The sequence below is a fragment of the Podarcis bocagei genome, assembly GCF_964188305.1.
Source record: "Podarcis bocagei genome assembly, chromosome: 6".
NCBI classification, from domain to species: Eukaryota; Metazoa; Chordata; class Lepidosauria; order Squamata; family Lacertidae; genus Podarcis; species Podarcis bocagei.
This window is the reverse complement of record NC_138130.1, coordinates 91246670-91389033: the sequence shown is the minus strand read 5'-3', so window position 1 is coordinate 91389033 and position 142364 is coordinate 91246670. Positions and strand designations below refer to the sequence as shown.

General features: G+C 44.2%; 6 protein-coding genes across 16 annotated transcripts in view; 4 read left to right on the top strand and 2 right to left on the bottom strand.

The window, feature by feature from the left end:
- HEPHL1 (hephaestin like 1) overlaps window positions 1-29747 on the top strand; it is a 41188-nt gene extending 11441 nt beyond the window's left edge. For 2 of the 3 annotated variants that reach the window (XM_081197614.1, XM_081197612.1), the window contains 16 exons: window positions 2330-2584; window positions 4722-4890; window positions 6025-6164; window positions 6383-6514; window positions 7851-8062; window positions 11419-11569; window positions 14539-14751; window positions 16145-16358; window positions 17259-17398; window positions 20380-20514; window positions 21468-21574; window positions 22077-22299; window positions 24994-25133; window positions 27443-27602; window positions 28012-28083; window positions 29372-29747. In XM_081197614.1, the coding sequence (XP_081053740.1) occupies window positions 2330-2584; window positions 4722-4890; window positions 6025-6164; window positions 6383-6514; window positions 7851-8062; window positions 11419-11569; window positions 14539-14751; window positions 16145-16358; window positions 17259-17398; window positions 20380-20514; window positions 21468-21574; window positions 22077-22299; window positions 24994-25133; window positions 27443-27602; window positions 28012-28083; window positions 29372-29577 (2669 nt within the window). In that variant the 3' untranslated portion in view covers window positions 29578-29747. The remainder of the gene's footprint in view (window positions 1-2329; window positions 2585-4721; window positions 4891-6024; window positions 6165-6382; window positions 6515-7850; window positions 8063-11418; window positions 11570-14538; window positions 14752-16144; window positions 16359-17258; window positions 17399-20379; window positions 20515-21467; window positions 21575-22076; window positions 22300-24993; window positions 25134-27442; window positions 27603-28011; window positions 28084-29371) is intronic. The other variant, XM_081197613.1, reaches the window with a different exon arrangement.
- Window positions 29748-34866: 5119 nt separating this feature from the next.
- PANX1 (pannexin 1) lies at window positions 34867-53973 on the top strand. 2 transcript variants are annotated; one of them, XR_014008987.1, is made up of 6 exons: window positions 34867-35248; window positions 44281-44420; window positions 47746-47960; window positions 48829-49499; window positions 51070-51984; window positions 52017-53973. XR_014008987.1 is itself a non-coding variant. In XM_081197686.1 (5 exons), exons 1-5 carry the CDS (start codon window positions 35068-35070, stop codon window positions 51159-51161), a joined length of 1299 nt encoding a protein of 432 aa, XP_081053812.1. In that variant the 5' UTR covers window positions 34867-35067; the 3' UTR covers window positions 51162-53973. The 2 variants fall into 2 exon arrangements, 1 of the variants encoding a protein (XP_081053812.1); XM_081197686.1 differs by having other exon boundaries at window positions 51070-53973.
- A 13383-nt stretch (window positions 53974-67356) lies between these two features.
- On the bottom strand, window positions 67357-75787 carry GPR83 (G protein-coupled receptor 83). 2 transcript variants are annotated; one of them, XM_081199145.1, is made up of 5 exons: window positions 75236-75787; window positions 74625-75128; window positions 72392-72517; window positions 71762-71895; window positions 67357-69092 (listed from the first exon to the last, which is right to left on the bottom strand). In XM_081199145.1, the coding sequence occupies exons 2-5, from the start codon at window positions 75036-75038 to the stop codon at window positions 68465-68467; spliced, it is 1302 nt and encodes a 433-aa protein (XP_081055271.1). In that variant the 5' UTR covers window positions 75039-75128; window positions 75236-75787; the 3' UTR covers window positions 67357-68464. The 2 variants fall into 2 exon arrangements, with proteins under 2 accessions (XP_081055271.1, XP_081055270.1); XM_081199144.1 differs by having other exon boundaries at window positions 74625-75787.
- Window positions 75788-79232: 3445 nt separating this feature from the next.
- MRE11 (MRE11 homolog, double strand break repair nuclease) lies at window positions 79233-109918 on the bottom strand. Of its 5 annotated transcripts, none has more exons than XM_081197654.1 (21): window positions 109777-109912; window positions 106538-106645; window positions 105241-105341; window positions 104938-105076; window positions 103946-104106; window positions 103678-103765; window positions 102593-102734; window positions 100345-100459; window positions 96824-97009; window positions 94698-94869; window positions 94139-94219; window positions 93567-93693; window positions 93011-93111; window positions 91595-91768; window positions 90729-90791; window positions 89142-89361; window positions 87726-87809; window positions 85564-85622; window positions 84821-84888; window positions 82441-82519; window positions 79233-80728 (listed from the first exon to the last, which is right to left on the bottom strand). In XM_081197654.1, exons 3-21 carry the CDS (start codon window positions 105270-105272, stop codon window positions 80681-80683), a joined length of 2139 nt encoding a protein of 712 aa, XP_081053780.1. In that variant the 5' UTR covers window positions 105273-105341; window positions 106538-106645; window positions 109777-109912; the 3' UTR covers window positions 79233-80680. The 5 variants fall into 5 exon arrangements, with proteins under 5 accessions (XP_081053780.1, XP_081053782.1, XP_081053779.1 ...); XM_081197656.1 differs by having other exon boundaries at window positions 105241-105326; XM_081197653.1 differs by lacking the exon at window positions 106538-106645 and having other exon boundaries at window positions 109777-109918.
- Window positions 109919-110026: 108 nt separating this feature from the next.
- Window positions 110027-121234, top strand: ANKRD49 (ankyrin repeat domain 49). 2 transcript variants are annotated; one of them, XM_081197722.1, is made up of 4 exons: window positions 110027-110179; window positions 110353-110466; window positions 118327-118665; window positions 120568-121234. In XM_081197722.1, the coding sequence occupies exons 3-4, from the start codon at window positions 118405-118407 to the stop codon at window positions 121027-121029; spliced, it is 723 nt and encodes a 240-aa protein (XP_081053848.1). In that variant the 5' UTR covers window positions 110027-110179; window positions 110353-110466; window positions 118327-118404; the 3' UTR covers window positions 121030-121234. The 2 variants fall into 2 exon arrangements, with proteins under 2 accessions (XP_081053848.1, XP_081053847.1); XM_081197721.1 differs by having other exon boundaries at window positions 110028-110179; window positions 118242-118665.
- Window positions 121235-126011: 4777 nt separating this feature from the next.
- LOC308588979 (uncharacterized protein C11orf97 homolog) lies at window positions 126012-136537 on the top strand. 2 transcript variants are annotated; one of them, XM_081197737.1, is made up of 4 exons: window positions 126012-126386; window positions 129432-129536; window positions 132445-132655; window positions 136397-136537. In XM_081197737.1, the coding sequence occupies exons 1-3, from the start codon at window positions 126293-126295 to the stop codon at window positions 132609-132611; spliced, it is 366 nt and encodes a 121-aa protein (XP_081053863.1). In that variant the 5' UTR covers window positions 126012-126292; the 3' UTR covers window positions 132612-132655; window positions 136397-136537. The 2 variants fall into 2 exon arrangements, with proteins under 2 accessions (XP_081053863.1, XP_081053864.1); XM_081197738.1 differs by having other exon boundaries at window positions 126016-126386; window positions 132445-132570.
- The last annotated feature ends 5827 nt before the right edge of the window (window positions 136538-142364 follow it).

Genomic DNA, 142364 nt, shown 5'->3' with positions numbered 1-142364 from the left:
AAAAAAATGAAAAATAAACATACAGAATAATAAACAATTAAAAACACACATTAATTTTCAATGACATAACTTCCATACCCTTATTTCCTCCGACCTCCTCGTCCTTCCCTTCTTTGTATTCCAGTTCAACCTGTTAGTTCAGCAAATCCTTACCATTAAACTTTTACCCATTTATAATCCTTTTTTCATGTCTCCTAAAGCAGTGTTTCCCAAACTTTTTTGGGCAACGGCACACCTGTTTACTGAAAAAAAATCTCGCGGCACACCACCATTAAAGCCCCGCCCCGTGACGTCAGCGCGCAGCGTCACGCCGGGAGGGACGCACGAAAGTGAAAGTTTTTTCCCTCCCCCCTCAGTCCCTCGCTCGGAATTCAGCTCGTTTGGGGCATCGCTCTGGCTGCTCCCTCTCCCGCCGCGCAGGAGCGATGCCTCTCTCTGGCTCTCCCTCCGCGCAGGCTGAGGGAGGGAGGGAGGTGCGCGTGTGACCCGTCTCTGCTGGGAGACCAAACCCAGCGAGGCAGAGTCGCGCGGAGGCGCCCAGGCAGCGCTGCCGGCTGCGAGGAGGAGCGCCAGGCAGCAGCAGGAGGCGCGGCCTCTCCTCGCCGCCGCCGCCCCGCCTCTCGCCGCCCGACTCGCCCGCCTCCCTCCAGGCATCTCGCGGCACACCAGCCGATGTCTCACGGCACACTCGTGTGCCGCGGAACACCGGTTGGGAAACACTGTCCTAAAGCATTACAGCTGGAAACCACTTAGTTTCTATCCAACAACTTTCTAACATTCATTCATTTTACAATATTTCTTTAAATAGTCCTTAAATTTCTTCCAGTCTTCTTTCACCGACTCTTCTCCCTGGTCTCGGATTCTGCCCAATCACATTCTAAATCCGGCTCGCGGATGGTCCGGGAATCAGTGTGTTTTTACATGAGTAGAATGTGTCCTTTTATTTAAAATGCATCTCTATTTGTGGGGTCTGCCTGGTGTTTTTACATGGGCAGAATGTGCGCTTTTATTTAAAATTCATCTCTGGGCTATAGAGGAATTTGTTCATTTTTTCCCCTTCCAAAATATAGTCCAGCCCCCCACAAGGTCTGAGGGACAGTGGACCGGCCTCCTGCTGAAAAAGTTTGCTGACCCCTGCCTTTTGCCATGAGTCCCTAGGACTTGAATGGAGGGCCTCTGGGTTTGTGTGCAGCTTCTCCTTGTGGTGAAACCCTGAAATGCATGTTGCAGCATCAATCTGAGCAGTTTAGCATCCTCAGACCCTGGACTAACCCCATCAGGCAGGCTGTCCATAGGATCCCCCTGGGCAGGAAAGAGTTTGAAGGTCTTCCTGTTCCAGTTGTCCCTGAGCTCTGGTGTCTTCCTGTATTCTTGGGTTCTGACAGCTGGCTTGTTCCTAAATGCTGCCTCCTGCCGTTCACCATGTCCTGTCTTTAGAATTGTAGGGCAAGATGCAACTAAGTTGTTGAACGCATGGAATGAGGTGGTCCACTTGTACAAGAGGACTTTCTGCTGCACAAGAAAAGGTGCAGCAGAGGGAGAAAAGGTGGGAAAGTCTTGTTGCATGAGCAGATCTCCTTCTCCACCTGAACACCCCGCTTAGTGCTATGTTGAATTCCATTCATAGAATTGGAAGGGACCTCAAATATCATCTAGTACAACCCCCTGTGAATGCAGGAAACGCACTACTACAGCAGCCCCACAAGAGTGGCCATCCAGCTTCTGCTTTTAAAACCTTTAATGAAGGGGAGTCCACCACTTCTGAGGCAATCTTGCTCTTTGGTGCTGACTTCTGGACTCATAACTCTGTGCTCACCTCAGACATCTACTCCTGGCCCACAGCTGTCAGTGTCTAGACCCCAGAATCCATCTCTAACCCCATCTTGAAGCATGGGGATCTCTTCCAACTGCCCAACTTTTCCCTTCTCTGTTTTTCTTCCTTTTATCTCACGTCCCCTTGGTTTTCTTTTTTTCTTTTTCTTATTCTCTTTTTCTGTCCCTTTAACCTTTAAATTTCATATCTTTCTTGTAATAATAATAATAATAATAATAATAATAATAATAATAATAATAATAATAATAATAATTTATTTATACCCTGCCCATCTGGCTGGGTTTCCCCAGCCACTCTTTATCTTTAAACAAAGGAGAAAAGGGTATGATGACTTCGTTTGAAGCCATTTTGCTTCCATTACGTTAGTGAAATAGAGAACAAGAAGGAAAATCTTAAATGTGGCACACATTAGCTGTTTTAAAATGAATGTCCCTGTCATTCATATCCCTGTAACTCATGGATTATCTTTTCTTATATTGTGTTATATGTTTCCAGCAATTAACGGGTATGTTTTTGGAAACCTCCCTGGCCTGGAGATGTGCGCTGGTGAATTGGTGTCCTGGCATTTGTTTGGGATGGGGACCGAGATTGACGTTCACTCTGCACAGTTCTTCGGCCATACTTTGCTTAGCAGAGGCCATAGGATGGACGTCATCAGCCTCTTTCCGGCCACTTTTGTGACAGCAGAAATGATGGCAGAGAATGCTGGGAAGTGGCTTTTGACCTGTCAAGTCGATCATCACATACAAGGTATCTATGCACCATTCGAGAAAGGTCAATAGACGTTGCAGTTGGGCCAGAACAACTACTACTGCTAGTAATATTTTATATACAGTGGTACCTCAGGTTAAGTACTTAATTCATTCCGTAGGTCCATTCTTAACCTGAAACTGTTCTTAACCTGAAGCACCACTTTAGCTAATGGGGCCTCCTGCTGCTGCTGCCGCACCGCCGGTGCACGATTTCTGTTCTCATCCTGAAGCAAAGTTCTTAACCCGAGGTAATATTTCTGGGTTAACGAAGTCTGTAACCTGAAGCTTATCAGCATCGGTGTGAATAGTGCTGTACAGAGCGGAGTACAGGGCTCTGCCCCAAGGAACTTACAGATTCAACACCAAGGAAACAAAAAAAAGGGGGGAGGAACTGGAAGGATGAATAAACAGGGAACTGATATGCATTTGTTTCAGTTGTAATGTGTGCATAGGCTGAGGGTACAGGATGAGTTGCAGTAGGACATGGGAACAAAAAGACATAAATGCACAAAAGGTGGCATATCAGCAAAGGTTTCTAAGCAAAGAAGTTGACATTCTACACAGTGCATCAACCTTGAAATGATTCCAGAAATGTATTGTGTAAACTTTTTTTAAAAAAAGCGATATAACAATAACAGGCTCTGTTCCACAATAATTGCTGCTTCTGGCGGCTGCCAGTTGGGACTAATGTTTTCCTGTTGTTTGCCTGTTTGTTGCAGGACTGTATAGGCTGCATCTAAATTAAAAAGTGCTCAAAATGACAAGCAATAATAACCAGGCAGCCACAGCAGGTCCTTCAAACAGCACAACATTTTTTTAAAAAAGTATTATGAACAGCCATAAATCCCCATATGAACCAACCCAGAGCCTGCAATCATCAGTCTGAGGCCTTTTGTGTTCCCATCCTTCACAAGACGTCCAGAGGGTGGCAATATGAGAATGGACCTTTTCTGCAGTTGCTCCCCGTTTGTGGAATGTTCTCCCCAGGGAGGCTTGCCTGGTGCCTTTGTTACATATCTTAAGGCACCAAGCAAAAACATTCCTGTTCTCCCAGGCCTTTGGCTAATTAAATGATCCATGGCTTTTTAAACTGGGGGGTATTTGGTTGGTTGGTTTGTTACTATGTTATGTATATATATATTTGTTTTTATACACTGTGAGTCTCAGATGGAGGGCGGTATAGAAATTTAATGAAAACAAACAAATAAGTAAAAGCACAAGTTAAACAGTAGAGGGAACCAACCAATAAAACCAGCATTTAACCAACCTGACTTGGCACTCATACCATGTTCTGGTTCCCAGGAGGAGCCCATGGGGCAAGGCATGCCAGACAGCAAGGCAGGTCCATTGTTTCAGCACCTAGGAGAGCTCCCAATGAGCCACTTGTCCAGACAAAAGATGGCAGTGAACTGATACTTTCTGAGCCTCTGTCTCCAGCCCATCTCTCCTAGACTTCATCCTGTTTTAAATAATTAGGTCGCATTCACACCATTTAAAGCACTCTTGTGCCATTTTAAAAGCCCTGGGTTGCCCCAGAGATTTACTGAAGCCTGTTAAGGGTGCTGAGAGTTTTTATAAGACCTCGCACAGGGCTACTATTAGATAGTTTTCACTCAGGTCCACATATGCAAACATTGAATTGAAAGTGACGTTCAGTGATTGGATAGTTACAGAAAGTTGTTACTGTTGCATTGTAGTGGAACTCTATGTAAGCAGGCTGGCTGAACCGTTCAGTTCTGTTCTGGGTCTGTGAATAAACAAGAGCTGTTTGAAGAATCGCTGAGTCGTCTGATATGTTCACCCACAACTTAACAATAACAGCATTATGATATTGGCAGTTCTCAGGTCCTTTTCTAATAATCCCTAGCATGGAATCTCCCCTTTTCACAATATTGTAACCTTTGCTCATAAGGGAAATTGTTCCATCCCCTTGACAATTTTGGCTCCATTTGTTTGTTTGTTGTTTTTCTACCTCACCTTTGTCCCAACTTGTGATTCATGATGTTGGTACTCTTTTGGCACGCTACTGTGCCCCTTGACAACCCAGTTTGGAAATTACAGCATTAGCATAATTGATTGCATGGTGAAACCAGATCAAATTAAAGACTTCTTGTGTGTCCTTTCCTACACTGTAGCTGGTATGATGGGATTCTACAGCATCAAGGCTTGCGGTCAAAACATTACCGGGCCTTCACAGAGTGGTCAGGAAAGAAGATACTTCATTGCTGCTGAAAGAATTTTGTGGGATTATGGACCTGGTGGTTTTAATAAACTCACAGGCCAGCCTTTAAATGCTACTGGCAGGTATGTGTTGTGATATTATTTATTTCTTCTTTTCCCCTTTTAGCTGAAAGCTGACATTTTTACTGATGTTTTAGTTACTGTTATGTACTGAAGTTCTCACCCTGGGCCAGCAGGGGGATACTGTAGATAGTTTTTACTCAGGTTCACATATGCAAATAAGGGATTGAAAGTGGCGTTCAGTGATTGGATAGTTACAGAAAGTGGTTACTGTTGTGTTGTAGTGGAACTCTATATAAGCAGGCTGGCTGAACCCTTCAGTTCAGTTCTGTTCTGGCCTGTGAATAAACAAGAGCTGTTTGAAGAATTGCTGTGTCGTCTGATATGTTCACCCACAGTTACCTTGTTGTAATTTTGTATGCTGTATGCCACCTTTTTCTAAATGAAATTGCAGTCTATAAATAGTTTAATAAATAGGTTACTGAGTTAACTTATGCAGATATATGCACCAGGTTTTTGCTGTTGTTTTTAAAGCCCATGTAGAATAGCAGATTGAGTGTTTGACTTAAATATTAGAAACCTAAGTTTGAAATCAGTGGGGTAGAATTTGATATTATTATTATTATAAATTTGTATACTGCCCTATATCTGTAGGTCTCAAGGTGGTTCACAACATAATTTATTACAATCTGAAAAACACAAAATACATAATAAAAATAAGAATGAAAACAAACCAATAAATGGGTGCAGTTGAAAGAAGAAGCCTTGAGACTCCTCCTTGTCTCTTCCCTGATAACTTGTAGAGAAATAAAATGATGTTGTTATATTCTGAACTGGAACTCGGCATTGTCACATGGTGCAATTAATTTCTCTGCACGTTACCTTAGGAGAGAAAAGAAAGTGATGCAGGACTTCTGCTTTAGGCAGGAATCCCATGTCTCTCATATCATCTTTATCTTTATCTCCCCCTTCGGCTAATTAGCCTTGGGATAATGGCTACCTATCAGTCTAACGTTCCTCACAGGGTTGCTGTGAGACTAAAACGGCAGCTGTGATCTCCCAGGAAGAAAGGTGGTTCTCCAAAAAAACAAATTGATAAATCTATTTTGTGCATAATCTTACCTGTTTGCTTTAAACTGAGCATTTCAAATCTGTGGTCAGCTGTACAAGCGGTATCAATACTTTGTTCTCCCACAGCGACTCAGCACCTTTCTTCATACAAGGGGATGACCGAATCGGAGGGCAGTATTGGAAAGTTCATTATGTGTCCTACACCGATGAAAAATTTACTCGCAAAAAGAAGCAAACAGAAGGCGCCACTCACCTTGGCATACTTGGTACGCCTTGTGGTTTTGAGTCTTTTTTTTATTTTTGGCACTGGTTTCAGTCCCGCTACAGTCTCTCACATTGGAAGTTGCAGCCAGGCACCCAGAGAACATTTCTCCCATCTGAGCAATGCCCCTAACCAAGGGGATGGGGGCACGTAGGGAGAGGTTTTAAAGCTCAGCGTCCCCTTCCCCAAACCAGCTCATTTCTCTTCCCTGCTCTCTCCCAGGCCCAGTCATCAAAGCTGAAGTTGGAGACACAATTTTGGTTACTTTTGCCAACAAAGCTGACAAGAACTACAGCATGATGCCTCATGGCGTAGCTTTCAGCAAATCGTCAGAAGGAGCCCCTTATGAAGATGGTAACTTTATTTATTTATTTATATTGTTATAATTTTTTTGGGGGGGTCATTCTGGATGATGCCCCGAGTTCCTTCCATTTCTTGGGATCCTGTATCTGTAAGGGGTAGAATGTATAAGAGCAAGCTGTCCCTTTGCCTAGGTAATGGCTTGGGGCTGACTAGTTGCTCTGTGCTATAGAACAAATGGGGGAGCCTTCCCCAGCCCTCAGCTAGCTGCTTGGTCAGAGAACAATCACCAGAGTGGTGTGTGACAGCTGAGCAGAAAAGGACTGGAGGCTGAAAGCTGCAGAGAGGAAGGTAGAATCATAGAATCATAGAGTTGGAAGAGACCACAAGGGCCATCGAGTCCAACCCCCTGCCAAGCAGGAAACACCATCAGAGCACTCCTGACATATGGTTGTCAAGCCTCTGCTTAAAGACCTCCAAAGTAGGAGACTCCACCACGCTCCTTGGCAGCAAATTCCACTGTCAAACAGCTCTTACTGTCAGGAAGTTCTTCCTAATGTTTAGGTGGAATCTTCTTTCTTGTAGTTTGGATCCATTGCTCCGTGTCCGCTTCTCTGGTGTATTGCTCTGTGCTGGGTCCAAATCTGTGACGAATGGAGGAGCAAGATCTTTTGGGGGTGTCCATACTGTGAGCCTCCCCCATCCTTTGCTCAGGCTGTGCATATCTTAACATAAAATATTATATCCCAAAGACACCGCAGTCTCCATCCACCTTCGCTCCAAGGAAACCAGATGAGAGCAGGAAGCCCTGGAGTCCCTCACGGCTTGGAGATTAGAGTGGCATGAAACAATACAGTGGTACCTCGGGTTAAGTACTTAATTCGTTCCGGAAGTCTGTTCTTAACCTGAAGCACCACTTTAGCTAATGGGGCCTCCTGCTGCCGCTGTGCTGCCGGAGCCCAATTTCTGTTCTTATCCTGAAGCAAAGTTCTTAACCTGAATCACTATTTCTGGGTTAGCAGAGCGTGTAACCTGAAGCGTATGTAACCCGAGATACCACAGTACTCATTTATACATTTTTACACTGCTTTTTCATGAAAAAAAAGCATGCCTAAAGCAGTGTACAAATTTCTTAGGTAACACAGCTGCGTGAAGAACAGCCTAAACAATCTAACAGTCAAAATAGAGGAAGAGAAAGATACTGGCTTGTCATCCAAAAAGGGGGAGGGGAGTCACATGGAAAAATTAGTCTGATCCAACTACAGTTACTCAGTTAAATCCCATTTCTTTCTATGAAGATATTTACTTGAATTATCTTCTTTTATTATTCTGTGTGTGTTACCGCGAGTTTCTTCTGGGAGGGTGCTTTTTCACCTCCTTTTATTTTTAGGGCACCAGAAGCCGGGGGCTTATGTTAAACCCGGCGAGACCTTTAAATACAAATGGAGAGTTCCTGAAAGTGTCGGCCCAACGGGCGATGATCCACCGTGTCTCACCTACCTGTATTATTCAGCAAACGATCCTGTCATGGACACCCAGTCTGGTCTTGTGGGGCCTCTAATAATCTGCAAGAAGAATGCTTTGGAACCAGACGGAACACAGGTACTAATTCTGATTGATCCATGCATTTTGAATGGCTGAGAGTGTTCGCTGAGCCCAAAGGGTAGCATGTTAAGCAAATCCAGATCTGAACTGAATTATATTGATTAGGTCTACTTACAACATAAGAACGTATGATCAGAAAAATCATTTTCTAGTTCCATTTTGGGCCTCCAAGAGTCTCTAATCAAATGCCCCTTCGAAGCTCACAACAAGAAAATGAGATAACAAGGGAGTCTGCTGCCCCTATGGATCCTTCCACCAGAGGCAGTCGCCTCGCCTTGTCTCATGCATGGGTTGGCCCTGGGTTTAGACAAAATTCATGGAGGATGCTGAAGATTCTGTTTATACACTGAATGTTGCAGAAATGATTTGATATTGCAGTGGAGTCTTTATTTCTCACTTGTTGATGTGAACCTGACTAGGTTGTATCCCAGGCATAGAAACACAAATAGAAAGTTGCAAGGATCAACCACTGCCTTGCAAGGGTTAGGTTCCTATGTAAAATGCTTGTCGAACATAAAATAAAACTACTCTTAAACATGGTGCCTGGAAAGCAACGCTTTGGAGTATATAGATTTCTCCCCTTCTTTTTTATCCTTGGAGGTGCTATAGAATGGTTTGTGATCAGAGCCCAAATTGGGAAAGAGACTTTTTGTGACGTTTACCGTAGAAAAAGGTCTGAGAGACGTCATGAGCCAAATTTGGAAGGAAGATGACTTTGATGCTGAATAATTTAGATGAAGTGAAATCTGAACCTTTCACATCTAAATTAAGAAAATTACAAGTGTTCAGACTGAACGATGACTGTTTCGAGTCCCATGAAGTTTTTGCTACCCAGGTTGCCGGAAGAAGATGCTGTAGTTGTCTTATTGTAGTCACAGCTACCCAGGAACTGAACAGTTAAGACCGGTTACAATACTTATATTTATTTCAGAAGCTGTAATTAATTGTACATCTGAAACATTTCATCATTGGTTTATTGATTAATCATCTGTTTTTATAAACCCTTCCACAAATGATCTCTTTGTAGGGGTGGGGAACTGTGCTCCTCCAGATGTTGTTGACTCACACCCTCCCTGAGCATTGGCCCTGTAGACTGGGGCTGGAAGAAGGTTGAGTCCAGCAACACGTGGGAGGGGGTCACAGATATCTCTACCCTGCAGCATGGCCAATGGTCAGAGATGGTGCAGGTTTTGCCAATCAACATCTGGAGGGCTATGTGTTCCCCACCCGTAACAGGTGCTTTAGGAAGCGGTCTGTAGCCTTGTCTTGTTACCAGTAAAAGGGAATTGTGTCAACCATCATAAACTCATAGAATTGTAGAGTTGGAAGGGATGCTGAGGGTCATCTGGTCCAACCCCCTGTAATGCAGGAATCTCTGCTAAAGCATCCAAGGCAGATGACCATCCAAGCTCTGCTTGAAAACCCCCAAGGAAAGAGAGTCCATTACTTTCCTAGGGAGTCCTTCCACGGTCGAACTTGTCTTACTGTCAGAAACTTCTTCCTGATGTTTAGTCGGAATCTCCTTTCTTGTAACCTGAATCCATTGGTTGGAGTCCTACTCTCCAGAGCAGGAGAAAGCAAGTTTACTCCATCTTCCATGTGGAAGCCCTTTAGATATTTGAAGGTGACTATCATATCTCCTCTCAGTCTCCTCTTTTCTAGGCTAAACATACCCAGCTCCTTCAACCGTTCCTCATAAGGCTTGGTTTCCAGACCCTCGATCATCTTGGTTGCCCTCGTCTGCACACACCTGTTTGGCAGCAGCAAACCTGTAGAATAGAATTTTATTATTACGGTCACAGACCAGTTCCGGCTCACTTACAATATCAGGAAAATCACAAAACACAACAGGAATACATTGAATTGCTATTAGGTATAACAAAGACAATTCAGATATAGCAGCAGTTAAAAATGTGTATTAAATCTTGATCACTAAAATATAACCTAAAATTGTAATTTAAAACCTTAATCATTTTGGTAGTACAGCTTGTTCTCTAGGTTTTATGGCAGTCGCACAGAATTTGGCCACCCGTAGTGTGATCTCTACATCCTTGTCCTCTACCAGGAGTTTTAGACATTGAAGTTCGAACCCATTTGGAGATTTTGTATAACAGGAGTGATAAATACCGAGCGTATACCCCCATAGAAACGGCAGCGTAACAAGACATGAGAGGCAGTTTCTACCTCCATCAAGCCGCAGGGGCAGACTCGTTCCATGTATGGCACCAAACCTGTGTACACTACCTTGTACAGTACACTCATTGGATGTTAAAAGGTAAAGGGTAAAGGGACCCCTGACCATTAGGTCCAGTCATGGCCGACTGGGGTTGCGGCGCTCATCTCACTTTATTGGCTGAGGGAGCCGGCGTACAGCTTCTGGGTCATATGGCCAGCATGACTAAACCACTTCTGGCAAACCAGAGCAGCGCACAGAAATGCCGTTTACCTTCCCGCCGTAGCAGTACCCATTTATCTACTTGCACTTTGACGTGCTTTCGAACTGCTAGGTTGGCAGGAGCAGGGACCGAGCAACGGGAGCTCACCCTGTCGCAGGGATTCGAACAGCCAACCTTCTGATCGGCAAGCCCTAGGCTCTGTGGTTTAACCCACAGCATCACCCGCGTCCCTTTTGTTGAATGTTACGTGTCAATAAATGTATGACTTTGTGTACACATATTTCACACTTGTTGAATGTGAACACCCACATATCAGAAAATCGTTGAGGTGGAAGGGATTCAAACCAAGTGTGGAATGACCACATAGGTGCATAATCAGATGAGGAAACACTGCAGCTTAGAGGGAGTGCACAAAGCTAAAAGCTTCAATCTCTAGGATCTTCAGTTAGGCTGGGAAAGATGCCACCCTGAAACCTTGGAAAAATGCTACCAATCAATGTAGACACGTTTATTTCTAACCAAAACCTCTTGGACTAGTTTTATAATCCTGTCAAAGAGATTTTTTCTCCTTCAATTTGGTTAATCCTTTTAATTCAGTATGCACAATTAGGAGCTGTTTTAAGAACGTCATTTTCTAGGTGGTTAAACCTGTGAAACAGCAGTTAGTCCAGGGACATGTTCTAGTTTTGTTTTTAAATAGCACAGTACGTTTTCTGTATAATATATAGCACAGGTTATCCATGATGGGAAAAGCTTGCTCTTTAAGAGCAGAGTGTTGGTGCTGACCTTTAAAATCCTAAATGGCCTCGGCCCAGTATACCTGAAGAAGCATCTCCACCCCCATTGTTCAGCCCAGACACTGAGGTCCATCTCTGAGGGCCTGATTCTGATCTCCTGCTTAAAGAAAAAAGTGGAAATGTTTTTCCCCCCTAACGCATATTTGTTTTTTGACTGCAGAAAGGAATAGACAAAGAATTCTACCTACTGTTTACAGTATTCGATGAGAACTTGAGTTTCTATCTTGACACAAACATCAATTCCTTCACTGGTGATCCATCCAAAGTTAATAAGGAAGATGAGGATTTCCAGGAATCCAACAGAATGCATGGTATGGTAAAAAAAAAAAATCACCATTGGGTATTGGTTTGTAGCAGAGGTATCCATTATGAAAGAGAAATGAGGGCAGAATTAGGTCCTAGGGGAAGAGCATAGGGCTTCTCCAAACAACCTGTTTATTGAGCTTCCGTCCTGATTTGCTTGCACATAGCTTACACAGTACTTAGACTATGTCTGTCCTTTATTGAGCATTCATTATGATTTTTTTTGTGGGAGATTAAACGACAATGAGCATCCAGCCTCATTTGCTTTTGTTTATATGCCTTTTCATAAGTCATTTCTTCATTCCACACTATTTGTTCATTCCAACGCACTTCCCCATGACTTTTCTAATTGGAGTCAGTTTCTTTTTTAAGTGGATTTGTTGCATTACGGTGACAGAGCACTTTAATCAATTCTCCCGGAATTCACTTGAACCCCTCCCACAAAATACTGACCATGGCGGTGCCATTGAGGTACCATGTCTGTTGCTGAAATTTGCAGAATGAGCTGCAGTGTCTGACTGCCAACTTTCTTCAGACGTATTGCATCTTTATGAAATGCATACAAACTTTGTTGTTGTTGTTGTTGTTGTTTAGTCGTGTCCGACTCTTCGTGACTCCATGGACCAGAGCACACCAGGCACTCCTGTCTTCCACTGCCTCCCACAGCTTGGTCAACCTCATGCTGGTAGCTTCGAGAACACTGTCCAACCATCTCATCCTCTGTCGTCCCCTTCTTCTTGTGCCCTCCATCTTTCCCAACATCAGGGTCTTTTCCAGGGAGTCTTCTCTTCTCATGAGGTGGCCAAAGTATTGGAGCCTCAACTTCAGGATCTGTCCTTCCAGTGAGCACTCAGGGCTGATTTCCTTCAGAATGGATAGGTTTGAACTTCTTGCAGTCCATGGGACTCTCAAGAGTCTCCTCCAGCACCATAATTCAAAAGCATCAATTCTTCAGCGATCAGCCTTCTTTATGGTCCAGCTCTCATTTCCATACATCACTACTGGGAAAACCATAGCTTTAACTATACGGACCTTTGTTGGCAAGGTGATGTCTCTGCTTTTTAAGATGCTGTCTAGGTTTGTTATTGCTTTTCTCCCAAGAAGCAGGCGTCTTTTAATTTCGTGACTGCTGTCACCATCTGCAGTGATCATGGAGGCCAAGAAAGTAAAATCTCTCACTGCCTCCATTTCTTCCCCTTCTGTTTGCCAGGAGGTGATGGGACCAGTGGCCATGATGTTAGTTTTTTTGGTGTTAAGCTTCAGACCATATTTTGCGCTCTCCACTTTTAAGAGGTTCTTTACCATCAAAGCTGTGTCATCTGCATATCTGTGGTTGTTGATATTTCTTCTGGCAATCTTAATTCCAGCTTGGGATTCATCCAGTCCAGCCTTTTGCATGATGAATTCTGCATATAAGTTAAATAAGCAGGGAGACAATATGCAGCCTTGTCGTGGATCACTGCCTTGTTGTGGCGAAGGGGCTTGAATAACTCAGAGAAGCTATGAGCTATGCCATGCAGGGCCACCCAAGACGGACAGGTCATAGTGGAGAGTTTTGACTAAATGTGATCCACCTGGAGTAGGAAGCGGCAAGCCACTCCAGTATCCCTGCCAAGAAAACTCCATGAACATACAAACTTAGCTTGAAGTCAAAGAAGTGTTAAATCAAGCTTACTTGCCTAGGATCAGCAAAAGGCACTTCTAGGGAAACTCTGCAAAAGTTTGGTATTTTTTTCAAGGAGGCCGCAAAGGACTGACCTGAGTGTCAGGACAGCAAGCCAGGAAGAAATGTAAACCATTGTCTTCTGCGAACTTAATTGTAGGGTTGTGTTAAATGCTACAACGCAGTCTGGATGAAGACTCAAGCCGCAGCTGCCTATTAGTATCCTCTCTGCAAGATCTGAATTATTTGGAGGACAAGTTCAGAGATGACTTGGTCCTGTTAATAATAAAGCAGGCAAGCATTAATGAAGTTCTCTAGACAGCTTCTTTGCCTCCGGCAGATAGGTGCCGAGTTCACAGGACATGAACTAAACTGAATGAGTTCATTATACATTGAGTTTGTGAGCATTCCTGTGAACCGAAATGGCACATAAATGATTGTGCATTACCCTAATGATGCACCCAGAGTTACTTACACATGTAAGTGAACTCATGTTTATTCTGCCCAGAGGATGTGGTGTCATCTTGAAAATGACAGCTGTATCTTTGATGTCAATCAAAGGTGGATTGAATCCACCTAGTAGCCTCACCGAGGCAACCAAAATCTAGAGCCCAATCACTGCTCTCCTCACAGAACCTCCCAGGACATGATCAGTTCTGGCAGAGGTGAATGTTCATCCCTTGTTAGCCGGGTCAACTATTCCTTAAGGCAGGGGAAGCCTTTCTGGCCACTGGAACAGATCTTAATCACCCTTTTCCCTGGTGGGCCCAGGGCACATTTCTTGCACATTTGTGTATAATGTGTAAAGTAAAGGTAAAGGGACCCCTGACCGTTAGGTCCAGTCGTGGCCGACTCTGGGGTTGCAATGCTAATCTCACTTTATTGGCTGAGGGAGCCGGGGTACAGCTTCCAGGTCATGTGGCCAGCATGACTAAGCCGCTTCTGGCAAACCAGAGCAGCGCATGGAAATGCTGTTTACCTTCCTGCCGAAGTGGTACCTATTTATCTACTTGCACTTTGACGTGCTTTTGAACTGCTAGGTTGGCAGGAGCAGGGACTGAGCAACGGGAGCTCACCCCATTGCGGGGATTCGAACTGCCGACCTTCTGATCGGCAAGTCCTAGGCTCTGTGGTTTAACCCACAGCTCCACCCACATCCCAGTATAATGTGTAGTTGAGCCCTAAAATCTGCCAGTAGGTGAGAACAGAGGAGCAGAGAGGCAAGGGTAACAAGCAGGTGAATATGAGCAAATTCAGTTGTGGGTTTGCAAAAGCACAGTATTCTGAGATGTCGAGTGTTTTTTCTACTTTCAGCTGTCAACGGCTATCTGTTTGGGAACCTGCCTGGACTCACCATGTGCAAGGATGACAAGGTTTCTTGGCATAGTATTGGACTAGGCACGGAAACAGACATGCATGGTGTTCATTTCGAAGGGAACACCATTCACTTGGGTGGCACAACCAGGGATACCTTTGCCTTGTTCCCTCACACGTCGGCAACAGCCCTGATGCAGCCAGACCGAGTAGGTAGGTTTTTGGGAATGGCACCTGAGCATCCTTTCTCCATGCGACTACAAAGCTGTCACCATGTGCATTGATAAATCACATCATTGTGATGCTCACTGGGTTATGAATGTTTAGAACACTGTAAATGTTGCTGTAGCATCCATACGTTCATGAACCTCTACTTTGAAGTATCAGTGTATCAACTGATTTATAAACTGCTTGAGCCAGAGGACATAGCATTGATGTAATGCAAGACACTGCTATGTTATAGTCAACATTGCAATAATACTATTGTCAGTGCTGTGTTGTAAGGGAGTGCCTTCCGCATGTGTGCATCTCCATCCATCAAGTTATACAAGGGCAAAACACAGCTGAAAGAGGCCGCTGCAGAATCTGCAGCAAAGTCTTCCTTCTATATCCATATGTATAGGGAAAGGTAAAAAGGTAAAGGACCCCTGGACGATTAAGTCCAGTCAAAGACAACTATGGGGTTGCGGCGCTCATCTTGCTTTTCAGGCCGAGGGAGCTGGCATTTGTCCCCAGACAGCTTTCTGGGTCATGTGGCCAGCATGACTAAAACTGCTACTGGTGCACGGAAGACCGTGATGAGTGCCAGAGTGCATGGAAATGCCGTTTACCTGTTTATCTACTTGCACTGGCGTGCTTTCAAACTGCTAGGTTGGCAGAAGCTGGGACAGAGCAACTGGAGCTCACTACCGTTGAGCAGATTCGAACCGCTGACCTTCCAATCCGCAAGCCCAGGAGGTTCAGTGGTTTAGACCACAGCGCCACCTGTGTCCCCATCCATATGTATATATGTGTGTAAAGCATTTTTATACCCTCCTTTGATCACATTCCGTGGGCAATTCGCAACGGGAGTAAAACATTTAAAATGTAAACGTACCACCACAGTCTGTTAGAGCATGGTGCTGATAACATCATGGTCACAGGTTTGATCCACCTGCATATTCCTGCATTGCGGGGGGGTTGGGATAGATGACCCTCGGGTCCCGTCCAGCTTTACAATTCTGTGATTCTGTGTGAAATAATCCAATATTCCGCTACAAACTCCTCCCTGGATCCTTCACTCTACTGGTTCAAATCTTCTTGTCAAATCTTTGCTCGCCTTCTCTATTCCCCACCTGCACCTTTTTGCTTTTCTAGCTTTCTACAGTCGCATGCCTCCTGACAGCTTATGCTCTCTGTTCACCTTGGCTTCGCCTCCAGCTGAACAGCCTTCCCTTTTATTTCATTCCCCACACTAATATATATTGTCTCTTCGCTTTAGATTGTAGCCAGCAGGCAGAGAGGTGCTGTATTACTGCTTTTGGTACAGTGATTTGAAGTGCAATAACACCAACAACCATCTCCTCGAGCAGCTAGCATGGTGATAAATGTCACAATTTCCTTTCAGGGACTTTCCAGTTGGTTTGCAGGACGTTCGATCACTTTACAGGAGGGATGAAGGAGCTTTATGAAGTTAAGCCCTGTGGCAAAACACCTCACGATGGGAGGCACTATGGAACCATGAGAACATATTATATTGCTGCCGAAGAAATGGAGTGGGACTATGCCCCCGATAAGAACAGAGCAGAGCAGAGGGCGGAGGCAATGAGCAAAGAGGAAAGGTACAGATAAGGGACAAATTTGATTTTGATAGGATAAACTGCCAAATTCTCACTTCTGGATCTAATTTGTGAACCAAAGCCCAGCTGTCCTTTGAGATTCACAGTCCTCTGAATTTTGTGATACAGTTCTTCAACTCAACAATGTGTTTTAAAAATATATATAAATGCATTATGTTAGGGGAAAGCACAGAAAAACGCATATGTTAGTGAAGATAGCATGCAGAAATATGTTGCACCGGGGTAAATTGCTTGCAGAAATGTGCATCCTGGTCAAAACTGCATATTTATTAAAATAAACTCACACTAAAATGCTAACAAGTATTCATAAGGATTTATTTTTCTAAAATAAAAAGAAAATAGCAAACTGATGTTGAAAGGTGGAGGTGGATTAAAATGTGGAAAAAAGACAACCCGGTAGAACCAAAATTCACAGCATCATCCTTTGTTTCCGGGTCACAGGTCATGGCTTCCTGACAGATTTGAGCTTCTGTCTTTAGAAATTAGGCACTTGCAGCCTGAGCTTATGTATATTTACTAAGAAGTATGCTCTGCTATTCAATGGAGTTTAATTCCAAGTACCGGTAGGTTTTGCAGAGAATTGCAACCCAAGGTACCTTTATCTTGAAGTAAACCCTACTGAACACAGTGGGACTTGCAGCTGAGGTAAATGTGCATAGGATTGCACTGTGCATCGCTTCAGCTATTTCTGTTTCAGCCCTCTCACATCCTGGGGTAAACAAGGCCAACAAATTTAACTGTCCAGCTATTCAGAACACAGTTTGTCTCTTCAAGTGTCGCCATCTTTCTATCACTGCCTCACTTTTTATTATTCTGCTTAAGAATGGTAAATATTTTGGGGAACTTCTAAACTGTTTTCTCGCCTTGTAAAATGTTTTCAAGTTACGGACATGTCTTTGTGAGCCAAGGTGAAGGCCTCATTGGTTCAAAGTACAAGAAGGCGGTTTATAGAGAATACAAAAGTGGAGATTTCGTGGAGCACAAAAAGAGGGGTGCAAAGGAGCGACACCTGCAAATTCTAGGTGAGAAATTTGGGGCTACGTAATTCATTTGAAACTCTTGAAGCACCTTGCAAATATTAAGCATTGGTGTTTGGTTCAGCTTGTGAGGAAAAGGCAAGGACGCAACATGGGATGAAAGCTAGCCCCTTTCCAAGCTGCCATCTGAATGCATCGACTCTGCAAGGGTTTGGTTTTTTTTAACCGCAGTCAAAGAGAGGCTAATCAAGCTTCTCACCAGGAGATGGAGCTACATCATTAGAGTTCCCCTGAACTGTCCCAATTATTGGTCCAAGTTACGTTTGGAAGAAACGTGTGTGCAGGCTTCTTCAATGATTTATTTTAAAATATTTCATTAGTAATAAGTTGAGTGGCTTCACTTCAGCAACGCATGCAGAGTAAACAAGATGCTTTGTGCAGCCTTTGTTTAAAGCAGGGATGGGAAACTTGTGGCCCTTCTGGTGTGGATTACAGGGCTGGCCCAACCATGAGGCAGACGGAGGCAGCTGTCTCAGGCGGCAGAAGCCCTTGGGCAGCACCCCCATGTAGGGCCATCTTACCCATAGGCACTAGGGGTACGGGGCACCCAGGTGCCAGGCTCTCAGGGGCGCCAGGCCCAAGAGTTGAGTCCGAGGAAGAGCCCGCCCATTGGCCGGAGCGCTGCGGCAGGCTCTTCTGCTTCGGGCGGCTCTGCCCCACAAGTTTGGGGGTGACCAAGCTAGCAAAACGCTGAGGTGGCCAGCCGGCTCTGCCCTCCTGCGCGCCTCGGACTGGGCAACGGGGGGGGGGGGGCGCCAGGCGGATCTTTGCATCCCGGCGCCACATATGCTTAAGACAGCCCTGCCACCATGGGTACCGCACCCGCCCCTGCTATTGCCACAGGAGAAGCGAGGAGAAGCAGCAGTGGTGGATTCCGGGGAAATCTTGTGAGACCTCATGGAATTCACCAGAAACTGCTGCTGCCACACAACTCCAGCAAGCAAGGCTGCAGTGGCAGTGGTTGGGAGATGACACCTTCCTGTTTTGCCTCAGGTGCAAAATGGGACAGGCCGCCATCCTTTCTCTCTCCATTTGGCCATACTGGCTGGGACTAGGGGGAGCTGGAAGTTCATCAGAATCTGGAGGACCACAGGTTCCTTTAATAGCTGCTAGAGAAAATATGAACAACCTTCTAGCACATTCTTTGTTGAAAACTAAATGGCACCGAACACAGTGGGATTTACTTCCAAGTTGGCATGCCTACAGTTGCATTGCTACTCAATTAATCTTTTTTTCTCTCCAATCAAGTAGCAGGCCTGGTTATTGTCCATTTCCAATCTTGTCTAGTGTTAGGATGAGAAGGTGTTTTAATGTTCTTATAAACTGCATTTCATCACAAGCGACCTCAAAGTATTTACATAACACATAAACAAACCATATAATTACAAATAGCAGAATGAAAATAAAATAAGAACCAGCAACAGTGCCGATAACATTAATAATAAAACTGCAAAATCGGTGCTATAAAAAGCAAGACAGATTCAAAAATTGTCTAACCATAGTCATCAAAAGCTAGAGAGAAAAAAACAAATACATTTCCACTGAGCAGTGAACGCCCAACAATAACATGGAACAGGATTTCCCAAACTTGGGTCTCCAGCTGTGTTTGGACTACAATTCCCATTATCCCCCAGCTCACAGGACCAGTCCAAAGACAGCTGCAGGCCCAAGTCTGGGAAACCCTGATATGGAAGGTTATGGTGCTCAGCATTTTGTGTAAATAAAAAAATTCCTTCCAGTAGCACCTTAAAGACCAACTAAGTTAGTTCTTGGTATGAGCTTTCGTGTGCATGCACACTTCTTCAGATACACATCTGGCTGACTGACCGAACCCAAAGGGTGCTCATCAATGGTTCCTCTTCATCCTGGAGAAGAGTGACTAGTGGGGTGCCACAGGGTTCTGTCTTGGGCCCGGTCTTATTTAACATCTTTATCAACGACTTGGATGATGGACTCAAGGGCATCCTGATCAAATTTGCAGATGACACCAAACTGGGAGGGGTGGCTAACACCCCAGAGGACAGGATCACACTTCAAAACGACCTTGACAGATTAGAGAACTGGGCAAAAACAAACAAAATGAATTTTAACAGGGAGAAATGTAAAGTATTGCACTTGGGCAAAAAAAATGAGAGGAACAAATACAAGATGGGGGACACCTGGCTTGAGAGCAGTACATGTGAAAAGGATCTAGGAGTCTTGGTTGACCACAAACTTGACATGAGCCAACAGTGTGACGCGGCAGCTAAAAAAGCCAATGCAATTCTGGGCTGCATCAATAGGAGTATAGCATCTAGATCAAGGGAAGTAATAGTGCCACTGTATTCTGCTCTGGTCAGACCACACCTGGAGTACTGTGTCCAGTTCTGGGCACCACAATTCAAGAAGGACACTGACAAACTGGAACGTGTCCAGAGGAGGGCAACCAAAATGGTCAAAGGCCTGGAAACGATGCCTTATGAGGAACGGCTAAGGGAGCTGGGCATGTTTAGCCTGGAGAAGAGGAGGTTAAGGGGTGATATGATAGCCATGTTCAAATATATAAAAGGATGTCACATAGAGGAGGGAGAAAGGTTGTTTTCTGCTGCTCCAGAGAAGCGGACACGGAGCAATGGATCCAAACTACAAGAAAGAAGATTCCACCTAAACATTAGGAAGAACTTCCTGACAGTAAGAGCTGTTCGACAGTGGAATTTGCTGCCAAGGAGTGTGGTGGAGTCTCCTACTTTGGAGGTCTTTAAGCAGAGGCTTGACAACCATATGTCAGGAGTGCTCTGATGGTGTTTCCTGCTTGGCAGGGGGTTGGACTCGATGGCCCTTGTGGTCTCTTCCAACTCTATGATTCTATGATTCTATGATTCTATGATTTTGTGTGTGTGTTTTGTGTTTCCATTTCTTATATTTTAACTTTGCATGCCTCTCTGTTACTTTTTGGCTTTTTCAAAAAACAACAACAACCACCTTAGGGCCCTTGATCCATGCAGAAGTCGGCGACTCAATACTAATTGTGTTTAAGAACAAAGCTAGTCGTCCATATTCAGTATCGGCACATGGCGTGGAAGCAACAGCGGCTGGGAATAAAGCACGCACCACAATGCCAGGTGAACTACACTGCATGTTTCCAAGTCTTTAGGTTCTGTTTAGTATTTTAATGCACACTAAACTAGAATTAATCACAGTAGGGAAATATGGAGATGTCTTGATGTTGGCAAACCTATAGGTGTGGCTACATTTTTAAAAATATCAAGTTAAGGTGGTTGTATAATTAGTACAATCAACAGATTTTGGCATGGGGTTGCTTGCATTGCCCAAGACCATCACATTGCTGCTATGGTGTTTTAGTGTGTTTAATTTTATTGTGAGTCTGAACTGTTTGTTGTAAGCTGCCTTAAGTAGCAGAAAGGTGGGAAATAAATATTTTATTTTTCTTAAAAAAATGATGTTTTCATTAAGGACTGGAAATCCTTAATTTTGGTAGGGGGTGGTGTTAACACCCTTTGAGTTTTGTACCATACCAGCTTGAGAACCATAAGTCTAAGGAAGACTGGCAACTTAAATTAATGGAATATGCTGAAATGGCTAAATTAACTGGAAGATTAAGAAATCAAAAAGACAACAAATATAAAAAAGAATGGAAAATGTTTATTGCATATTTACAAAAGCATTGTAAGAAAGTTTATACAATAGCAGGTTTTTAAAAAACACTTGTAATATTAAGAAGAATGTTAAATTTGGAAATAATTAAGAATAAGGAAATTACAGACATGTATAATATAAGATGATACAAAAGAACCAGGGGTGGGAATGGAGGGAAGTCAGGGATCTGAGTAATCCCAAAATGTGGATTTAATATGATGTGAAAATGTTTGTTTGTTTTTTGTGGTATATATTTACTGTTTTAAATTTATAATGTTTAGTTATAAAAATGAATAAATATTATTATTTTTAAAAGCTTCTGTTTTTAATGTTTTGGTTTTAAACCAAAGTACTGAGTTTCATGAGATATTTGGATTTTGACAAACTGTTCTTTATTCCTTTTTATATATGTGGACAGGAGAAATAAACACTTACCGATGGAACGTCCCACAAAGGTCAGGACCTGGAGTCTCTGATCCCAACTGTATCACTTGGGTTTACTACTCATCAGTGCATTTTGTAAAGGTAAATGTAGCGAAGGTGTGCCCCGCCCCCCACCCTGCGTTTTTTATGGGAGCACCCTTGGAAAATCTTTATTTGACTAAGATGTTAAATGAATACTATATTATCGAGCTCCATTTGTACAAAGCCAAATGTAAATCAGGGATGGGGAACAGTTTTCTGTTCTGTTCTGTTCTGTTCTAACACCATTATTATAGTTGTTAATCTGGCATGGCTCTTTGTTATCACAGTTGGTTTAGCAGCCTTTCGTTTAAAAAGTTGGTTCTTGAACAAAATAACTGCATGCATCTATAAATTAATGATGATGATAATAATAATAATAATAATAATAATAATAATAATAATAATAATAATAATAATAATAATAACAACAACAACAACAATAATAATTTATTGTTTATACCCCGCCCATCTGGCTGGGCGGCTCCCAATTGAATATTAAAAACACAATATAGTGTTTTTAACATAATGTTATTCCCTGTTTTCCATTTCTCTTTAATTCCAGGATATGTACAGCGGCTTGATCGGGCCGCTTATAATTTGCAGAAAAGGAGTCTTAAATGAAAAGGGTTTAAGAACAGACATTGACCAAGAATTTGCCCTTCTGTTCCTGGTCTTTGATGAAAACAGGTCCTGGTATTTGAATGAAAACATTGAGAAATATCTACAGGAGGATCCGAAGGCATTCAACCACACCGATGACTTTGTGGAAGGGAACAATATGCATGGTATGTTGCTGTTGTTGTTTAGTCGTTTAGTCGTGTCTGACTCTTCGTGACCCCATGGACCAGAGCATGCCAGGCCCTCCTGTCTTCCACTGCCACCCATAGTTTGGTCAAACTCACGCTGGTAACTTCGAGAACACTGTCCAACCATCTCGTCCTCTGTCGTCCCCTTCTCCTTGTGCCCTCCATCTATCCCAACATCAGGGTATTTCCCAGGGAGTCTTCTCTTCTCGTGAGGTGGCCAAAGTACTGGAGCCTCAGCTTCACGATCTGTCCTTCCAGTGAGCACTCAGGGCTGATTTCCTTCAGAATGAATAGGTTTGATCTTCTTGCAGTCCATGGGACTCTCAAGAGTCTCCTCCAGCACCATAATTCAAAAGCATCAATTCTTCGGTGACCAGCCTTCTTTATGGTCCAGCTTTCACTTCCATACATCACTACTGGGAAAACCATGGCTTTAACTATACAGACCTTTGTTGGCAAGGTAATGTCTCTGCTTTTTAAGATGCTGTCTAGGTTTGTCATCGCCCTTCTCCCAAGAAGCAGGCGTCTTTTAATTTTGTGAATGCTGTCATCATCTGCAGTGATCATGGAGCCCAAGAAAGTAAAATCTCTCACTGCCTCTACTTCTTCCCCTTCTATTTGCCAGGAGGTGATGGGCCTGATATGTTGTTGAGCATAGGATTATTATTTTAAAATGTTACTTCATGAAACATTCAGGTTTGCTACTGAACAGTTGCACAATGCAACATGCACTAAGCGGGAATAAATGCAGACATTCAAAGCGCTTCTCTGTTATAGCTCTGTTAGGACTGATGGGGCTGGAGGATAGGCAACACAAATTCTCCCTGCACTTAAGAAAGCATTGTGTCAAGAAGAGGGCACCTCCTGAGGTACTTGCTTTCTGAGTGTGAAAAGTTTTTCAAGCTGGAGAAACATTCAGACAAGGACCGGCGGGTGAAGAGGTAAATAAGAGAGGGGGTTTTCCTTGCAGGGCTTAGAAATGAAAACCTTAATACAAAGAAATGCTTGGAAATAAAAAGCTTTAATCTAAAGTAGGGATGTCCAACTGGTTGATCATGATCTACTGGTTGATCAACATCTGTGGCTGTGGCTCCCTAAGAAAAGATCACTTGGCTTCTTAAAAAAAAAATCTCAACAATTTTGGTCAATCCAATGGCCAGTTTTTTTATAGTGGGAGTAGATCACAGTCTCTTGAAAGTTGGGCATGCCTGATCTAAAGAAATACTTCTTCAACAGGAGTTCCCTGTTGCCTCCTTCCTGCTCTAGCGAAAGCTGATCTGGCAGGTTTGGAAATCCCCTGAAATGGCAAAGCATGTGGTTCAGAGAGTTGCCAGTAGGAGGGAGGAGACCAGAGGAAATCCACAAAGGCAAGGGATTATCTGGATCCAAGCCAATCATTCTAGCAAGGAGCAGAGGTTTTGAATAATGTACCATATTTTTCCGTGTATAAGACGACCCCTATTTTTTTTAACCCAAAATTAAGAAATTAAGTTGTTTAGCTTTGGGGGGGGGGAGGTCACTTCCACCAATTGCTCACCCACCTGCCCGCCACTGCCGATCGCTTGCCACAGCCACTGCTCATTGCACACCTCACCACAGCCGCCAATTGTCTGCCCGCTCGCCGCCACCAACAGCCCACCTGCCCAATTGCCACAGCCACCAATCGCCTGCCCAATTGCCACAGCCACAGCCAATTGCCAGCAGGCCTTGCTGCAGCCATTAAACACACGCCCCCTCTGCATTCACTATCCATGTACAGTGGTACCTTGGGTTAAGTACTTAATTCATTCCGGAGGTCCGTACTTAACCTGAAACTGTTCTTAACGTGAAGCACCACTTTAGCTAATGGGGCATCCTGCTGCTGCCGCGCTGCTGGAGCACGATTTCTGTTCTCATCCTGAAGCAAACTTCTTAACCTGAAGCACACTTTCTGGGTTAGCGGAGTCTGTAAAATGAAGCTTATGAGGAGATTTCACCCCTCCCATATCCAAGAATCTCCTGATGAGTCTGCTGATTCTCCAGAGAGGAGGGGCAGTGTTCTGCTCTCTACTTACTCTGCTCCAGCACCACATCAAAGAGTCAGTCAGTCAGTCAGTGTGTCGGAGAGAGAGAGAGATCTGTATAGATAAGGTTGCTGCTAAGAGCAGCTGCAGGCGTGAAGTTCAGCATTTTTCATTGAGACCACATTTAGCTCTGTATATAGTTGTATATTATAGTTGTAGATAGAATAAAGAAGATATTCTACAGAGCTGCTCTCCGAGTTGTTTATATGCTCTGCTATACTCTGCTGTGCGACGACTGTCTTCTTGTGGAAGTGAATTCAGTGCTCAAAACTCTAAGCTGTGAGTCCACAGCACTTTGACCTGTTCCTGTGCAGAAGGTGGTCTCTGGAAGTGCTACCCAGCTCGCCTAGCCCAGTCAGGGCTGAAGTGCATGAGTCCAGTTGGTGGCACTGGCTCAGGGGCGATGCTGACAGCGTATGTAACCTGAAGCGTATGTAACCCGAGGTACCACTGTATAAGACAACACCCAATTTTTGCCTTTTTTTTTTTTTTTAGCAAAAAGCATCGTCTTATACACAGAAAAATACAGTATATATCTGATTTTAATTTGCAGTGGAGCACACTGATAAACCTGCATGCCTCTGCAAACTTTGCAAATCTCTCCCTTCAGCAATCAATGGAAAGATCTATGACAATCTCCATGGGCTAACGATGAACAAAGGGGAAAACACCAACTGGTACCTGATTGGAATGGGAAATGAAATTGACCTTCATACTGTCCATTTCCATGGAGAGAGCTTTCTGTTCAAGGTTGGTATAAGCAAAATAGAACCATTTGCATTGTGACAAATAACTTAAATAGAAAACATTAGCTTGGGGGGGGGGTTATTGCAAACAAACCACATGTGCATGCACATCCTATACCAGCAGGAAATTAGTAGGTCACAATTAGTAAAAAGAAGTAAAGCATTTTGGTCATGCTGCTACAATTAGCTACTTTTCCATAAGCACAATGCACTTGGATTATATCCTATGAATGCCTGAAGAGTGATACATAGGTGGAGGGTGCTTCTATAAGTAAATCCCTTTGGTGGATTAGATTATATATATATATATGGCTGTGGGTGTATATCTTCCACATGGATGAGAATTCATATCTCCAACCATTTACTTTGTGCTGCTGGCAAAACTGCAGACAAAAATATGCTAAAATGCAGCTGATTTTTCACAAGAACTTTAAAAATAAATAAATTGCAGACTGATGTGGAGATGTGGAAAACTGAATTTAAGATTGGGAAAAAATAAGATAAACAAAAATGGACATATTTACTCATCCTCAAATGAGGGGGAAGGGGAGCTTCTTACCATATTTTTTGCTCTATAAGATGCACTTTTTCCCTCCTAAAAAGTAAGGGGAAATGTGTGCGCGTCTTATGGAGTGAATGCAGGCTGCACAGCTATCCCAGAAGCCAGAACAGCAAGTGGGATTGCTGCTTTCACTGCACAGCGATCCCTCTTGCCGTTCTAGCTTCTGGGATAGCCACGCGAAGCCTCCTCAGGGCAGCGGGAGGAACGTTCCCCCTGCCCTGAAGAGGCTTTGTGTTGCTTTCGCAGAAGCCAGAACAGCGATCGCTGCTTTTGCTGCGCAGCGGTCCCTCTTGCTGTTCTGGCTTCTAGGATTCAGAATATCTTTTTTCTTGTTTTCCTCCTCCAAAAACTAGGTGCGTCTTGTGGTCTGGTGCATCTTATAGTGCGAAAAATACGGTAATTTTTTTATCTTCTCAGAGTTACAAAAAGCAAACAAAACAGAGGGCATGATTCTGCCAAGCTAAGCACTTCAACGCCCCTTTTTTTTAAAGGAAGGGGAGGTGGGGAGAGAAAGAGTGTTAAGCATGTGATTCTCTTCCCCCACTGAAATAAGAGATTTCATAGTCACATACCAAAAAAAATTGTTTGCAATAATCACAGAGGATCCCCATATGGCTATTTCTGCATGGTGACTGGGTGGCCAGAACATACCATTTGGGCCACACTGCCCAAAGAGCTGCATAAGAATGCCCTCTGGTCATCTGATCAGCACAGTCACCTTTCAGACCAGAATGTTTCTAGTACAGTGGTGCCCCGCAAGACGAATGCCTCGCAAGACGGAAAACTCGCTAGACGAAAGAGTTTTCCGTTTTGGAGGTGCTTCGCAAAACGAATTTCCTATGGGCTTGCTTCGCAAGACGACAATGTCTTGCGAGTTCCTGCTGGTTCCCCCCCCCCTTTTTTCTAAGCCGCTAAGCCGCTTATCAGCTGATCCGATCAGCAGATAAGCCGCTAAAAGCCGCTAATAGCGCTAATCCGCTAATCCGTCAATGGGCTTGCTTCGCAAGACGAAAAAACCGCTAGACGAAGAGAATCACAGAACAGATTCTTTTCGTCTTGCGAGGCACCACTGTAATTTGAAGTTTCTACAGCAGGAAATCCCAAAAGCTCCTAAAAGCAGAGGGTGAGCTACTGTATTTTTCGCTCTATAGGACGCACCGGACCATAGGAGGGGGAGAACAGGGGAAAAAAATTCTCCCCCTCTCTGCTCAGCGCCCCTTCAGCGAAGCGGCAGGAGAAACGGAGCCCCTTCCATTTCTCCTCCCGCTTCGCTGAAGGGGCGCTGCGCAGAGAGGGAAAACTGTGCAGCGCCTCTCCAGTGAAGTGAAGCCTGGAGAGCAAGAGGGATCGGTGTGCACCAACCCCTCTCGCTCTCCAGGCTTCAGACGGCTATCCGCAAGCCTTTGGAGCGCAGTGGGAACTTCTGCTGTGCTCCAAAGGCTTGCGGATAGTTGCCTGAAGCCCCCGGAGCACAGCGGGAGTTCCTGCTGCGCTCTGGGGGCTTCAGGCGGCTTCAGCAAAAGCAACGCGAAGCCTCTGGAGCGCGGGGGGAGCTCTCCCTCTGCGCTTCCGAGGCTTCGTGTTGCTATCGCTGAAGCCAGGGAGCCTGCATTTGCACCATAAGACACACACACATTTCCCCTTAATTTTTGAAGGTGAAAAAGTGTGTCTTATAGAGCGAAAAATACAGTACTTTTACCACCTAGGGATAAGCTTTGAATTTACTCAATGCTCTCCTGTCTTTGATACAGAAGGATCACAATCACAGAGGAGATGTCTATGACCTCTTTCCTGGGACGTTTCAGACTGTTGAACTTGAGGCGTTCAATCCTGGGACATGGCTTCTGCACTGCCACGTTCACGATCACATCCATGCTGGGATGGAGACAACTTACACTATTGTTGAATCAGGTAAGGTTGCTTTGTAACATGGGTTTGGGTAGCTTATGCACCCAAGTAGTCACAGAACATGAGAACATGAGAAAAGCCTCGTTGGAAAGCTCAGTTAGTCCTGCACCCTGATCTCACAGTGGCCAACCAGCTGTTCTTATTGTTGTTAACCCACACACGTGGGTCTCTAGAGTATTGAACCTAATTAATATATCCTCTTACCAATTCCTGTCAGTAATCACAGGCTCCTGGTTTGGATAAAGGAGCAAACTGTGGTTAATTGAGGACTCCAACATTGCTTTTATTTCCTTTGCTCAGATTAATATATCCTCTTACTAATTCCCATCAGTAATCATAGGCTCCTGGTTAGGAATAAGGAAGAAATTGGTTAATTGAGGACTCCAACATTGCTTTTATTTCCTTCGCTCAGATGGTGTGGGACATGGAGTCACAACCACGAAATATGATACATTTACAGTCAATGGCAAGAAGACTGGAGAAGGTATGACTTTGGGCTGCTTCACATTTCATGGAGCAAACACAGGTTTGCCGCAAAAAGGACATTCAAGAGGCCAGACCGGGTTCCATAATGAGTGCGTGTGTACGGGGCTCATGTTCATAGATCATAGAATTGTAAAGTGCATTTGCCCCCGCTTCTTCTTCATGCTTTCCATATTCAATTTATACATTTAGGATGGGCGCACAGGACCCTGCTTTATACTGAGAGCTCATCTACACTTTGGTTTGCTCCACTGCTTTCCCACGGGAAAGCATGTGGTTGAGCGCTGAATTGGAATAAGGCAACTGGGATTTTCGTAGATTGCTATTCATTCTGATTCAGCAATAAAGAGTGGGTTTTCCATGGGAAAGCAGTGGGTCAAAGGCAAAACTGCTCAGACCCATGCTCTCTAGGCACAGAACAAGCAGAAGTGTGGGCTATCCCCAGGTCCAACCATTGCTCTGTGTAGCTCAGTATTGGCTACACCAGGGTTTCCCAAACTTAGGTCGCCAACAGTTTTTTGGGACTACAACTCCCATCATCCCTGGCCACTAGTTCTGGTAGCTAGGGATGATGGGAATCGTAGTCCAACAACAGAAGAAGAAGAAGAGTTTTGATTTGATATCCCACCTTTCACTCCCTTTAAGGAGTCTCAAAGCGGCTAACATTCTCCTTTCCCTTCCTCCCCACAACAAGCACTCTGTGAGGTGAGTGGAGCTAAGAGACTTCAAAGAAGTGTGAGTAGCCCAAGGTCACCCAGCAGCTGCATGTGGAGGAGCGGAGAAGCAAACCCAGTTCACCAGAATACGAGTCCACCGCTCTTAACCACTACACCACACTGGCTCTCAACAGCTGGAGATCCAAGTTTGAGAAACCCTGGTCTACACTAAGGTTGCCCATTCACACCTTTAATTGTCCCATAATTTCGAGTCATGGGTCCAGGCGGTAAACAGTGGGTTTTCCCAGGGAAACCAAAGGGGCCAAAAAAAAAACCCCTTCTTGGACCCATGACTTAAAATCACAGGACAAAGAAAGGTATGGATGGGCCCAGACAGACAGCAACCTTTCAGGGTTTCAGGAAGGACCTACCTGCTGAGCTTTGAACCTGGGACCTTCTACATGCAAGATCTATCCCTGAGCTATAGCCCTTCCCCAACTAAAAGGGGGAAATGTACAACTAAAAGCAAAATGTGTCAATCAGCCCACAGTGGGGTTTGTTTGTTTTTTATTTAGTTGACGTTTCCCTTCCAGGGGAAGGAATACATTTCTCACAAATGCCTTTCTCTTTCAGCAGGTAAAGGCAGAGCAGGAATAGAATTCTTGGGGAAAACTCTGGGCCCAGGAGAAGCCAGCTCGGTGCTCAAAGCTCTTTTTATCGCTGGACTTGTTCTGTTGGTAGCTCTCTTGATCCTTATTCTCGTCATTGCTTGCCAGAAGAAAAAGGCCCGTTATAGGGCCATAGGTCACAAATGCGATCTTCCAATGGAGTCCTTCTGATCTGACTGAACATGGCTTCCTTGTCAGGAATGTTGCTGCTGCCTTTTGAGGTGAGAGGAAACGCCCACACATATGGCCGCTTCCAGACGACCAGTTTATTTATCATTCTTCCCGATGTGCTCCCACAAAGTTCGCAGGGAGGTTAGGCTGTGTTAGCTAACCCTCCCATGTCCCTGAAGCAAGTGTTATCCCACATTTTACAGTGTGTTTCCCCACCACTTTCCTAACTGCAAAAAGTCCAATTTGGGTGGGTATGGGGGAGAAGGCTTGTTGTTCAGGAACTCCAAGTCCGTTTTAATAGCACAACCCTAATATGCCGATATGTGACTGAATCCCACCCCGAAATAGCGACAGTCCGGAAGCATCCATGTATGTTACACAGAGCGAAACTACAGCAACTACTACTACGGTGCAATAATTCTGAGTGGGCTTGTAGTTGGGATAAAACTAGGAATGATTTGGGGAACTCCCTTCTTGCCACATAGAACTTATTTCAAAGCAGGCCCCAGAACATTTGGATTTGAGTTAGGTCTGAAAGGGATATGAATTGGACCCTGTGGAGATACACACCTGAGTCAGAATCTAAATGAATTCTTCAAGCAACTAAAGGACACATATGGGAAATGAATCGGCTTGGCTGTCGGTTCTGTTTTTATTTTATTGTTTAATATTAGCTTCATTTGTCTGGCCACCCAGTAACTCATGTTCTCTAGAAAGCCCACAAAGATGAAAAGGACAAAATACAATCTTAACAATATACCGTATTTTTCGCTCTATAAGACTCACTTTTTCCCTCCTAAAAAGTAAGGGGAAATGTGTGTGCGTCTTATGGAGCGAATGCAGGCTGCGCAGCTATCCCAGAAGCCAGAACAGCAAGAGGGATTGCTGCTTTCACTGTGCAGCGATCCCTCTTGCTGTTCTGGCTTCTGAGATTCAGATTTTTTTTTTCTTGTTTTCCTCCTCCAAAAACTAGGTGCTTCTTGTGGCCTGGTGCGTCTTATAGAGCGAAAAATACGGTAATGTAAAACAACAATCCATGCAAGTGCTGCTATCAGCCCACTTTGTTGTTGTGGATGTTGTTGTTTAGTCATTTAGTCGTGTCCGACTCTTCGTGACCCCATTCACCAGGGCACGCCAGGCCCTCCTGTCTTCCACTGCCTCCTGCAGTTTGGTCAAACTCATGTTAGTAGCTTCAAGAACACTGTCCAACCATCTCGTCCTCTGCTGTCCCCTTCTCCTTGTGCCCTCCATCTTTCCCAACATCAGGGTCTTTTCCAGGGAGTCTTCTCTTCTCATGAGGTGGCCAAAGTATTGGAGCCTCAGCTTCAGGATCTGTCCTTCCAGTGAGCACTCAGGGCTGATTTCCTTAAGAATCTGCCCACTACCTATGTGCAAATTCACTTATGCGAGTGTAAAGAATTGTGCCCAAACTCTTTGGCTAATTAAACCATCTATGGCCTTTTAAACTTGGAGGGGGCAGGGATGTTGCTTTTGTTTGTTACTGTGTGCTATGTATTTTTGTGTTTTTATATTGTAAACTGCCCTGTGATCCTCAGATGGCAGGCCGTATATAAAAATAAAATAAATCGAGACATTCTGAGCAAATAAAAAGGCGTTCCTCTGGTGCCAAAAAGACCGCAAGAATTGTGCCAGATGGTCTCCTCCCACAACCAGGGTGCCACCACTGGGAGGGACCTCTCTCTAACAGCCAACAGCCTCAATTGGCAGCAGCAGGATCAGGGCCCCTGATGAGGATTGTAAGGCACTAGAAGGTACCGGTAGGTATGGGAGAAGGCAATTGGTTCCAAGGAATTCGGGGCTTTATTGTTTTAAACCAGAACCTTAAGTTAGAAACTAACTGGGAGCAGCTGGTAAAACAGTGGCATAATATGATCAAAACGCCCAGTTCTAGTTAATAGTCTTGCCACCCTGTTCTGGACCAGGTACAGTTTCCAGACCATTTTTAAAGGGAATTCCATGTACAGTGCATTGCAGTGGTCTAAGCAGGAGGCTACCAAAGATGCATAGAATAACTGTGGCCAAGCTTACCTCCATCCAAGTATAGTCTCAGCTGGTGCATCAGCAGATGCTGATGAAATGTGCTTTGAGCCACTCATCCTAATATTAGTAAACAAATTCCAAAATCCTGTTTCACCAGAAATGGCAGCTGGGCAAACAAAATTAGTGTGTACACCTAGGGTAATAATGCTTTTAATCTCTCTTGAAAGCTATTGTCCATTGCCAGTTTGTTCAAAGTCTCAGGAAGTGGCTTTAATTGCTGGTTTTGCTGCTGCTTCTTTGGCGATCACTCGTAGCCAAGTAAGATTGTCTTCCATTAACACGGTTTTAACAGTGAGTCCATAAGTGACTGTGGAGGCCAATTCTGGATCCACACATCCTTCCACAGTGGGGACATTGGTTTCCGGGAGGGAGCTGAGCATGGTATGGATTTGCCATACTTATCATGACAAGTAAAATCATTCAGTTCTGTCTCACTCCTCATGAGAACCTGTTGCAAAAGCCTTTTTCAACGGGGTCAGTCTTAGACCTAAATGGCCCTTCTATTTTTCTATTCTGTGAAGCATTTTATTGGAGTGCGTACCTTTCCCCATTTACCCCCATTTGTTGTAAATCAATAAAGTTTATTTGTGCTAGTTTTTGTGCTAACACTTGTACTAGCTTTTTTACCACAAGCTACTGAATTAATCAGCAGGCTACTCAAAGCGTTATCAAAACTCTGGAGAGATGTGGATTGCTTTGGCTACTTCAAACCCATTTTCACAGATACACCCCAGCCACAATTAAGTACCAGACTTTGCACTGGCATATGGTTGTGCTATTTAGATATTATTACTTCTTTAACCAATCATCTTGTATAGAGCGCTCTGCAAAAAGCTGAAAATTAGTTTGCTGTTCCATTCCATCCAATTTAAGACAGCAGTGCAACTGAAAAACTTTGTACAAGCTTCTGTTTTTCGTTTTTCTCTAACGAGGGCAATTCATTACAGAGTTTCAGATTGCCAGTTTGCATCTGGTATGGCTTCAGCGCTGAAATGAAAGTAAACAATAAATAAAGACGGAGTGCATTTAAATCACAAATCACTAATAAGTGGTCTTGAGATGGGTAAAATTCAAAGCAATGTTTTGTTCCATTACTGCTAGGACTGCAACAGATCATGTGTGTGCTTTTACAGAATGGTTAAGTGCTTCTACAGATTTTAAAGCACTAAACAGCATAAATAAAGCTGAATATGTTAAGCACTTTGGGGGGTGGGGTTGTGTAATTTATGTCAGAACGGAACTGTAAACGTAGCAGTAGTTCTAACAACAATCAGTGGTAGTGGTCAGTGGATTTAAATTTTATGAATTCTCCCATGTTTTTCAAAAAATTATTCTTGCAATCATTAAAAAGGGGTAAAAAAGCAGTAGGTCACAGCCAAAGGTTTTCTTCCCCCAATATAAATGAGTTTTCCTCCTATTATTATTATTATTGCTATTTTATAGAAAAAGAGGTGCCAGAACTCACCATGAATGCCTCCCTGGTTCTCTTATAATGGCAATGGCGCCCAACTGTTCCAAGCGCCCTTCCTTACTGAAAGGGTGTTGTTGTTTACTAAACATATATTCCATCCTTCAGTCCAAAGGTTCCTGGGGAATATGCAAAACAACAGGGGGTGATCTGCAACTACAAAGGAGGGCTATGTCCAGTGCTGGCACCCAGCTTCACAGTGCCCTAAAGAGTCATGCCTGCAACCGACTTCAGAAGTTTTTAGACGCCATGTTCACATTTGAAACACAGCAAGGGGAATCCCTCTCCGTCACATTGCCACGCAGACCAAAGAAGGGGCAGGGATGTCCTTTTTATAATACAGTGGTACCTCGGGTTACAGACGCTTCAGGTTACAGACTCCGCTAACCCAGAAATAGTACCTCGGGTTAAGAACTTTGCTTCAGGATGAGAACAGAAATTGCATGGCGGCAGTGGGAAGCCCCATTAGCTAAAGTGGTACCTCAGGTTAAGAACAGTTTCAGGTTAAGAACAGACCTCCAGAACGAATTAAGTTCATAACCCAAGGTACCACTGTAATATTTTATTCTTTTTCCCATATAGAAAATTGCATTTGTTACATTGTCTTCACCTGGTGCCCTTTACCTGATTTGTTTCCCAGGCCAAATTCCAAATCACTTTGTCCCATCCTCTGCATGTGGCACGGTGATTATTTGTTTTCTTCTGTTTTCAGACGTGGCGGAAGCTGGTTTGAGGGAAAGCTCATCAAAACATCTCTCAAACAGCTGCAGAATACCTGTGGGTTGCGGCTAACACCACATTTCATTATACACCTTTGGGCGCCAGGCAAAAATGTTCCTTTTTAACCAGGCCTTGACCTGATTGACATCCTAAACTCTTTTAAAATGTGGCTCTTTGGGGGGGGGGCTGTTATTGGGTTAAGGTTATTATTTTGATTTTGTGATCTTTAACAGATTGCGGATGGATCTGAGCTAATTCCTTATCCCGGTTACAGTGGTACCTCGGGTTAAGAACTTAATTTGTTCCGGAGGTCCGTTCTTAAACTGAAACTGTTCTTAACCTGAAGCACCACTTTAGCCAATAGGGCCTCCCATTGCCCTCGCACCACCACTGCTGCACGATTTCTGTTCACATCCTGAAGCAAAGTTCTTAACCTGAAGCACTATTTCTGGGTTAGCGGAGTCTGTAACCTGAAGCGTCTGTAACCTGAAGCGTCTGTAACCCGAGGTACCACTGTAGTTGCTTTGGAAGACGATCATCAGTCATCCGTACAACATGACCAGTCCAACCAAGTTGATGTTGAAGAATCATTGCTTCGACACTGGTGATCTTTGCTTCTTCCAGCACACTGGCATCAGTTCGCCTGTCTTCCCAAGTGGTGCGTAAAAATTTTCGGAGACACCGTTGGTGGAATCAGTGGCGTAGCGTGGGGGGTGCAGGGGGGCCGGCCGCACCGGGCGCAACATCTGGGGGTTAGGGTTAGGGGGCGCAAATCCACGGGTTAGGGGGCGCAAATTACTTGCCTTGCCCCGGGTGCTGACAACCCACGCTACGCCACTGGGTGGAATCTTTCGAGGAGCTGGAGATGGCGTTAACAAGCGTACAAACAGCACTCTTTTGAAAGAGGCTCCTCCGCCTCGTCTTCTGGGAAAGCCGGCGGGGGCGGCGGCAGCCCGTTCCCGCCCGGCGACGGGGGCGTGGAGGGGGCCGGGCAGAGGCGGAGGCCTGAGCCCCGCCCTCCCTTCTCTCTGGCGCTCCTTCGCCTCGCCGCCTTGCGAGGGGGGCGCGCTCGCCAAACAAAGGCAGGCAGGGCGCGCAGGCACCGGAGGGGGGGGGACCCGGCGGAGACCCCCACCAGGGAGCCCGCGGACGAAGCCAGCCCGGAGAAGAGCGCGGGTCCGGCGGGTGGGCGAGAGGCGCTTTGGGTGAGCCGGCAGCCGCCTGGCCCTCGGCGCGCCACCATGGCCATCGCCCACATCGCCACCGAGTACGTCTTCTCGGACTTCTTGCTGAAGGAGCCGTCGGAGAGCAAGTACAAGGGGCTGCGGCTGGAGCTGGCCGTCGACAAGCTGGTCACCTGCATCGCCGTCGGGCTGCCCCTGCTACTCATCTCACTGGCCTTCGCGCAGGAGATCTCCATAGGTAAGGGGGCTGCTGCCCCACCCCGGGGCTGGCACCGCCCGCAGGCGATGGAGGGGCCGGGCCTGGGGAGAGATAGGCACGCATGCTTAGGCACGCACCTTGCGACGGGGTGGGGAGCGGCTGTACCACTCCGGGCTGCAGGGGCGGTAGGGATGTGACTATACCGCAGCAGCCAATTCCGAGCATCTTTCCTCCCCCCGACCAATAAAATATTTGACGCACAAGCACAGCCGCATAGTTGATGGGCATTGCCATTCAAGGGATGTGCGTGTCACATGATCGATTATTTGGGGCGGGGCTTACCTGACCACCTCCACCACCTGCCTCAATATTTTATTCGAGTTGGCACACCTGGACTGTACCACTTTTAAAATTACTATGGATTCTGAAGGTTGCAAAAGCAAATAATCAGAGCTGTTCTCAATGTAAGGATGCTTGCAGTTGCAATCCTAATCATAACTCCATGGCCCTAGTCAGTTAATCCAATGGGTTTTAATGGATTAAATCTGCGCAAAGGTGCATAGAACTGAAACAAGTTTTATTGGAGTGGGGAAGCAGAGGCATTGTAGACTGGGGAAATCATTATTAATTCGTTTATATCACAACTTTCAACTATTGGTATTCCTCCTGCCCATTTTATTCCCACAACAAGGTTGGTCAGGCTGAGAGATAGTGACTGGCCCAGCATTTCCCAGTGAGTTTCTGGCTGAGTGAGGATTTGAACCCTGGTTGCCTGGATCCTAGTCCAGCACTTTAACCACTGCACCACACTGCCTCATCTAATACCATAAGGAAAAGGTATTAGAACAGGTCAGGAAATACGTTTATTAGAATGAATGAATGCATTGCATTGCATCAACCACTTAGAGGTTTTGACTTTTCAGTGGTATATAAAAACTGCTAAATAAATCTTAAGCCCCAAAGTGCTTTGAGAAGAAGTAAATGGACAGACAGACAAGGCATTTTATTTTATTACATTTATTTAAAGTTTTCAGCCTTTTCTCCTCCCAAAGTTGTGTTCAGAGCATTCTAAGGCACATTATTCAAAAGCAGCAAGTTAAAGCTTCTGCAACCTCCCTAAAAATGAGCATCGTTTTGCGAAAAGCTCTTAAATCAGTTTTTGTTTTAATTCTTTGTCTGTCTGTCTCTCTCATCTTTACACTTCCACTGACAGTTCAAAGTCTTGCTTTATATATATCTGGGTGTGGAAACGGGCTGTGCTGCCCTTTGATGCATGACTCAACGAAAAGCCACTTACGCTGCATTTTAATAGCCCTGGAGCATTGCTTTGCAGGTTTTTTTAATCAGAGAATTATGCCACAGAGAAGGTGTAGTAGTTACAGTGTTGGCCTAATAGCATGGAGGCCAGGGTTCAAATCCTCATGAAGATCCCTTGGGCCACTGAGTCACAGTCCCTCAGCCTGACCTACATTGCAGGGAGATGGGAAGAACACCATTGTATGCCACTGTGAGAAAAGATGAAGGGTAAAGGTAAAGGGACCCCTGACCATTAGGTCCAGTCGCTGATGACTCTGGGGTTGTGGCGCTCATCTCGCTCTATAGGCCGAGGGAGCCGGCGTACAGCTTCCGGGTCATGTGGCCAGCATGACTAAGCCGCTTCTGGCGAACCAGAGCAGCGCACGGAAATGCCGTTTACCTTCCCGACGGAGCGGTACCTATTTATCTACTTGCACTTTGAGGTGCCTTCGAACTGCTAGGTTGGCAGGAGCAGGGACCGAGCAACGGGAGCTCACCCTGTCGTGGGGATTTGAACTGCGGACCTTCTGAATAGCAAGCCCTAGGCTCTGTGGTTTAGACGGAATAAATACACAAATAATAATCACAACATTTTCATTTTGAAAAGGAGATTTTTCTTTTATGCAGGCCAACATTTTGACGAAGCCCAAATTCCAGGGCATGCCTGTACCAATATCCTTTGTTGCGTGCCTCTTACTTTCAGTTCCATAACAGCTGTTGCTCCTCCTTGTCTCAATGCTGATATCGTCACATGATTTCTTTATAAGCCACGCTTCATCCTCTAGGGCTTCTGTATGGATTGTTGTTTGTTTGTAGCTATGGCTGTTTCCCTTTATTGTAAAGCTGCTTCGAGGAAAGGAGAAACAGATGCCAATGTTTTAAATACTGGAACCGATGGATTTTTGAGACAGAAGACAAAACTTGCATCATCTCCTGGAACAAAAACAGGGAGAAAAATTGTAGGGCTTCAAGATTTCTGGTGGTTGTCTAGTCCAGTGTTATCCAAACTCACTTGCCAACAAAAGGATTCCTTGTTTGGGACCCAGCTGCCAAGTCCCTCCCTGTGACCTAGAATCTATTGAACATGTTATTCCCATTGTCTGCAATCCCGCCAGTAACCCACCCAACCCCCCAAGACTCCAGTGACCTATTTATTCCCAACCAATCACTCGCGAATCACAAATCCAATCCAGACAATATAGCAATTTTGGCCCTCGTATTTTTTAGCGCATATGGAGAAGAGATCAGTTTTAGTGCTTCTGTCTTTTTTAGAGCTCTGTATGTAGAATATGGGACGTGGGTGGTGCTGTGGGTTAAACCACAGAGCCTAGGACTTGCTGATCAGAAGGTTGGTGGTTTGAATCCCCGCAACGGGGTGAGTTCCTGTTGCTCGGTCCCAGCTCCTGCCCACTAGCAGTTCGAAAACACATCAATGTGCAAGTAGATAAATAGGTACCACTATGGCGGGAAGGTAAACGGCGTTTCCATGCACTCTGGTTTCCATCACAGTGTCCCGCTGTGCCAGAAGTGGCTTAGTCATGCTGGCCACATGACCCGGAAAAACTCTGCGGGCAAACACCGGCTCTCTCGGCCTGTAAAGCAAGATGAGCGCCACAACCCCAGAGTTGTCTGCGACTGGACTCAACTGTCAGGGGTCCTTTACCTTTACCTATACCTATTCAAAGTGCTGGTTTTGACCTATAAAGCCTTAAATGGTTCAGGGCTGCAATACTTCAAGGACCGTGTCTCTCCCAGACCCTGCAATACCCACCTAAGGCCCTTATTCCTGTTCCTCCTTCGTGTGAGCTCTGGAGGATGACAACACGAGAACAGGCCTTTTCTGCAGTGGCCCCCTGTTTGTGGGATGCTCTCTCTGGGGAGGTTCGGCTGGCACCTTCATTACGCACCTTTAGGCACCAGGCGAAAAATGTTCCTCTTCAACCACTAGCTCAGAGCATGGTCCTGGTAACACCAGGGTTGCAAGTCTGATCCCTGTAAGGGACAGCTCCGTATTCCTGCATTGCAAGGAATTGAACTAGAAGACCCTCAGGGTCCCTTTCAAGTATGACTCTTTGACTCTTAACCAAACCTTGGGCTGATTGACATCCGATTCCCTTTTAAATGTGTTATGGAAGTGGAGGGAGTTATGGGTTGTTCCTGTTTTTGTTTCTATTGTGTTTTTGGTTTTGTTTACATTGTATTTTTATGTTGTGAATCGCCTGAGATCTACGTATGAAGGGCAGTATACATATCAAACTGATGATAATAATACAGTGGTACCTTGGGTTAAGAACTTAATTTGTTCTGGAGGTCCGTTCTTAACCTGAAACTGTTCTTAACCTGAAGCACCACTTTAGCTAATGGGGCCTCCCGCTGCCGCTGCGCCGCTGCTGCGTGATTTCTGTTCTCAACCTGAAGCAAAGTTCTTAACCTGAGGTACTATTTCTGGGTTAGCGGAGTCTGTAACCTGAAGCATCTGTAACCTGAAGCGTCTGTAACCCGAGGTACCACTGTACTTTGATTGCTGGGGAACAACAGCGGCAGAGGGCAATTGCAGTCACGTCCTGCTTTTGGGCTTCCCAGGGGCATCTAATTGGCCACTGTGGAAAACAGGATGCTGAACTAAATAGTATGACCCAGAAGGATTGTTATTTTCTCAGTGCTCTAAACCAGGAGAGGACAATGTGGTCCACTCCCAACTGCATTGGAACATTCAGTGCATATTATAATTTTGTTGCATACAAAGTTGTCTTTATTTTGATTCAATTCAATTCAATTCTCAGTATTCCTTTGTTGTTGGATACTAAACCAGGAGAGGACATTGTGGTCCCCTCTCAATAGTGCTGGACTGCAACTCGCATCATCCTTGACCATTGGGCCATGCTGCCTGGGGCAGATGGGAGTTGCCATTCAACAACATGTGAAAGGCGGCTTGCTAGCTATGCCTGTTCTACATAATAAGCCAACAATAGTAAACACTATTGTTCCTGCTGTAGCTAAACGATGGTTAGACCCTCAGTTCATAGGTTGTCTCCTCTAGGCAATCTCTGAGCAGTAAGCCAGGAACAAACTTCAGCTATAGCTGTTGCTTTGACTGCAGCAAGAAAAACCCATGAGCCCAGGTTCAAAACCAAACCATGGCTTAGCCCTGCGTCACATGGCGGCAACACAGTCAAAATATAAGCACAGGGCCTGTGATCCTTGCTCTGGAACCTGCCCATTCGCAGCAAACCACGGTGTGCTTTAGCAGTATTAGCTTAGTGTTACATGCAAACTGGGTCTCCGGGTCTCCACCGCAGAGACGCCAAGATTAAGTTTGCTGATCAGCTCACAAATTAATTTCTAATTTGAAGCAGCAATGGAAACGATATAAATCTGGAAAATAGCTATTGCATTTTTGCCTCTTCCCAAAGCTGAGTTGTCAGTTGAGGAGCATATAAACGAGCAAAACAGGCATTCCGAACTACTTTATACAGTGCTAAGAATAAGCAGCGGGACTTTCCATGATTTAGGAATGACAAAGCCTCACAGCTGCCAGAGGTCATGTTTCATAGGGGGGGAGGCTGAATTTTCATTTGGCTACAGCTGCTCTGCACATCCCCAGGCCCACACCCGTTTCAACATTGGATACAGCCATTTCTTTGGAAGACAGCTCAGTTGGTGGAGCATGAGTTAATCTCAGGGTTGTGGGTTCGAGTTGCACATTGGGCAAAAGATTCCTGCATTGCAGGGGGTTGGACTAGATGGCCCTCGGGATCTATGACCCTATGAGCACCCCAGCTCAAAAAAGCTGCTTTTCCCTACCACCCCACCCCATCCTTGTCCTGCTTTTTATCACGCTCCTTTTCACAGCATCTGGGGTTTGGGTGTTGTTGTTTTTGGAGATTCCTGGAACCTCTGGTGTTAAGAGAAACCCAGGGTTCAACTGTCGAGCCATCATGCTTACGTGTTTACCCGGCTGCTAGTGCAAGAGTCCTTCATGTTATTTGGCAGCCCTGATCACCCAGCTTTTCATGGCAGTGCCTAAAATGACAACAGCTTTTGTAGCTATAAAGCTCCCATCTCCCGCTGCCTGGCATTTTGGAAGAAAAGGACCACTGGGACCCATGCCAAGTTGGCTGAGGTTTAAAATAGACCCAGCTAGCTCACATAAACACACTGCTGTACTCATAAGGGAGCCCTGTGACTACAATGGCATTGATAGGACAACAGCCTTTGAAATTAATGTCAGCTGTGACTCACACTAAATCTTTTCATCCGCACTGTAAACAGGACCCCTAAAATTTCGTTGCTGCACATTGTCGATGTGAATGTGGAGATTTATCAGATGTTGGATGCTTACTGACTGCAGCGTACGTTACAAGCATTTGTGACTTCAGCCTTTGTTGTAAAAGGGGATCGGCTTCTGATCTATGCTGGCACATCCAGCAATAATTATTTCAGGGCTGCCATGCACTGCAGATATGAGAGGTTTGCATATAAGACATTAGGAAGCCCTGCTGGCCATACCATGTGCAAAGGGAGCTTCCTTCTCCCTGTGTTCCACTTGATATTGGAGCCTTCAGAATCTCATGCCTTTTCATTGGACACATTGGCTATCAGGCGTCTCTGTTTACTTGGTTTATGGCCCACTGCAGGTGTAATTCACACTAGGGATCCTCCTTGTCCTTTGTTTATTCCCTGTCACTGAGGAAGCACAGGCCAGTTCAACCTGTAGAAAACTGTCTCCCTTCCTTGCATATCTTCACGCACTCAAGAACACATTTGGTTTATCTCTCTCCCTCCCTGCTCCACTGCTCTTAACCAGTGTCACGGGGGGGGGGACACCCCCAATCATTCAGTTTATACAAACTCCACACACACACACACACACACACACACACACACACGACATACGCTACGCTTCTGTTATAAATTCATAGAAAATCAACCATACATCGGATCTGCACCGTTCCACTTTTATTTTACTCCATGAAGGAAGGACTACAAAATGGGGAAGGTTTGATACAGGGCAGCCATAATCCCTTGAACATCCCAGCACATACACAAGAGCCCTACCCAGTTGCTATGCCAACCCTGATGGTCCTAGACCGAAGACCATCAAGATCACAAAGAACTTGCATATGGGAGTGGATTCAGCACGGACTGGAACAAAGGACAATGATCAGCTCTTCCCTCTGTCTCCCCTTTGTCACATGGAAAGTACTCATGGGGAGGGGGAAAGGGGGAACCAGCCAGGTGACAGGACACTCAGATTACCACCACAACTCCTCCCTCAACCCCTCCTTTTTGTGATGTATCAATGATGTAGTTGTGATGTAGTTTTAGGAGTATATTTTGGGGGATTAGTAACTAATAATAAAACTAATAAAATTTGGGGTCTTCTTTTGTTCTGGACTTCCATTTTGCTTCATCTTGTTGTGGGTGGGAGTCCTGTCGTGACAGTTTCCATTAAAGGCCAAGCCTACAAGCTGCTGTTTTGCTCCAAATTGTCCTGGTTGGTGTCATTGTTTTTTGTCCAAGGGAGCCCTCGGATTCCTCCATTAACACCAGGCATCCCCAAACTCGGCCCTCCAGATGTTTTGGGACTACAGTTCCCATCATCCCTGACCACTGGTCCTGTTAGCTAGGGATGATGGGAGTTGTAGTCCCAAAACATCTGGAAGGCCGAGTTTGGGGATGCCTGCTCTTAACCTTTCAATTTCACGCCTCTACTCCTTGTCTGCCTCTAGCTTTTCCTCTACACCCCACACTTAGAAGCTGTCTCCCTGCTGCTACTTCCAGCAACCTTACCCTGTTCACATGCTTCTTCTCTCGACATGCTTCTTTTGGGACGCGGGTGGCACTGTGGTCTAAACCACTGAGCCTCTTGGGCTTGCTGATCAGAAGGTTGGCGGTTCGAATCCCCGCAACGGGGTGAGCTGCCGCTGCTCTGTCCCAGCTTCTGCCAACCTAGCAGTTCGAAAGCACGCCAGCGCAAGTAGAAAAGTAGGTACCGCTGTGGCGGGAAGATAAGCGGCGTTTCTTTGCACTCTGGTTTCCATCACGGTGTTCCGTTGCGACAGAAGTGGTTTAGTCCTGCTGGCCACATGACCCGGAAAGCTGTCTGTGGACAAACGCCGGCTCCCTCGGCCTGAAGCAAGATGAGCTCTGCAGCCCCATAGTTGCCTTTGACTGGACTTAACCATCCAGGGGTCCTCTACCTCTACTTCTCTACATTTCTCTCTGCTCCCTGAAGCACACACCTCTGCTATCTCCACTGCTTTCCCCTCTTTTCCCTCTGCTTCCCTCCATCTCCTTTCTCTGTTGCTTAGCCTGTACACCCACCTACGCTGCCCCGCCCATGGGTCTTTTATCCTTTCATGGGTGGGGCATGGCAGCGTTCCCAAAGTGCTCCCTTTGGTGCCCGCTTCCTAGCTGTGCCCTTCCCTTTCCTGGGCAGATTGACAGCACAGAAAGACAGCTTCTCTGCTGCAGCCACTCTATCTCTCTGCACAGAGCTCTGTGCATGCCTGTTTTATAGACTACTTCGCAGGTAGGAAGCCTATGACCCTCCTGATATTGTTGGACTACAGTTCCTATCAGCCCCAGCCAGCGGGGCCAATGGTCAGGCATGATGGGAGTTGCCGTTTAGCAGCTGAACCCAAAGAGTACTCATTAATGGTTTCTCGTCTTCCGGGGGGGGGAGCGACAAGTGGGGTGTTTCAGGGTTCTGCCCTGGGCCCGTTGTTGTTCAACACCTTTATAAATAACTTGGAAGAAGGAATTGAGGGGGTGCTCATCAAATTTGCAGATGACACCTGTGGCGATCCCACAGGGTCCCCGGACGTTTAACGGTCTATTGATCCCTGTGCCACCACTGTGCTCACTTCCCCGCTGCCACCAACCTGTTACTCTCTGGTAAAACACTGAGTCCAGTCAGTTGTTAAAAGTGAACAAAAAAAAACAAGTTTATTTTACAACATTAACAAGTTTATGGTTTCTCAGATAATATTCCTGTCAGTATCTTAACTTTAGTTTCTTTACCGGCCTATACCTTCCTAATACGTTCTGACTGATTATCTCAACTGTTTGACTGACTCCTCTTAACAAATTCTCTCACTCTCTCACACCAGACTAGCCCAACCCACAGACTTATCTTCTCCAGACTGTCTTCTCAACCACCCTAAACCTAACTCCTCCAAAAACCCTCTGTGCTTAAACCTTATACACAATTAACTCCACCCCTTGGGTTCACATTGGTTGGTCATATTACAATTAGTTAACCCTTTCCCTATGAACCCAGTATGATGTCACACACATAGGAGGGCAAATGCCACAACACCAAACTGAGAAGGGTAGATAATGCTGCAAAAGACAGAATCAGAATTCAAAATGACCATAACAGATTGCAGAACTGGGCCCAAGCTAACAAAATGAAGAAATGACACTCATGTGAAACAAACTGTGTTTTGTAATGGGTTTCAATGGTGAACCTTTCCCATGGGTTCACTGTTTCAAACTCCACCTTGCATGTAGAAAAGAAGAAGGCTAGGCTTCCTGGTTTTCTGTGTCCTCCCCACCCACTTAAGCATTCAGACATGAACCCGTGTTTGCTCAGTGCATGCCAGCTCACACGCCCTGCCTGCAGCGTGAAATGGTGCAACCTGGGCAAAACTTCCTTGACTTGACCCAGCTGCCTATCCAAATGGGTTCCAAGCCCTCCGTTTTTGTATTGTACCCTGTATGTTTCATGCTGTTCCCCCTTTTACAGTGCATCCTTCTTTACTTGCTAGGTACCCAGATGAGCTGCTTTTCTCCAAGTACCTTTTCCTGGCGCCAGGCTGCTTACGTGGACTCCTACTGCTGGGCGGCTGTGCAGCAAAAACAGCTTTCACAGAGCGACTCGGGGCACCTTCCTCTCTGGCTTCATAAAGTTTGTATAATTGGCCTTCGTCACCTTCTTTATTTTGGTTATTAAAAACCAGCTCAGACACCTGAAGCTGTAGCATTCCATTCCCACTGGCATTCATGGTTTTTCTCATATTAATGTGCGAGCTACATTTTCTCTGTGGTTTGATTGTTATCGTTCCTTAGCTGCCTTTTCCCCTAATGCCCCAGAGCTTTTAAACTTGTTGTTGTTAGAAGTAGTAGTTTAATTTTTTTTGAAAAAATAGCAGTCATAATCCCCAGGACCCAATTATGTCTGTTTCCATTTGAAAGCAGCAAATTATTGGGTAAAAGCTTTCCTAACCTGTGCCGTTTCAAGTGGAATCATTTCATAATTAAATATTCTCTCTTTTTAAAAAAATAATATTTATTACTTTCCAACAATTTAGACATTACATAGAAAAAGAAAATAAACAATACAATACAATACAAAAACAATACCTAACACTGAACTAACAAAAACAATTTAAACTAAGAAAACAAAACAAAGACAATTTAAAACACATCAAATAGTTTCAATCTTTCATTCACTTATTTCCATGACCTCCTCACACCTCCCTTTTTGTATTCCACTTCTATTAGTTGTTTCAGCAATTCCTTTCCATCTTCCTCTGCTTTCTATCCTATAATTATCTTAACACATTTTGACCTTATTCTCTATTAATCTATTTATACTTAATTCCTTATAACATTTCTGCTGAAGCCATATAACTTCATTCCAACATTTTTCTAACATTCATTGATTTTACAATATTTCTGTAAATAGTCTTTAAACTTTTTCCAATCTTCCACCGTCTCTTCTCCCTGGTCTTGGATTCTGCCAGTCATTTCTGCCAATTCCATATAGTCCATCACCTTCATCTGCCATTCTTCCAGAGTGGGTAAATCTTGTGTCTTCCAATACTTTGCAATGAGTATTCTTGCTGCTGTTGTAGCGTACATAAAAAAAGTTCTATCCTTCTTTGGCACCAATTGGCCGACCATGCCCAGGAGAAAGGCCTCTGGTTTCTTCAGAAAGGTATATTTAAATACCTTTTTCATTTCATTATAAATCATCTCCCAGAATGTCTTAATCCTTGGGCATGTCCACCAAAGGTGAAAGAATGTACCTTCAGTCTCATTACATTTCCAACATTTATTTTCGGGCAAATGGTAAATTTTTGCAAGCTTGACTGGTGTCATGTACCACCTATAAATCATTTTCATTAAGTTTTCTCTTAAGGCATTACATGCCGTAAATTTCATACCTGTGGTCCATAACTGTTCCCAGTCAGCCACCATTATATTATGTCCAACATCTTGTGCCCATTTAATCATAGCTGATTTCACCGTTTCATCCTGGGTGTTCCATTTCAACAGCAAGTTATACATTTTTGACAACATAATTAAATATTCTCTCTCACAACACATATTGAAAGCAGCCTTCCTTGAAACGGGGGCGGGGGGGGGGGGGAATGCCAGGAAGAAGAGCTAGCGATCACATCCATACTATAGATTTGAACCACATTTAACATGAATAGCCTCACCCAAAGAATTCTGGGAACTGTACTTTATCCCTCACCTTTCATTGTCAGTGTGAGGAAAGCAGTATGAGCAGAAGGGCAATTGGGAATCAGGGGATTGTGTGTAGGTTAACAAAGCAAGCAAGGACACAGTCTCTAGAGGAAATAAATGAGTTGAGACTGTTGTTTATAGTTAACAAAAGCTGCTGCGGGCCATGGAAACTTATGTCGCCAGGCATTCGTGAGTGGGGTCATAGGGCTCTTCGCTTGGTTTTGCTAGCAGTCTTTTTGAAGCGCATTCACTTTGCTGTCATTCTTGCAAGTTTGCAGCAGTGCTAGTTCAGAATGCTAAAGCGAGAGAGAAGCATCTGCTTCTTACCTAAAGGAAGCGAGGAATGGGCAGATGAGCTTGCAGGGGAAGAAAACAAGGTCAAGGGGAAAGTTTGAGAGCCAGAAAGCAGTTGAATGCAAATAGGCTTCTCATCTAGTCTTAATTCTCTAGCTGTTGCCCCAAAAAAACAAAAGGTCCTCTTGGTTGGAGTAAGAGCTCTTCAAGACTGATTTGATTCCCCGACGGTTCCAAAGATTGAACCATTTCCCAGATACAGACTCAATCTGTAGAGGAATAAAGAATGTGTGAGCCAGGCAGCTGACACGGTTTCAGCCTGACCTCAGCTCCGCTTCCATGTGTTCCCATACTGCCGCAGCTCCTCTCGTCTAATTTCCCCCCACTACATCACAATGGAGTCTGAATTCTCAAGGCACAGCTTAAGATTCCAATTTGCTCTTACAGCCCACGTTTGTGTTCTTCCTATCAACCTTTTGTTTTGAGTTGTCCTTTGTCCGAACGCCATTCACAGCCACGTGTGATGTGACAACATCAGTAGTGAGCTGTACTGAAGTGCATCAGTCTGCCCCTGTTCTTACACCCTCTCTGGCTTTGGGTGGCCAACTTTTTTCCATTGGTCCTGCTCCTATCCGTTTACAGCCTCTGGCATCCCCCAAAAAGAGGACACTTCTGCAGTCATGTTAGCGTGATAAAATGCTCTATCTGCTTTTTCAGTCTGCTGTTGAAATCGCAGCAGCAGTGCCAGCTAAAATGTTGGCATGCTTACTCTTATTTATTCATTTATTTTAAAGGCGCTATATTCTGCTCTTTGGTGGTGCTTCCAAGGCAATCAGCCTCGGTCTCTTGCACAATCCTAGGCAGGTCTACTGAGAAGTATGCCCCTCTAAGTTAGTGGGGCCTATTCCCAGATAAGTGTGTACAGGATAGCAGTGAATGTTATTATTAGTACGCTTTCCAGACCTGTATCGCAAAATAATCCCAATATTAGGAATAAAGGAAACTGCCCTGTACTGAATCACACCATTGATCTATCTAGCTTGGTTCTGTCTACACTGCTTGGCAGGAGCTCTCCAGGATTTCAGATATTCCCAGCCCGACCTGGAAATGCTGGCAAGTTTTGTTTTTGTTTTCCCCCAATAATATTTATTAAGTTTCATACAAATACAACACATACTATAAAATCAATGAAACAAAAATAAAAAAAATAAAAATAAAAATAAAACAAATATAGCAAATGATAACCAAAAATACAACCACAAACACATAAACAATAAAAAATAATTAATTAATTAAACTTATTATTATTATTATTCGACCTTCTGCCTACAAAGCAAATGCTCTATCACGGAGCCACAAATTCAGTTTGCAAAGCGTCTCAGCAGTCCTGCTTGTGTCTTACTATTTAGCAGATTGCGGATGGATCTGAGCTAATTCCTTATCCCGGTTATTTTCTTCCGCAGTTTTTCCCATACATCCTCCTGCTGGTTGCAATCCTACTGTACCTGCCATGTCTCTTCTGGCGCTTCACCTCAGCCCCCCACCTTTGCTCAGACCTGAAATTTATTATGGAAGAACTCGACAAATCCTATAACAGGGCAATCAAAGCCGCAAACAGCTGCCGCAATGGGGATGTGAGGGGCTCATCTCCGGCCATTAATGAGAATATGGCTCAGAGGTAACATCCCACTCCTTTCCATTTTCTAAAATTAAAATGAACTTGAGTTGGAATAATAGGTAAGCTACTCACATCCAGAGTCTGACAACTTTAGGAGGGCCACAGGGCCCCCATTCTTGACTTAGGTAATAGGAGGCTTTTCTTCAGCTGCACCTGCCATCAGAAGTTAGGCAGGTGGCAATCAGAAAAGAGCCTTCTCTGTGGTGGCCCCTCAGTGTTGAAGCACTGTCCTCAGAGCTGCTCACCATTTTAATTGAATCTCAAGCAGTTCTCCATTCTGCCATCCCATTGCAAACCCCTCCCCCACACACACCATCATCAACCTCATGAGAGCCAGTGTGGCGTGGTGGTTAAGAGCAGTGGACTCGTAATCTGGTGAACTGGGTTCGCTTCCCCGCTCCTCCACATGCAGCTGCTGGGTGACCTTGGGCCAGTCACACTTCTTTGAAGTCTCTCAGCCCCGCTCACCTCACAGAGTGTTTGTTGTGGGGGAGGAAGGGAAAAGGAGATTGTTAGCCGCTTTGAGACTCCTTAGGGTAGTGATAAAGCAAGGTATCAATCCAAACTCCTCTTCTTCTTCTTCATGTTGGAGGAAGTAGACTCTGTCCTGCAAAAGCATGCGCTGAACACAGTAGTCTTTGGGGTGCCATGATGCACTCTGTTCTTTTTGCAGTTGCTCTTCCAGGACGCATCTGAAAAAAATATGGCACTGGTGCTTTGGAAACTGAGCCCTCCCAGTTTGTGTGTGTGTGTGTGTGTGTGTGTGTGTGTGTGTGTGTGTGTTGTGCAGCCTCTGAGCAAATGAAATCATGGTTTAATGGCTCTGAATACTGTCTCTTTGGTGTCTCTCCCCTCTCCCCCCCCCCAGTTTCTGGGAAATATCCGAAAGCCACTTCAAATACCCCATTGTGGAACAGTACCTGAAGACAAAGAAGGGCTCCAAGAGCTTAATAATCAAGTACATTATTTGCCGTTTGCTGACCCTGACGATCATTCTGCTCTCCTGCCTCTACTTGGGATATTACATCAGCCTCTCCTCAATGACCGATGAGTTTATCTGCAACATCAAAACTGGGATATTGAAGAACGACACCACTGTTCCCGAACGCTTCCAGTGCAAACTGATTGCCGTCGGCGTCTTCCAGCTCCTCAGCTATATCAACATCATAGTGTACCTCTTGCTCATGCCCATTGTGGTCTATGCGCTGCTGGTCCCTTTCAGGCAGCGCTCAGACATTCTGCAAGTGTACGAGCTCCTGCCGACGTTTGACGTCCTCAAAGTCAAAACCAAACACTACAACGACTTGAGCCTCTACCTGCTCTTCCTCGAGGAGAACGTCAGCGAGCTTAAATCTTACAAGTGCCTCAAAGTTCTGGAGAACCTGAAAGGCAGCGGCGAGAAGTTCGACCCCATGCAACTCCTGATGAATCTCGGCTCGATTAAAACGGACGTTGCAGACGGCAAGACAGCCACCATCAAAGAGGACTCTGGAAAGAAAGCAGAGCCGGAAAAGGCAAACAGTGCGCTAGAACTGAAGGGTAAAGTCGTTTCACTTCGGTTTGCTTCCTTTTATTTTATGCATATATCACTGCTCCTAATACATTGATCAAAGTGGTTTGCAAGTTTTTAAATACCGTATTTTTTGCTCTGTAAGACTCACTTTTTCCCTCCTAAAAAGTAAGGGGAAATGTGCGTCTGTCTTATGGAGTGAATGCAGGCTGCACAGCTACCACAGAAGCCAGAACAGCAAGAGGGATTGCTGCTTTCACTGCACAACAATCCCATTTGCTGTTCTGGCTTCTGAGATTCAGATTATTATTTTTCTTGTTTTCCTCCTCCAAAAACTATGGTCTTATGGTCTGGAGCGTCTTATAGAGCGAAAAATATGGTACTACACGAAAAGCTATAAAACACTTCATTTTGTTAAGGATTAAAAAAACGCCACAGCTAAAACAAGCAAACAGACCTGTGCATTTTGAGGAGGAGGTGTATTAATTGCCTCATGCTAATGCCTCCAGATAATTTACAAAAGCATATCATAAGTGTAAAGTTATGAAATGCAGCAGCTTAAAACACTGTAAAACAATGCCATTCTGTCAAACCTTTCTACATGTAGACTTAAAGTAGCGTTTGGGATGTGAAGTCATGGATCACACATCCAATGTGTTTGCATCTTGAAGTAAGCCTGCTGAATTCGAAGGGATTTATTCCCCACCCCTCAAATGTGTACAAGATGGTCACCCCAATGTCTTTAAATTTTAAGTACCAGTTAGGAAAGAAATGCTGTGGACTACTACCCTACAAGCCTTATTTCACACTTGCTCCATTCCTGGAGTTATACCCCAGATATCCTAGAATCTGTGGGTATTTCTCAAATGCCTCTGATATTATTATTATTATTATTATTATTATTATTATTATTATTATTATTATTATTATTATACCACCCTATACCCAGAGGTCTCAGGGTGGCTCACAGAAACCCCCCCCCCAATGTAAGGATCAGGCTACAAACCTGCAGACAGCTAGGGAGGCAACTTCAACAGCCTAGATAGACACATAAAGGTAACGGGACCCCTGACCATTAGGTCCAGTCGTGACCGATTCTGGGGTTTCGGCGCTCATCTCGCTTTATTGGCCAAGGGAGCTGGCATACAGCTTCCGGGTCATGTGGCCAGCATGACTAAGCCTCTTCTCGCGAACCAGAGCAGCACACGGAAACGCCATTTACCTTCCCGCCAGAGCGCTACCTATTTATCTACTTGCACTTTGACGTGCTTTCGAACTGCTAGGTTGGCAGGAGCAGGGACCGAGCAACGGGAGCTCACCCCGTCACGGGGATTCGAACCGCCAACCTTCTGATTGGCAAGTCCTAGGCTCTGTGGTTTAACCCAGAGTGCCACCCGCATCCCAGATAGACACATAGCTACAGTCTTAAACTATGTGAAGGACTGGAAGCTCCTCTTCTCTCTCTTTCAATCTCTCTCTCTCTCTCTCACACACACACACACACGGACATTGTGTTTGAGGGCAACAAGACTACTTGTTTGTGATTTCTATGGAAAAGGATAACTGAGCTTCCATTTGCCGCGACTTGATGTCTTTCAGATGCAACAGAACAGACGTCACCTGGCAACGGAGCAGAAGCAGGTAAAGAAGATGTCAAACTTCGCCAGAGGCTTCTTGATTCTTCGTGCTGATGGGCCCACGTAGCAATTTGTGGATTGGGACTGTTCTTTCCAGTTACTCCAGCGTAAACCATACTGAACACTGGGTGCTCGCCTCATTGTTGAGTGTGTAAGGGGGCTGGGCCTAAGGGCAAACCATAGTTTACAAGCTTTTTATATGCCTATGTTTACATGCCTGCCCAGCCCCTATGTCTTATGGCCTACTGTTGAGGTTATTTATGCCAATTCTGTGGGATAGAAACGATGGAAGAAAGTCCACATTGTAAGTAGGACACAGAGAGAAATATCCTGGATGTCCTGAAGGAAAAAGGAGTTAGCTTTTCTCACCAATGGAACACTTGGGGCCTAGTTGTACACAGGTGTGGATATCACAGCATAAGCCTAACTATGTCTACTCTGAAGTAAATCCTATTGAATTTATTGCAACTTACTCCTAGGTAAGGATTGCAGCCTTAATCACTCTACACTTGAGCCTGGTTCGCATGTGTGCATGTACGCACTTGTTTCCCGTTCGATTAATGACCATGCACTTAAAACCAAGGTAACCAACAACTTGAGCTCTGAAATTAGGAATATTTCATGGACTTGGATCAAGAGGTGGACTGAACTGTGGGGATAAGACTGCAAAGGGGGAAACGCTGGTTTTTTTCATGATCTTTCCAAACATGGAGAAATCATGTCCTCTTTCAGTTGTTTGTCGAAACAAATACGCACCTGCTAAATATATACATATTAATCTGCTGTGGTGTTACAACCGCCACTGTGATTGCACAGAGGGATGCTATGAGAATATACATAATTCAGGTAACGTGGATAAACGGTGCTCCTTGTGTTCGTGTTATTTCAGTCGTGATGCACATGCAATAGATCCTTGTGCCCTTTAGGATTTTCCTGCAATCTTCTGTGTGGAAAATGCTTAGGACTTTCCGTGGTCAGCTGCTACTGTGCTTCCGGGGAAGGTGTCCTATGGTCACCCCTCCCCCTTGGAAAAAACGGTGAGGACAGCCCTAAAAACTGAATTAGGCCTGTTGCTTTTGGAAGTAGACTGACTGCGAAACTGGGCTTGTGTTTGCAGCCGGGGTTCTTCCTTGCACAGAGGAACTCCTCATGCGCACAAGTGTAGATCTCTTTCCCATTATATCCAAAGGCGTGGCTGTAGCAGGCAGCAGCAGCAGCCAGGGTGCAGTCGTGGCATGACAGAAGCAACCGCAGTGGGTGGCTTTTAGGGACCGCAGTCCTCTCAGGTGCTCTTCAAACTGCAAGCAGAAAAACCTCTTTTAAGAACGAGGGTGCTTGTTTTGAAAAACACCATTTCAGCGCTGTCCACATTGATGCAGTGTTTTCTTCTATTGCTACTTGTGTTACGCCAGCATCTGTGGAGAACCTTTGTGCCCCCGGATGTCCCGGAGCTACAAGTCCTCTCTTCATGGGCCATACTGCTGGGGCAAATGGGAGCTGTAGTTTAACAAAGGGCCAGAGGTACCTGTATTAAGGGAGATTTGACAAAGATCTACGATAGGGCTAAAACCAGCCTTAACCTTACCAACCGCTGCCTTCAGCATTCAGTGTCAATGGTCTTTTTAACAGTGACAAAATGCAGCTAACTGTGTGATTGATTATTCACGGCTTAAAGGGAGGTTTTGTCATGTGCAGCCCGGACACTGAGGTCCAGCTCTGAGGGCCTTCTGGCAGGAAGTGAGGTTACAGGGAACCAGGCAGAGGGCCTTCTCGGTAGTGGCGCCCGCCCTGTGGAACGACCTCCCATCAGATGTCAAGGAAATGAACAACTGTCGATCTGACTTTTAGAAGGCATCTGAAGGCAACCCTGTATCGGGAATATTTTTTAAAATGTCTAATGTTTTACCATTTTTTTATGTGCTGTAAGCTGCCTAGAGTGGCTGGGGAAACCCAGCCAGATGGGCAGGGTATAAATAATAAAGTTATTGTTGTTATTATTATTTACTCATGGTATGATGTAGGGGAAGATTGTAGATCTGTAATCCCTGTCCAACCCCCAGGATAAAGGACTGCTGTGGTGTTCGTACGGAGCCCCTGGTCGTCTCACGGACTATTAACCCGTACACCATTAATCCACTGCCACCAACTAGGTCCTCCCCGGTAAATCACTTAGTCTCCGTCAGGTTCTTAAGTTAACAAAGAAGAGTGTAGTTTATTGCAGACACAAACTTTAACTGCATTCCAAACGTTGTTTCTCTTTACCTTCTTAGTCTTATTTTATCATGTCTCTATCTCTTCTACCTCCCCTCACACAAGAACCAATTGCACTGTCTCTCTGTTTCCAACTGCCTACGAACTGCTTTTCCAACTGCCTTTCCCAACCAGCCAACTGACTAAAACCAACCAACTATCCACAACCCAAACCTCGGGCTAAGCCCTTTTATAAACAGGTAGGCTCCGCCTCCAGCTTTCCTATTGGTCCACATACTAACCCTTTCTCTCCCCCTGTATAGACATTTTCAAACGAACGGGCAAACACCACATCTGCCAGTTGCAGTATAGCCTTTGAGACTTTGAAAGCTGCTGCCACTTGTAGTAGGCAGACCAATTTTACATGTATATGTATATGTATATATGTGTGTGTGTGATCATGTTCACTTTGTATAGGAGTATTGCATGGAGTAGACTTGGGGGGGATTTGCATAAGACGCTGACAGCTTGAAACATTTCAAGGACTACTGCAATTATGTTTGAACAAAACGCCTAACTGCAGTGTGACAACAGTAAGATTTGTCGCATTTGTTAGTGGCTGAACCAAAAGCCATTTATAAAAATTTGTGTATGAATAAATGTTGCCTCCTTGTGACACGTTTTCTGGAGTCTTTTCTTCACTGAATGGGAAATGATTTGGAAACAAATAATAAATCTACCAGCAGCACATGACATTCACCCCCTGCTCAGGCGTTTCTTTTCAGCAATTAAAGCTCTTTATTTAAAGCTAGCTTGAAATCTAGCTTTTTGTCTGTTAAAAGTGTGCGAAGGATTCAGGAGTCTTCCCACTTGGTTTGATGCGACAAGTGAAATGGTAGCTATCCCGCTTTCTTCCATAATTATCACTACAACTAAAGGCCCAACTAGCTTAAAAATAATCTAAAAATTGAGCAACAAAGTAAGTTGGTACTGAAACAGAGCTGCAAATAGTGTGTATGTATAAATTTTCTGTTTTACAATTTAAAATACTCATTTTACATCCTTAAGATATCAGTGACTTCCCTTCTCTTTCCATGGTTCATTTTGCATATCACAAATCCCTGCACATTTTACAAAAACTATACCATTCATTATTCCATTATTGCATCCATCAAAACTTGTTTACACTGTTGAATTTATCTTAATGCTGCCCGTGTTTTCTGCTGTACACAGTTGCCGTATTTCTCGCTCCATAAAACACACTTTTTTCCTCCTAAAAAGTAAGGGGAAATGTCTGTGGGTCTTATGGAACGAAGCCAGCAAGAGCCGCTGCCGCTGCCACGCTCTGCGCAGCTCTCCCTTTAAAGCAAGAGGCTCTTGCTGGCTTTACAGCGAGGCAGGCGGGAGGAGGGACAGACAGCAGCCCCTTCTGTCCCTCCTCCCAGTTGACTGTAATTCAAGCAAAGGGGGAGCCGTTTACAGCTGCCTGCCACAGGCACACACAAATGTGAGCTCTCTCTCTCTTCCTTCCTTCCTTCCCTCCCTCCCTCTTCCAACTTGAATAAAATATTGGGGGGGGGGCAGGTAAGCCCCACCTCACATACCGTAATTCAACCTTTCTCAACCTGTGGGTCCCCAGGTGTTGTTGAACTACAACTCCCATCACCCCTAGGTAGCAAGGCCAGAGCTCAGGGAAGATGGGAGTTGAGGTGATGAGAGAATATATTTTTTCTTGTTTTCCTCCTCTAAAAACTAGGTGCGTCTTATGGTCGGGTGCAGAGCGAAAAATGTGGTATTTTCTATATATTCAGTAAAGGTTTTCCAATCTTTTTTAAACGTATGTTCTTCTTGTTCTCTTATTCTGTATGTTAAGTCTTCGAGTTGTGCATATTCTGTCAACTTAAGTTGCCATGCTGCTTTAGTTGGGACCTCGCTCGTTTTCCATTTTGGGGCCAGAGCTGCACATTGTTTATAGAATCATAGAATCATAGAGTTGGAAGAGACCACAAGGGCCATCGAGTCCAACCCCCTGCCAAGCAGGAAACACCATCAGAGCACTCCTGACATATGGTTGTCAAGCCTCTGCTTAAAGACCTCCAAAGTAGGAGACTCCACCACACTCCTTGGCAGCAAATTCCACTGTCGAACAGCTCTTACTGTCAGGAAGTTCTTCCTAATGTTTAGGTGGAATCTTCTTTCTTGTAGTTTGGATCCATTGCTCCGTGTCTGCTTCTCTGGAGCAGCAGAAAACAACCTTTCTCCCTCCTCTATGTGACATCCTTTTATATATTTGAACATGGCTATCATATCACCCCTTAACCTCCTCTTCTCCAGGCTAAACATGCCCAGCTCCCTTAGCCGTTCCTCATAAGGCAGTTCACAGCAGCTCTTCTTGCATTGAATGTGCCAAAACCACAGGAAAATAATGCAGCTCTTTGTAGATTTTAAAGTATAAAAGGCTATATTAAGCCACTGATCTTCAAATTGTGTCTTTTGTAGTCGTTGCAATTTCTGCTTCTGCTGCCAGGATATTAATTATGCAGCATTAACTAAATCATTCTTTTCCTTTCCTATGATGCCAGAGGTTGGGGGAAACTCTTGACATCCTGCAGGCACAGAGAAGGTGCGCGGTCGGTGGGGTGGAATCGTGCATACTGAGCACAGGAAGGAAAATAATGAAAATGAGGGTGATTACAGCCCTGAGAATGCTGTGTATTCACATAAAACATAGCAATTTCTGGCTCTCAACAGAAGCAATCTGCCAAAGACAACTAAGGATCAAATGACCATCCACAGGAGACTCCTCAAAGCCAGATGCTAATCCTTGGCACGTGTAATCAAGATTCAGAGCTGGTCTACGCAGGCTGATAAATCATAGCAGTGTGGAGTAGAAAAGTACCCCAGTGGTTATCTAGTCCAACCCCTTGCAATTCAGGAATCTCAGCGCAAGCATCCATGACAGATGGCCATCCAATCTCAGCTTGAAAACCTCCAAGGAAGAAAAGTCCACCAGTTTCCGAGGGTGTCCGTTCCACTGTCTAACAGTTCTTCCTGGTGTTTATCTGAATTCTCCTTTCTTGTCATTCGAATCTGTTTATTCGGGTCCTGCCCTCTGGGACAGCAGAGAACAAGCTTGGGAGCTGGACCATAAAGAAGGCTGATTGCCGAAGAATTGATGCTTTTGAATTATGGTGCTGGAGGAGACTCTTGAGAGTCCCATGGACTGCAATAAGATCAAACCTAGCCATTCTGAAGGAAATCAGCCCTGAGTGCTCACTGGAAGGACAGATCCTGAAGCTGAGGCTCCAATACTTTGGCCACCTCATGAGAAGAGACGACTCCCTGGAAAAGACCCTGATGTTGGGAAAGATGGAGGGCACAAGGAGAAGGGGACAACAGAGGACAAGATGGTTGGACAGTGTTCTCGAAGCTACTAACATGAGTTTGACCAAACTGCGGGAGGCAGTGGAAGACAGGAGGGCCTGGCGTGCTCTGGTCCATGGGGTCACGAAGAGTCGGACACGACTAAATGACTAAACAACAACAACAATGAATGGTGGGGTTAATTTGGGGGGGCAGGGTTCTTGCTTTCTTTTCCAAAGGTGGACATGTAAATGTGCCTAATACCAGTGTTCCCCTTCCACACGGGTTATCAGGAGTCTTGGCTAGATGAGGATAACTCCCACGCAATTTGAAAAGAAACTTTTCAGCTTCTGCCTCTGTTCACTTAGAACGCGTTCACTCAAGAGCAATTATAGGGTGTATGATTGCAACTGTGGGACTTGCGAAGAGGATGTGGTTTGGAAGTAATTCTATGACTGTCACATTTACTTAGGTCCCTGCGTGGGAAGGAATTGAGTGGTTTTTGTTTTTATTTTTATTTTAATACCACGGCAGAATATTTGGGAAGAACCTTTTCCTTTCGCATCTTCTTCCCACTGACCGAATCACACATCCATATGAATCTTTTCTCCGTCATTTTGTTTAGTTATTTTTAAGTTGAAAACCACAACTGACAGGCTGACAGTTTCAGAGGCAGGAGAAGGGTTGCTTCCTCCTTCCCCTTCCTGTCACCTGCCTGCCCAAAATCACAACACATGCCAACTTTTTTTCCCCCTTCTTGTGGGGGAAAAGATGCAGTTTTCCAAGAAAACAGTTGTTGTGGCCTGAGTTTGCACATTTATTTATGTCTACAAAGTGTCTTTCGTCTGATGATTCCAGCCTGGCGTAAGATGGGTATAAACACATACTACAGCTCCACCCACATGCAAATCAGCTCGTTGGGCTTTATTACAGAAATAGTATACTATCACATTCCACCATATGGCATGCCCATTCTCTCTCTCCTACAGGTTAACTACCAAACTAAGGCTTGGAACTATACTATAAAGCCCTAAACGGCCTCAGCCCAGTATACCTGAAGGAGCGTCTCCAGCCCCATCGTTCAGCCCAGACACTGAGGTCCAGCGCCAAGGGCCTTCTGGCGGTTCCCTCATTGCGAGAAATGAGGTTACAGGGAACCAGACAGAGGGCCTTCTCGGTAGTGGCGTCCGCCCTGTGGAATGCCCTCCCTTCAGATGTGAAGGAAATAAGCATCTATCCTATCTTCAAAAGACATCTGAAGGCAGCCCTGTTTAGGGAAGTTTTTAATATTTAATGCTGTATTGTTTTTAACACTCGACTGGGAGGCGCCCAGAGTTGCCGGGAAACAGCCAGATGGGCGGGGTATAAATAAATTATTATTATTATTATTATTATTATTATTATTATTATTATTATTATTCTACTTCAGAGTGGGAGTTTGGGGCCAAGTGACAGATCCACTATTCTTCAAGACAACTGGGTGCAGAAATAGCATCACATAGGGCCTAACATTTGATTGGAATGAATTATGCCAATGCCATTTGTCCAACTCTCATTTTTTGAACATAAGTGCTTTGCCTGATAGGCACAAAGGCCCATCTAGTCCAATGCCCTGTTTTCACATTGGTCAGTCAGATGCCCATGGGCAGCCTGCAAGCAGGACCTGAGCACAACAGCATTCTCCTGCCTGGGATTATATATATATATATATATATATATATGCTTTCGTAGATTTTCACGGGTACAGGAATGTAGGTTTTGGTGTCTTCGGGTGTCTTCCCGTGTAAGAGTTGGGGTGTCTAGGCGACGTTTCGACGAGGTCTCACTCGTCATCTTCAGGCTGGTGCTTTCGGCTTCTTGTTACTAGAACAGAGCAGGATCTCAGTGTTTGAGTTCCTATAAATACTGTTGAGGGGGTGTGGTGTATGGCCTCCAACGTTCTGGGCAGATAGGAAGTTCCTAGGTTAATGTGCCTTTTCTTCTTTTGTTCATTAATTACTTGAGGGATATCTTGAGTGATTACTTGAGTGATATTCTGAGTACCACTTAGGAGGGTCATTAGGTGTGGATTAGTTGCTAAAGCTTTCGTGTCTTGACCTCTTGACCTTGTGAAGAGTTTTTCTGAGAAGATGGCTGTACTGCACTTAGTTGTGCTCTGGCTTGGCTTCGTGTATAGGGGCGAGCTGTGGTTTTGTGCCCTGTGCCAGCCAGATCTGTGTAGGGATTGCAGGGGGGTGCAGCATCCGGAGGTGCCACTATGGTTTGGCTACTGGATGGTGTCTGTAATTTATCTGTGGAGAGGGTCTGGGTTTGGGTCTGGTGTGGTTGATTGGAGATGGCGTTCTGTGTGCCTCTGGTTCTGGTGTCGGTTTTTGTGGGGAGAAGAAAAAACTTCCTCTCTTTACCAACACATGAAAGAAACAGGACACGAAATTAATTTTGCAGATTCCAAATTGCTCTTTAACATGGAACATCACCACAAGAGAATAATCATGGAAGCCATCGAGATAGAGAAACACCCTCACAACATGAACAAGCGTGACGACACGTCCCGCCTGCCAGACATCTGGAAATTAGCCCTCCCCACAAAAACCGACACCAGAACCAGAGGCACACAGAACGCCATCTCCAATCAACCACACCAGACCCAAACCCAGACCCTCTCCACAGATAAATTACAGACACCATCCAGTAGCCAAACCATAGTGGCACCTCCGGATGCTGCACCCCCCTGCAATCCCTACACAGATCTGGCTGGCACAGGGCACAAAACCACAGCTCGCCCCTATACACGAAGCCAAGCCAGAGCACAACTAAGTGCAGTACAGCCATCTTCTCAGAAAAACTCTTCACAAGGTCAAGAGGTCAAGACACGAAAGCTTTAGCAACTAATCCACACCTAATGACCCTCCTAAGTGGTACTCAGAATATCACTCAAGTAATCACTCAAGATATCCCTCAAGTAATTAATGAACAAAAGAAGAAAAGGCACATTAACCTAGGAACTTCCTATCTGCCCAGAACGTTGGAGGCCATACACCACACCCCCTCAACAGTATTTATAGGAACTCAAACACTGAGATCCTGCTCTGTTCTAGTAACAAGAAGCCGAAAGCACCAGCCTGAAGATGACGAGTGAGACCTCGTCGAAACGTCGCCTAGACACCCCAACTCTTACACGGGAAGACTTGAAGTCACCAACATCCTCTGCTCCAGCAAACCACCCAGAAGCAATTTACACAAAGAAGAACAGAAAGCACTCACCAACCTGAAGAAAGACAACAACATAATCATTCTCCCAGCAGACAAAGGTAATGCCACTGTTGTGATGAACACATCGGACTACCAAGCAAAACTATCAAATCTACTCCAAGACCCTACCTACCAACCTATAAAAACAGATCCCACCACCTATCTGGAAAAAACCACCAAATCCAAAATAAAAGCCTCTCCTATCAGTGAAGAAATCCAGCTAAGAATCATCCCCAGAGAAAAATCATCCAGATGCCCCAAACTCTACGGTCTCCCCAAGATACACAAAGAAGGAACACCACTCAGACCAATAGTCAGCTCCATAGGCTCACCTCTACAAAATCTCGCTAAATTTCTCGCTAAGCAACTTCAGCCCTATGCAGAATCCATCGCTTCACACGTTACTAACTCCTTCCAGTTCATAGAAACAATAAAGAAGCAAAACCTACATCCCGATGACCTACTTGTGAGCTTCGATGTTGTATCTCTCTTCACTCAAGTGCCCATTAATGAAGCCTTGACAGCCATTCAAAACAAATACAATCCCCCCAAATACATCCTGGACCTGACCAACCACTGCCTAACCAACACGTACTTCATCCACAATGGACAAAGATACAAACAGATAGAAGGAGCGCCTATGGGATCACCCCTCTCACCGGTCATCGCAAATTTGTACATGGAACACTTTGAAACCAATGCTTTAGACAAGTCAGAACACAAACCCAAACTTTGGCTCAGATATGTTGACGACACCTTTGTAATTTGGCCACACGGGAAAGAAAAACTAGACAGCTTCCTCACACATCTCAACAGCCTACACCCCAAAATACAATTTACTATGGAAATAGAAGCCAACAACCAACTTCCCTTCCTTGACGTCCTAATCTACAAAAAACCTGATGGCTCCCTAGGACACACTATCTACCAGAAAAAAACACACACCAACCGCTACTTACATGCACAATCACACCACCACCCTGCACAAATAAACTCCGTAGCCAAGACTCTCATCTCCAGAACCAAACGCCTGGCTGACAAAGACCACTTGACAACTGAGTTACAGAATCTCTCAAATGTGTTAATCGCCAATGGATACCAGCAAAACAGGGTTACGAAGCTAATCCAAAAAGAAACACCCCCCAAAAACCAAGACACAGAAGAAAACAATGGCATGGCCCTCCTTCCTTATATCAAGGGCACTACAGACAAAATCAGCAAAATCCTCCATAAACACAATATCAAAACAGCCTTTTGCACCAACCAAAAAATAGCCAATATCCTCAGAAACCCCAAAGATAAAATCCAGTTGGAAAACCAAGGGGTCTATGAAATACCCTGCAAAGTCTGCCCAGCCACGTACATTGGACAAACAAACAGACGAATAAATGCACGTATCGCAGAACACAAGAATGCCGTCAAAAAAGAAGAAAAAACCTCCTCTCTTTTCCAACACATGAAAGAAACAGGACACGAAATTAATTTTGCAGATTCCAAATTGCTCTTTAACATGGAACATCACCACAAGAGAATAATCATGGAAGCCATCGAGATAGAGAAACACCCTCACAACATGAACAAGCGTGACGACACGTCCCGCCTGCCAGACATCTGGAAATTAGCCCTCCCCACAAAAACCGACACCAGGACCAGAGGCACACAGAACGCCATCACCTATCAACCACACCAGACCCAAACCCAGACCCTCTCCACAGATAAATTACAGACTCCATCCGGTAGCCAAACCATAGTGGCACCTCCGGATGCTGCACCCCCCTGCAATCCCTACACAGATCTGGCTGGCACAGGGCACAAAACCACAGCTCGCCCCTATACACGAAGCCAAGCCAGAGCACAACTCAGTGCAGTACAGCCATCTTCTCAGAAAAATCTCTTCACAAGCTCAAAAGGTCAAGACACGAAAGCTATAGCAACTAATCCACACTTAATGACCCACCTAAGTGGTACTCAGAATATCACTCAAGATATCACTCAAGATATCCCCCAAGTAATTAAGGAACAAAAGAAGAAAAGGCACAATAACCTGGGAACTTCTTCTCTGCACCACACCCCCTCAACAGTATTTATAGGAACTCAAACACTGAGATCCTGCTCTGTTCCAGTAACAAGAAGCCGAAAGCACCAGCCTGAAGATGACGAGTGAGACCTCGTCGAAACGTCGCCTAGACACCCCAACTCTTACACGGGAAGACACCCGAAGACACCAAAACCTACATTCCTGTACCCGTGAAAATCTACGAAAGCAAATATCTCACCTCTACGGGGAGGAAACCTTCCAGCTGACAAGAACCTACGAGAAACTAGAAATCCGAAGAGCCACCATCTTATGTGATCTCTTGTTCCTACGCAACTGCCGGGACAACAACTTAATTCCCACATGCTTCCAACTTAAATTCCACTCTAAAACCCCAGCTACCGAAAGGATCCTGAAACGAACTGAACTATCCCTAATCAGAAACGAAATACATAAGAAAAGATACCTACTAAACCAAACCAACAAAGATCTGCTCACTCTTCACCTCAAACTCTGTAACAAAATCCACCCTGCACTCTGGGACAAATGCAAACAACTAGCCGTCTGGAGAGCTGAAACTGAGACCTCACATAAGACAGACAGACACACCAACAAACTCCACAAACTAGAGAAACGCCAGAAGCCCAGCCACCCTCCACAACAACCCATGAAACAAACAGTACATAACATATCAGACAGGATCCTCACCCCAACTGAAACCAAAGTACTCTCCAAAGGTTTCAACTTTGCAGTCGCCCCGAGACGCATCCCCACGGAAAACATCATATGCGGAGTCGAAGCTAGCCTAACCAAAATCGACCCAGATGAAGCCAATAAAATCAGACTTGAAGTCACCAACATCCTCTGCTCCAGCAAACCACCCAGAAGCAATTTACACAAAGAAGAACAGAAAGCACTCACCAACCTGAAGAAAGACAACAACATAATCATTCTCCCAGCAGACAAAGGTAATGCCACTGTTGTGATGAACACATCGGACTACCAAGCAAAACTATCAAATCTACTCCAAGACCCTACCTACCAACCTATAAAAACAGATCCCACCACCTATCTGGAAAAAACCACCAAATCCAAAATAAAAGCCTCTCCTATCAGTGAAGAAATCCAGCTAAGAATCATCCCCAGAGAAAAATCATCCAGATGCCCCAAACTCTACGGTCTCCCCAAGATACACAAAGAAGGAACACCACTCAGACCAATAGTCAGCTCCATAGGCTCACCTCTACAAAATCTCGCTAAATTTCTCGCTAAGCAACTTCAGCCCTATGCAGAATCCATCGCTTCACACGTTACTAACTCCTTCCAGTTCATAGAAACAATAAAGAAGCAAAACCTACATCCCGATGACCTACTTGTGAGCTTCGATGTTGTATCTCTCTTCACTCAAGTGCCCATTAATGAAGCCTTGACAGCCATTCAAAACAAATACAATCCCCCCAAATACATCCTGGACCTGACCAACCACTGCCTAACCAACACGTACTTCATCCACAATGGACAAAGATACAAACAGATAGAAGGAGCGCCTATGGGATCACCCCTCTCACCGGTCATCGCAAATTTGTACATGGAACACTTTGAAACCAATGCTTTAGACAAGTCAGAACACAAACCCAAACTTTGGCTCAGATATGTTGACGACACCTTTGTAATTTGGCCACACGGGAAAGAAAAACTAGACAGCTTCCTCACACATCTCAACAGCCTACACCCCAAAATACAATTTACTATGGAAATAGAAGCCAACAACCAACTTCCCTTCCTTGACGTCCTAATCTACAAAAAACCTGATGGCTCCCTAGGACACACTATCTACCAGAAAAAAACACACACCAACCGCTACTTACATGCACAATCACACCACCACCCTGCACAAATAAACTCCGTAGCCAAGACTCTCATCTCCAGAACCAAACGCCTGGCTGACAAAGACCACTTGACAACTGAGTTACAGAATCTCTCAAATGTGTTAATCGCCAATGGATACCAGCAAAACAGGGTTACGAAGCTAATCCAAAAAGAAACACCCCCCAAAAACCAAGACACAGAAGAAAACAATGGCATGGCCCTCCTTCCTTATATCAAGGGCACTACAGACAAAATCAGCAAAATCCTCCATAAACACAATATCAAAACAGCCTTTTGCACCAACCAAAAAATAGCCAATATCCTCAGAAACCCCAAAGATAAAATCCAGTTGGAAAACCAAGGGGTCTATGAAATACCCTGCAAAGTCTGCCCAGCCACGTACATTGGACAAACAAACAGACGAATAAATGCACGTATCGCAGAACACAAGAATGCCGTCAAAAAAGAAGAAAAAACCTCCTCTCTTTTCCAACACATGAAAGAAACAGGACACGAAATTAATTTTGCAGATTCCAAATTGCTCTTTAACATGGAACATCACCACAAGAGAATAATCATGGAAGCCATCGAGATAGAGAAACACCCTCACAACATGAACAAGCGTGACGACACGTCCCGCCTGCCAGACATCTGGAAATTAGCCCTCCCCACAAAAACCGACACCAGGACCAGAGGCACACAGAACGCCATCACCTATCAACCACACCAGACCCAAACCCAGACCCTCTCCACAGATAAATTACAGACTCCATCCGGTAGCCAAACCATAGTGGCACCTCCGGATGCTGCACCCCCCTGCAATCCCTACACAGATCTGGCTGGCACAGGGCACAAAACCACAGCTCGCCCCTATACACGAAGCCAAGCCAGAGCACAACTCAGTGCAGTACAGCCATCTTCTCAGAAAAATCTCTTCACAAGCTCAAAAGGTCAAGACACGAAAGCTATAGCAACTAATCCACACTTAATGACCCACCTAAGTGGTACTCAGAATATCACTCAAGATATCACTCAAGATATCCCCCAAGTAATTAAGGAACAAAAGAAGAAAAGGCACAATAACCTGGGAACTTCTTCTCTGCACCACACCCCCTCAACAGTATTTATAGGAACTCAAACACTGAGATCCTGCTCTGTTCCAGTAACAAGAAGCCGAAAGCACCAGCCTGAAGATGACGAGTGAGACCTCGTCGAAACGTCGCCTAGACACCCCAACTCTTACACGGGAAGACACCCGAAGACACCAAAACCTATATATATATATATATATATATATATATATATATATATAAGAATGAGACAGGAGTGCCTTGCATGCTCTGGTCCATGGGGTCACGAAGAGTCGGACACGACTAAACGACTAAATGAATATATATATATATATATATATATATATATATATATATATATATATATGGGACGCGGGTGGCACCGTGGGTTAAACCACAGAGCCTAGGGCTTGCCAATCAGAAGGTCGGCGGTTTGAATCCCCGTGATGGGGTGAGCTCCCGTTGCTCAGTCCCTGCTCCTGACAACCTAGCAGTTCAAAAGCACATCAAAGTGCAAGTAGATAAATAGGTACCACTCCGGCGGGAAGGTAAACGGTGTTTCCGTGCGCTGCTCTGGTTCGCCAGAAGCGGCTTAGTCATGCTGGCTACATGGCCCGGAAGCTATACGCCGGCTCCCTTGGCCAATAAAGCGAGATGAGCGCTGCAACCCCAGAGTCAACCACAACTGGACCTAATGGTCAGGGGTCCCTTTACCTTTTATATATATGTATTAATTTATTTATTGCATTTATATCCCACATTTTCCTCCAGGGAACTCAAGGTGGTGTGCATGGTTCTTCCTTTCCCCATTTAATCCTCACAACCCCCCTGTGAGGTAGGTTAGGCTGAGAGGAAGTAACTGAATGGACGAGTGTGGAGGGGAGGAACCCTGGTCCCCCAGGTACTAGTCTGACATGCTTAAGAACTCAGATGCAATCTGCCTGATCCTGTCTATTCTGACTGACAGCCAAATATTCATACAAGGGACTTTTCAGACAAGTCCTGCCTGGAGATGAGCGATTGAAACTGGGACCTTTTGCTCTCTACCACTGAGCTACAGAGTGTGGACATGCAAATCTAGAAATGATGACTTATCATTTAAATAGAAATATAATACATTTACCAGGTCTCCCCACTCCCAATTCATCACCATTTCCTTCATAAGATATTATGAGCTGTCCCGTGAATCCGCTGGATGAAATATCAGAAGAACATTGCCTCAGGAGAGTGAGGAAAATTCTCAGGGATGATTCACACCCTGGCCGGCACTTTCTTGATCTCCTGCCCTCGGGCAGAAGATATGGAAGCATGATTAGTCGCACCAACAGAGCAAAGAACAGCTTCTATCCGTGGGCTGTTAGGCTGCTGAATGAAAAGATAACAAAAGGGCAACTGACTTTGGGTTTGGTGGGTGTGCGTCAGTAAATGAGGGGAATTAAGACTAAGAGAGCTGAGTGGGGGGGGTGCTCGTGTAATCTCACTGTATACAAGCTGTACAAGTGACAATAAAGTATTTCGGAAAAAATAATTCAAATTTGGTGCAAGTATTTTATTTTCAGCATAAACAGTACTCAGTTTTTGCACCTACACACACACACACATACACACTCCAAAGGGGAGGGAAAAGGAAAACTGGGACATTCCGGGATTAAATCAGAAACCAGGACAGCTTCTGTAATTCTGGGACTGTCCCTGAAAAATCGGGATACTTGGAGGGTATGCAGCCTCAGTGGCGTAGCGTGGGTTGTCAGCACCCGGGGCAAGGCAAGTAATTTGCGCCCCCTAACCCAGGGCAAGGCAAGTAATTTGCGCCCCCTAACCCCTAACCTGCCGCCGCTGCCAGCTTCTTCTTGCTGCTGCCTCGTCTGGTCTGGTGTGGTTCTCTCCCACGCTCAGCGCTGCCCTGGGCGGCTGCTGCACTGTCCCTCCCCCAGATAGTCCCTCGCTCTCTCTCCGCACCGCACGCCTGGCACCCACCCCCCTCCACAGTGGGCAGCGATGCGGCGGCTCGGATCGGATTCGCACAGCCAGCACTGCAGTGAGAGAGAGTGAGTGAGCCAGGTAGGGGCAGAGAGCTGAGAGTGCGAGCGCGCCCCCCACCAGATGTTGCGCCCGGTGCGGCTGGCCCCCCCTACACCCCCCACACTACGCCACTGTGCAGCCCTGCTGAATTTGAGGCCCTTCTGCCCTGGTCACATCACTGCTCTTGAACATTGCGATGTGCTAATTGTTGTTTTTTAATGTCCTATTACCTCCATCTATAGCAGCATAGTTCATGTATGACCTATGCTTATCCAGCTGCACTAATGATTTACTCCAGAATTCTTCAAGTTTGGGCCCACAGATAATGTTGGACTACAACTCCCATCATTGCCAGCCAGCTCAGCTGACGGCCAGAGATCATGGGGGTTATAGTAGAGCAACACTTGGAGACCCATGTGTAGTATGATGGAATCAGAGGACCCAGGCAGCTGGTAACAGAAATAGTCTTTATTATTTAGTCACAGAACGAGCTTTCTTGCAGTTGGTTTGCTGTTTCATAAAGCAAGCTTTTACAGGAACCCTAGCGTAACAAACTAGGGCTAAAAAATACATTAAAACCCTGGTGATTATTTTCAAATGTCACACCATCACACATTGGAAAACAAAGGCTGGACAATGCTTAGTCATTGCAAAAAATAATTTAGTCACAGCAAGAAGCCTATTCTGCAGACTCCATGACTTTGCTCAGAAAGTAGCACTGCCAACTAATCAATAAGAGCCATTGCAACTAAAATACATGTCAACTGAACTGTGTTCTCGCTTCATTTTTTCCATCTAGTTTCTCAGCCTTGAAGTGGGTTTAAGGTTATTGTGTTGCTTAACTCAACTGCAAAGGCAAATAAAGGCTTTCTTCAGGGGTGAAACACTCTGAGATAAGTCTCTGGACAAAGCGTCCCCTAAAATCTATTTTGGCCAGGATTCGGGATGCCACTCTCAAAATTGTTGTAGATGCCTTTCCCAAACAGCAAAGTCTATGTCTGCCTATTGCTAGATAAAATGTGGGCACTGAGACTCGTTCCTGCGTGTGTGATGGGAACACAAAGTGGTTAACCAATCTTAGTCCGGGATGCTTTCTTTAATGTCAAGTATCACTCAACAAAACTTGGCTCCTGACCCCTATTTGGCTCTTATCTCTTTAGAGAATAATGCCAACCCCTCCATCACATGTGAAAACCTAGCCTTGATGTCATTAGCAGCTGCCAGATTGGTTCCTGCCCATCATTGGCAGTGTGGTGGACCCAGAACCATGGAGCTGGGAGGATTTAGAAGGGCTAACTCTCTGCCCCAAAGGAATATCCTTGACATCAACCTCTTGCCACCTATCCATCCATTGCAATATCACTGAATCTCACAGGAGCACAACACGGGAGCAAACACATGGTTCTTCAGAGCTTCGAAAGACTCAAGCGAGTGAGCAAAGCCACACACACTAAAGGACAAGGCAGAGCTTTTTGCGCAGTTGCCCAGTCCATCAGACCTGGAGAAGGCCTCCTTGCAGTGCTGCCATAGACCACCCAATTAGTCTGCTTCGATGCTCAAGTCACAGCAACTATAGGCTGCACAGCGGTGATGTCATTCTTTCTCAGCTGAAAATTGGAGGTGGACGGGAGGTCAAGGGAGACCTGTAAACCCCTGCGGTGATCTCTCTGTGGCCAGGCTGCCCTGCACAGCAGACCAGCAGGAGACGGAAGCCTTTGCTCCCTTGGATCTGGGGATTTCCGGCAGACCTTAAGAAAGGTCTTCAGCTCTGCCCTGAAATTCTCATTGAGCCAGCAGTAAATAAAGGGGTTGTAACAGGTGCTGCTTGTGGCCAGCCAGTGGAAAGCAAAATACAGGCCATTGTTGGTGTGGATGACTTGGCTGGAGAGGAGGAGGACGTAGCAGTTCAAAGGGAACCAGCAGACAGCGAAGATCACCACCACCAGCATCAGCATCTTAATGGTCATAATCTTCTTCCTCTGGAGGGCAAAGTACTGCTCGACCATCACGACCCCGATGGCAGTGCGGAACCAGAGCTTCTTGGCGATGGTCACGTAGGTGATGGAGATAATGAGAAGGGGCAGCACGTAGAGCAGAATGAAAGTTGTCAAGTCCAGGTACTTCCAGAACAAATCCGCTGGCTCGGGAAAATTGGGGAGGCACAAGGATCGGGTGATCTCCTCCCTGAAAATCAAGGGCAGATATTCCGTTAATATGCTACGCCAGGGGACCGCTAGATGTTCTCTATTGCATCTGGCTTGGCTTCAGCAGTGAGGAAACACTAGGTTGTTCATCAGATGGCACTAAAAAAAAGGACCCCTGGACAGTTAAGTCCAGTCAAAGGCGACTATGGAGTTGCGGTGCTCATCTTGCTTTCAGGCCAAGGGAGCCGGCGTTTGTCCACAGCTTTCCGGGTCATGTGGCCAGCATGACTAAACCACTTCTGGCGCAATGGGACACTGTGATGGAAACCAGAGTGCACAGAAACGCGTTTATCTTCCCGCCACAGCGGTACCTACTTATCTACTTGCGCTGGTGTGCTTTCGAACTGCTAGGTTGGCAGGACATGGGAAAGAGCAATGGGAGCTCACTGCACTGCGGGGATTCGACCCACCAACCTTCCAATTGGCAAGCTCATAAGGCTCAGTGGTTTAGACCACAGAGCCACCAGCGTCCGATTGACGGCACTATAAACTGGCTCCTGGGGTATTTTTGGGTAGCCCTCACTTAGAATCATAGAATTGTGGAGTTTGACCCCTGAGGGTCATTAATCTCAACATAGAATCTTCTGGATCAGGAGTGGGGAACCACAGGCCCAGCTTCCCGGCCTCTCTATCTGGCTCTTGGGACTCATCCTCACACACCCTCTCCAAGCCTACTACCCTCACTGGCCTTGTTTCATACAGACCTGGAATGTTTTTGCCTAGCTAGGATGTGTCCTGGAATGGAAAGAGCATCCCTTGCTTGCTAAGGATAGAGGGGTGTGTACAGGAACTAAAGTAAAGGTAAAGGGACCCCTGACCATTAGGTCCAGTCGTGGCCGACTCTGGGGTTGTGGCGCTCATCTGGCTTTATTGGCCAAGGGAGCCGGCATACAGCTTCCGGGTCATGTGGCCAGCATGACTAAGCCGCTTCTGGCGAACCAGAGCAGCGCACGGAAACGCAGTTTACCTTCCCGCCAGAGTGGTACCTATTTATCTACTTGCACTTTGACGTGCTTTCGAACTGCTAGGTTGGCAGGAGCAGGGACCAAGCAATGGGAGCTCACCCCGTCGCAGGGATTCGAACCACCGACCTTCTGATGGGCAAGTCCTAGGCTCTGTGGTTTAACCCACAGCGCCACCTGCGTCCCCCTGTACAGGAACTAGCACAACAGTAAAAACATTACATTTTTCTGCTCCACCCACTTTTGTCTCTGGCTCCACCCACCACCAGCATGTGGCCCCAGAAAGACTGCCCAGCTGGGAATGTGGTCCTCTGTCTGTAGAATGTTCCCCACCCCCAATGGACTTTGGGAAGAAGACATGAGGACTCTGACAGGGTTCTAGAGTCCTCCTGCCTCCTTCCCAAATTCGAGTTAGTGCTTTCCCAGCTTTGGGAAAGAGGTGAGAGGGCTCTAGGACCCTGCCTCCTTCCCGCATGCCTCCTTCCCAAAGTTGAGCCCCTCCTCACCCATCTTTGGGAAGGAAGCAAAAGGACAGGGGTGTTAGGATATAGTTCCGTTCCACCTTAAAAGGGAACGGGTATGACTGTTGTGTGTCACATGCCTGTTTACTTCCAGCACAGTCTGCTGGGAACTTCCGTTCTATGTTGCGTTTGCTTTGCTGCTGTGTGCTTGGACACAAAGGGAAGCAGACATGTTTTTTCCTTTGCTCCTGAACTTTGCTGAATAAACACCTGTGAATAATGCTTACACATGTCTCTGTCCGCCTCTTCTGTTGTGAGAAGTTACTCACTCTGCTGATATGAGCGTGCCAAGTCTCTAAGGGTATCTGAGGCTTGTGTCACAGATTGATGCTATACCAAGAACCGGAGTTTCGCCTGGCTGCTGGCCAGTGGCTGGAGCCAGCTGCGGCCCTGCCTGATGCCCCCGTCTCCCAGCAGTATCCCAACAAGGGAAGGGGTGGGTTCCAAATGTTGGTCTTACATACAGCACCATCGTACCCAAGTCCGCCACTGACTCAAGGATGCCATTACCTGAGAGAAGCCCAAGTGTGATGGCCTGGGAATTGGATTCAGAGGCTGAACCTGAGGAATCCCAGCCTGCACAGGAGTCCCCGCCTCCAGGACTGGCTGAGCCAGGGCTGGGGCTTGAACCTGAAGGGCCCTCACCTGTGCCAGAACCTCAGGAGCAGACACCAGCTGAATCTGCTCTGGCTCCTGAGGTGATGGAGGACCCATTGCCTGCAGGTGCTCCACTCTCAGCCCCGTCAGGGGAAGGTGAGGTTGCCTCTGGGTCCGGTAACCCTCCATCCTCACCTGAGCTGCAGAGGCTCAGGGCAGAGAGGCGGAGGGAACTAAGTTCTCGCAGGAGGAGTGCTCGCCTTAAGGCCAGGGGAGGCGAGTCACCTGTGGACCGGGGCCGCCCTATGCCTCAAAGGAGATAAAAGCCAGCCAGCCCAGTCCCAGGTTGTGGGAGCAACATTGTTGGTAACCTGTTCCTGCCGGCACCCTGTCCTGCTCTTCTGCCAGAGTTCCTGACCTCACCTGACTCCTTGCCTTGGACCCTGCTTCTGCCTTGACAGACAGCCCCCATACCACACCCTTGACCTTGGACTGGACTCGGACCACGCTGCATGGTAACCTCCCAGGACCAGCACACCACGACTGCCCTGCCAAAAAGTCCCCCTTACCTGTATTCAAAAGTGAATAATTTCTGGTAGATTGCATGTGGGAGGGAGAAGCATGTGGCCATTAGCCAGATGATGGAGATGCAAACAAGACCCTTTGCAGTCGAAATCCGAGGCTTCAGAGGATGCAGTATCACCTGTTTGCAGAGCATGTTGGGGGGGAAAGCTTTATTTTAGAAATGTAAAGGTAAAGTTTGCAGGAGCATTCTATGTCATCTGCTGCTGCTACTTATTGAGCATTCGTTCTTGTTTGTCTGAGGGGAGATTATATGACGTCACATCACAAAATTTATCTCCTACACTTTTCAGTGAATTTCCCCAATCACTTCCCTTATGGGGAAAAGGTCTGATTTGGTGTGGGAGTGGGGAGAGGAGAGCTTCTTCAAGCACAAAATTCACTTTAATTGCGCAACCCAACTTTGCCTGTATGCAGTTAAATCCCACCTGCAAAATAGCAACGCTCTGGAAGGAGGTTTTGTCACCAAGAAAAGGGGTTAATATTCCTCGTGGGAGATGTTGCGGGATATTGGGTGAGGCCTGCCAGCTGGCTATCCCCTTAAAAAGGCTTTTAGAAGTAAAATAAAGCATGCGCCAAATGTTCTTGATTGCCATTTGGAATAAAAAGTTCCTCACCTGGCGTCTGTCTATGGCAATAGCCGTCAGGGTCAAGGCAGAGACATGGAGGGAACAGTACTGGGCAAATCGACTGATGTGGCACATCTCTTTCCCAAATATCCACGTACTGTTCACGAAGCGAGCCTGGCAGGAACAAGACAATTTTCACTTTTTACCATCACAGTAGGGCTTGGGGTTGTGGTCGGCCAATATCCTCCTTGATAGGACTTGCTTCTATTTCCAGCACAAATGCATTCTCTCTCTCTCTCTCTCTCTCTCTCTCTCTCTCTCTCTCTCTCTCACACACACACACACACACACACACACACACACACACACCCCAGACAGTTCAGAAGAACTGTCTTTTAACTTGCTTTTCTCTGCAGTATTTCTGAGACCTGACTGAGCAAGCCACTCACGCTCAGCTAAGGAGAAAAGATTCTGTCAATCTCGTTTCTCATTTTTCCAACCTTAAATTCAGTTCATCGCATTTCTGTTGAGATTCTCCACCCCACCCCCCAAAAAAACTCATGAAAATTCATCAGTGTTTTAATGCAAACTTCTCTGGCACATTGTTCTATGCAGCTTTTTATTAATGTGCACATTTCTGCAAGTAATTTCCCAATGCAGTACACTTGTTTACATTATTTTCACTGACACATTCATTTTTATGTACACTGTCCCTGAATATATGCTTTAATAATAATAAATATTTTTTTAAAAAAAAATTGCTTGGTTGGGAAACCACATTGCAAAATAAATAGAAGTGTGAATTTCTAGGCATAACTCATGTTCACAGTGTTTCGGATAGTGTGAAAGATTGGACTCTAAATGTGAACTGAATTGAAACCCTCCCCCATCCCTATCAGCCCATCATCTGCAAGATGGAGAAAGCAGCACTTTCCTATCTTGCAGGATTTCTGCAAGAATTACAGTAAAACAATGCATGTGATCTGCTTTAAACACTTGAAAATGCCATAGGGCTTGAAAATGAAAATGCCTCAGGACTGCAATACCTCTAGGACCAACTCTCCCCATATGAACTGCCCCGAACCCTGCGATCATCATCCGAGGCCCTTCTTCGTGTGTGTCCTCCACAAGAGGTCCAGAGGGCAGCAATAGGACAGGGCCTTTTCCATGGTGGCTCCCTGTTTCAGGAATGCTCTCCCCAGGGACACTTGCCTGGCACCTTTGTTACATTTCTTTAGGTACCAGATGAAAACTTCCCTCTGTAGCCAGGCCTTTGGCCTTTATCTATGGTCTTTTACAAGTGGGTGAGATGTTTTTAATGTTTCTTTGTAAGTTGCTTTGGGTTGCCTTGGGCAAGATAAAGCAACTAACGAATTTGATAACGATACTATGCAGATACTTGTTACAATATGCAGGTACTTATTACAATAATTCGTCACTTACTAGAAGCAAAGCTTTGCATCCAATAAATCACTCTGGTTTCGGTTTGACAGAGACTTTACTGTGGGTTGTTCTGTTGCCTTTGGTTTGGTTTGTCTGTCTACAGGCATAACAGAGATAAGGGAATCTAGCTGAATCTGTGCCAGGAAGATGACCACCAGTCACACAATCCAAGCTATTGTGGCTCCCTAGAGCTATAGAAATTGTGAAGTACACCCCGCAGAGCACAATCAAGGCTTCAGGGCCCTGAGAGCTGATTGAGCTACGTGAAGCTGCGTCCAGCAGATGCTAACTAATTTAGCTATTAAGATCTGATTGCCGAGAGCAATGCATTCGGCTAGCTTTCTTGCAAATGGGGAAGCAACTTAGCTGCCAACGAATCCCATTTGTTATGAATATATGCCTGTTGCCTCCATAGATAACACAATAAATCCTTGATGCAGTGCTTTTCCTAATGGATTAGGAAAGGACTATGCATACATTGATAGTAATTTTCACCCAGCACTCTGCATCCCCTTTCGGTTTGCAAGAGCTTGTGCAAGAGACTTTTACTAATGGATCTTTGAGGTGCTTTAAAAAAGTACAATGATACCTTAAACACATTACTAGCTTAGTATAAGTAGCTAGGATAACACAGCTCTCTTCTTAAACACACGCAAGCACAGAAGAACCATTCTGCAGGCAATCACTATCAATTACTAGTTTTAAATAAACTGTGCTGCTCCTGCCCTCTGCCCCCCTAATAATTTTAGCAGACACAAGGCAGCTAAATCCACATGCAAGTATTATGCTATTTAAACAATAATCTCAATAAATATAAACATTATCCCCATGCTCTTACCAAAGTAAAGGGAGTGTTGAGAAAGGTGATCATCAAGTCTGCCACAGCAAGATTCACAATGAACAGGCTGGTGGCAAAATGCATCCGTTTGTTTTTGACCATGACGTGACACACCAAGGCGTTGCCGAAGAGGGAGAACACAATGATAACCGAGTACGCCACGACGAGGAGGATTTTCACAAGAAGGTTTTGGGAACCTGACCCATACCTTTTCCCTTCCAGAAAGCTCTGCCAGTCAGCAAGTGTATAGTTTGTCCAAGATAAAAAGTGAGAGATGTTCGGTATTTCAAATAACGCACCCAAGCTTCCATTGACTGCAAACTTTTCGGATCTCACGAGGGAGTTAGAAAAGTGAGTGAGGTAAAGCCACATATAGCAAGTAATCGTTGCCATGGGGCTGGAAAGGATCAACATCCGTCTTCCAAAGCAGCTCCCTCTATGTGTTCAATCGATAGGACATAGAACCAGGCATGCTCAGCTTTTGTTAGGAGGCAGTCTTTAGGACTGTGAACAAGGTGCAGAAATGTATTGGCAAAATATCAGTGGTAACTGCTGTGCCCTTGCAAGTCTCTCCCGTAATCAAGGCACTCAGGAGTTTCTCAGCACATTACCTGATAGAAAGCTGACTAACTAAGAACCCAGCCTATTGGTTTACAGTATTGTTCCTATTCCGAAGCGCCTGTTTCGTCTGCACACACTCCCCTCTGGGTTCAATTTTCTGCTTCCACTCTTTCTGAAAAATAGGAACAGAGTGGGGGAGTGGAAATAATCCACCAGTTACCGCAATGCTGGCTTCTTATGTCACGGCAGTAACTCCTAGTTTGGTCAGTGTCCGCGTCGTTGTGTTCAGGAAGGTGGTCCAATTGAAAAGTATCTTCTATTCAAGTAAATTGTAGGCTAGTTTCCGCCTTGTGCAGAACCCCACAAGCTTTCACCGTTATCTATCTAGCTGAAAAGGTAAAATATGAACACATGCAAACACTTTGGCAGCATTCTTCAGGAGCCAAGTGGCATGGTTTATACCTAGGGTACTGATGAGGCATTTGTGAAAAACACTCCCAACAATGATTGCTCCATTATTGCTTTCTCCGCCCGCCTCCCTAGAGAAGGTAGCACTTTGAGGATAAAGTAGTTGTCCTTAGATAAACACAATTAAAGTTAATTCCCACCATTTTGACTGACGCTTTTCCCTCCATTGCTTTCAATTTCCTTGCAAATATATGGACCTTGGGCTGTGGACAAGTCTTCATAAGCTATCGGCAAAAATATGCTGGGGAAGGAAGAAGAAGAAGAGGAGTTTGGATTTGATATCCCGCCTTTCACTCCCTTTAAGGAGTCTCAAAGCGGCTAACATTCTCCTTTCCCTTCCTCCCCCACAACAAACACTCTGTGAGGTGAGTGGGGCCGAGAGACTTCAAAGAAGTGTGACTGGCCCAAGGTCACCCAGCAGCTGCATGTGGAGGAGCGGAGACGCGAACCCGGTTCCCCAGATTACGAGACTACCGCTCTTAACCACTACACCACACTGGCTCTCTAGTTGGGTGGTAGACTATCTGCCTTCCATGAAGGAGGTCTCTGGTTCAATGCCAGAGATCTCCAGGTAGGGCTGGAGAAGACTTCTGGTCTGAAACCCTGGAGAGCTGTTGCCAGTCAGGGTGGACAATACCTAGCTAAATAAATCAACAATCTGACTCCGTATAGGGCAGCTTCCAATATATACCTGTGCATGGATGCCAGGATGCCATCATTTCAGGATGTCCAATGAGTTGGTCATATGTTTCTAAAGCAGCAACCTCACATGGCCCATAGACACCACTTTTGAAACTGGGTGTGTGGTGCCCCCTAGTGATATCTAACAGAGACATGCAAGCTCTTGCATGCCCGTAATATAGTCCCTTGGATCCTGACAAATATACCTTAGCACACATTCAGATGACCCTATCATATGTGATATGAAATTATGTTGTTAATAATACATTCTCTCACATTCTTCCCTCTGAAATACATTTCACTATGAAATACATTGGTGAAAATATATTTGAGAGACTATATCTTAAAAATGTATTTAATTTTTATTCGTAACCAATGTTGGGTTTTTAATAACTTAGCAGCTTTATTTAGGACTGCTAAATAAACACTGCGGGAGGCAGTGGGAGACAGGAGTGCCTGGCGTGCGCTGGTCCATGGGGTCACGAAGAGTCGGACACGACTAAACAACAACAACAAATAAACACACACAACTGACATGCGTTGACCACAGGCTTTCATCTCTGGGGGCAAAACACCTTTTCAAAATCACAGCTAGCATGTCAAAGCAGGAAGATGTTGATTCTTATAAAGCCATTTGCTGCTAGGCAACAGAGGACAGTAAATATTTATTGCTCGGGGAAAGAAAATGCTTCACTATCCATCCTTCTTGGTTACATGAAAGGATTGAAGTTCTTTTGCAAATAGTGAAAAATTAATTTTTTCCGACTGCAAGGATAATGGAAAAGCACCAACAAGGCTACTTAACTGCAAGTCGTGATTTCAGCTTATGGGTAAGGTTTCTATGTGGACCAAAGTGGCCCACCGAGCTTTAATGTAAACTATCCAGATTTTCCCCTGTAAATATATATAATAGAGTCAAATACATAGAGGAGGGAGAAAGGTTGTTTTCTGCTGCTCCAGAGAAGCGGACACGGAGCAATGGATCCAAACTACAAGAAAGAAGATTCCACCTAAACATTAGGAAGAACTTCCTGACAGTAAGAGCTGTTTGACAGTGGAATTTGCTGCCAAGGAGTGTGGTGGAGTCTCCTTCTTTGGAGGTCTTTAAGCAGAGGCTTGACAACCATATGCCAGGAGTGCTCTGATGGTGTTTCCTGCTTGGCAGGGGGTTGGACTCGATGGCCCTTGTGGTCTCTTCCAACTCTATGATTCTAAGCTTTTTTTCTGATCCCACCCCCATCCAATTATGGCTGAGATTTCATTAAAACCTTCTCCCCAAATTTTGTTACCATGCTTACAACATTTGACTTATGTTTTGCCATTGTTCATAATTTCATTAAATAAAATTGTACGTGTAGTAGAGGCGTCCCCCAACTTTCGTGGGGGTTCTGTTCTGGCGGCCCTCATGCATAAGTGAAATCGCATAAAGTGGGCAGCACCCTACTCTAATAGGGAGGGCATCCAGGTAGATTTAATAAATCCACCGCTTTTATCACTTTCAAGTACCGGGTAAATTTAATTGTGTGCATTTTTTCCTCTATTTTCTGCCTAATTTTTGTCAAACCTGTTTTCCTATATAGCCTTGTGAATTCTTCCAGTTTCTTTTCCAGAATCTGATTTTGTTCTGCTTATTAATGAAGCTCATTTCTTTTATGCACATTCCCTTTATTAACTATCTTCACTGCTTCTTGTAATGTTTCCTCTGTGGAAACGGAAAACTGTATTGTGCTGTATTGTGTTTTTAATATTCGGTTGGGAGCCGCCCAGAGTGGCTGGGGAAACCCAGCCAGATGGGCGGGGTATAAATAAATTACTATTATTAAACAGGAAATGCAGATCAAAATCAATTTTCAGTTTATTTTCAAAATTCAGGTTTTTTAGCTTTTCATCAAGGAGGGTCATTTCTGTTGATTCACTACAAGTATGTAAAGTCCCACAGCATTCCGTAAGTTCTGGTTTAAAAATTGTAAGTTACTAGAACATTTCTTCTCTTGTTACATTCCTGAGTGCTATTGGTGTTAGTAGTGTCACTCCCATTTGATCTCCCTTTGCTGTTCTTGGTTGTCACAGGTAACAACCTGGAATCAGTCTTGGAGGAAGTAGGCTTCAGAATTCCCCTCTTCTCATGAGGTTCAAAATACATTGGTAGGTTGTGTTCTTTTAATTTGCAGTGGTACTTCGGGTTACAGACTCTTCAGGTTACAGTCTCCGCTAACCCAGAAATAGTACCTCGAGTTAAGAACTTTGCTTCAGGATGAGAACAGAAATCGTGCGGCGGCAGCAGCAGGAGGCCCCATTAGCTAAAGTGGTACCTCAGGTTAAGAACAGTTTCAGGTTAAGAACGGACCTCTGGAACGAATTAAGTTCGTAACCAGAGGTACCACTGTACTTGATCCTGATAAATACAGCCTGCTGGGGATATGTTTTAAACACTGGCGGAAGAACGGAGGGAGTGGACCGTCCCCGGCACCACTATTCCGGTAGGGTGCTATCGCGGCAGCCCCCCGGACATGCACCGAGCATCTCCCCCCCCTCCCCGCACCGGGCGCCACACCCCACAGGCGGCGCATCACACCCCCAGAACGCCCTTGCAGGCAGCGTACCACGCCCCCCGGGGAGTGCAAGCCACACGCCCCGCCTGCTCTCCGTCCCTGGTAGTGGGGCATGCAGCTTCGCTACTGGTTGTAAATATTGTTTCTTGGTCTTCTGCTCGGTTGGGGAGCACTCGGTTCACGGTTCACAAGGCTTCCAGTCTCCACCCCCAACGGTGGGTTTGCATCTGCAGCTTTTTTCTTCTGCCATTTCAGTATTAACTGTACATACTCCGTTTATTTTATGTCAGGCAGGGTAATCACAATGATAAAAAATGGGTAATAGGCAATTAAAGTTAAACCCACCTTGCTTTTTAAAAATTTATTTGCAAAATGGTTGTATACAGAATATTAGTTTCTGAAACACATCTCTATTCTAGCTGGTAGGTTTGACCAACAAGGAGACGAAAACAGGTTGTGGATGAAGCATGGGGAGGTTCTGGGGCTTCCGGTCATGAAGGCACTCCACAGAGAAATCAAAGAAAATAAGTACTTCAATGCAGTCACTATTCACTGTGCCTTTCTCCTTATTGCAGTATAATCAAGAGCCTCTTTTCTGATTCTATGTTTGATAAGACCAAACCAAAATTCAGAAGTATTCTAAGCAGGCATTATGAACCCACCCAAAATCTTGATAATATGAGAAGGCAAAACATAGAATTTTAAGAAAACCCCAGTATTTAACAGTTCCAAAGCAAATAAATAACATTATTTGTTCTCCTATGTGTTTTTCTAAGGCAGTTAAAATGTCTATAAAAATATCATCACCGTTGCCAATGGACTTTCCATGTAAAAATATACTGCTCCACTCAAACATTTACCAAATCCAACACGGCTCTTTATGTTGGAAATTATCTTCAGGTACCCTTCTTTCGGACTGATGTTTCCGAAGTCAATGAAACAATGGCCATAATTTGGGCAGATACAAAACAGAGGAAGAACTGAAAAATAAGAAACGCCAGGTGGGGCTATGGCCTTTTATCCATGTACCATCTCAATTTACTACTTTCTATCCATATCAATTAAATCCCTGCCAATTTTTCTTACAATTACAGGCATCCAACCAGCTCCAGCTCAACGTAGCCAGCTGGTGGAATTGCTAAGAAAGTGTTGCAAAGCATTCAGAATAAGGCATGACCCTAAAGCTATTTATGCTTTCTGAGATTCTTCATGCTGAAGTGTACTTTTAATCCTATAAACAGTTTCGGAATGAGAGTCACATTTCATATCCAAGGACTTGGCAAGTCCTGCTTACTGCCTCCTGCTTACAGGAAGCAACCAAGATGGATTTAATACTTAACACTGTCAGCATTCCCTCTATGACTGAAGTATAAGGTTTAAGAAACAAAGAAAGCAAGTGCACTGTCGATTCACTTACAGAACAGGTCTCATTTATTCCTCTGTAATATAAAAAAGGCAATGGAATTTTAAAAATCACTGGCTGTTCCTCAGCTATGGCCTGGGCAATGGGCCCACTGCCTCATCATCTTTTTTGAGTAGTTATTCTATCTTAAACAAGGGCGGGGAGGAATATGGTTCAGCTATTAGAAATGCCATTTGAATTAAGTGATACTACATATGGAGAATAAGTAACAATTACTCCCCCATCAAGGAAGCAAAACATTTCAAGGCAACATGTAATTAACTGTGAAATTATTGGAGAAAAGCTGCATAGATCGTAAGATTCCTTTACAGAATTTCCAGAGGGTTTTTTTCTTTCCCCTGTATTCTCCTTCCATACAGCGAGCTCTGACATTATCGTCTGCTTCTTCTCGAAGTGCTCTTGAATAACTCAGAATCATCCTGTAAAATAATAAGAGAATTTCATTTTAAGACATCAAGAAGGCCACATTTCCAAGGAGAGCAATCTCATTTTGTACATTTTAATTTTTTATTGAACCTTTTTCACAAGAACACAAAAAAGCATGTGAAAAACGTGACAGACAGTTTTGGCTATAGTACAGAAAATTTGTTATCATTTTGAAATTGGACAAAACTACCGAGTCAAACTAAAAATAAAAGGAAAGATGGAATGTAAGTATTAGGATACAGCACTTTGTGGAGGGATCTGCGAGGTTTGACCAACAAGGAGACCAAGGGGAAACATCCATGTTGTTTCTGCAAATATACTTCAATCAAAACCAACCAGAGCATCCAGTCAATTCTTTCTCATTGTTTTCAGCCTTCAAAATAATTCTAAGAACCCTTGCCAGACTTCCTCAAATTTATCAGTTACATTCCTCCTGGCATGAGTGCACATGACCTGTATGATGCAACATGTCAGACTCAGTGGTCCTGCCCTCGGTTGCAAAGCAGGTTCTTCTGTTTTTAGAGCTGCCTGCAAAATCCACGCTTGCTGCCATGCTCCATACTGTGGGAGTCCAGCCTAAGAGTGCGTGAGTCACCACAATTGGGCAAGAGGAAAGTGGCCTTCCCAGACCTCAGTGACTGTCACACCACTGTGTCCCACATTAGTTAACTGCACTAAATCGCTAGATTCCTGAAGGAGTGTACTGCATCGCTAGCACTGTTTAGAATCCCTATTCCACCAAGAAAAATAAGAACTAAAAAAGTGCAGAAAGGGGCTTTCTTCCCAAGATTGTGACTGAAACCCAGCACATTTTGACCCCCAAGGGAGTTGCCAAATATGGGCCAGCTCTGTCAGGAAGCAGGTGAGGCAATGGTTGTCTGAAACCATTCACGGGGGAAGAATGACTTTAGGGAGGAGAAATATGTCTCCTTGTTCAACCAGCGGCGAAATGTTTATTCGAAGAACCTGTTTCCTAGTTGTTAGGGTAGAGGGTACACCAGTTATTTGAGTCATGACAGGCATTAATTAGGAGGAATTTGCTCGCCTGTCAAAACTGAAGCATACAAATTTAAGCTTGTCATTTTTAACAGGGTTTTCTCGCCATCACCTAATGACTGACTGCTTTGATCGGCAGAACTGGCACTTTTACAAGTGCCAAACAGTACCTGCACTGCATCTGTAGGAACTTGATGACTTAAATGTGGCAGCACTGACACTTTGGAACTCCCTGCCTATTGAGATCAGGCAGGTACTTATTATATTCCTTTCAGCACCTGCTGAAGACATTCTTATTTAGACAAGCCTACCCAGATATTCAGAAAGCCTGTAGGCATTTTAATTTGTCTTAGTCAATTTTTTTTGCAGTTTTAACTTTCTGTATATTTTAAATTGTGGTTGCAAATATTTTTTCTGATTATTTTACCGTTTTATCTTTTCTGTAAACTGCTTGGAGGGTTTTTCCTACAAGCGGTATGTAAATTTTATGAAATAAATAAACAAACACTACCCTTTTTCAGCGAGACAAGCTAATGGACATAATGGAACAGGGAGCCAATACACAGGTTTTGAGGATAAAGTTAGGAACAAGCAAGTTTATTACTAAACGCATATTAAGAAACTTTAAAAACACACATACGTGGCATCGTCCAGTACTATTTTATATACAAATTAAAGGAAGTACACTGAAGAGAAAATATTTTTGTACCTCATCGGATTCAAAGTCTACTCCTTTTGATGCCTGGCTCTGTGAGCTCCTTTTGCTAGATGCAGATGCTCCAAACGATCTAAACATTATAAATAGGAGATACTGGTCACCATCAATGAAAGCACAGCACTAAAAATCACAAAGCTTAACAATGAAAGTCACACATCATCAATATCACATTTGAAATAAATAAGAGATTACCCACAGAATCATATACGTTTCCAAGCACAATTCAAAGTGTTGGTGCTGACCTTTAAAGCCCTAAACGGCCTCGGTCCTGTATACCTGAAGGAGCATCTCCACCCCCATCGTTCAGCCTGGACACTGAGATCCAGCGTCGAGGGCCTTCTGGAGGTCCCCTCATTGCAAGAAGTGAGGCTACAGGGAACCAGGCAGAGGGCCTTCTCGGTAGTGGCGCCTGCCCTATGGAATGCCCTCCCATCAGATGTCAAAGAGATAAACAATTACCTGACATTCAGAAGAGATCTTAAGGCAGCCCTGTTCAGGGAAGTTTTTAATATGTAACGCTGTACTGTTTTTAACACTTGATTGGGAGGCGCCCAGAGTGGCTGGGGAAACTCAGCCAGATGGGCGGGGTATAAATAAATTATTATTATTATTATTATTATTATTATTATTATTATTATTATTATTATTATTATTATATAATTATAGAGCTGGGAGGGCCCTCTAAGGGCCATGTGGTCCAATGCCCAAAATGAAGGAATCACAGCTATTTAATCTGTGACAGATGGCCATCCAACCTCTGCTTAAAAATTGCTAGCTTCCGATATGGTCTTTTCCAGAAAGTTCCTCCTAATGTTTAGTCAGAATCTCCTTTCTTGTAACTTGAATCCATTGGTTTGGGTCCTACCTTCTGGAGCAGCTGAAAACTAGCTTGCTCCATCTTCCATGTGATAGCCCTTCAGATATTTGAAGATGGTTACCATATGAAATTTTGAATTATGGTGCTGGAGGAGACTCTTGAGAGTGCCATGGACTGCAAGAAGATCAAACCAATCCATTCTGAAGGAAATCAGCCCTGAGTGCTCACTGGAAGGAGAGATCCTGAAGCTGAGGCTCCAATACTTTGGCCACCTCATGAGAAGAGAAGACTCCCTGGAAAAGACCCTGATGTTGGGAAAGATGGAGGGCACAAGGAGAAGGGGACGACAGAGGACGAGATGGTTGGACAGTGTTCTCGAAGCGACCAGCATGAGTTTGACCAAACTGCGGGAGCCAGTGGAAGACAGGAGTGCCTGGCGTGCTCTGGTCCACAGGGTCACGAAGAGTCGGACACGACTAAACAACAACAACCATATGAAAATATTTTCATAGCAAGGTCGCTTTTAAAAATTAGTGATATTATGGCTGAAAGGTAAACCCGTTTTCCACTTTGTGCTGAGCCCCTAAATTTGTGTAACGAACTCATTATGCCCAAGCAGTGTGCAATATGGCAGAGATTGGGGGAAGAAGAGGAAATAACTTTCCAACCAAAGGGGGAAAGTTGAAACTTCTACTGGGAATGCTTGGAAGTAGTTCTTTGTAAACACCCAGATAAACACTTTTGGTATAATAAAAACAGAGAAGCTAAGATAAGAGGGCTGTTCAAAACCCTAATCATAGTTTAGCATCATTAGCGTGCACCTTAGAGCATGTCCCTGCTTTTAAACACAGCAGTTAGAAGCGTTTGATCCTGGTTTAGTGGCAAACCACACTTTACCATTTCATCTGAACTCAGCAAACTTTGATAAACACAAATCGTAAGCCATATTCAGGCATTTACCCAAACACACACACTGCCTCAAATGTCTCTGTATGTGTCTGCTTCTGTGTTTTATTATTCTTTATGTGATACATTTCAGTTTTGTCTGTTCCCTAGTACCCTTTGGAATGAAGGGTGAGCTGAAAGTAGCCTAAATAAATACCGCATTTCCCCGTGTTTAAGACTAGGTTTTTTAATTTAAAATTAATGCTAAAAAGTGGGGGGTGTCTTACACACGGGGGCAATCTCCCCCCATTTTCTCTAGTTGGAGTCCCATACCGTCTTATACATGGGGGGCATGTTATACACAGAAAAATACGGTAAATACTCACAGGTTAAAAATTCATTTGTCTATAAAGAAGCTCATGCAAAATGTGGGCAGATGGAACGCCACCCAATTTACAATTCATTACAGGAAAACATTTTTCAGGGGAAGAAAGTAGAGCAAGTTTCAAGGTGCCCAGAATCTTTTGCAGTTAGACGACACAAAGATTGTTTGAAAAAACAGGGGGCTCAGCAACCTTCTCCTGTACTTGTTGCCTTTCTGCTTTTCCTTTCTTTGTACATATTTATCAAGCAACCTAGAAGATCATGGAAATGCATGTACTAACTAACCTTTGATTTGCAGTGGAGGATGGAGTAAAAGATACTTCTTCCAAATCAGAGTCATCATCTTCAATGACCTAGAAGAGAAAGACAAAGAACAATAGTATTTAATGGTAATTCTAACACAGATAAAAACTGAACAACTTGGGACCAGCCTACCTATGAGATCGCCTTACGCCTCATGTGCTCACTAAACCGCTTCGCTCAGAGGAATTGGCACTACCAGAAATGCCACATAATACCTGTTCCGTATTTGTAAGCACCGACGCATTTAGTGTGGCAGCACCTGCACTTTGGAATTCCCTGCATATTAAGATCAAGCAGGGAACTTCACTGTACTCTTTTTCAGCACCTTCTAAAAACATTCTTGTTCGGACAAGCTTGGAAAGTTTTGGTAATTTTAATCAGTGTTGTATGTTTTAAAGTTTTAAAGTATGGTTGTGATTTATTATTTCAACAGTTTTATTATCTTTTTGCATACCATTTTAAGGGTGGTGGTTTTTTTACAGAGTATAAATTTTATGAAATAAACAAACACAAGCCTACAGGTAAGATCCTCTCTCCTTTTGCTAGACAAAATATCAAGTAAAATCCACTTAATCATTTATTTTGCATTTTGAGCTGCATTTTAGTGGAAAGGAGGTGTGTGTGTCTATTTTAAATGCATGCAAGCAAGAATACATATATACAAAGTAGCTGCTAACAGGCAAAAGGAAATCTTCTGCTTTAATATTCATGAAATAACTACTCACCTCTGAATAACTCTTGACTGGCATATTCCGGGGAGGTTGCTGTCTTGATGACTTAAAAGCTAGAATAAATTATAAGTGAGAAGTTTTACTGTAGGGTGTTATAAATTAATCAAAGGAGCTTAGTGGAAATTTGTAGCATCACAACAAAAAAATCATGGTTTTTAAGTACACAAAATGCAACAAAAAACATGCAATCTTTGAAAACACACTTACTGCAAGTAACATGAATTATTGACTGTTATTCCCATCATTATTATTATTTTCCCCATCATCAATTTATTAATTGCCTTCCAAACAACTGTCTCAAGGGAATTTATAATTAAAAACGGTGAAAAACACCAAAACAAGTTACTTGTGAATTAACTTAATAAGAATGAGACACGCTACTGGTACAAGTAAGTTTTAAAAAACCTGAACAGCTGCTCTATCCTCTTGTGCCAAGAGGAATACAGAATACAGAATGCTAGTATTCAACCTTGAGAAGATACAAAAAGCAGTGGGTTATTCACTTCTCTTGCTAGAAAGCAAACCAACATAAAACAGAAGAGTTAAACATAAAATATAAAATGTGAAAATCACACTGGCTTACAACCCAAGATCATTCCATAGGAAGCCTACATTTCACAGGTTACCATTGTGATCACAATACACAATCCTGTGCAAGGTCAGCTCTCTACAGCGCTTTATTTTCTTAGCTGCCTGAAAACGTCATTCACCATTAGTACCTGTGGAGCATGAACAACTGGAATTGCTATGAAGGCATATCTAGAAGTAGCTGCTGTGCATCAGATTGCTTTTTACTGAGAAATGGCAAATTAACCCGCAAGCAAGCAGGTACATCTATAGGCTGACGCACATGTTATATATAGTAGCAGCTAGGTATTATCAAACATGCCCATCCTGGACACAATACTTCCCTATCATAAAGACAGGTGGTGAAAAAGAAAAGAATATAAAAAATAAAGGACCTAATAAAACTAGCAGCAACATCAAGAGCACATTCCCCTGCTTATCTTCCAACCTTACATGCACTATCATCTGCCAACAATGCCCTTCAGAGCTGTAACACAACAACCAAGTCAGTCTCTACACAAAAGGTAATAAATAGACACAGGTCTGATATCAGAGAGAAATGTGCAGAATCCAACCAGAGAACACATCAACTTCTAAGGATACTCAACTGCTAATGTGAAAGTGCAAAGGAACTTCAAAAGGAAAACTCCAGTGTGAAATTGCTGGATGAAAACATGTCAAAAAGTTCTATCACTCGTGGTCTAATGCGAGACAGCGGGCTTCTATTTCACTATATGTGTTAATTCACTTGGCAACGCCAGATATTTGAATTCTCATCACCAATACTGCTTTTGTGACTGGTGACTGTGCTTATTTTACATACATTTAAGTTTAACATAATTATTAGACAGTATGCATTTGTATTAAATTTCCAACTACCTGTAACATCACTGTTACCAGTTTTTCCTCCATCCCATGCCAACTGAGAATAGCATTTCATGCATCTGATTAAGTAGACTCTAATCTACAAAGGTTTATGCCAGAATACATTTGTGAGTCTTTAATGTGCCACAAGACTGTTGCTGCCACAGACTAGGGGAGCAACCCTATGGAAAGATCCATCAGGATGAACAGCTTAGGATACAGTGGATCATCAGCTCAGCTGGTGTTAGGTTCCCAGTGCTAGCTCAGTTGAAGATGCATCAAATAACTTGCTCATCCATCTGAGTTGAGGCTAGTGTCAGTCCCCAAATAGGGGTGTGGCAGGGGCAGAATCAGAAAGGTTGGCAAATGAGGCTGGATCCTCAGCCCATTTATCTCAGTAACATGGCAAAGAACACTATATTAAAGGCCTGTTTTCCATCTACCAGGCTTAGGCAAAAAAACAGCAGCAGTCCTACCGCTGGACCAGATTTGGCTCTGGAGTAACTTTACACTGGCTTAAATTACATTGGCGAGCTTTATACCAGCTTCTTGTGCATAGGATTGCTCCCTAAGACAACTAAACCTCTGAAAATGACACATGTACGATACTATGACACATCAAAAACATCAAGTGGATTATTTTCTTAAGGTATCATTAAAGAGAGTAACAAATTCGGACATGCATGTCAATATGATATAGGGGTTCACTTGCATTCTGAACGTACCATCCATGATGGACATATTCTTTGTAGGAACGGGTGCAGATTTATATGTTCTGCTGCTAATCATCTGGTCCTGGCCAGTGCCTCCTGCAATAATAGAAAAGTAAATATTCAGATGTTTACATTTCTCCAATTTTTAACTGAGCCACTACGGTGCAGCAGATAGTGATCCAACCCTTTTTTCTGTGTTTCGCTATGCATGCCTGTTACGACACACTCAGCTCTAAGAATGGTAGCCTGTACCTGAGAAAGGAAGCTCTATTTTGGCCTGGAGAAGTAAGAAGAGGGTCTGCATTGTAGTAACTATAGAGTAGTGCATGCTCAAGAAAGCATGTGCATGCAGATGTAAGATAGTCTCTACCATTTCCGTGAATGCATGTGCAGATAGAATTCCTCTAAGGAAAAAGTAGTGGCCAGGGAGAGGTTTCCTGCAATCATAAGAGCCAAAAGTGTTTGGTGTTTTGGGCAGGTGTCTGTATTACCCCAGCATGAAAAGGGTTGATGGAGAAGAGCTAGGGCAGAGAAAATGATCTAAGATGAAAGATATGCAAATGCTTCCTTAAAACTGGAAATTGACCATGAATCACCAATGCAAATCATCATAGAATGGATGTGTGCTTAAGAAATACCTCTAATTCCCTCTTTGATCTGTTTAATCAGGCATAGGCAAGCTCCAGCCCTCCAGATGTTTGGGACTACAATTCCCATCATCCCTGACCACTGGTCCTGTTAGCTTGGGATGGTGGGAATTGTAGTCCCAAGCATCTAGAGGGCTGGAGTTTGCCTATGCCTGTGTAATCATAAGTATCCTCCTCACAGGAGTGCCTGGTGTGCTCTGGTCCATGGGGTCATGAAGAGTCGGATACGACTAAACGACTAAACAACAACGTCCTCCTCACACAAGGAAAGGATTCCACCAGTCTGGAGGTAACGGGGCACATGGGTAACATATAGCCCTTTTTTTCTCCTAGCAAACTGTGCACATTTGCAAACTGAGCTTTATGTATAAAGGTAAAGGGACCCCTGACCGCTAGGTCCAGTAGTGAACGACTCTGGGGTTGCGGCACTCATCTCGCTTTGTGGCCAGCATGACTAAGCCGCTTCTGGCGAATCAGAGCAGCGCATGGAAATGCTGTTTACCTTCCTGCCAGAGTGGTACCTATTTATCTACTTGCACTTTGACATGCTTTTGAACTGCTAGGTGGGCAGGAGCTGGGACCAAACAACAGGAACTCACCCTGTCGCGGGGATTCGAACCGCCGACCTTCTGATTGGCAAGCCCTAGGCTCTGTGGTTTAGACCACAGTGCCACCAGCATCCCTTCAGAGCTTTATGTATATATGCATATTATGACTATCACCACCATCATAATCCCAGAATTTTGGGATTGCAATTGCAAAGGACAATAAGGCTACTGGCCTCCTCTTCCTCGTCGGGATGCTCCTCTTGCTGTTGCGTTCTGCCCTTTACCTCCTCTTGCCCGACCTCTCCCTCTTCCTCTGCTGGGTGGCAAATCATCATCATCTGAATCATCATTAGCCCTTTGACCAGAGGTAGCCACATCCATGAGGTCATCATCACTACTGACGGAAGCATGATAGGCTCCCTGAGATCTATGAGCTTTGGCCCTGTTTAAAGCCTGAGAGAAAAGTATTAACCAATGTTGAAGCATATTAACGGCCTTACTGGAACAAAAATCAAAGTTTCATCTGCTTTCCCCAGGGGGTTGGTTCAGGTGTAATGCTAAATCAATGCTGAAAAACCTTTTTGAGCCCAAGAACTTTTAAGTGTGCACCATGGGCACCACCCTCTCTGGTAATATTAATTATTTAATTATTATTATTATTATTATTATTATTATTATTATTATTATTATTATTATTATTATTAATGATACTTTATTTATACCCCACCCATCTGGTTTGGGTTTCCCCAGCCACTCTGGGCAGCTTTCAACACAATATTAAAATGCAATAGCCTATTAAACATTAAAAGCTTCCCTTTTAAAAAGCTTCCCTTTTAAAAAGCTTCCCTTTTTAAAAGGTTCTTTCTCTCTTGGAAGCAAGAAAGAACAAGTGACCACCACCATCCCACACACAGACACACCTGCCAGGTTCACAAAAATTAAAACAGATATTCTTGAATTTGCATGATTTTACACAGGGTTCCCATCACCACCATAAAATCTTGAGCTTACATTGGTAGACCACACAGTAAAGAATCACAGATCCATTCCTTGCCACGATGAAACATTGATTCAAGACATGCTTTTTACAAAGGATGACAAAAAAAGAACCCGTCAACAAATCGCTTAACAAATCTGGTGATCTTTGATTTGATGGCAAATTTTAGGCAATGCCTTGTAAAAACTATTAGAACCCATAGACTGTGCCTCTTACGAGCCGTGTTTTGACATCCAGCAGTGATGGAAAACTCTGGATCTTTGGGTTTGCCAATGTAGACAGATACAATTTGTGATTTGATGGTAGATGAGAGGGGAGAACTCAAAAGTATCTATTTTGCTGGAGCCAACTTGTATTAGCAGCTAAGTCGGAGTTTTGTGCTTCACAAGAATGAGCCTAGACTCCCACTGGGGCTCAGTGCTGGTTGAGGAGGAGGAGTCTGGAAGCTTCTGCTTCCAGTTTTAATTAAACACAGCTTGAAACACCATGTGATCAGGGCAAAGTTTGGGGAACATGTTTATTACTAAAGAAATATGAAATGGGTAAAATATGGAAATGAATGTCAACACATTGCGATACACATTTTGGACACAATGGAAGCTACTGCTTGCATACAGAAGTTCTCTCTCTCTCTCTCTCTCTCTCTCTCTCTCTCTCTCTCAAGAAATGTTATTCAAGCCAATCAACTAGCTGTCAACGTTTCCCTTTTTTAAAAGGGAAATTCCCTTATTCCGAATAGGATTCCTCACAAGAAAAGGGAAAAGTTAACAGCTATGATGGCCCAAGTCACCTTAGATCCTTTCAGTTTTTTCAGCTTAATTACCTCTCGAACTTCCTCGTCCTCCTCCATGGTGTTTTTTCTTCTCGACTCTCTAAAGCGTTGCACCTGTGTTGAAGTGGTAAAAGGTAACTACGGTAACTATGTATTTTTACACTTTCAGGGTAAAAAAGATAGGCAAAAAAGAATGGGACTGTTTTCCTCTTTCCATTATTAAAACAAATAATGGGGGGGGGGGGCATCCTGAGATGCTGATATGTAGAGCTTGACCTTCATGACTTACATTAGTAAATGCATCCAACAGCTATTAAGTCATTCAGATTAAGGTTGTTGGGTCTGAATCAACTGGAGGGAATCCAGCTGTGTAAAGCCAGTTTATACTATTTTGCTGCCATCTTGTGGCTTAAAATGGCAATGCAACTCAGTCACTTTAATAAGATGTCTCATAAAATAAGGGGGTGGGTTATCTTTTAATACTCCAATCTTCAGAACACGCTAGTAACAAGGATCGGCTTGTCAGAACAGTGAATTGGGGGTGGGGCGGGGACATTGGGAGGTTTACAGAACATAATTGTGCAGTTCCAACACCTTTCTTTCTCCCAAATATTGCTACCCACTGTCATTTCAAGAAAGGTAAGTCCCTCCATACAGGGGTCAGCAAACTTTTTCAGCAGGGGGCCGGTCAACTGTCCCTCAGACCTTGTGGGGGGCCGGACTATATTTTGAAGGAAAAGAATGAACACATTCCTATGCCCCACAAATAACCCAGAGATGCATTTTAAATAAAAGGACACATTCTACTCATGTCAAAACATGCTGATTCCCGGACCATCCGCGGGCCGGATTTAGAAGGTGATTGGGCCGCATCCGGCCCCCAGGCCTTAGTTTGCCTACCCATGCTCCCTACTAACCTCTTCATCAATTTTGGCTTCCTCTGCATCTGTATGGCGTTCCTTCAGAAACCGCTGCGTCTTCTCTAGCTGAAATTTCACCAGCTCCTCAATCGCATCCTTCTCCTCCTTATCCACAAACTCTTGCACTGCCTCTCCCATGCCTCTCTCAGTCAGGAGGGAAAGCTGCACTTTCTTGCAGAAAGACAAACAAGATACTGCATTGAATACCCCCGATTTATTTAAAACTGGTGTTCTTGGGTGGGGAAACTATGTAACCTGCTGGGGAGGGGGGACTTAAGATGAGCCGAAATGCAAGTGATTGAAAATTATTGGCTAAAGGCAGGGATACACAGGGTGAAGTCATTGTGCTCACACAATTATTTAGTTGAATGCCACCCTAAGCTTTATGGTTCTTGACTACAAAAGCACATAGTGTAATAAATCAGCCTGCGCTGGTTCAGGTGTAACACCAAACCATGGTTTGTACTATGCAGTCCTCCAGGCTTTTCTATCTGACCCGCAGAAAAAGGTTCTCCACCTTTGTGTTAAGAATTGCAGAGGCCCTGCTCATTGTTCCAGTTAGTTTGTGGTGTAGCAACGCAGAACAGGACCTTCTCCATTGTGGAATGTCATATGCACAACTCCCTCCCCACAGAGGTGCAATTGCTCCTTACTTTGTTTTCAGACCTCAGATTAAAACATACCATATTTTTCCATGTATAAGGTGATCTTTTTTCTGGATTTTTTTTTAGTGATAAATTGGGGGTCATCTTATACACAGGTTAATACGGTAAGTAAGTGAGGACTGGAGCCAGGGGCGATTCCTCAAAAGACAGCTCAACAGCTCAGCAAACTAAGAAACCTTTAATAAAAATATTTTTTTAAAAAAAAAAAACACAGCTCAACAAACTTACAAAAGAAGCTCAATAACTGTTTTTGCAGCGCTTTCTTGGGTCTATTGGAATGATTGCTGCAAGACTTAGACTTGGTTTTGTGGATCATTTACCTATTTTATGCATTTTAATTATTATTGGACAGTTTGGGTGCAATGCCGAAAGAGTTTACACAAACTAGTCTGCAAACCAGCTTCAAATTATGCGATTTTGATCCTGGTTTTGTGTCCGCTCACAAACCATGGTTTATCAGATGGTATCAATTCACACATCAGAACACATCGTGGTTTGCTGTTGTATATGAATCATCCCTTTTTCTTGGGGGCCACAAGCCTCTGTTGGTTTTTTGCTCAAAAAACTTAACACTATTCCTCTTCTAGATTTTTTCCTTCAGTGCAATTTCAGACTCTTCGAATGAAGAATCAATAGCTATAAGGCTTTGAGAAACAAAATGCACCTGCTGTTGAATTAGCGTTAAAACCAGAAATTCAGCCTGAGATAACAAGGAAACACCACCTCAAATTCTGAATAATAAGTTTACCTTCTCAGCTGTCTGGAAGTATTGTTTAACAAGATCCTCTACCCTCAAAGTCGTTGTCTCTGATGCAGGCTTGTGGACCAGTTTTCCAAAGTTAATCTCATCTGTAAAACAAAGGAAAAACGATGCAATTTTTAGCCCATGTAGAGAAATAGTTTGCTACCCCAAAATATCATTACAATAAGGCAAAATGCATATCTGCAGGGTGAAATAATTCAAAAGAACAGTCCGTGTGTGTGTGTGTGTGTGTGTGTGTGTGTGTGAATATCTGACCTTAACACAGAACAATTGCTAACCTGTGGTAACTAATATTTTATGATATATATTGGTTGGTTCCCAATGTTTAAATCATACTCAGAGAGATATTAAACTAACACATCCTGTCAACAAAGGATTCCTGCGTATAGAACAATGCTACATTATTGTTGTATAGAAGCATTGCAATGCTTCAAATACATTGTTGCCACACCAAAGTACTTCCATGAATAATGTTGTTTTCCCCATCAACAATATTTGCTATAATCCTCTGTAGAAGCTACATTATTGTTCATTCTTTTACCATTTTTCTCTTTTTGCTCCCGGTGCCTGAAAAAATGTATGATATCTTTGGGATTAGCTATCCTATCCATGAACTTTTGGCTGAAACGCACAATGTTGAATGGTTCAAAGCCTCCGCTGTAATCTACCTTCAAAAAAAGAGAGAAGAAAATAAGCATTAAAGGTATAGGCTCTGCAACCAAACAACTAAAATGATCCAATTTTCATCAGTTTAGTCTAATGCCCTTGCGAATATCTAACTAACCATCCTGGTGTTTACAATACAGCACAACATTCAAGATACCCATCTTTAATAATTCATCTCAACAGCAGGCTTTTACAAGCAAACAGAAATTATTTCAAACATTAAAAACCGCATTTGTTCTCTCTTTTTTAAATAGCTAGATGGCTTTTAAACCCCTTATTATTTCCCACAAGTGCCTCAAGTTCCACTGCTTCAAGGAATGCAGACAAGATAGCCACGTACTACCACTCCACGAAGGCGGAGGGAGGCCCTAAAATGTATGCTGAACAAGAACATACATTTGCTTTTTAATTAAAAAAAAAAACACCATATTAGAAGCCCCATCTTACTCGTAATCTTATTAGAGGCTTATCTGGTTGTCTGGGGTTGTCAAGACGGTCTCTTTCTGAATTGTCCAACATGGCTTCAACCTTTAAAAATGAGAAGGGGGAAAAACACATATCTGGTTATTTGTTTATTATTTCCATTTATCAACCACCTAAAAGATCTCGAATCAGTTTACATGCAGAATTAAGTGCAAAAAAACACATCAAATTATTCACATAACAGAATACAAAGGCAATATCCTAATAATACAATACAATATAATAATTAATAATATTTTTATTATTTTTACCCTGCCCATCTGGCTGAAAGAACTACAAGGCAGTATGACATAAATATTTCAAACCCCATAACATGCAATCATTCATCCAGTATCATTCACCATCCATTTGACAACACTGTGAATAGTAGATTCACAGCCTCAAACATTAACTCTATGAACCATTCATATTCCACAATATTACAACCCACATACAAAGTGTCCACGTACAAAATGAGACAGCACTCCTAATATCCAAAACCATAGTGGACTCGTGCCCCACTCCTATCTTTTCCAGCTCCTACCTTTTCCATGCAGAAAGCTTGTATCGCTTGTGTTACTTTAGGATTGTCAGGATTAAAGATGTCAGGATGGTCAGCAAGAACAATGTCCTCAATGTAGAAAGGCCGTACTGTTTGGAGAGGAATCTTTTGCATATTCATTTTTTTCCCTTTGATGCGCAGCAAGCCAACATGTCTGGAATGCATTGAGCAAAGCCAGGTAAATCGAGTGTGGCATATACCCTGAGAATTTATTTCAGCCATGATCACTGTTAGGCTTACAGAGTTGTCAACTTGATGGAAAGCTGTTACTTGTTATAGGAGCCTTAACAGGTGGACAGGGAGTTCAAGGGCCATGGCTAGGAGAAGTTCACACTGGGAATAATCAAAATGGATTTGGGTCCTTATACCAATGTGCAGTGAATGGAGATGGGCAAGAATCCCCTTCTCATACTAAGCTTAATGCAGACCATTGCAGCTAAAGATCTGACTTACATTTTTGACAGAAATAACCTGCCATCTGTAATCTCTACCCCATCATGAACCCTATTCTGCCTTCACAGGTTTCTTTCACCAAGACCAGCTAAACTTCCATTTTCTTTGCATTCACTATCAACAACATTATAGAATCTGTCCTTCCTCGTCAAGTATGTCAGCAGCTCAGCAAATAGTTTGGGAACTCATGGGCACCAGGCAAGCAGTTTTTAGTCTAAAATGTAGTCGGTAAATCTACAGTCGCAATTCTGTCTTAACAAGGCTACATTACCTAAGCTACAGAAATCTATTTACTTGTATTATCTTCTCCTGAGAAGAGAACAACAATGGCAGATTCTTGCACTCTGCATCTTGGATGGCACAGGCCTCTTTCCTGTTCTCTCTCTCTCTCTTTTTAATTATTATTTGGTTCTCATGCCAGTGCATGAGCTCCTCGAGGTCTGTCTTCCGTCAGAAGGTAGGAAGTTGAACGGGGACTTGAGCCAAAGGGAGTCCAGTCTCCTCCAGAAGTTAGACCAGAGACTGCCTCTTAGCCCCAGAGAACAGGGCCTCCTCCAATAATAACTGGCTCCCCATCTTTCCTTCCTTTACTTGAGGAAAGAAATGCCAGATTCTCCCACTCTGCACCTTGCATGGCAAAAATTTCCTGTGCAGTTCTCCACGTCTCTAGGTTAATTGCTCCATAGCCATTTGGATTAAGGGTTGCAGGTGCCCATGGAGGCTATTCTGCTACTAAGATTCTGAATGTGTGTTTGTTTGTTTGTTTGTTTGTTTGTTTCAAAAGAGCATAGCAAAGAAATCAGTTATGGTTCAATTTGCTAGTTTACAAGATCACTATTCGGGGAGGGTCCACTAATAATAATAATAATAATAACAATAATAATAATAATATATTTATACCCCACCCTCCCTGGCCAGGACTGGAACAATGCAGAGCTTGTTCTCCTTAGCCCAGCCCTCTCTACCTGCCACTTTATGTCAGTCCAGTTCCACCCCTGGAAAAAAGCAGGGGACACAGACAAGAGGCTCAATGCCTTCTCCCTTCTTGTAGACATTTCAGCTGAATGGTATGTGGCATGCTTGTACCAAGAACAGACAGTGCAACTGGGGAGTCAGCACCCACAAGTCAAGTTAGGTCCTGCACCCTTTGGTAAATCACTGAAATTGTAGGAAGGGAGGCGCAAGACAGTCCTAGTACTGTGACAACAGGAATTGCCATCTGTCACAGTGAGAGAGCCCTGAAGCCTTCTCTAGAACAGCGTTTTTGAAGTTGAGCAGATTAGGGGACACAGGTAGGAGCAAGCAGCTAAGGGATGGGGAGATCTTCTAATTCCTCACTAGTTTCCCCTTAATACCAGGAATAGAAATTAGAGTCCCCTGCTTTCACCTTATAAACAAGCCGAAAGGGTGAGAGCAAGCAAAGAATACCATATTTTGCCATGTATAAGACTAGGTTTTTTTCCTTTTAAAAATGTCAAAAATTAGGGGGCATCTTATACACGAATAGGGCTGAGGGTGGACTGGTGATTGGTTGTTGCCAGAAAAATAGGGGGCGTCTTATACATGGGGGCGTCTTATAGACGGAAAAATACAGTAATTTGCAATATCTCATTTAGTAAACCAGACGAAATAACAAATAAAACTTAAGTACATACTTTTTGGCAGCTTCGCCTGGTGACAAAGATGTGACCACTGAACTTCCTGGCTGAGACACATAGAAAAGTTGTCGTTCATTTCGGGCAGGAGCTATTTTACATTCATGCTCATGACCCCAAATTACGAGATCAATAAAATCATCTAGAAACTGTTCCGGAATATAATTTGTGGCACCATGTTTGCTCCTGTACAAAAGGAAGCATACAAACATAATTGCAAAACTGAGGAGGTGGTTTTACACTGATGTTAAACTAAAATATTCCAGTTAAATTAAGTGTTTATAAAATATTTAATTCCACTTTAACAACTGCAAAAACATGTGTATCAGGTACAATTTTCAAAAGGTAAGGAAAGGCGAATTGAATTAAAGCTGTAGGACAGACAGAAGTTCAGGTTGCAGACAGATCAGCAATGGTCAAATGTAAGAGGCCATTATAAGGGTAGCACTAAAGCACAGGGAAATAGCCCCGCAACTCCTTCCACCTGCAAGCTGCTTTGTTGACTCAGAGAGTAGGACACTTGGGTCCTATTGCTAAGTCCCCAGATCAAGGCGCCCATAGCCTTATGCAATCCTACCACCACTGAACCTCGTTTTCTGCATAATCAAAAGTGACCCATCAAAGCTGTCAAACGGACAGTTTAAAGCTGAAAAATTGCTATCTAAGATCCCTCTGGATTAAAATGAGTTACAATTGAACTAAAATTGTTGGACACAAAGAAACAACAACAAGTTAGAGGTTTGTTGGAGAAAGATTACTAAGTAACCAGATTCCCTCTAGGGGGAATTCTGTGACATTACAATGGCTGTGGATGGAAAGTTACTAGTGGAAATTGAAAGAATGTTTTGTTTGGTGGGAATCTTACAAGAGCAGAGTCTGGCTATGAATAAACAACTCATGACCTTGACCTCTGGAATAAGCAGCTCTGCTGAATGTACTGAGGACCTGAATGAGAAAGAATCTGCAGCTGAATCGGAAATGATATCTCAAGAAGTGGAGGAGACTAAACAAGGAAAAGAGAAAGCAAAGATGGAAAGTACCAACCAGAAGCTTACATTAGTGGAGTATAAGCAAGGAGACTTTTGGATTACACTGATTACAAATCTACGAAAGATGCAAAAGACGAAGAAGGAGGCCCCTGGAGTATATGGAATACAGGATCTTAAAATAAAGAAGAAATATGATTGGGGCCCCCACTCTGACTCTGAAGATGCATGGCCTGTGGAACTTTTGCAGCAGTTGTCTTTAAATGCCCTTGTGGGAAGAGAACCTGGTTTGATGGGGATAGAGCTCCTTCGAGATTCGACGACCAACATAAAGGACTACCAACAAGACCGGCGGAGAGGGACTGAAAGAGACTTGAAAGCCTCGGATGTGAGGAATCCAGGCTAAGAACTGTTATTTTGGACATATATTGGGGAAGGGACGAAAACCGGGGATGGGAGGGAGGGAAGAATAGAACTTTAAAAACACTCATGACTTTTGGGTTTAGTTAATATGACTTTTATTTAAGACAAAAGGGGAAATCGATGGAAGGGAATTGGAGTCCAACTTAGAAAAAAACTTATTTTCTATAAAAGATGTAATATTAAGATGGTAAAGAGGAGAAATAATAATTTGCTGACACAATTATGGGAATTGGGATGCATGAAGGGGGGTGGGGGGAAGTCAAGGAACAAGGTTAAGAAAGTAGGATTTTCTGAAACTATACATGTTCTTGTCTTTGTCTTTTTTATGTGTGTTATGTTTTTATAAAAGGTAAAAAACCAATAAAAATTGCTTTAAAAAAAACAACAAAAGTGACCCATCCACACCAAGGAGCCAGAATGAAAAGCAAAATTTATCCATTGTTATTTATAAACACAGGTAACAGAAAAGGTTACTCACTTGACAAGAGCAAGCCATCATTCAAATGAGAACTTTGGGTCCCACATAAATAAAAGTTGTTTATTTTTCAAATTGTTAAAGGCAACTATTCCTTACCCTAAAGATTACGGTACAGTGGTACCTCGCAAGACGAATGCCTCGCAAGACAAAAAACTCGCTAGACGAAAGGTTTTTCCGTTTTCGATTTGCCTCGCAAGACGAATTTCCCTATGGGCTTGCTTCGCAAGACGAAAACGTCTTGCAAGTTTGTTTCCTTTTTCTTAACACTGTTAATACAGTTGCGACTTGACTTCGAGGAGCAACTCATAGAACGCAGTGTACATAGTAGCCTTTTTTGAGGTTTTTAAAGACTTTGGTGATTTTTGAAGCTTTTCCAGAACTTCTTTTGCAGCCATTTGGTAAGTTAAGTTTTTAAAACTTTTTTGGGGGGGGTTGGATTTTGGGTTGGGGTGTTTGGAATTCAAGGACTTGGTGTTGGGGAGGGGTTTGCAAGAATCTGGAAGCTTGTGTGTTTTTTTCTGCATTTTTATGATTTTCTGTGACCATTGGGCCACTCTGCTCTTTTTTTAAAAAAATTCTGGATTTGAATTTCTGTGTGGTGGGTGGCTGGGGGAACAGTTGAGGAGGGGGTTCTTCAGCAAGAAGCAAAGAGTGGAAGAGGAGCCTTCTTCGAGTGGTCCCCCAGAGTCTTAGAAAATGTACTGTACACTTTGTTGATTTTTAAATGTTTTTCTGTCATGTTTATAAAGTTAATTTATTTTCCCTTCAATTTTTGAACTGCTCTTTACAGTATGTGTGACTTTAAAGAGCAGTTAATAAACTGTTGTTGTACCAAATTTGGCTTTGTTTGGACTTTTTTTGACCATAGGAACGCATTAATTGATTTTCAATGCATTCCTATGGGATTTCGTGATTCGCAAGACGAAAAATTCGCTAGACGGCAAAACTTGCGGAACGAATTAATTTCGTCTTGCGGGGCACCACTGTATTTTAAAGGTAAAGGGACCCCCAACCATTAGGTCCAGTCGCGGACGACTCTGGGGTTGCGGCGCTCATCTCGCTTTACTGGCCGAGGGAGCCGGCGTACAGCTTCCGGGTCATGTGGCCAGCATGACAATGCCGCTTCTGGCGAACCAGAGCAGCACACGGAAACGCCGTTTACCTTCCCACTAGAGCGGTACCTATTTATCTACTTGCACTATGACGTGCTTTCGAACTGCTAGGTTGGCAGGAGCAGGGACCGAGCAACGGGAACTCACCCCGTTGCGGGGATTTGAACTGCCGACTTTCTGATCAGCAAGCCCTAGGTTCTGTGGTTTAACCCGCAGCACCACCCGCGTCCCTTCCCTATTAAAGAGTTAAAACCTGTTGCCTAAGGTTATTATTTATGTCCCTCCAAAAGCAGAAAAGTACTCTATATTCACATCAGCTGTGCAGAGCTGGTATCGTAGTCCACCATCTTTTTTCTGTCATCAAAGAACAAGCAAAATGACAACTTTAAAGCAAGGCTGAGCAGAGTGGAGGGGGGAGAGAAAGGTACAAATTTCAACATCATCATTTGTACCTCACCCATGTGACTGGGTTGCCCCAGCCCCTCTGGGCCAACAGAATATACAAAAACACAACATCAGTACCTGTTCTGGTGAATTACAAACAGATTAAACCAACTATCTTCATCTTCCTTTGGTCTCAGCATAGTCACTTGCTTGTTCACAAACATTCGGTGAAGCCTCTCATCTGGAATAGATCCTGGAACGGACATAATAATTACCTTGTAGTGAGTTGTTTGTGATGAAATACTGTGAAAATGACATACTGTACTGCAGTAAAAACTTCCTTCATTGGCAAGAGGTTGGGACTAAATTATCCTTGCCAGCCCAATGGTTTGTATTAAAGTTGCCAATGTTTAGAAAATGTCTAAAACTGCCTTTCAACTTGCCACTTACATATTCACTTTCAGCAAGTAGCATGTCCTGGGTCAGCAGCCAAGCGGCATCCGACACTCTCCTACACAGTCATCACTGCCCCCCAAGCTGCTGCACTGAGTTCCCTGTCCAAAAATGACACAGAGCAGAACTGCCAAGGCTGCACTCATGACAAAGTAAAGGCTGATAGCCCCCAGACCAGTGCTGTGTGTCCTAGTCAAAGAAACGCAGTAAGGAGCTATGGCAGGAGTCAGCAAACTTTTTCAGCAGGGGGCCAGTCCACTGTCCCTCAGACCTTGTGGGGGGCCGGACTATATTTTGGGGGGGGGAAATGTACGAATTCCTATGCCCCACAAATAACCCAGAGATGCATTTTAAATAAAAGGACACATTCTACTCATGTAAATAACACCAGGCAGGCCCCACAAATAACCCAGAGATGCATTTTAAATAAAAGGACACATTCTACTCATGTAAAAACACGCTGATACCCGGACTGTCCGCAGGCCGGATTTAGAAGGTGATTGGGCTGGATCCGGCCCCTGGGCCTTAGTTTGCCTACCCATGAGCTATGGCATCCAGGGAAGGAGGGAGCCCTGAGCTTGGTGAGTTGGGCAGGAAGTGGTTGCCTACTGCCAAAGTAATTATTTTCAAGCCTGACTAAAAGGAGAGCAGCAATCTCAATTGTTTAGGTTTCTAGAATATTTAAAACCTGATCCCCCCCGCCCAGAACAGTTTCTAAAAGAAATACAAGTGCTGGATGGAAGCAAAGCAGGGAAAACATGCTAACGAGAAATTGGCAGGCCAAAGCAACAGCAGAGAAATCTGGGGAAAATAGGTTCCAGAACCATGTGCTCGAGAGTTTATTGTTCTGTTTTGGGGAAGTGCTGTAGCTCAGAAGTGAGGCATTTGTTTTGCACACAGAAGGTCCCTGGTTCGAGAGAATCCTATCTGAATTCTTCAACAGCTGCTGCCAGTCAATGTAGACAGTACTGCTCTAGATGGAACAATGGTTCCATCTCAGTATAAGCCAGCTTGCTGTATTCCTACACGGTGCTATCTACCAGCTCAAGCCAATTTGCCTCACATCTGCAATCTACATGAACTTCCTTTTACAGTGGTACCTCATTTTTCAAACACAATCCGTTCCAGAAGACAGTTCGAGTTCTGAAACTTTCGGAAACTGAAACCTCAAGAGGCAACAGCTAGGCCTCAGGATCTTGCACTCAGTGGAAGCTGCAGGGCATGTTCGACTTCCGAGGCATGTTCAAAAACCGAAGCATTTACTTCCAGGTTTACAGTGTTCGAAAACCAAAATGTTTGTTAATGGAGACGTTTGAGAACCAAGGTACCACTGTATTTGTTTAGTAAAATTTAAATACAGCACTTGATTTTAAAAAACAACAGGTCTTTGTGTGACTTCCACAAAGTAGTATTGGCAATGGCACTCAGGTTTCTGTAGAAAAGTAGGAGAATGAAAGAAATAGGAAAATGTGGTCAAGGATGTGGTCAAGGAGACAGCAAGCAGGCCAGCACTAATGAACCAGGAAGACAGAGGCGGGAAAGTCAGTATTTAATTAAATAATAATAATAATAATGGATAGGGTTTTCAATGAGCCACAAATAATTTAATTATTAAATGCAAAACACTTTTAATGCACTCATTGCTTACCATCCTTTTCCCCTTTGATTTACTGACAGGTATAATGGAAAGAGCTATTTGCGCTACTACAAACTTTTGAGACATCAAACCTAGGTTCCCCTCATTTGGTGAAAACCATAAATACTGGTCAACAGACTTAAAGTTTTCCATATCAAACTCCACTAAACTTACACCCCAGGATCATAAAGCTAATTCTAAAAAATAAAATTCACCATCTTCAGGCCAGACCTGATGTTCCTCCAAGATGTTATGGTTTCATTAAAGCCTTGCCACCATTCCAAAAAAATAGCATACCTAATCCATAAAGAGCAATTTTGGAACTGCCCTTCTGAAGCAAAACAGGACTAATGTCTATCTTCTCTACAGATGGTGACCGTCCAAAATGATTCACAAGTCCTGCACAACTTAAGATGTCCAAAGCACAAAGAGCATCTGCCTGTAAGATAGATGAAGGAATATCTACAATTAGCGTTTGTTTATCAAAGGTTGGCTTGGTCACCATTTAGTCAAGAAACACATGAAGTACAGATGAGGAAAATGTGGTCCAGCAAATGTTGGACTACAATTCCCATTAGCCACAGCCAGCCAGGGATGATAGTTGTGGTCCAGCAACATGTAGAGGAACACAGGTTTCCCAACCAACTTAAAGCATTTAAGGGGGGGGATCTTGTATTCTTTTCCAGATCAACTAAACTAGGCTTATAAATAGCCTACTAGCCTGGTGCCTGTAACAGCCTCTAGGGCTAGGCATCTGGGAAAGAAAGCTTTTGTAAAGTGGAATTGATTCTTTTCCCTCCTTCTTCCGGCCATCAATAGGCCACAAACAATGAACAGAGATATATGTAGACATGAAAGATATTTAAAATGCTAAGTACTAATATCTTTGTGGACCTTAAGAGGATAAACTAGAATTGATTACATGGTAAGTGTACATGTTTATGCCATTAAAAAGCATGTTTTATCCTAGGCCAACAAAGGAAACAGAGAGCCACATCAACCACATTTTCAGCACCTTATGTAACAAGTTTATGCCTTCTTAAAAAGCATAAATCATTTAAAAACCTCAATGCAACTATTTCAAAATTACAATGTAAGCCACCATAACCGTTTCATGCAAGAATTAAGACAGTAGTTTACCTAGGCACCAATGTTGCAATCTCACTAAGGCTACAATCCTAACCCAAATTACCTGGAAGCCCCAATGACCTCTATAGGACTTACTTCTAAGTAGACATTATTAGGGCTGTACTGTAAGGACATCAATGCGTAAATGTTTGCTGGATTCTGATGTTTAAACTCTTTACTAATCTTCTGAAGGTTTGTCATATCCAATAATTCATTAACCCTACTAGTTATCAACTTTTGTATAACATTCTTACCCCTGTTGGATCATCATGGTTGCCATGAATACTAAAAACTGGAATAGAAATGTTGAGATTGTCATCTTGGTAGTTCACCCAAGGAAACCTGAACAGGAGAGCAAAGTTTAAGTTTATTTATAAACAGAAATATCACTGCTCAAGTCATCACTTTTTACACTGAAACATCCCATAAATGAATGGCCACAGAATAATTATTATCATTTATTAAACTCAATTTAGAAAACATTACAACTATGATAGTCAGTTTTATCATAAAGATACCTACTTGCTAAAACCAAAATTAACTGACTGGTCACTCAGAATTTCAAACTGTATAGGACGGTCACCCATACAATATTTCCTTAATAATTCTAAGCAAGTATGTAATGCTTTTCTGGAAGGTTTGTTTTCATGAAAGAGATCGCCTCCTAATAAAAGAAAATCCACCTATAAAAAGGAAAGGGAAAAGTTATTTTAAAATATTGAAAACCATTTCCATTTATAATTTTTTACTTCAGTTTTGTAAAACCATACACCTTTGCAAAGAGTATTAATAAATAAATAAATTGGCAGTATTACATTATTATTGTATTCATTATTCATAATAACATTATATACATCATATTAAACAGCTAAATTTCTCTGAGCCGTTTTTGGTTACCTAAAAGCAATTTACAGTGCAAACAAAATCTAAATAATCAAAATTAATCTTGCTTTCAGCACTGATTAGCCTTAAACAGAGAACAGTACATAAAAGGGCAAATTTATCCAGGAATTTATACTGAGTCTTTAATAAATATTTAAGTTTGTAACTGTGTAAAATATATTCATTTTTTAAAATCAGCTATAATACATCGTATGTTACAGTGAAAGTTCAAGAAACTGATGCACTGGCAGAACCACATTACTATTCCCATAATGTCCCCATCTGTATTTTAACAATTTTTTCTGCAACATGTCACATCTCTGAAGTCGTTTAAGTAAAATATCCTGCCACATGTAGCCCTTCATTACTATTCCAATCCTTGCTTATGGTTGAAGGCACTCAGGATGAGGAACCTGTGTTCAGCTCCCTTCAGCATCAGTCAGGTGGCCCAGAGGGATGAGGGAAGCTGCAATTCAGCAACAATCTAAGGGACACAAGTTCCCCATCCCTGGCCTACACAATGCAATGGATTACATGGTACACAGAGAGCTGTTGGCACATTAAAACACTGATTTCTAGAAAATACTGGTCCCTTGATGCTAACCTTACAAAGTGTTATAAAACTGCCTTGCCTCATTATCTTGAGCAAGTTTCAATATTTCATCAAATGTTACAAACGTATCATTTCCACGTGCCGCGTCCTTCTCCAAGTACCCAAGATGAATGTCAGTAGCAACCAAAATTTTAAATGTAGCATTTTCTTCATCATCCCTAAACATGGGGAGGGAAACGTAACACTGTTACTATGCGATTATACGGCAATGAAGCATTTTGCAAAACTCAGAAGTTGCACTCCCTGAATTCTACAACCATACAGACTCAATTCTATAAAAGGATTCACACAAAGGAGAACAAAATATTAGCAGGGGACTTACGTGGAAGTAGCAGGCCTCATCTCTGCAATCATACCGGCGCCCCAAACCCACGGGGCTCCTTACAGTTCAACAGTGCAGCTGTACCACTGAACGTTAAGAGACTGAAAAAAGAAGATTCAGAGTCAGGACCTAAGAGTAACATCCAAAAGAGGAAAATACTCAATGACAATCTATAGGCAAAGTATAAAACTGATACAGTGGTACCTCAGGTTACAAACACCTCCGGTTACAGCTCTAAAGACACTTGCCGTATTTTTCGCTCTATAAGACGCACTTTTCCCCTCCAAAAAGTAAGGGGAAATGTGTGTGCATCTTATGGAGCGAATGCAGGTGGGAGGCTCTGCTCAGTGCTCCCTTTAAAGAGCCGCGTGGAGTGAGTGTGCGGCTCTTGGGGGCTTTTCCCCAAGGAGGGAGAATGGCTGCCCTTCTCCCTCCTCGGGGAAAAGCCAAGAGCCGCACACACGCTCCGTGCACTCTTTAAAGGGAGCTCGGCTCTTGGAGGAGCCTTCATCCCGCTGCCCGGGAGAGGCTGCGCGCGGCTATCCCATAAGCCAGGACAGCAAGAGGGATCGCTGTGCAGTGATCCTGCTTGCTGTCTTGGCTTCTGGCTTAGCCGTGTGAAACCTCTTGAGGGCAGGGGGAGCCTTCATCCTGCTGCCCTGAAGAGGCTTCGCGCAGCTGTTCCAGAAGACAGAACAGCAAGAGGCTATCCCAGAAGCCAGATCCCTCTTGCTGTTCTGGCTTCTGGGATTCAGAATATTGTTTTTCTTGTTTTCCTCCTCCAAAAACTAGGTGCGTCTTATGGTCTGGTGCATCTTATAGAGTGAAAAATAAGGTAGCTCCACTGAAACAGTAGGACTTTCTCCTGAGTAAACATGCATACAACTGCTTTGCATTGAGACTTCTTTAACATTTGCATTGAGACTTCTTTAACAGCATAAAGTCATAATCAGCATGGCCTATGCATGTTGTCTACACACAAAAGAAAGTCCCTCTAAGTTTCCTTTGGAAAACTCGCAGCCCTAAGAACACATAAACTTGGTCTTTGTGACAATGTTGGTTTTCTGTTGGTCATAAAGAAATTACTGGTTTTTCTGTTAATTTCTTTGAAGCCTCACCTTGAAAAGTGACAGCCCCACCTATGGAGGAAGACAAGCTAAGGCTTGAGCCTGGCGTGGTGACTCAAAATTTGACCTGCATTCCTCTTTTGAGATCATGCAATTCTACTGCAATCTTGGTATCTATAGTAACTTATCTATCCAAACACATCCTCAGGAATAGACTGAGGCAGAATTACCTGTCCCCAGAAAGATTTGAAAGGCACTATGAATCATACAGTGAGAATGGGAAGCCTCCTCCATGTTGGGATCCTGGCATAGAGAATGGCAGAATGATCCAATCACACCTAATGGAATGATCAATGCATAAGCAGAGTTTAACTGCACCTGCCTCCTCACCAATGACAAGCACCTCTAAGCATTCACCCAAAATCATGTTTGCTTTTTGAGAAAACATTGATTATTTTCTTCTCCATCCTCTGTGGAGGTTGACAGTGGCAGTAAGATTGTTTTTTGTTGTTGTTTTTCTATCTCAGAGAACTTTGGGGGTGGAAGTAAAGATTTGTTTTTCTCCCTTTCCATTGGGCCTTTGCAGGAAGCAGCAGCTAAACACTACTGGTCTTTTTTGAAGAAAAAATCTCATGCTGAATAAAAACTACAGTGGTAACTTGGGTTACAGACGCTTCAGGTTACAGACTCCGCTAACCCAGAAATTGTACCTCGGGTTAAGAACTTTGCTTCAGGATGAGAACAGAACTCGCGTGGTGGCAGCGGGATGCTCCATTAGCTAAAGTGGTACCTCAGGTTAAGAACAGTTTCAGGTTAAGAATGGACCTCCGGAACTACTGTATTTTTTGCTCTATAAGACGCACCAGACCATAAGATGCACCTAGTTTTTGGAGGAGGAAAACAAGACAAACAATATTCTGAATCCCAGAAGCCAGAACAGCAAGAGGGATCACTGCGCAGTGAAAGCAGCAATCCCTCTTGCTGTTCTGGCTTCTAGGATAGCTGTGCAAGCCTGCATTCGCTCCATAAGACGCACATACATTTCCCCTTACTTTTTAGAAGGGAAAAAGTGAGTCTTATAGAGCAAAAAATGTGGTAATTAAGTTCTTAACCCGAGGTACTACTGTACTTCATTTCCTTCTAGAGGGAAAAAGGACGTGTTTTATTTCTCCTGAGTCAAGCTTTTGCAGCAAATGCGAGCAGTGTCTTGCTACTGTATCCTGCAAAAACACAACAGGAAGAGAAAGAAGCAAATTGGGTAACTTCTTTCCCTTATGCTGAATTCAAGTAATGCTGGAGTGTTTTGCAAACACCTAATTCAAGTGAAGTGTTGTTTAAGTATTTTGGAAGCACATCTTTTGAGTTTTGCTCCAACAAATGAAACATTATTTGTTTGTTTATTATAAAAAAATATAATAATTCAATAGGAATTCCCAGAGTAGTTTACATAAAAATAAAAATATAGGTAAAAAAAAAAATGATTGTAAAACAGACAGACGAAAAAGGCAACAAAATCGTAAGATCCAGATTAATAACAACAATCAGGGCTAAAATTAAGTCCAAAAGGCCTGTTAGTTTCTTTTAAAAATTATTCTGCCTGGCACCAAAAGGACAACAAAGCAGGCCCTAAAAGATAAGCACATCAAAACTGGGATAACACCACTGATAATCCACTCATGCATGGACACAGCAAGCAACTTCTCCTGTAGGTAGATGATTCTGCTGAGATGTTGGCATGAGGCGTGATAATGACCACAGCCTATGGAATTCCAGATACTTGATTAGCAGATACACAGCAGGCAACCTCCACTATGGGCAGCTAATTCAACTTTAATCTTAACATGAAGGGTGATCAAATGATCAATGTGATGCCAGAGGCTTATTCAGGAAGCGGCACAGCCAGAACACTGCATCATGAAGAGGCACAGCGGGCAACCACCACATGAGGTGAGGAAAATGCAAATACAAGATCAGGCCTTCTGGGTGGTTTCTTCTCCCTCCATACACACTCTGTGACCTCTTCTAGTACTGCCTTTTATCTATTCAGCTGCGCTTTTAGATTTCCATCAAATGTTCTTAACCAACCTTCAGGCAAGCCACTTTGGGCCACTGCAGGAAGGAAGCTAACGAAGGCAACAAACAAACTTCTTCTGCTGAAGTCCCGGGGTGACAGATTGATCACACCCAAATAGAAACACCTGCTGCTTTTCCCCTGGAAAAGAGGCACTTGCCAAAGCACAGACTCATGGAGAGACACGGCAGGCAACATCCTCTATGGGCAGAAAACTACTCTCTGGGGTAGCTCCATCGGTACTAGAGCGTGAGGCTCTTAAACAGGCATAGGCAAACTTGGCCCTCCAGATGTTTTGAGACTACAATTCCCATCATCCCTGACCACTGGTCCTGTTAGCTAGGAATCATGATGATAATAATAATAATAATTTTATTATTTATACCCCGAGTTTCCCCAGCCACTCTGGGCGGCTCCCAATCGAGTGTTAAAAACAATACAGCATTAAATATTTAAAACTTCCCTAAACAGGGCTGCCTTCAGATGTCTTTTAAAGATAGGATAGCTGCTTATTTCCTTCACATCTGAAGGGAGGGTGTTCCACAGGGCGGGTGCCACTACCGAGAAGGCCCTCTGTCTGGTTCCCTGTAACCTCACTTCTCACAGTGAGGGAACTGCCAGAAGGCCCTCGCCGCTGGATCTCAGTGTCCGGGCTGAACGATGGGGGTGGAGACGCTCCTTCAGGTATCCTGGGCCGAGGCCGTTTAGGGCTTTAAAGGTCAGCAGCAACACTTTGAATTGTGCTCGGAAACGTACTGGCAGCCAATGCAGATCTCTCAGGACCGGTGTTATGTGGTCCCGGCGGCCACTCCCAGTCACCAGTCTAGCTGCCGCATTCTGGATTAATTGCAGTTTCTGGGTCACCTTCAAAGGTAGCCCCACGTAGAGCGCGTTGCAGTAGTCCAAGCAGGAGATAACTAGAGCATGCACCACTCTGGCGAGACAGTCCGCCAGATGGGAGTTGTAGGCCAAAAACATCTGGAGGGCCGAGTTTGCTTATGCCTGCTCTTAAATCTCAGTCAGGGCCATGAGTTCGAGCCCCGTATTGGGCAAAAGATTCCTGCATTGCAGGCAGCTCGACTAGATGACTTCCGTGGGCCCTTACACTTCTATGGAATGTACTGCAGCCTCGACGTGAGGGAGGGATCAATGGAACAAGTGTGTTACGCAAGACACGTAGCCTTCTGCGCGTGGGAAGAGACCCTTTTTTGGTCCAGTTATTTCCTCTCTTTCCCTGGAGGCGCAGGCTATTTTGGGGGTGGGGGATGGGGAAGATGTCTGAATTCTACTTCAAAAGCGAAACTTCTCCCTCGGAGGGCGGGAACGGGCGGACTAGGCCGCAGCCTCTACCGGAGACCCAGCTCCCCTCATGCCGCCTCACGCTTCCCGCGCTCTTACCCTCCTTCCCGGCGCGCGGCCTACGACGCAACGCCTCCAGTTTCCATAGCGCCGCGGCTATTGGGAGCGGGGAAGGGAGAGAGAGAAATAACTCCGCCCCTTTCCGGGCGCGCACGCGCAAGGGCAAGGCCCATCTCGCGACCAGCGTCCTGAACCCCGCCCCCCCCCGCCTCCGAGCTAAGCTCCTCCTTTTTCCTTCGTACCCAATGCGCGCTTCAGGCCACGCCCCCTCTCCTCTTCTAAACCCCGTTCCCCAAGCACTGCAGGCAATCCCCACTGCGCAGCCGCAGCAAGGGTGAAAGAGTGACACGAAAGGCCCGAGGAAGGCCGGAAGTCCCCCGGCGCCTGGGGTTGCTGCCGGTCATTCCTTGGCCCCGCCCCTTCCCCCGGGCTGGAGGCGGGGGTGGGTTTTCCCCGCGGCGCGTCCGAGGCGGGCTGCTGCGAAAGCCCTGCGGAGGTTCCAGCCGAGGGGCTCCGTCTTTCGGGCGTCGCTTGCAAAAAAAGGGGGAAGGCAAGGGATATTAATTATTATTTTTGAAATATGATGGGTTAATGGATTGCTTTTTATTTTGCCAGCCTTTGGAAACCTGATGCTTCTGGAGCGCTGCAGCTTGTTGCAAAGAGAGAGAGAGAGAATCACGGCATGTGTCTGCTAAGCAACGCTGAGTTCAATGGGACTTCTTGCTCAAGGTAAGTTGCTGCAGCGAGTAGTGGGATTTTGCAAGCGGAGGAGCGCAAATGTCAGTTTCCTTGGAAACCAGGATGCAGCTGGGTATTTTTTATTTTACCTCCTAAAATTTATACACCGCTTGATTTTACCAGCAAAGTAACAAACCTCAAAGTGGTTTACAGAAAGCGTAAAATCAGAAGAACGTTTACCGTACATTATAACATGCAGAAAGTTAGAACGCTAAATCAGATCAAAACTCACGTCAGCATTTCTAAGCACCTGGGATGGCGTGTGTAAACAATGTATTTAGCAGGCACCAAAAAGAGCAGAGCGTACAGTGGTACCTCGGGTTACTTACGCTTCAGGTTACATACGCTTCAGGTTACACACTCCACTAAGCCAGAAATAGTGCTTCAGGTTAAGAACTTTGCTTCAGGATAAGGACAGACATCGGGCTCTGGCAGCACAGCGGCAGCAGGAGGCCCCATTAGCTAAAGTAGTGCTTCAGGTTAAGAACAGTTTCAGGTTAAGAACAGACCTCCGGAATGAATTAAGTACTTAACTCGAGGTACCACTTTAGTTTTTAGCTCTGGCATAAGTACCCAGCGCCTGCCAACCTAGTAGTTCGAAAGCACCCCCGGGTGCAAGTAGATAAATAGGGACCGCTTACTAGCGGGAAGGTAAACAGCGTTTCCGTGTGCTGCGCTGGCTCGCCAGATGCAGCTTGTCACGCTTGCCACGTGACCCAGAAGTGTCTTCGGACAGCGCTGGCCTCTTAAGCAAGATGGGCGCGTAACCCCAGAGTCAGACACGACTGGCCCGTACGGGCAGGGGTACCTTTACCTTTAAGTATGCATCAATAGGAGTATAGCATCTAGATCAAGGGAAGTAATAGTGCCACTGTATTCTGCTCTGGTCAGACCTCACCTGGAGTACTGTGTCCAGTTCTGGGCACCACAGTTCAAGAAGGACACTGACAAACTGGAACGTGTCCAGAGGAGGGCAACCAAAATGGTCAAAGGCCTGGAAACGATGCCTTATGAGGAACGGCTAAGGGAGCTGGGCATGTTTAGCCTGGAGAAGAGGAGGTTAAGGGGTGATATGATAGCCATGTTCAAATATATAAAAGGATGTCACATAGAGGAGGGAGAAAGGTTGTTTTCTGCTGCTCCAGAGAAGCGGACACGGAGCAATGGATCCAAACTACAAGAAAGAAGATTCCACCTAAACATTAGGAAGAACTTCCTGACAGTAAGAGCTGTTTGACAGTGGAAGTTGCTGCCAAGGAGTGTGGTGGAGTCTCCTTCTTTGGAGGTCTTTAAACAGAGGCTTGACAACCATATGTCAGGAGTGCTCTGATGGTGTTTCCTGCTTGGCAGGGGGTTGGACTCGATGGCCCTTGTGGTCTATTCCAACTCTATGATTCTATGATTCTAAGTAATGTGAAGATTGCAACCCAAAAAGCCACTTTCTTTCTGGTAGAGCCTTGAGCAATTCTTAGGCGATTGTTTTGCATGTTGAAGCTCGGGGCCGTCTTTAGCATATGCGGTGCCAGGGTGCAAAAAACTGCCCAGCGCCCCCAATTTGGGGGGAGGGCAGGCCAAAGTTGTTGAGCTTTTGGGGGGCACGCAACTCTCTCCCATGCCACTGCGGGAGGAAAGCAATCCCCATGGAGGCTTGGGAGGGAAGCTGCATGCCTCGTGTGAGCAGCATGCGTGCGCTGGGCGGGCCTCTCGACAGCCCACCAATCCCAGGCGCAAAGGAGGGTGGAGCCAGCTGGCTGCCTCAGCACCAGCAGCAGAAAAGCCTGTGGCGCTCTGACAGGCTCTGCTCTGCCCTGCAGCGGCTGTCGGCTGACCTGGTTCTTCAGTCTCCAGACTCGGCCTGGCGCTCCTGAGAGCCCAGGTGCCGCACACCCCTAGTGCCTATGGGTAAGCCGGCCCTGTTGAGGCTTAATATAGTTTTTGTTTACAATATACAAAGCAGGTACAGGCTTCTTGTGGCCTGAGCTAGGGCAGCTAGCTGCAAAAGAGGACCATTCATCTTCCAGTGTGTAAAGGTAAAGGCACCCCTGACCATTAGGTCCAGTCGTGGCCGACTCTGGGGTTGTGGCGCTCATCTCGCTTTATTGGCCAAGGGAACCAGCGTACAGCTTCCGGGTCGTGTTTCCAGCGTGTCTAAGCCGCTTCTGGCGAACCAGAGCAGCGCACGGAAACGCCGTTTACCTTCCCGCCGGAGCGGTACCTGTTTATCTACTTGCACTTTGACGTGCTTTCGAACTGCTAGGTTGGCAGGAGCTGCGACCAAAAACGGGAGCTCACCCCGTCGAGGGGATTCGAACCGCCAACCTTCTGATCGGCAAGTCCTAGGCTCGGTGGTTTAACCCACAGCGCCACCCGAAGAGGGTATTTTAGTGTGTGAAGTTTGAGTGACAAGCTGTACCTGCTGAAATCCCTCTTCTACACAGTTGCCAAAGGCGAGGGGGCCCTGTCCTTTTGCATCTGACCCCCCCTTGCCTGATCCTATGCATGCTTACTTGGATGTAAGACCTGCTGAGTTCAGTAGGAGCTACTCACACATAAGGCTGCAAACCCCATTCAGTGAGATTCCCACTGAGTCTGATAGTAGCTTATCTCACATGGGAAGTTGCCATGAGCACAGGCACTGTGTGTGTGTGTGTGTGCGTGCTCGCAAAAAGCACACCTCTCCACTGTAACTCTTGAGTGAGTAGGGGTCCTCCTGCCTGTCTGCATGCTCCCGTACCACTCCTCCTCTGCTGTTCTTGATTTGCTGACCAGCTACTGAAAACAATGATTTGGTGCTAATCCAATATGTGGTCAATAATTTTCACTTACCAGTTGATCGTGTAGGCTGCCTGATGCCTTTGTCTCCCTGGCAGTATCCCAACAATTGTATGCTTTTGTTATATCTCTTTGTTGCAGCATTGGTTTTTGTAATAATTATTATTATTATTATTATTATTATTATTATTATTATTATTTATTATTTATACCCCACCCATCTGGCTGAGTTTCCCCAGCCACTCTGGGCAGCTTCCAGCAAAATATCAAAATACAGTAGTCCATTAAACGTTAAAAGTTTCCCTAAGCAGGGCTGCCTTCAGATGTCTTCTAAAAGTCTGGTAGTTGTTGTTCTCTTTGACTTCTGGTGGGAAGGCGTTCCACAGGGCGGATGCCGCTATCAAGAACGTCCTCTGCCTGGTTCCCTGTAACTTGGCTTCTCGCAGCGAGAGAACAGCCAGAAGGCCCTCGGCGCTGGACCTCAGCGTCCGGGCAGAATGATGGGGGTGGAGACGCTCCTTCAGGTATACTGGACCAAGGCCGTTTAGGGCTTTAAGGTCATACCAACACTTTGAATTCATAGAATCATAGAGTTGGAATAGAATTGTGCCTGGAAACGTACTGGGAGCCAATGTAGGTCTTTCAAGACTGGTGTTATATGGTCTTGGCGGCCGCTCCCAGTCACCAGTTTAGCTGCTGCATTCTGGATTAGTTGTAGTTTTTGGGTCACCTTCAAAAGTAGCCTCACGTAGAGTGCATTGCAGCAGTCCAAGCAGGAGATAACAAGAGCATGCACCATTCTGACGAGGGAGTCCACGGGCAGGTAGGGTCTCAGCCTGCGTACCAGATGGAGCTGGTAAACAGCTGCCCTGGACACAGAATTGACCCCTGCACCTCCATGGACAGCTGTGAGTCCAAAATGACTCCCAGGCTACGCACCTGGACCTTCAGGGGCACAGTTACCCCATTCAGGACCAGGGAGTCCTCCACACCTGCCCGCCTCCTGTTCCCCCAAAACAGTACTTCTAACCCTAGCCTGCTGGATATCATCAAACAGTGCGACCAAGGCAGTTTCAGTGAATCCCAACTGGAAGGGATCCAATGGAATGGAAGATTTTACGGACATTCTTCAAGTTGAGATCGTATATTTGCTCTATTTGAGAGGCCTTCCTTCAGGTCCTGCCTCTGAGGCAAGGCACATGGGTAGCTAACTGATCTTGTCGGCTGTGGTGCCCAGGATTTGTGTTTTTGTTTTTTTTAATGATATTTATTGAAAGTTTAAAATTACAGAAAAAGTGAAAAAAAACAAAGAGAAAAAAGAGATTAAACAATACAAGTCAATACATATAAAAAAGAAAAAGAAGAGAACAAAACACACAATACATCAAGACCAAAAACAAAAGCAAAAAAATTAAAAATAAATCCAATATTTCCATATCTTTATCTTTCATTAACTTGTTTCATCGACCTCCTCACACCTCCCTTTTTTGTATTCTAGTTATTAATTATTTCAGCAAATCCTTTCCATCTTTCACCATTTTCTGTCATTTAATTATCTTAATTCATTTTAACCTTATCTTACCATAAAAAACCCTAAAACTTAAAACTTATTTGTACATAACTCCTTATAACATTTCTACTAAAGCCATATAGTTTCATTCCAACATTTTTCTAACACTCATAAATTTTACAATATTTCTCTAAATAAATTTTTAAACTTTCTTCCAATCTTCATCCACCATCTCTTCACCCTGGTCTCGGGTTCTGTCAGTCTTTTCTATCCATTCCATCTAGTCCATCAACCTGGAGATCTCCTGTCCAAGGCTCTTAACTCTTTTCCATGTCCCTTCTGTAGATCTTCTTCATATTTATACCTACACTTTACTTTGTCTTCTGCTGATCTTGTTCTTAATTTCCTTCCTTTGTCACTGAGGAGTAGATCTCGGGTAGACTCCAACCTAACAATGTCTCTGTCCCTTCCTGACAGGTCAGCCCATTCTCCATAGACAGGGCCAAAATCCAAAACATATTTCAAAACACGTTTCAAATTCCCTCCAAAGTTAAAGGCCCCCGCCACGCCAATCTCCCCCTGGCCCAAAACCAGATCCCAAAGGCCAGAACATCCCTGCATAAGGGGATCTTTCCAACTTTCCTTCTCCAATCCAAGCGGGACTCCATCTCTCCAAATCTGGCTTTCTCCAGATTCGGTCTTCAAAAGCAACAGCTTATGCTCATACAAGGCCGAGGCTCTCTCCACTTGTATTGCTTGAGGTTCAACAACAACCTCCTCCTTTGTCTTCTCCACAGCTTGCCATGTCAAAGCAGATACCTGGGTCAGTTCCTGAGTAGTTTCTTTGTAAGTATTCACTTTTTGTCCCAAATCAATCCTTTTTTGTCCAAAATTGTCAATGCTGGTAGTCATCGCATCCATCTTCTCATGAAGCTGTTCCAATAAGGCACTTGTTTTGCAAAAAGCAATCACTAAGGCTTCTTCTGTCCACATTCTTGTCCAAGGTCAATGTCTAATTCGCACGGTCTTTAATCTCTACAGCTGGAGACTTCCCAGGCTCCACTCCTGCAACAGTTTCAAGAGCTCCCTCTAGGGGGAACAGTTTCTATTTGTATCCGTCTTTTTAAAAGCAGGTCCAGCAACAAAGTTAACAAAGTTAATTTCGATTTTCAGATATTTTGCTCCTTTCAAGTGCAAAAGGAAACATTGGAATCAATATGTTTCTCTTGTTTAACTATCTGTCAACATACGTTTTATTCACAGTCAATGAACTTTCCCAATACGTCGCTCCCTGGCAGCCGGTTCCCAGGTTCAAAACAGTGGTAATTTATCTTTCTTCACTCTCCTGCAGGCTTAAACAATCTAAACTTTCCCCCTCTTCTCCTGCTTCTAAGAGGGGTTTTGTGATTTTAGCCGATGGAGATTTAATCCTTTACGAAAGACTTTCCAGACTTTAGCTTACAATATCTTTGCTTCAATCTATTTACAAAAGCGGAAGGCGGACTTCCTGTTTGGAACCTTCCCGCTTCGGTGCCAAATTAAAGATGTTTAGTAATCCAATTTTCCATTCTACTCACGGGTAGTTGTTTAAAGTCCAATTGTCCATAGGAAAAAGTCAGCGCTCTCCGGCAACAGCAATGCGGCTTCACTTCGTGAAAAAAGCAGTCGATTCGAAGCACTGCGCCGCTCACCCCACATCGCTCCGGATCCCTGAAACCGGGTTTCCCCGTGAGTAGGGGAGGCGCAAAAGGTGCCAGCCGAATCCCACGTCCACAGGCTTCTCCCGCCTGTGGTTTTTAATGGGTCTCCGCCTCGCCGTAGCGGTCCAGACCCTGATTTCCACGAAGCGGATTCCTCCCGGTCAGAGGAAATCCGCCATTGCTGGAGGCGCTAACCCGGAAGTGTGTGGTGCCCAGGATTTGGAACAGCACCCCAAGAGAATTTTAACTGATCCCCTCACGATCTGCTTCTTAGACGGGTGGCAGTGACTACAGTGGTACCTTGGGTTACATACGCTTCAGGTTACAGACTCCGCTAACCCAGAAATAGTAGCTCAGGTTAAGAACTTTGCTTCAGGATGAGAAGAGAAATCGTGCTCTGGCAGTGCAGCAGCAGCAGGAGGCCCCATTAGCTAAAGTGGTGCTTCAGGTTAAGAACAGTTTCAGGTTAAGAACGGACCTCCGGAATGAATTAAGTACTTAACCTGAGGTACCACTGTATTCTATTCAAGCAATCTTCTGTAGGAGTCTGATTTTATTATAATAAATAGCTTTGTGGCATCGTAAAGACTGACAGATCTATTATGTGAGATAGCCTTCCCCCAATCGGTGCCTGTCAGATCCCCCCGCCCCACCAATTAGCTTGTATGGCTAATTGCATTATGGGAGTATTAGTACAAAAAAACAAGGGGGCAGCAGATTGGGGAAGGCCGCCATAGGTTTTCATGAGCCGCAGTCCCATTTCATCAAATGCATTATGGTATTATGAGTTTGTCTACAGCGATATTGGAGGGGAGCAAAACAAGTAGACTGTTAATCACACTGGCTGTTCACAGCGCACTTGTTGTGGATAATGCAGGATAATGCCTAATGCATATGATGAAGTGCACTGTATTCCACTAAGACTTGTTCCCTAATAAACTGGTTACTCTTTACACTGCCACAAGACTCTTTTACTGCTTTTGGAATGTTTTGACTATGTATTTCAAGTTTGTTTGTATTTTATTGTGAACTTGAACCATAGTTTTTTCCTTCATTTTATTATATAGCTGTCTTCATATTTGTAAGCCTCCTTGTTTGGTTTACTTAAAAATAGATAGTGGCATGTAAATTAATCAGTAATAGTAATAATAAGATTGGGAAGGACAGGGAGGAAATCTTACTGGCCTAAGTTTGGACATACCATATTTTTTGCTCTATACGACTCACTTTTTTCCCTCCTGAAAAGTAAGGGGAAATGTGTGTGCATCTTATGGAGCGAATGCAGGCTGCTGAATGCAGGCTGCTGAATGCAGGCTATCTCAGAAGCCAGAACAGCAAGAGGGATTGCTGCTTTCACTGCACAGCAATCCCTCTTGCTGTTCTGGCTTCTGAGATTCAGAATTTTTTTTTTATTGTTTTCCTCCTCCCAAAACTAGATGCGTCTTGTGGTCTGGTGCGTCTTATAGAGCGAAAAATAAGGTAATTGCCACAGTCTCGCCACACAATGCTCTCGAAGATATCTAACAAAATGACTAAGCTTTGTGTGATGCCATAAAATGCCGTCTTATACAATACCTATTCACTTTAGCTGACGGTTCATAGGAGCCGTAAGGTCTGATATAAGCCAGGATTTGAGAGCAGAAGGATTCCCTTTTTTTGCTCCTGCACTGCCACAATTCTTAATTTTTTTCTTCTTTTTTTACTGTTAAATGCTAAGAACTTCTATCTTTTTTGTGTGTACTGGTCACTGTATTAATCATTTCTTAATTTTTCTTTCTCTAAAGGTTGCCATGATGTTGATGCAATCTATGCCACTAGCCTTTGCTAGCTGTTTCTATGTGCTTGTAACTTCTGCTGATGAACAATCAGGAAATGAAATGAGCTAGAAGAGGAGGAGGAGGAATTATTTCACGTGTAAATTGGGGCTTGAGAACTCAAGTCTGCAGAATGAATGAAAGTGGGAAATCTTCAGAGAAGAACATAGAGGAGGATGCAAAAGATTATAGAGACTTTCCTGAGAGCTTTAACCAGCTTGAATTGTTGGAGACCCACCGGCACCTGATCCCCACAGGAACACAGAGTCTTTGGTCTGGAGATTCTGACGATGAAGACCAGGAAGAAAAAACCGAGGAATGGTACCAGGCTCAAGAGAAGAAGCTGGAAAACAACCCAGATAAGCTTCTGCTTTGGGCAGCAGAAAAAAATAGAGTAAGCCATTTCTTAATCACATTTGGGAAATTCATACTGGGGCTGTGTGTGTCGTGCCAGAAACCTAAATTTCTTAAACCTGATGTGGACAATCATTCCAGGCTTCATGATTTATGAAGCTGATAATGAGTGCCAAAACTGAGCGCTCTTCCTTTCCGTTCTCCCTCCTCTCAGCATGTTCTGGCTTTGGCACAAAGTTGTTGAGGATTTATTATTATCACAAATGAATGATTCGTTACATTTGTTAGTCACTTTGTACAAAAAAAGTCTCAAAATGCTTTAATTGGATACAATACCAAGAGATAAAATAAACTAGAAGGCAAAGATCTAGCAAACAATATACATTACAAAATTCCTAAAAAGCTCATCTAAGAGTACAATAGGCCTACCTCCCTGCCTCGGCCCCCACCCAACTAAAAGATGAGCACCACAGTGGATGCTAACTTAAATATTATCCAAGAACTGGATCCTTTTAAGCTATTTTCCTGATTTGTTAACCCTAAGTCACAGTACTTAGGGTTGGCTGAATACCAACCAGGAACATCTAATCAAAACCAGGGTGCAGTGAGGGAACTGAGGGTTGCTCAGACCTGGTGCCCATTCCTAGCTTCATAAATAAAGTTTAGTGAGGCCCTGGATTATTGTCAGATTTGGGGCACTGTGACACGCTTCTGCTATGCAGAAAAACTGTAGTTGCGAAGTGGGATTTGATGTTTCATCTCCATGCTTCTTAAGCGGTTTTGCACAGAAGCCAAGGCCAATAAACATCCTTGTTTATTGTGTGCTATAATCAAAGCAATTCTCTTAAGAGGTTTCAGTGTTACTTCATTCTGTCCCTGCAACGGCTCTTGCACAATAGAGATCCAGTGGAATGTGGTGGGTAGAGTGTCAGGCTAGGAACAGAGAGACCCAGGTTCAAATCCCCACTCTGCCGTAAACCTTGTTCAGTGATCTCGGGCCAATCACTCTTTCTCTCAGTATATTCAGTTGTAAGGGGGGAAAAACAGGAAGGGAAGACACATGTACAGTGGTACCTCAGGTTAAGAACTTAATTCGTTCTGGAGGTCCGTTCTTAACCTGAAACTGTTCTTAACCTGAAGCACCACTTTAGCTAATGGGGCCCCCGCTGCCGCTGTGCTGCTGCTGCGCAATTTCTGTTCTCATCCTGAAGCAAAGTTCTTAACCCAAGGTACTATTTCTGGGTTAGTGGAGTCTGTAACCTGAAGCATATGTAACCCGAAGTGTCTGTAACCCGAGGTACCACTGTATATCACTCCAAAGCACTTCCAGGAGAGATGGGGCAAAAACATCATATCTAAGTCAACTATTATTAACAATTAATTATTATTATAAACATTATTACTGTTTATTTAATAATTTTGTATACCACCCTTCATCCGAAGATGACAGGGCAATTCACAACATAATAATACAAAACGAAAACACGAAATGCATAATAAAAACTGAAGCAAACAAATCAATAACATCACTCCCAAGGAACACATTTTAAAAGCCATAGAATGTTAGCAAGCCAAACGCCTGGTTGAAGAGAAAACGTTTCATTCTGGCGCCTAAAGATATGTAACAAAGGAGCCAGGTGAGTCTTGTGGGGGAGAACATCCCACAAACTGGGGAGCCACTACAGAAAAGGCCTTTTCTGTGTTGCCTTGCTGCGGCCCTCTCATGGGGGAGGCACACTAAAAAGGGTCTCAGGCGGTGATCACACATGGTCCAGGACAGGTTGCATCATTAGGCTGAGATAGAATAAATTTGACTGAAGTTCCGTGAGCTTTATAGCTGAGCAAAGTATTGGTTCAATGTCTTCAGTACTACTCTTGCTGTAAATGCAATGCATCTAGCTTGCAGGCTTGCTGAAACTTATTTGTCTCTTCACCCCCGCAGCTCAGCACGGTGCAAAGGCTCCTGTCTCAAAACCTTGCTCCAGTAAATGTCCAGGATGAAGATTTCTATACCCCTCTCCACCGGGCTGCCTATAACGGGCACTTGGAAGTTGTACGGGAACTGATTGCCCACGGCGCGGATGTCCATGCCTTGACAGTGGATAGCTGGACTCCCCTGCACAGTGCCTGCAAGTGGAACAACACCAAGATAGCATCGTTCTTGCTCCAGCATGGGGCAGATATCAATGCTCAGACCAATGGCTTGCTGACTCCACTTCACCTTGCAGCAGGGAACCGGGAGAGCAAGGAAACCCTCGAACTCTTGCTCATGAATCGCTACCTAAAGCCAAATCTCAAGAACAACTTGGACGAGACGGCGTATGATATTGCCAGGAGGACTGATATATATCACTACCTGTTTGAGATTGTCGAAAGTTGCACAAATTCTGCGTCCGATTCTTAGAAGTTGCATACGTTTGAATGTCAAAACACACACACTGCCAGCGCCTTTGTAAGAAGTTCTCTTTGTAATTGCACTCAAAAGTCGGTGCTTTCAACCCCACCTCTTTGGTGTAGCTTTACTCTGTGAGATGCTGAAATGAGGTCTCGTTTTGTTACGATGTCGTTATTTTTATACTATAAACCACTCTACCCTTAAACTTGTGAAACATTTCCACTTTTACTTGAAAAGCTCTGGAGGAATCCTAAATATCTTGGGGCTGTTTCCCACATTGACTACTTAACGTGGCAGAAGTACTCCCATCCATCAATCTCATATCCCAAAGCATGGGAATACACAGGAGTTGGGAACCAGCATTGTTTGAAACATTTGGGGTGTTTTGTTTTTTCCTTTTAAAACCATTGAGAATTACTGAGACCTCTCTGCTGACTTACAGGGGCTGTGCTTGAGCAGAAAGAAACCCGTACAGCCTCCAGGCAGTTGTAATGAGGTTAGCAGCTGCCCATCAACAGAGGAAAAATATTTTCTCAGCTATTAAAAACTGATCTACCCTGAAATCAAAAAGTGCAATGTAATGGTCAGATTTCAGTGTCTGGTGCAATATATAGTATACCTTGTCTGCCTACCTTCAAACCATAACATTTTATGTGCTCAGATTTTGCTTTTTAAAGGGATAACATGAATGAATGGAAATAATATGCTGGGATGACATTATTTATTTGAGCAAGATTTGAATCCTCATTCAATCCTACTGATGGATTCAATTGTTGAAAGTTACGTGGATTCTTTGCTTACTGTTGCCCTCCATAGATGCTTAACAGCGATAGATTTTTTCAAAAGCAAACCTGGGAGCAGAAAACATTACCTGGAAGTGGCACTATGGATTTCAGAACTTGGTAATTCATGTACTTTCTTCCTTTGTTACATTTTCATATAATGGACAGGGATGAGCTGGATGTCATTCATGAACGAGAAGTAGCCTGTTGTCACACACAGAGGTTTTATCCATTCCAAAGATACTTGGGGCTGGTTCACATAATACTTTTAAAATACAAGTTTGAAAAAAATCATGTAAACAGTAGGTGATGTCTCTACAGCTACATGTAATCCCCCCCCCCATAAATCTTATTGGCTTGTACCAGATAGAAATTGGTATAAATAGGTTCTCAATTTCATGTACAGTGTCAATGGGTAATGTATGAATTGACATACATGTAAACACTGTGTTTGCTCCTTTTGAATGTCTTGTGAATTAGCCCTAAATTAAAAGTCGGACCCACTGACATTGGGTGGTAATGTGATGTTACCTCATAACTCGATTCACTGAGGCTGTTCTTGAATAAGTGGCCTAAAGGCTACAATCCAAAACTTGTAAGCTAAAATCCACTTAACTCTGAAATAGACAAACAATCATCAGTGGTAGATCAGCGAGGGAACTCTGGAGCAAAGTGGCTTGCATATTGAAGCCAACAGTCCTTAATTTTGTAGTCCAAAGACCCAGTTCTGATTACTACTTACAAACTTGAACTTCTTGACTAAATGTGACACTGTGTGCAGCACTCCAATGTGGTCTATAAACTACTTGAATTGACCAGAAAATTACTAGTATATTATCCTGTTCATTTATCAGCAAACTTTGCTCCATATAATCACATAGTTCCTGCTAAAATCAGTAAAATAATTTCCCTAACTTACTAGAAAGTAAGCCTCATTGTAATTGAAATAGGCAGGTTTAGTTTTCTGAACTGATTACCGGTGCTTAGCATTAGGCTACACATTCTGCTGTTCTAACGGCACCTCTAAATAAATGTTTCAAGATTTGACATCCAAGCCATTTTAAGTTAGTAGTATGCTAATTAAAGTGGCTAGCAGATCACCATCAAGGTTGCACTACAAATTTAGACTGCTTGGGAACCAGTTTAAATGTGACAGTTTCTCCCAAAAGAACACCGTGACTTGTAGTTTTGTCAATGCTGAGGCTTCACTGGAAAATGTTTGCCAGTTTTATCTCAAACTGCAATTGCCATTCTGTGGTTGGGAGCTGTGACTAATAAGCAGGTCTGAAACCATTTTAAAGGTGTAGTGTAGAAAAAGGCATTTTGTAGTACGTCTTTAAGTAGTGCAAAATTGCGAAGATCTACCATAACTGAAAGCTGTAAAGCACTAGTATGTTGTAACAGAGAGAACTGGAGTATTTATTATTGTATGAAACGACAAATACAGATGATATCAAAGTTCACTTAAAAGATTTTTTTATTTTTTGTGAGGTACTTGTTAATGTTTGAAAACCGCATGAAAAGTGAAATGGAATGTAACTGAACTTAATACAGGTAACACTTGAAATACAGTATACTGTAATTCTGCTGTGAGTCTTATTTAAAAATAAAATATTTAACACAGTGAAACGTGATCAGGTCTTCAGCTGCAAGGTTCATTGCAATGATTTGTGGGTTGATTAAGAGCAGTACAGCACTCTGGATACTAACAGCTTTCAGAAATACAGTGCAGCTAAATATCTAAAGGTCTGTATTAAGGGGAAATGAGTAATTATATGTATGTAACTGAGGGATTGTGTAGAAGCTAGAGCGCTTTCAGGGAAACTGACACTGTCCTTTTTAAAATTTAATTGCATGCATATGTTGGCATTTCTTTGAGAGAGAGTGTGGGGCTCACTACTGCCTGTGGTTGTGGTGGAACACAATACAGAGTGTTGTGTGATTAGCAGCACATGATCATATGAAGCTGCTTTTTACTGAGTTGAACTGCTAGTCTGTCTAGCTCAGCATTGTCTCAGCTGATTAGTAATATGCTTTTAAATAGAGATTCCAGAAATTGAGCCTGGAGCTTTTGCATTCTGAGCATGTTATTGGAACTGAGCTGTGGTCCTTTCTCATGCTCAGTGGGACTGTGACTTCTCATACCGTGTGGCCAGCTGCCGAATTTCAAAATCTGGAAAGCTGTGTTTTTGCTGGAACTAAGCCTATTTGCCAAAACACGGTGTGTTTGGTGGGAAAGTGCGTCGTTTGTACCTTATCCTATGTGATTCTCAAGATATCCAAGATTGTAAGTATGCTTAGAGAAAATCCACATACCATTTTAGTTTATCAGATGTATTTTGCATTATAGTTGGATGTCTTCTATGTGATGTCACTTCAGAAGCAAGTAGCAGCACACAGGGACCATACATATTTTAACTATGCTTTTCCCAGGCCTAGTCCAGCACACGGAAAGCACACAGCATGAACAAAGACATGGAGAATCTGGTAGCTGGCGTTCCCCATAGTAGCATTTCTGAAGCCTTAACCTCAAAATGTTCATTCAGCTAGAAAGCCATAGCTTACATTCCTATGCAGTGTGTTTACCTACCTCTATTAAAAAATGATTTTACAATCCTACCCAATGCAGGTTTGCTTGGAAGTAAGTAAGTGTGGCATAGTGGTTAGAGTACTGGAGCTGGGTTAAAGTCCCCCCTCAGCCATGAAGTTCAGTGGGTGAACTTGGGCTTGTCACCGTCTCAGCCTAACTTGCCTCCCATGATTATGGTGTTAAAAATGGAGCAGGGGGAGAGAACCATGTTTGACCATTCTTGACCTTGGAGGAAAGGTGGAATGGTTGGCATCCATCTGCCTCAGGAGTCAATGGAGGAATGAGCCTTTGGGGTCTGAAGTCAAAGTATTGGAAGGTTACAGCGCGTGTTGCAGCTGTAGAGAGCGATACGGGAAAGACATGTTTTGTTGGGTTTACATGAGCTACAATATTCTTAATTGTGTGTTTCATTTAAGGGCTCCCCCCCCCCCTTGAAGTCAACAGTTGGGAGATAACCTGCTCCACTTTGCCTAAGACCCGAACGCAATAGTCCTTGCGCCGGTTCAAATCCACGGGCTTAAAGCATGCCTAACATGTTGTATTCAGGCCAGACGAGGGGGAACCTTTGGTCCTCCAGATGTACTCCCAAACATATAGACCAAAGGTTCTCCACATCCGATTTAGTTCTAGGCATGGATTTCAGCGGGGCCATTTCCATGGGGGGGGGGGGGGAGCTCCGGTTGAATGTCTGCCTGAAAGGCAGGTCACAGGAGCCCTGATTGGGATGTGGGTGGCTGAGTGGGAAAGGGGGGGGGAATGTAGGCAAGCACACTGGTACAAGAAGCTGCAGAGCTGAGCTGTGAGCTCTGAAAGTGCGGCTTTCTCCCAATTGAAGTGCAGAGTGTCTGAGACATTCACAGGAAAACCAAAATGCTTGTTTACAAAGCTATTGTACTACCAAACTTACTGTATGCCTGTGAAACATGGACCACTTATAAAAGCCATCTCCAACTCCTCGAAAGATTCCCTCAACGGTGTTTCTGAAAAAATGTACACACCACTTGGGAAGGCAGGCGAACTAATTCCAGTGTACTGGAAGAAGCACAGATCACCAGTGTCGAAGCAATGATTCTTCAACATCAACTTCGTTGGACTGGTCATGTTGTGCCGATGCCTGATTATCGTCTTCCAAAGCAACTACTCTATTCCGAACTTAAAAATGGAAAGCGTAATGCTGGTGGTCAACAAAAGAGGCTTAAAGTCTCTCAAGGCAAATTTTTTAAAATGTAGTATAAACACCGATAACTGGGAAACACTGGCCTGCGAGCGCTCCAACTGGAGAACAGCCTTTACCAAAGGTGTCATGGGCTTTGAAGACACTCGAACTCAGAACGCAAGGGAGAAACGTGCTAGGAGAAAGGCATATTGGCAAATCCTCACCATAAACAACCTATGTCCCCACTTTGGAAAGACGTGTGGATCCAGAATTGGCCTCCACAGTAACTTATGGACTCACTGTTAAAACCGTGTTTGTGGAAGGCAATCTTACTGGGCTACGAGTGATCGCCGAAGAAGAAGTAGTAGTAGTTGCAGGTGCCTCAACAGCCTTCGACAGCAGCGCTTTTGCACTGTGACGCCTCTGCTCGCTTCACCCACCATCCATCCCCGCCGGGCTTCTTAGCGCAGCATCCGTCGCCATGGCAACGCCCAAGAGGCCCGGGCCTAGTCTCACTCTAGGCCGCCTCTCTTCCTGCGCTTTCCCCCGGCCCCGGGGAGCGGGAAACTTAACTCCCAGGCTCCTTCTTAAGCTCCCCCGGGGGAGGCGAGTCGCGAGCTCCGGGCTCCCCCTTCTTCTTCCTCCTCCTCCTTTCTCCGCCTCGGGCTCCTATGGCAACGGGCCCGCGCGTCTCCCACTTGCCTGGGCGCGGCTGGTGCAAGAGGCGGCGGCGGGGGGCGAGGCATGAGAGCGGCGGCCGGGGAGCAACTGGAGCCGAGTCCCGGGGAGCCGGGGAGCAGCCGGAGCTACGCGGAGTACAATGAAGCGGGGCAGCCCTGTGAGTGGGGAGGGGTCGCCGAGGGGGGACACACACAACCGCGTAGTCCCCTCCAGGGCTGGAAAGCGTGGCAACCTCTCTCCAGCCAAGGGGGGTGGGTGAGTGGGGGCATTGCTGTCGCTGCTGCTACCCCTCTCCTGTGCAAAATGTTGGGGTGCTGCCCTCTCCCCTCCACCCACCCCCATTAGAAGAAAAGGGCACCCCACCCTCTTGCATTAGGGACTGCCTGGCACCATTGGACCCCCTCCTCTCCAATGCCCTTTGCCCATGATGTGATGCCATTGTTCATTGCCCCATAGAGAACCCACCTCCCTTGCCGCCCAAAGGGACCGACCACCCTCTTCCCCCAGTGCAGAGGATCCTGCCTGTTCCAGTATTATTAATATTGTTTATTTAATTTGTATACCGTCTTCCAAAAGAAGATCCCACGGCGGTTCGCAGCAGAGAAATACAAAAACGAGAGTACAAAACGCATAATAACATTCTGCAGTCGACCTCCTTTGTAATGTTTTGTTCTGAAGTCTTTTAAGATGATATTTTCGTTTTCCCCATTAATTAGGTGGCTTTGGCTGTGTACTTTTATGTTTGACTTTCTTCAGTCATGTTTCATTTCGGATTGTTCTATTGACCTTTTAATGTGCTGTAAACCACTTTGAGATTTTTCTTAAAAATACAAAGCGGTATGTTATAGAAATGAAATGAAGAATAAATGATAATAATAATAAAGCAAAAGCAAACCAAACCCCCCCCCTTCCCACAAACACATTTTAAAAGCCATAGGATGTTAATCGACCAAACGCCCGGGTTAAGAGGAAGGTTTTCGCTTACTGTCCTTTTTCGCCTTGTGCACATATCAGTCTCCCTTCCATGGGGGCATTGCACACCCCACAAGGATTTATTCCGCTTGACAAATACATCACTATGAGGAACTCTTTTCAGTTCCATTCTAGAAGGGCTGGTGTCCTCCCCTTTCCTCTGCTCACCACCAAGAATCGACATTCAATTCCCAATTATAGTCAGTTCCATTGGGGACATCCCATCCCAATGGTATACACCCCATCTCCTTCAATGCAGTTTTTCCAAACATGCTGGAGGTTTGGTTTATCCCATGGGGAAATTTTCTCACTGTGATAAACACAGACCACTTTGAGATCTGTTACGGCATCGCTGACTGCCATTTCTACTGGGAGAGTTGCCTAACCCAGCAAGCTTTCAATCCATCAGCTATGGAAGCATTATTCATACGCAGGCATTTTACGGTAACTCACCAAAGACAGCTTAACAAACACTTGATTTACAGAAAACCATCTATACGTAATCCCCTTCAAGGGCTGCATGCATGTGTATGACATTTTATAGATACATACACATGCCTGATAGTCGTGATTTGCTTTTGGTTCCTTAATTTGGGTACACCATGTATAGAATACAGTGAAAATGTCACTGAACCGCAACTGGCTGGAGTGCCTATACAATATGTGGGGCAGTGAGATGGGTTAATTTTACACCTGAAATCACAGCTGCCAGTGAGCTATTGGGCCCAAATGGCTCACAAAACTATAGATTAGCATTTGCAAAGTTTGACTGCATTTAAGCAGTTTCATGCCACACTTGGACATCCCATTACAAGTGGAATTGAAACTTCACCTCCAAACATGGGAGTAGCCAAGATGGGGGGGGGGGGAACCAATGTGTTTTGTTAAGTATTTCTATTATTTTACTTGATGGGGAGGCAGCTGCCCTTCCCTGCCCTCCCCCATTCCTCCAAACATTGGACAGACTATTCAAGCACCCCTTTTGCTCCTGAGATTTCAGCAGGAATTGTTTCCTTCTGAAGCATCACTTCACAACCTTAAAGGGGTACTAAGCTTTGGGGAAACAAATTATGAGCCACTGTTCTCTGAATTCTGGGACTATTTTCATATTCTGCATTTTCCCCCACTCCCACAGAATGGCAGTATACGCATATTACCTGATTATCGCTCCATGTAGCAGTTCAGATGAATAGTGTATTCAAAAACAGGTTTCAAAAACCTGTTGCATATACTGTATAATATACGGTAATTTTATACAGTGCCCTCTAGTGCCCCAAAAAGGAAAGATAAGGTCCCTTTCCAAAACAATCCACTATATTATACAGTATTATACCGCTATATTATACAGCTATATTATACATAATTTTTTCAGTACCACTCCATACCTCCATACCACTGATTCCTATATGGTTATGAATCCTTATAAGTGACTCTTCTGTCTGTTACCTAAGAACAACAACCTTCAATTAAAATTGGAAGCATGATGCTTCCACCACAGTCTTAATCAGCCTACTCAGAAGTAAGTCCCACTGAACTCATTTGGGCTTACTCCCAAGTAAGTGGGGTTAGGATTGCAACATTTGTTACTATGCCCCAGAGTTCAGAGAAGCATCACTTCTGCTTGTTGTAAATCATGCAGTGGGAAACCTCATCAGTCAGTCAATGTAACGGCTTTGGATTCTTCTAAGTCTTTAATTATGGAATTAATGTGTGGCGATGCACACATTGGGAGAGGGCCATAGCTCAGTGACAGAGCTCATGATTTGTGTACATAGTGCTCCATTTTCAACCCACAATATCCCTAGGTAGGACTTGCAAAAACCTGTCTGAAACCATAGTGAGGCAATGTAGAATACTGAACTAGATGAACCAGTGGTCTGAGTTACTGTCTTCACTGGTGTGTCATGGGAAAATATAAAATAGTTAGTGATTGCATGGAAGATTATTGCACTTCTCAGTATTATTTCCATATCTGCTATATCTTGCACCTGAGAACAGAGTACCAGAAAAGAATATTTAAGCTATGGGTGCATCAGTGACTTAAGTAAAACATGATTGATATTTTTCATATCACATTTTCTAAACGTTTTGTTTGCATTTTTGAACTTTATATTACAAATGAGAATGATTTTAAATTTTATTATTAGTTAATTCTGATGCACAGTTAAGTGAAATAAGGTGTGTATCATATGGGATTCCTTATCCCTGTAAATTGTCTTTAACAAATCAGGGAAGAAGTTTGTATATGTCGAACCACCTAGAAGAGTTAAGGAAGTGCTGGAAGAAGAGCTTTATTTTCGGAGGGATGAATGCAGAATTAAACACCCTTCAGAAGGTAAGCTCTGTGGCCAGCAAAGGTATAAAATAAAAATAAAATGATTTAGGGAAGAAAAATCGGAAATGTTTAGTGGATAATAAGTTGTGAAAATACTGCTTAACTTGAGGAAATATATAAAGTCAGATGTTACGGGTAAAACAAAGTTCTATTTATTTATCATATTTGTATCTTACAATTTTTCCAGGCATTCAGAATGGTGCATGTCATATTATATATAAGTGTGATATCCACCAGCACAAAGATTTCTGCTTGGACAATGGAAGTTCCTTTCCCTGTCCTCATGCTACTCTGTGTCCTCCACCACTCCTTTTTCAGAGGGTTTGGGGGGGGGGGCCCAGAGCAGATTTAGAGGATGCACGGGTAGAGGAAATAATTTTTGTTGCACATCAGAAGTCGTGGTGCTAGCGGAAGCACTTCATTGGAGAGCTCCCAATATATCTTACCTGCCTTTCACCTTAAGGTCCTAGGGTTGGTTACAACATACAATAAATTCAGAGGCTCAATACAAGAGCAAACTCTAGCAAAAGCCAGTACATTGGCTTGCCCCATTGAACTCATTTAGTAACCCAACCAAGTAAGAATCACAGAGTGGGCTTCTCCCCCCCCCCTTTTCATATTAAGTATTTCATTTATCTTTCAGAATGGCAGTTCTTTAACCTTATTCTCCACAATAGCTCATTTAAAGTTTATGGAAGCCTCAACAGAGAAATCCAAAACAGCAGTTGGTAGTTGCAAACTGGCTTTGGACAACTTATAGAAGAAGAGGGCCAGACCCTATAAATACTGTCACCTTGGCATGTCATCATTTGTATTCAGCCTTTTTATCAAGAAACTCAAATCAAAATACACAAGTTCAGTAGTGCTTTTTTCTGGGGGTTCACAGGGACACGCAGACCCCTAAACATTTTGTGAATCTTTGTTCTTTTGTCCATTTACTGTATTTATTTTTCCCGATATGAACTATAAAATGGTGATTTTCTTGAGCCAAAATGAGAGTACCCCTAAACGTTTTTTTAGGGGGGGGGAAAGCACCGCACAAGTTTATTCTTTTTATTCTCACAATAACCCTGCAAGGTAGATTAAACTGAGAGAAAGATGGGTGGGGTGGGACTTGACCACCTAGTAAACTTTATGGCTAATTAAGGGGTTGAAACGAAGCCTAAGGCCAATACGCAATTGACTATTCCATACTGATTCTCTGTTAAGACATCCCTCATCCACTTTGATTGACATCTATGTGTATTTTGTTACTCCATGAATTTGCCTTAGCCGGTGGTTTTCAAAGATGCTGCCTTGAAGGAATGTTTTCAGTAGCTGGGAATCCGTATGGCTTGTGGTGGAACTTTGAACACTGCAGAGGATCCTGTGGCAAGTTCGGTATATGTGGGACACTGGCCTCACAATTCACACTACATGAACCTTACAACACAATTCCTGCTGCTCCCCATTGCAGGAGAACATTAGCAGACTGAGCAAGCTGTCTTTCTGAAAAGCTGCACAGCCATTCCCAGTTTCATTTAGGAACCCTTGAGAAGCTTCAAAGGAACCCCAAGGTTCCTGGGAAGCCAGTTTGAAAGCCACTGGTGTAAGCCCTATAGTTGTTAAGTCCTCAGAGTTATCCACCATGTCATACCACTGCAAAAATGCATGATGAGTGGCTTAATATTTGCATCTATCACAGGCCTTGCAATAATATGCAATATACCCAATCGATCACTCTGCTGTGCTGCAGAGGGTCTCCTGCAGATTCCATCTATATCAGGAGGTCCATTCCATACAATATAGCAGGAATGTCCAACGTCCATAAGGTTGCAATCTACCATCCAGTATCAAAAACTGGCAGTGATCTACCACACTCTCCCATTGTCATTCTTAAACTTAAACATATTATATTTGGCTGGGGAAACCCAGCCAGATGGGCGGTGTATCAGCACCCGTCCAGAACTAGGAGGGAGAGGGTGTTTTCTTTCCATGGGAACTGGCAGGAGGGGGGAAAGGGAGGGGGACGTCATTATCTCTCTCATGTGCCACCCTTCCCTCAGCTCCCTGACTGGGTGCCTCCACAGCTGCAGCCCGTGCAGAGCCCGCACACCTCATATTCGCACACACGTACACACAAACACAGCCCAGCTCTTCCTGGGAGCTGGCAGAGCAGCCAGTTTCTCCCTTGGAGGCTGCCAGGGCAGCATCCCTTTCACATCCCCCCAGGAATGCAGCGGGAAGGAGGACAGGCAAACACACACACACACAGACACAGAGGCCAGCTCTTCTGAGAGCTGGCAGGGCAGCATCTCTGTCCTGTCCCCCCCCCAGGAGCGCAGCAGTTGACCTGCGATCAACCATAATCTAGCCCAGGATCTACCAGTCGATCCCAATCAACCTGTTGTACATGCCCGCAATATAGGAACAGCATTTAGGAAGGTGGCAGCTACCCTTTGGAGCTATCTCCCACTGCACACTAGACAGGCGTCAGCTCTGTTGTCTTTTCAGGACCTACTGAAGATCTTCCTTTTACAACAAGTGGAGGGTGTGTTTTTTATCCCAGTGTGTATCTGTATTGGATTGGAAATTTATTATATATATGGGATGCTTTGTAAGCATTTTTACATACAGAGTTGTGGTTTTTTTAAATTGTTTGGGTATATTAACTTGTTTTTTACATATGGACTTGTTTTTATTATGAAACTGCTCGGAGATATTTTATGGCAAGCCACCCATAAATGGAATCGAATCAGTAATGCAAGGTTCCTTCCAGACCTACAGTTGCACGATTATGTTTCGTCAGCCAGTGGTTTGTACAAATATTTCGGTCTGCGGGTATTAATTGCTTTCCCTCCTACCTAAAAATATAGAAGGTCAGCTTGGAACCCAACTGACAATAATGCTCTTCATATATTTTGAACAGCGGCTCTGGAAGGAATTTGGAGCTTGAAAAGGAATTTCCCAGTGGGAGGCTTCAAGCCGGCATCACAGAATCCAAGTAGCTTGCTTTCACAGCCCAAGTACTACTCCAGACATGCCGTAATAAGAAGTAAGAATGAAATATCTGGGGGCTGCATCATGCATCAGTAAACAACTCTGACTTTCAAAACATTCACCTGGGATTGTCCGTCTTGGTGTGTGAATCTCAGCATCCATCAGCTTTTGAAAAGTCACATAAAATTTTTTTTAAGGAAAGAAAAATACCAGCACCCTGTTTGTTCTTCACCTTTCCTTCAAGGCGCTGTATGTTTCCCCCCCATTTTATCCTCAGAGCAATCTTGTGAAGTAGACTAGACTGAGAGAGAGCGAAAGAAAGAAAACATCCCCCAAGGCTATCTTGTAAAACTTCACGGCTGTGTGAAACCTAGGATTGTATGGTTGTGGTAGGGTAGCGCTCTGCCCGTTAGACACCATACTAGTTGCTCTTTAGATCTTCAGATTTGCGACTCTGCTTTAAGATTGCTACTCCTGGCTTGCAATGTGGCTTGCAGTGTTTTTAGTCTGGTTTTGTTCCTTGAGATCAGGGATGGGCAGTTGCTGAGGTGCTGGTTCAATTCATGCACTTTGCAAGGGAAAATTATCGTAGTGTATAAGTGGGGCTGCCGGTTCTTGCACAACTCTACAAACACAACACATAGGCTAATAGTTAGTAGAGAATATATAATAGAATAATGATATCATTCAGATTGTAGGAATAAGCCAATCAAAGTTCATATCTACAATATAACAGAGTGGTAGTGTAATGTGTATGGGTTGCTCGTGCGTAAGTTGCCGCCTCTCCAGGCTTTGTTGCCTTGCTAAACCTTTCAGTTTGGGCAGCCCTTCACTTCGTGGCTGCCTCAGTCGCTAGCAGAATCCGTCAGTGGGCGTTTCTTAAATCTTTTCCAACATAAAAGTTGTTTGACACCCAGTCTCCTCCTACTCTCTCTGCGCGGAAGTCTTCTGCGCAGGGTGGGCGTGGGTAGCGGAGGACCCGTGCTCTCCCCGCTGGTGTCCGGTGAAGAGTCCTGGAGCCCTTTCGCCGATTTCCCCATCAGCCCCTCTATATCCCTGGTGTTGCGCTGATTTGCTTCCCCATCTGCGGAGCTGCCTCTCTCCCTGCTGGGCCCTTCTCCAGCATCATTTGAGAGCCTTCCCTCCGCCTCTAGCTCCGATGTCAGTTCCCTGACATGTAGCGAGGACTGCCAAGCCGTGTGTTCAAATCAGATGTCTACTACTGATACAGTAGTATCATTCTGGAGACTCTGTCCTTTTGAAACTTTTGAAAGACTATTGTGAGACTGACCTTAGACATCTGTTTTGAACACACAACTTGACAGTCCTCGCTACCACTCTTATATTGTACATATGAACTTTGATTGGCTTATTCTTACAATTTGAATAATATCATTATTCTATTATATATTCTCTACTAACTGTTAGCCTACGTGTTGTCTTTGTATTGTTGTGGTTGGTTCTTACTGCAACACAGGGGTTTGTTTTTGGTTCTCACACAACTGCGGAGCGTTAGGGGATGGAGTCTAGCTGTCCAGGCTCACAGAAGAGATGGCTGTTGCTGCAGCAGGAGAAAGTGCACCCGTCCCCAGTATCAAGCCAATAAAATGCAGCCTATAAACTCTTGCAGGGACAATTAAAATACTCCTAAGGGCAAATAAAATTTTCAAATGTAAAAGAATAACTTAACAGGGCCACAGGCAGCACTGCCCTGCTTTGGGAACTTGCAATTACAATCTCAACTCCTGGTTAAGAGTATACCACCAATAAAGTCAACGAGATTACTCCAAAATAAATGGCCATATTTATTTCCTTACATATACATCCCACCTTCCTTCTATCGCTCAAGGCAGCATACCGGCAATCCAGATATTCTGCTCTTCTCCCAAGCAGCTCAGACCAGCACACTTCATTATCTTCCACATTTAATATCCTCTCAACAACCCTGTGAGGTAGTTTAGGTTGTTTTTATATTAGCTTTCTCATCCCCCCCCCCCCCGCCAAAGAATCCTACCTTCCATAAACATCTGCAATTTTCTTTAAACTTGTGAACCTAAAACTTCATTTGTTTGAGTGCACAAGATTTCGCACACATTTGCACACTTCAAGCTGTTTTTACCCTTGTCGATTAAAAATGTTAAATAATTTGTGCCCCTCTCTAACTGAATGGATTCAACCTCTGTAGCTGAGAGGCACCTCAGGTAAGTTTCCAGCCCCATTTTTAAAATAATTGTCCGTTTCCTCACAACTCAGTGAGGTCATGTTATATATAAAAAAAATACATATATACCGTATTTTTCGCTCTATAACACGCACCAGACCATAACACGCACGTAGTTTTTAGAGGAGGAAAACAAGAAAAAAAATATTCTAAATGAAACAGTGGGTGTATGATTTTTGTGGTTCATGCTGTGGCCACAGACATGTGATCTGACAGTGAGTTTGGAGTAGCCCAATGCAAAAATCCTGAGGATCCATGTGGATCCATGCTTTGTAACCACATTTTAAATGGGGAGGGAAGGAAAGCAAAAGTCCCCCCCACCCACCCAAGCCAGGCAGGATATACGAAGTATGATTTCTTTTTTATTTACTGTATTTCTTTTTTGGCCACCTCTGTCACTGCAACCTTTGCTCTGTGCTTGCACACTTTTGGGCAATAGGGCATGTAACACACTTTTTTTATCTGCCAAGATGTAGAAAATCAATTTTAATGTCCCTATATAAAATGCCTAGTGAAGCAGAAGGGTATTACATCAGCCACTGTATTAAGGCTAAACGTTTGAAGAACAGCTCTCTATGGGGGGGGGGGGAGACTAAATTCCATTTTCAATCAATTGTTATTGTGGCAGCAATTATCAGTGTATAGCTCACAATGAGGAAAAGAACTTTTAAAAATATATATAAAAAACATTCTCACGTTATACTTCTTCAAAGAAGAGTATTAGGCTTTTAATGAAGGGGAGAGGAGAGATGCTGTAATCCTCCTGGCTCAGGAGATTCTGATTTACCAGCCGCGTGTAGAAAGTACAGATTAAGATATTTGATATACAGCATATAAATCCAGAGATTTCCATGTCTCACTCTGCAATCCAGCCTGCTGTTACTTACGAGCAGGGAAGCAGGGTTTCTCTTCCAAACAAGCATACTGTCTCCCTCCAGCAGTACATTGCTTGGAGAAGCTGTAATTTGGAGGGGGGCTGCGGGCAGGGCTCTCTGCTTTTGGAAAAGAAATGAGAAACCTACCATTGTAAAGCAAAAGTTCCCCCCTCCCCACCCAAGCCAGCCCTCTCTCTCTCTCTCTCTCTCCCACTTGCGTGTTTTTCAGCTGCCTGCGAGTCCCTAGAGCACAGAGAGGAGGAAGTGGTGGGAGTGTGACTAGGAAAGAAATAGAAGGAAGGACTCGATCCTTTCCTTAACCCTCTGCTTGCCAGGAGGGCAGGGGATTCCCTGCTCTTTGTTCAGTTTGAGCAAACGCAGCAACAGAAGCGGGTGGGCAGTAAGACCCTGAGGCAGAATGCAGGAAAGCTTCCGCCTTCCCTCTTCCCTCCGCCCGCCCGCCCGATCTTATTTTTGGCTGATTTTTGCCTATTTTGCCCCTGCGCTCCGGCAAGTCAGCTCCAGGGACCACACATTCGCTCAATAACACGCACAGACATTTCACCTTACTTTTTAGGAGAAAAAATCTGCGTGTTATAGAGCGAAATTTACAGTAGTTCATGACACCTTTTTATTAACAAACAAACAAAAAAAGAAAACTTGATTGGAGACTGCCCTGTGTTAGGTAGCTAACAAAATGAATACATAAAAGTACATATAAGTGGAAATGCCTCACCAGTAAAACATTGACTAATCTCTGTTTTCATTCTTTTCCACTCCTGCAGGATAGCCCCTGTGAAAAGCAGTGTTGATGGAAGGGACAGGAACTAGGCAAATTCACAGCTGCTATTTTTATCCAAATGCTGAGTACTATATTCTAGAACTTGTATCATAGCATGTAAAATAAACTTTTCAACCATGCATCAGTCGGTATATCTGTGTTGATCTTCTGTTTAGCTATAAAATGTTCCAGAGCGAAAATGTTTCACCTCTCTAAATTTTTATTACCCACACAGCACCTGCCTGTTTGGTAGAAGATTGTTCTTTTACTAGTTCATTGGCCCCTTTTTCTGCAAACAGCACAGAAATGCAGGCTAATAAAAGTGGGCTCATATACTGTACAAGCAGTGATGAACAGCTGTATTCAACACTGAGCTAAGCAAAACATTCCACCAGCGCCATGATTTTTCCATGTACAACAGAATATTCTCCCCCCCCCCCCCGCTGCCTGCAGCTTCGTAAATCTGTTCTTGGGGTACTCCTAACTCCCCGGAGCAGATCTGGGAACAATATAGGGTGTGCGAGCTGGAGGAAGAAGTGGGAATCCTGTTGTTTTTGTGCAACTGTTAATGCCACTCATGTTTAAAAACAGCAGCAGGTATGTAAGATCTCTACTAATGTTTGCATGTTTGTAATGGTGTGGTGCCATTTTGAAGAGGATAAAGGTAAAGGGACCCCTGACCATTAGGTCCAGTTGTGGCCGACTCTGGGGTTGCGGCACTCATCTCGCTTTATTGGCCGAGGGAGCCGGCGTACAGCTTCCGGGTCATGATTAAGCTGCTTCTGATGAACCAGAGCAGCGCACGGAAATGCCGTTTACCTTCCCGCTGGAGTGGTACCTATTTATCTACTTGCACTTTGACGTACTTTCGAACTGCTAGGTTGGCAGGAGCAGGGACCAACCAAAGGGAGCTCACCCCGTCATGGGGATTCGAACCGCCAACCTTCTGATCGGCAAGTCCTAGGCTCTGTGGTTTATCCCACAGCGCCACCCACGTCCCTTTGAAGAGCATAGGAGACTCTTAAATGGTTGCACCATGCTCCTCCTTTGTCCTTGCCCCAGGGCTAAGTCCCCAAATCAAGTCCCCCATGTTGTTGTTCAGTCGTTTAGTCGTGTCCGACTCTTCGTGACCCCATGCCAGGCACTCCTGTCTTCCACTGCCTCCTGTAGTTTGGTCAAACTCATGCTGGTAGCTTCAAGAACACTGTCCAACCATCTCGTCCTCTGTCGTCCCCTTCTCCTTGTGCCCTCCATCTTTCCCAACATCAGGGTCTTTTCCAAGAAGTCTTTTCTCACGAGGTGGCCAAAGTACTGGAGCCTCAGCTTCACGATCTGTCCTTCCAGTGAGCACTCAGGGCTGATTTCCTTAAGAATGGATAGGTTTGATCTTCTTGCAGTCCATGGGACTCTCAAGAGTCTCCTCCAGCACCATAATTCAAAAGCATCCATTCTTCGGTGATCAGCCTTCTTTATGGTCCAGCTCTCACTTCCATACATCACTACTGGGAAAACCATAGCTTTAACTATACGGACCTTTGTTGGCAAGGTGATGTCTCTGCTTTTTAGTATGATAGCCATCTTAAAATATCTAAAAGGCTGTCCCATGGAGGATGGAGCAAGCTTGTATTCTCCTGCTCCAGAGAGTAGGACTCGAACCAATGGATTCAAGTTACAAGAAAGGAGATTCTGACTAAACATCAGGAACAACTTTCTGACAGTAAGAGTTTTTTGAGAGTGGAACAGACTTCCACAAGAGGTGATGGACTCTCCTTCCTTGGAGGATGGGATGGCATATCTGCCACGTATGCAAGCAGTAGTTGAGATTCCTTCATTGCAGAGGGTTAGACTAAATGACCCTCGGGGTCTCTTCCAACTCTACAATTCTATGATGCCATGATTCTATATCAGAAGTAAGCACCAGGAAGTTCAGTTGGAGTTATTCCCCTGTAAATTTGTATATAGGATTACAGCCTTAATCATGTTGGTTTTTGATATAAGTGGAGGGGCAGGGGAGAAAGCAGGCATGACACAAACCGACTGAAGGAAGTATTAAAGGGAAGCTGTCCATTAAACTTTAATTAGTTTAATGTTAAGTAAACGTCCAGTGCGCTTCCAACGCCATAAATCTTATCTCAGCAGAGAATTTCGTGCAGCGGTTGAAGAAGGCAGGAGAGTCAGTACATTTCAGTGAAGAATCCTGGAGCAAGCAACTTTGGAACTCAGGGGGGGGAAAAGCTTTATTTGCAAAAGAAAAAACCCTGGTGATAAAGCACACATGCTTTTATCTCCGGCATAAAGAAAACTTTACTCTAAACTTAACTCATATTAGCAAACATGGGGGGGGGGGGAGAAAGAGAACACACAGGTGAACTGACTATTTATACAAACTAACTCACATTCCTGGATGCTTAATGACTTCCAGCTGCTCAGTGATTAGAGCGACTTGTTACCTCTTAACCCTTTAGTACCAACAGAAGCTTAGGTGGCGTTTTAATAAAGAGGAATAGAGATGTTGAAGAAGTGTAGGTCTATTAGACCTTTATTAAATTGGATTTGCTTATGCAGTCTTCTTCCTCCAGGGCACCACTCAGTTGAAGGAGCAGAATTCATGTTTTAAAGTAGTTTTCTAAAGAGGGTTTCTTTCCTTTTGAGAACCTTATGTCCAGAATCTAAAATGGTAGAACTGCACCACCACTCAGGGTAACCCCAAGGTGTGCAGTAACCTATTTTGAGTCCTATATTTGAGTCCCTTGAAGCAGCCTATTTTGAGAACTACAGTGGTACCTCAGGTTACATAAGCTTCAGGTTACATACGCTTCAGGTTACAGACTCCACTAACCCAGAAATGGTGCTTCAGGTTGAGAACTTTGCTTCAGGATGAGAACAGAAATCGTGCAGCAGCGGCGAAGGCCCCATTAGCTAAAGTGGTTGTTATGTACTGAGTTGAATAGGATCCAAACTGCAGCAGTCTGATTGGTCCTAGAACAATAGGATCCAAATTGCAGCAGTCTGATTGGTCCTAGAACAATAGGATCCAAATTGCAGCAGTCTGATTGGTCCTAGAACAATAGGATTCAGAATGCAGCAGTCTGATTGGTCCTAGAACAATGCAGCAGTATGATTGGTTGGCAGGAACCACCCAATCATGCTCCAGGTATAAGTGAATCCACAACCTGATTGGCTTACAGCACCACCCGCGTCCTTGTCTTTGAGGCATCCTTTAAATCAGGAATGGGGAAGCTGGATCTCTCCATCTCCCATCAGCGCCAACTGGCACAGCCAATGCTCAGGGAGGATGATGAAACATTTGGAGGGCCACCGTGTATCCAGGCTTCAGCTCCGGGGCACAAGGAACTTAGAATGGCAACCGACAGCAGCTTCTCACCGTTCAACCCAGCATCTGGAGACTTGGAAGCGTACGCCTCCCGTTTCACCTTCCTCCTAGAAGTCAAAGGGGTCACCGATGAAGAAGACGCCAAGAAGAGGGAGATATTCTTCAGCGTCTGCGGAGAGGAGACGTTTGAAATTGCCCGGGCTCGGCTTCCGGTTTGGATCGCCAGCAGTATGGGAGCGCGGAGAAGTTGCTGAACGACTTCTCCGAACTGTACGGGGTTTTTGAGGGGCAACGCAAAGGCACTGCGACCCCCAAATCTCAAGGGGGGCCCCCTTGAGAGAAACGCTGCCAGCAGCGTCGGAGAGGTCTGAAGTTCTTTTGAGTTTTTTCTATTTTGGGGGAAGACTCAGGAGCGAAGAGACCGAGAGACGCATTCCGGTAAGCTCTGCGGACCCCGTACGGCTATGCCTCGAGCTCCCGCTGAACAGCGGCGACAAACCTCCGTAATTCTTTAGAACTGCCACCCTTGGTGTCGATTAACAAATGTTGGCACCGAAAAATTGGAAATAGAACCCAAGGAGCGACGGATGTTAATAGATTAAGTTAAGGAGCCCGACCTGTATTTCGGAACTAAGATGGCGCTGGGACTCGAATCGGAAGAGTGAAACAAAGTAACTCTAACTCACCCGCTGTAGAAATATAGAAGGGGAAGTCCCCGTCGGGAATTTCGTGGGGCAAAAGTAACCAACAGAAAAGTAACTAACTAAAAAGAAGACGTTGGAGACTTTGTATTGTATTGCTTAAGCAGTTTATGGGAGAACTTTGATAGAGGCTTAAAGGGAGCACTGAGAAGATCGAACGGAGGGATAAACGGAAGCGGAGAAGACGAGAAGAGGGGGAGGAGAGAGCTTGGCTGTATAAGGCACCAAAGAAGTAAATCTCCCCCCCAAAAAAACAGTCCTTGTGGCGGGGTTAAAAGTTATTTCGGACCTCCGTTCCCTCTTTCTTTAAGTTTCTCAGTTCCCGTCCGTTGTTACATTTCATTAATAGCGAGCGGGAAACCTCGCGCAAAACTCGTATGTATACGATACAACAGCTTTATCCCCACTTGGTAGCAGCCCTTTTGGAACTGTTGGAACCTGGATATTTTGAAGGACTCTAAAAGACTTTAAAGGACCCTTCTACCTTTTTTCTGGACCTAGTTTCGTTCACAGAAGCGGCCTCTCTTTCTGGCCCTGATTTACGCGTGGAACACATTCTCCAAAGGGAAGCAGAAGCCCCACCTCCTACCCCATCTTGTTGGGAAGCTGGAACTGAAATTAGATTCCCCTCCCCCCTCTGGAGGAAATTTTTAAAGCTCTGCAGAGAGCCCCCGAAGCTCTTGGACTTCCAGCCCTGCTCCTGGCCCCTGCCCTCTCCCCCCCCCGCTTGCCCTTCTCCCCTTTTTTTGCCTGTACCCCCCCTCTCCTCTTGCACCTTCCTCTCAGTTTTGGCTGCTTTCACAGGAATATTAACCAGACAAGAGACGGTAACACGCAGAAACGGATTAAGCCAAACAAGTGGCCGAATTTCAAAAGAGAGACTCTTGTCTTATTTCATTACTCAATTTGTTCCTACGTTTCTGCTGCCCCCCCTCTTTTGTCTTTTCTCTTCCATCACTCTCCCTCTATCTTTTTACCCTCTTTATCTTCCCTTTCCCCCCCTTTTTCCAATCTCTTTTTAACTACAGCCTCCCCAATATTTAAGCATAACAGCTTTTTAAGTAGACGGGAAGGTTTCAGTACTGTGCACTGATATATTGTTAATGGTAATAAGTTGGTACCCTGCCTGCCCACTGATGAATGGTTGATGAGACCTTAAATGGGGAGGGGAAAAGATTGGTTGGTTTAAGATAATATTTGCAAAGTGGGGAATAACTGTCTATTGACTGTGGAATCAGACAGGGCAGTCTTACCCTGACCCAAAGGATAGTTCAAATACAACATAGGCAGGGAGTAAACACCAGACGGGGAACTTAGTAAAAGTGCTCTAACCTGACCAAAGGGCAGGCTAATATAATTTCCTTTGAGATAACTAAAAGTACCTAAGATTGTGCGCCCTCTAGGGGAGAGCTACAAGAACCTTAAGTCGGTTTATTGCTGGAGACGGGAGGTGCAGGAGGGGGGGGACCGGGCAGATGGCGGGGAGGGACGGGAAGAAGTCCGTGGGAACACCAATAGAGAGGAAAATCTCAAGGCAAGAGGAAATAAGAGACTTAGATGCATTATGGCTGAAAATAAAAGAGGAATTTAGACAGAATGAAACTCATATGGAAAAAAAGTTAGGAGAGATGCAGGAATCTTTTGATAAAAAGATTGAAGTCGTGGTAGGGGATCTGTCAAATAAGATAAAAGAACTAACGGTCCGAACAAAGTCTTTAGAAGACTCAAATAAAAAAATGCAAAGAGACATGAAAGACCAGAGAAAAGAAGCTGAAAAGACTAAAGAGAACTTTGGAGAACTGAGCAAAAGTCAAGACCAGGTTTTAGATAACTTAGCCTTGATGGAGATGAAACAAAAACAGCTAAATTTAAAGTTTAGAGGAATAGGGGAAGAAAGGGATGAAGATATTAAAGGAAAAATGATCAAGGAACTGGCG

Excerpts from the sequence above, each read along its gene's own strand:
- ANKRD49 (XM_081197722.1), top strand. The coding sequence starts at position 118,405 with ATGAATGAAAGTGGGAAATCTTCAGAGAAGAACATAGAGGAGGATGCA. Across the intron at positions 118,666-120,567 it reads GGGCAGCAGAAAAAAATAGA|CTCAGCACGGTGCAAAGGCT; the intron begins GTAAGCCATTTC and ends TCACCCCCGCAG.
- MRE11 (XM_081197653.1), bottom strand. The coding sequence starts at position 105,272 with ATGATTGCAGAGATGAGGCCTGCTACTTCCAC. Across the intron at positions 102,735-103,677 it reads ACCATGATGATCCAACAGGG|GCAGATGCTCTTTGTGCTTT; the intron begins GTAAGAATGTTA and ends TCTATCTTACAG. Across the intron at positions 97,010-100,344 it reads TTTGTAATTCACCAGAACAG|GAGCAAACATGGTGCCACAA; the intron begins GTACTGATGTTG and ends CCTTTTGTACAG.
- GPR83 (XM_081199144.1), bottom strand. The coding sequence starts at position 75,038 with ATGTTGATCCTTTCCAGCCCCATGGCAACGATTACTTGCTATATGTGG. Across the intron at positions 72,518-74,624 it reads TCAACACTCCCTTTACTTTG|GCTCGCTTCGTGAACAGTAC; the intron begins GTAAGAGCATGG and ends TGTTCCTGCCAG. Across the intron at positions 71,896-72,391 it reads TTGCCATAGACAGACGCCAG|GTGATACTGCATCCTCTGAA; the intron begins GTGAGGAACTTT and ends CTCTGCAAACAG.
- PANX1 (XM_081197686.1), top strand. The coding sequence starts at position 35,068 with ATGGCCATCGCCCACATCGCCACCGAGTACGTCTTCTCGGACTTCTTG. Across the intron at positions 35,249-44,280 it reads CGCGCAGGAGATCTCCATAG|GTACCCAGATGAGCTGCTTT; the intron begins GTAAGGGGGCTG and ends TTTACTTGCTAG. Across the intron at positions 49,500-51,069 it reads CAGTGCGCTAGAACTGAAGG|ATGCAACAGAACAGACGTCA; the intron begins GTAAAGTCGTTT and ends GATGTCTTTCAG.
- LOC308588979 (XM_081197737.1), top strand. The coding sequence starts at position 126,293 with ATGAGAGCGGCGGCCGGGGAGCAACTGGAGCCGAGTCCCGGGGAGCCG. Across the intron at positions 126,387-129,431 it reads CAATGAAGCGGGGCAGCCCT|GGAAGAAGTTTGTATATGTC; the intron begins GTGAGTGGGGAG and ends TTAACAAATCAG. Across the intron at positions 129,537-132,444 it reads AATTAAACACCCTTCAGAAG|CGGCTCTGGAAGGAATTTGG; the intron begins GTAAGCTCTGTG and ends TATTTTGAACAG.